Source organism: Erinaceus europaeus, chromosome 11, assembly GCF_950295315.1.
Source record: "Erinaceus europaeus chromosome 11, mEriEur2.1, whole genome shotgun sequence".
Classification (NCBI taxonomy): domain Eukaryota; kingdom Metazoa; phylum Chordata; class Mammalia; order Eulipotyphla; family Erinaceidae; genus Erinaceus; species Erinaceus europaeus.
This window is the reverse complement of record NC_080172.1, coordinates 45,579,561-45,723,739: the sequence shown is the minus strand read 5'-3', so window position 1 is coordinate 45,723,739 and position 144,179 is coordinate 45,579,561. Positions and strand designations below refer to the sequence as shown.

Genomic DNA, 144,179 nt, shown 5'->3' with positions numbered 1-144,179 from the left:
AATGTGCTCCCATGCTAAAAGGTAAGTAGGCTAACTATATAAGCTAAGAGCAATCACTAAATTAATATTATTGAACATCCAATCTCTATGAGGAGAACACAAAAGAATATGCTGGTGTGTGTCAGCAGAATGGTGAATAAGGGGAGGGGTTTATAGCTCAATCTTGGGTTAGAAAATGGAGGAAAAAAGAAAGGAAATCTTCTGATTTATTCTGAAGTGCACCCCTCACCCCCACCCCATAAACAGACCCCAGTGGCAGGAGAGCTGCTACTAGCAGGCTCCCCGCTGAGCTTTTTTCTTTACCAAGATTCCTGGCTCACCAGTTGTGTCATTCCTATCCTTTTCCTATTTGATTTCCTTCTCTCTCTCTCTCTTCTCTTTTTTCTAAGTGGATAGAGCACTATTTGAGTAACAAAATATTTGACCAATCAAAGCCTCACCCCTGCCTGGGAAAGACTACCTGGAGGTTTTTGTTTTTGTTTTTACAATTGGCTGTCTTTTCTGAGGCTGCCTGAGCTAATCCTGAGTTGTCCAAGCTGCAGACTGATGTTAGGATTTTTTACTCTATTCTATTTTATTATTACTATTATATATATGCATGTCCCTTCCCCACCCTCCTTCTTCAGGTTGACCAAAATTAACTGTTATTGTTTTTTCCATTGATAGGTGACTGGGTATACTATCCATTGTGAGATAAATTTGTTTCACTCTAAATCATCCATCCACTCTCGTCTTTTCCCTCCTCCTAACTAATTAAAAAAAAAAAAACACTCTTTCCTTTCACTACTTTTTTTTTTGTTCTTGTCTTCTTTTCTTCCTTTCTCCTTCTTATGCTTTCTGAATTTACTGATACACATTTGTGAATTATTTTTGGGAAGAAATCTACTCAGAGTAGATTCTCTGAGTGTCTCTCTCTTCTCTAATTCCCTTTCTCCACTTGTTATCCCTAAAATTTACAATGGACAGTAGATTTGCATAATTTTCTATTCTTGGTTTCCCTTTTTTCCTTTCTCTTTCTTTTTCATTTGGATTTGGTTGCTATTTTTTCTCCAACTGGAGGTGTTGCTAGGATAACTGGTATTGGTTAAACTGAATCAATCCTTGCTTCAGTTACTATTGTTGTAATTTCTGAGGTTGGTGACTGCATTTGTCATAAAGGTATTTAGTATAGCGTGGCTTGTACTCAAAAGACAACATCTGAAGAACAACAGAACTGAAAAAAATATCTATAAAAATAGTGGTTAAATCAAAAGCAAATAAATCTGCTAACACAATGAATCAAGACAGGAGCCCAGAAGAAACTCCAAATTATTCAGAAGTAACCATAGATAAGAAAAGCATGCAAGCAATAATAAACATAATATTCACAGAAATAAAGACAACTATGGAGGACAACTATCAGAATTAGGGAAACAACAGATGAGACCCTCAAGTAAAATACTAGCTACCTCGAGGTAATTAGAGAACTGAGAGCTGAAATAGCTGAACTAAAAGGTCAATTAGCAGAACAAGCTAAAATTATAACAGAACTGAAGAAAGAAGCTGAGGAAAGTTAGGAAAGCAAACTAACAAACAGAAAACAGAATTAGTGAGACAGAGGATGAGCTAGAGAAAACTAAGAAAGATGGCACAGCTATTTACAAGATACTGGGTACTATACAGCAAACCCTAACAAAAGGACTTTTCAAAGTTAACCCAATTACCAAATACTGTGATGATAACATTAACTATCCATTGACTTTTTGAACCCTAAGACAGCAGGAACCTTACATGTCCACTATAGAGCCTATATTTCTCCCAGTCCTGGAACATTAGGATAGGGCTCACTTTCCTGTATGCCTCTCCCAATCCATATCAAATAATATTGCATCTGCCGATCACAACCTAATCAACGCACAATTGCCACCTCAACATGCTTCAGCTCAGACTGTGTCCAGAGACTTCAGGAGTGGAACGACAGCCCTTCAGCTTCATTAATCAGGTGAGACCTTTCCTTTCATGGTATTCTCTCATTCCATCTCAAGTGGTTCACTTTCTAACAAAGTCCCAAAACCTAGATATATAGACCAGGTTCTGTGAGAGAGAGCATATGTTCACACGTATTCGTAAACTAGTACAAAATATATACCTGAAAACAGAAGTACACTAGAGTTTTCAGTGAGTACCCCCCCCCCCCCCAACACTTCCTCTCCACTATTCCAACCTTTGGGTCCAAGATTGCTCAACAATTTGTTTGGCTTTGTATGTTAACTCTCTTTTCAGCCACCAGGTTCCAGAGGCCACCAGGATGCTGGCCAGGCTTCCCTGGACTGAAGACCCCACCAATGTGTCCTGGAGCTCTGCTTCCCCAGAGACCCACCCTACTAGGGAAAGAGAGAGACAGACTGGGAGTATGGACCAACCAGTCAACATCCATGTTCAGCAGGGAAGCAATTACAGAAGCCAGACCTTCCACCTTCTGCAACCCATAATGACCCTGGGTCCATGTTCCCAGAGGGACAGAGAATGGGAAAGCTATCAGGGGAGGGGATTGGATAGGGAGATTGGGTGGTGGGAATTGTGTGGAGTTGTACCCCTTCTACCCTATGGTTTTGTTAATTTATCCTTTCTTAAATAAAAAATAAATTTAAGAAAAGCAAACTAAGAAAGAGGTAAAAAGCTCAAAAAGAGAATGAGAGACACTGAAAACAACAACAGAGACATATGGGATGATCTCAAAAGATGTAACATTCATATAATTAGCCTGCTAGAGGAAGAAAGAGAGGAAGGGAAAGTAAATATTCTACAGGAAATAATGGAAGAAAAATTCCCAGACCTGAACAACAGAAAAGACATAAGATTCAAGAGGCCCAGAGAGTCCCAAACAAAATCAACCCAGACCTGAAGACACTAAGACACATCATAGTCACAATAAAAAGAAGCAAGGATAAAGAAAGGACCCTACAGGCTGCTAGAGAAAAACAAAAAGTCACATACAGGGGAATACCCATAAGATTATCAGCAGACTTCTACACTCATACTCTGAAGGCCAGAAGAGAATGGCATTTTACAAAATCCAACACCCATTCATGGTCTAAACACTACAAAAAATGTGATTATGGGAAGTTCCTCAAGATAGTGGAGGCCATATATAACAAACCTACAGCCAACATTATACTCAATGGACAGAAGTTGAAAAGTTCTCCCCACAGATCGTGGACTAGATAGGGATGTCCACTATCACCATTACTCTTCAACATAGTATTGGAAGTTCTTGCCATAGCAATCAGGCAAGAAAAAGAAATCAAAGGAATACAGATTGGAAGGGAAGAAGCCAAGTTCTCACCATTTGCAGATGATATGATTTTACACATAGAAAAACCTCAAGAATCCAGCAGAAAAGAACTGGAAGTTATTAGGCAATATAGCAAGGTGTCAATCTATAAAATAAATGTACAAAAATCAGTGGCATTTTTTATGCAAACACTAAATCTGAAGAAGAAGACATACAGAAATCACTCCCATTCACTGTTGCAGCAAAATCAATAAAATACCTAGGAATAAACTTGACCAAAGAAGTGAATGACTGTATACTGAAAACTATGAGTCACTATTCAAGGAAATAGAAACTGATACCAAAAAATGGAAAGATATCCCATGCTCATGGATTGGAAGAATTAATATCATCAAAATGAATACACAAATTTTGTATATGGCCCCAGAGCCATATACAAATTTAACAAGATACCCATCAAAGCTTCTTTATCCACCAAGCTTGATATCCACCAAGCTTCTTTAAGAGAATAGAACATAAACTGCAATCATTTATCTGGAACCAGAAAACACCCAGACTTGCCAAAACAATCTTGAGGAAAAGTAACAGAAATGGAGGTATCACACTCCCAAATTTATAAGGCCATCATCATCATAACAGCCTGGTAGTAGAACAAAAATAGGCACACAGACCAGTGAAACAGAATTGAAAACCCAGAACTCAACCCCACACCTATCTGATCTTTGATAAGGGGGCCCAAAGTACTAAATGGAGGAAGGAGGCACTCTTCAATAAATGGTGCTGGGAAAACTGGGTTAAAACATACAGAAGAACGAAACTGAACCTCCTTATCTCACCAGAAACAAAAGTCAACTCCAAGTGGATCAAGTACTTTTATGTTAGACCAGAAACTATCAAATACTTACATAAAAACATTGGTGGAACACTTTCCCACCTAAACCTCAAGAACATCTTCAGTGATACAAACCCAGTTGCAAGGAAGACTAATGCAGAAACAAACCTATGGGACTACATCAAATTGAAAAGCTTCTGCACAGCCAAGGAAACTATCATACACACACAAAGAGACTCCCTCACAGTATGGGAGAAGATCTTCATATGCCACACATCAAACAAGATACTAATAACCCAGTCATGGAGCCTTAGGGTGGGTCTCACTCTCCTGCATGCTTCTCTCAATTCATACCAAATAATATTGCATCTGCCAATCCCAATCTAGTCAACGCAACGAGTACCACCTAAGCATGCTTCACTTCAGACTGTGTCCAGAGACCTCAGGTGTGGAATTACAACCCTTCAGCTTCATTACTCAGGTGAGATCTTTCCTTTGATAGTATTCTCTAATCCCATTCCAGGTGGTTCACTTCCTGACAAAGTCCCAAAACCTAGAGATAGAGTAGGCCCCATGAGATAGAACATATATATGTTCACACATATCCATAAATTAGGGCAAAATATATACCTGAAAGCAAAATTACACAATAGTCTGCAGTGAGTACCCCCAAACACTTCATCCACACTATTCCAGCCTTTAGGTCCATGATTGTTCAACAATTTGTTTGGCTTTGTATGTTAACTCTCTTTCCATCCACCAGGTTCGAGATGCTAGCATGATGCTGACCAGACTTCCCTGGACAGACGACCTCACCAATGTGTCCTGGAGCTCTTCTTCCTTAGAGCCCACCCTACTAGGGAAAGTGAGAGGCAGGCTGGGAGTATGGATCGATATGGATCGACCTGTCAAAGCCTATGTTCAGCGGGGAAGCAATTACAGAAGTAATTCAACCTTCAACCTTCTGCATCCCACAATGACCTTGAGGGTCCATACTCCCAGAGAGATAAAGAATAGAAAAGCTATCAGGAGAGGGGGTGGGATATGAAGATCTGGTGGTGGGAATTGTATAGAGTTGTACCCCTCTTATCCTATGGTTTTATTATTGTCTCCTTTTTTATATAAATTAAAAAATAATAAATAAATAAACAAATACTTTCAAAAAAAGAATAGGAAAGTTATCAGGGGTAAGGGATGGGATATGGACTTCTGGTGTTGGGAATTGTGTGGAGTTTTACCCCTCTTATCCTACGGTTTTGTTAACGTCTCGTTTTTTAAATAAATTAAAAAATTTAAATCAAAATAAAAAACACCATATATTACTTAACCAAATAATTTCTATTTTATAGCTAGATACCCTCTTCACCTACTTCCTATTTCACTTCCCTCTATCATGCTACTGTTATTCTTTCCTGACCTTTCTGGACACATGACCTCACCAATATATACTTGAATCTCACCTTGTTAGAGCCCAATCCCAATAGGGACAGATGGAAACAGGATGCGGTATGGACCAACCTTCCAACACCCCTGTGGAAAAGCAATTACAGAAGTCAGATCTTTCACCATATGCACCCCAAAAATAAATTTAGTCCATACTCCTATGGGCATAAATTCTAGGGGAATATGACCAAAGGGCTGTCAACTCCAATTCTACCAGGACCCAAACAAAGCATCTGTTACAGAAAAGCAAATCTGGAAAGCACCAGAGGAAGTCAGGAAGTTTCTTTTGTCTGAGAGAGTAAAGTAAAAGGGAAGGACATTCAGAAGTAGTAATAGGTGTAGGTGTGACTTAGATAGGAAAGGAAGTTAGGACCATAGGAAAGTGGGCAAAAATATATAGATATAGATATAAAATCAATCCATTATTGACTCTGAGAGAACTACTGCAGATTCCAGTGGGGACACAGAACTGTGGTGGTGGGAACAGTGTAGAATTACGCCCCTTTTATCTTATATTTTCATAAATCACTAATAAAAAGAGAGGATACCCATTTGGTACCAAAGTTTAAACCTGGGCTGTGCACAAGGCAAGGCACACAGCCTACACAGTGAGGTATTTCCCTGACCCCTGCACCCTTTTCTTTGTCCTCACATGTCCTCTGTGTGTAAACCTGAGAGAGGAGTGGGAGAAAGAAAGAGTCCTAGTGTCTCCATATAAGGACACCATTACTATTGAGTTGAAACTGACTTTATGACCTCATTTAACCTTAATTACCTCCTTAAAGGTCCTATCTCCAAATACAATCAAAGGGCAGTGGGAGGTGGGTGTATGGCTTTAACAGGGTTTGAGGAAGATATTATTCAGTCTAGTAATAAAAGGTAACAATAATGCCTCATTGATATGCTTATTATGGGACTCACATAAAACTAATTTGGTTACAAACCACAGGACTCTAGGAAGTGACTAGAGAATTACTTAAAAGTCCCTAAGGAGGCCAAGAGATAGCATACTGAGCAGGGAACCTTGCCATTTACACAGGCCAAGTTAGAACCCCAGGACCACATGGGTTGTGTTGTGGCACCAGGGGAAGCACTGATGTGGTAATATCTCTGTGTGTCTGTATGTGTTTATGTTCCTAAATGAAAATTTTACATATGGAAAACATATAAATGAAGAGTCATGGGATAAGAATAAGAAGTGTTTTGTTTCATGGCTCCAGTGACCAGTATAAGATAAAAAGAAGGAAGGTGTATAAGACAGGAACAGATAGGAGGGGTTGAGTTTGAGGTGGAGGAGGTGGATTTTGTTATAGGTTCTGAGAAGTTATGAAGTCACCTCTCTACCAGGAACCAAAACTTGGCAGTATTATTATTATCATTAATTTAATTATGATCAACAAGCCCATTGGTTAAGAGGAGTACAATTCCACAAAATCTCCACCATCAGAATTCCACATCCCATCTCCTCCTTTGGAAACTATCCTATTTTTTATCCCTCTGGGAGTATGGACCCAGGGTCTTTATGAGGTGCAAAAGGTTTGGATTCTTCCTCAATGAACATGGGCATTGGCAGGTCAATCAATATGCCCAGCCTGTTTCTGTCTTTCCCTAGTGGGGCAGGGCTCTGGAAAGGTGGGGTTCCAGGACACATTGGAGTGGTCAACTGCCCAGGGAAGTCAGGTTGTCATCATGGTACCATCTGCAACTTGGTGGGAGAATAATGGAATAGATCTGAAGTGTTGACATTCCACACCCAGTGTATCTGGACACTGTCCAAAATGAAACATGTCAAGATCAAAACCTGGCACTTTTAGACCAGCTTTAAAACATTTGCTTCTTCTCCTTCACTATCTCTCTAAGAAGGCCAGAAATGAAATCCTTCTGGACTACAGCATCAGCCTGCCTCTAAGCAGTAGAGCCTCTGCAGGCCCACCTCCCTCACCAGCATCCAGAGCTCAGCCTGGCTCTAGGGAAGCCCCTCAGCCCCTGCTCCCACAGCCTTCACATTTCAGTTCCCTGACTGTGTAATCATGTTGAGATCGTAAGTCAGAGCACCTTAAACCAGTCCAGAGTGTGTAATAAGTGAATTATTTACCAGTGACCTGGCTAAATATCAGGGGGATAAATGATTAAGCCACAGAACTGTCAGAAAGTTCCTATAAATAAATAACGCTGTGCTGTCTTAATGGGCTTTGTAAATTACTCATCATGCCACTGTCAGATCACTCTCTGGGGTGAGTTCCTCATGCCTGCTGATTTATGGCTGCCTTTTAGATGGGTGGGGATGGATTCTGCTGCCCAGCTGGGCAGAATTCTTCAGTGCCTGCTACCAGGAAGAATCCTGGGGTCAGCTGCTGAACACAGCTCACCAAACTGTGTCACCTCATAAGAATGCAGGAACACATATGGGCCAGCCTCATTCACCACCTGGAGATTGCCCCTTGGGGGCCTTTGGAGCTGCCTCTTAGCACCTCCTATGGCTTACTAGATGCCAATAATGCATTCTGTGGTCCCTTCCAGTTCTCTTAATGATGGGAGCAAGAGTGGGCATGCATTATCATCAGTGCTGGTTTGATATATTTATTATTGTTGTTGTTGTTTTAATGAAATAGACAGAGAGGAAGATACAGATAGAGATCAGAGCACTCCTCAGTTCTAGCTCTTGGTGGTGCAGGAAATTGACCTGGGATTTTGTAGCCTCCTGGATGAGGCACTGCTGATGGCCTCCCCAGGCCAATTTTCTGTTCTGTATTTTTTTCATAGAGGGCGTGGAGGAGTAGGCTAAACAGACAGAAATAAGAGACGCCGCAGCACCATTCCAACTGTGGCACTCTCCTGATGTCTGTTTGGTGCCATGGCTCAAACCCAGGAACTCTCTCATGGCAAGATATGCATTACACACCTGGTAAAATATTCTGAGTCCCTTCAAGGGATCCCTCACTCAGCTGGAAAGATCAGGAAGACACTGACTTTGGGGATTCAGAGTGCAGGGAAGGCATCAGTATGGCCAGCTGTGTTGCTGCGAGGACCTGCATCCTCAGAACTCACAACCACAGGGTCCACTGCAGCTTTGTGGTTCATCTATCCCAGATGATAGTACCCAGTACTGATGGTGCCTTATAGCCAAGAGAAAATAGCATGCAAAGCATATCCTGGCTCCCAGAGCTGCCAGTGAGAATCGATGCTATAACTTCCATCACATTGGCCAGAGCCGGTGCTAGAGTTCAATAAAAACAACTTAAAGAAGGTCTTGGTATAATATCACACATATATTACCATGCTGGAGGACTAAGGTTCAAGTCCCCAGTTCCCACCTATGGGGGGAAGCTTCACAAGTGGTGGAGCAATGCTGCAGGTGTATCTTTAGTCTACCTCCTCCTTCACTCTCAATTTCTCTCTGTCAGTACCAAAAATTTTTTTAAAAAAGAAAGAAAGTAGGTAGAAAGGGGGAAAAGAGAGAGAAAAGTAGAGGGGGTAAGATGTGAGAGGGGAAAGAAGGAAGGAAGGAAGGAAGGAAGGAAGGAAGGAAAGAAGGAAGGAAAAGAAATGGCCTCCAGTTATGGTGGAGGCACTAAGCCTCAGTAATAATTATGGTGGCAAATTAAAAAAAAAGAATTTTAAAAAAGGGCAACTGAAAGAAAGGGACAGTTGGGGAGTCGCAGATGGAGACAGAGACAAAGAGGAAAAGAGTTTGTTGAATTACTTCCAATGAATATACCAAATACAAGCTCTGTGTCTCTAAACTTACTAGCTATGAGTAGGTCCCTAAACAGACTTAATCTCAGTTTATTCAGCTGTGAAATGGATGTAACCACACTAAGTACCACTTTTTGAGGATTAAATGGGATAGTTCATGTTATTTGCTTTTACTACTATGCCTAACATAGTGAGTGCTCAGTAGTTTGGTTAGCTATTATTGTCACCGTATCCACTATCATCTAGTAGTAGTAGTAGTAGTAGTAGTAGTAGTAGTAGTAGTAGTAGTAGTAGTAGTAGTGATAGCAGAAGAGTACATGCAAGGCTGTATGCCTTAGCATTTTCACACCCACAAACACTGAAGCACAACGCACACACACACACTGACCTTCACTAGTTAACCAACCTGCCGGACTGAAAGCATCCCACCTTTATTCAGAATCAGATAGTAGTGACAGAAGGGCAGCAGATCTGAGCAGCTCTGCTACAACCCTCATTCCTCTCCACACACAAGCTTAGGGAAGCCTTGTATAGGTCACCCTCACTCCATGCCAGGCCTCCTATCCCTACCTCACTACAAAACAGAGTCAGTGAGACTGTCTGAAGACCCAAGAACTTGAACTGGCAAGACATCGCAATGGTTATGTAAAAGACTATGCTGAAGATCTGAGGTCCCTAAGGGGCCATGCTTGGAGAGGCCGGTGTTCAGCAATACCTCTGTGTCACTGGTGCCTTCTGGATGGTGATGATGACCAGAAATGGCATGGTGATAAATGAGAGCATACCAAAAAAAAAAAAAAAAGTGTGAAGAACATCAGCTCTCTGGTGGCACATGGCATGTGAAGGAGAGGCTGTGACATCAAAGCTTATGTTACCACTTTCTAGACTAGTGATGTGGTTTCAGCTCTGGGGATGGCAGATTATTCAGGGAGTGCTCAGGGTCTAACAGAAGGGAAAAAGACAGGATGGAAAGAGTAGAAGGAAGGCAAGTGTCGGGTTCCTCAGGAGAATGGGCGAGCCTGTCTCCTACTTCACCACCCGGTCTGTTGGCCACTAGACAGAGAGCAGGGAATCTTGGGCCAGCAGCGGCAAATCCTGCCTGCCACTGAATCTTATCTCCAGTAAACAGAAACCATCACCCTGTCAATTCTAAATAATAATAATAATAATAATAATAATAATAATAATAATAATAACAATAGATGGTGGTTTTAGATCTTTGAGGAAGTACTGCACTGGCAATATTAAAGGTCAGGACTGTAGGTTTAATAATAGGGGAGCAAGACTAAATACAAGGGACAAAGCAGTGACATTATCACCTTTATATTCTCGATTTATGCTCATGTGATTCCCTACTTTTCAGGTGCCTGCTTTACAGGAGGCAAGAGGTATACATTGGGGAGTCGGGCAGTAGTGCAGCAGGTTAAGTGAATGTGGCATGAAGCCCAAGGACTGGAGTAAGGATCCCGATTCGAGTCCCCGGCTCCCCACCTATAAGGGAGTTGCTTCACAGGCGGTGAAGCATGTCTGCAGGTGTCTCTCTTTCTCTCCCCCTTTCTATCTCCTCCTCTCTATCTCCCCCTCCTCTTTCCATTTCTCTCTGTCCTAACAGTGATGACATCAATAACAACAACAATAATGACTACAGCAATATAAGTCAACAAAGGGGAAAATATTTAAAAAGAGGTATACATTGATCAGAACAGTAAGGATACTTATATACATTTTTTCTATAGAGGTATAGATAGATAGATAGATAGATAGATAGATAGATAGATAGATACAGAGAGAGAGAGAGATTATAGCACCAAAACTTCCTTCAATGCGGTGGGAGCTGGACTTGAACCTAGGTTGTGCACATAGTGAAGCAGTACACTAGCCAAGTGAACTATTGAGCCACTTCAGGTAGTTCCTTTCTCTCCTCTTTATGTCTCATATGAAAAACTCTCTAATATGTAATCAATAAGATAATTTTTTTCTTTAAAAATTTGGAGCTACTGGTCCGGGAGGTGGCTCAGTGGATAAAAAAAATGAGCTGTCAAGCATAAGTTCTTTTTTAAAAAAAATTTCTTCATTATCATTATTTATTGGATAGGGACAGCGAGAAATTGAGAGGGAAGGGGAAGCTAGGAAGAGAGACAGAAAGACACCTGAAACACTGCTTCACCACTTGCAAAGCTTTCCCCCTGCAGGTGGGGACCCAGGGCTTGAACCCTGGTCCTTGCACACTGTAACTGTGCTCAACCAGGTGCACCACCACCCGGCCCCAAGCATAAGTTCTTAAACTTTATCTCTGTCAAGTTTATGATGTGCCTTTTTTCATTTATATAATATATATATATTTATATATTACATATATAAATATATGTATACTAGAATACTAGAATCAGTTTGAGCTGCAGAGACAGGAAAGCTGGACTCAGCAAGACATGTTGAGATTCTCTAGTCTGAGAAATCAAAGGCCTGGCTTCTGATTCACACCCTACTGTGACTTACTCTGTGACCCTTAATGTGTAGATTCACAGTCTCAAAGGAGAATAGGCTTTCTGTTGTCTGAACTGGATCTAGTTCTGAAGTTAGACATTTACATGTCAGCCTTGATGATTTTCTCCATTTTTCCCCCTAGTGAAGTCAATTCCCTGCTCCCACCCCACCCTCTCACCCTGACACCATGACCCTAGCACCTAGCCATCTTCTCTCATTCTCTTAGCTGGTCTTAACTAAGCTACTTATCAGTAGCAAGGATCTTCCAGTCCCTTTGAGCTCAGGCAATGAAATCCTTATTAAAACTAATAAAAGATAATTGGTACATTTAGCATAGTCAGTCTTTACCATGTTCATTGTTTCTGATCCCTGGCCCTGGGTTTAAGCAACTTTAACCTGTGCAAATTATCTCCCAAAAACTGTTCTGTAGACAGCCCCTTTTGTTCTTCAGTCCTCTACTTCATGTTTCTTCTTATGCCTCTGATGCCCAAGCCCCATTCAGGAAGTCTGACTACCTGAGCCCTTTTCTTCTAAGCAGTGGAGTGGAACATTTCAGCTGCCATAGCTCTTCCTGATCCCACTATCTTCATTCACAGTGCAAATTTGAGTCTTTCCCAACTTCCATCAGACTTACTCTGATTCTTACATATCTCAAAAACTGAGTTATCTAAGGAGAAAGCAAATATCTATAACAATATCTATAACAACAAGGATATTCAAGGCCTGATATCAGAAAAGAAGTATGTAGCTACCTAGACCCTAAGACCCAAAAGTGTTAGAAAAAGAACTAGGAAAAACCTTTATTTTATTTTTGTTCTGAGGGCTAACCACTCATGCTCCAGGCTGTACTCTCTGAGACAGAGGTGGGACAGGGTGATCTCCAGATCCTCTTCACCCTTGGGTGTCAGGATTATTTTGCAGCCAGAAAACTAGGATCTTAGTTTTTCTCTTTTTAGTCTCTTGCAAACAGCAGGAGCAGAATTCCCTGGCTCCTTTAGGGGGTAAAGAATAATTTATAGAATTGTTCTGCTATTCTTAGCCCTCACTGAAACAAATAATTCATCTATCTATGTCTCTTAGGGTGGGTTTTTTCTTACTGATCATAAACAGCCTCCCAGTTAACTCTCTGACCTTTGACTCTGTTCTTTTTGCTTTTCATGCTCAAAATTATTATTTCTCTCACATATATATATATATATATATATATATATATATATATATATTATACGACCCTTGACTGTTTCTTTTTTTAAATTTTTTTCTGAAACAGAGTCCTTTGAGGTTTCTCCCCACCTCCCTATCTGTATGTATCTTAGGTTTGCAGAGTCCTTTGCATGGGCTCAAGACCAGACCAACAGGAAGAAGATTCCAAAGACCTCTGCAGTGGTATGCTCCCAAACCAAAATCAATTACGCTGGCATGTTCTACTCTCTGTGTACCTAGTACTGTCCTAAATGCTGCATGGGTGTGGACCAATGGAATTTTCACAACTGTCCCAGAAAGTAAATGCTATTATTGGGGTTGGCAAGACAGCCATCTTGCTTGTTTTGTCAAGGACCTGGGTTTTAGCCTGGCTCCCACTGCACTGAAAGAAGCCTTGATGCTGTGGTCTCTTTTTTTTTTTTTTTTTGTCTTCTTTTTCTTTTCTTTTTCATATATATATATATATATATATATATATATATATGTATAATTTTACTTATTTATTTTTAATTTGTTTATTTATTTATAAAATGGAAACATTGATAAGACCATAGGATTGACAAGACCATTGCCCACATCCAGAGCTCCATATCCAGTCCCCTCCCTTACTTATTTTTAATGAAAGAGAGATACAAAGAAAAAATACACACATACAGAGAGAGACCAGAGCACTGCTCAGCTCTAATTTATAGTGGTGCTGGGAATTAAACCTGGAACCTCAGAGCCTCAGGTATGAAAGTCTTTTTTACATAACTATTATGCTGTATCACAAGCTCAGTGTCTTCCTTCCTCCTTCTTTCTTTCTCCATCCTTCCATATTTCTTTTCATGTGTATGCTTTTCTTTTTTCTTAAAAACTTACTTATTTTATATTTTTTAAATTTATTTTATTTGATAGAGCAGAGACTGCTCATGAAGCTCCCCACTTGAAAGTAGGGGCCCAAGGTTTGAATTTAAGTCCTTGTGCATGGTAATATGTTTAGTGTCTCTCTATCTGGAAAAAAGAAAGAAAGGAAGGAAGGAAGGAAGAAAGAAGAGAAAGAAAGAAAGAACTGACCTAGAGTAGTGAAACTCCAGTAATGACAAGAAGAAGGACAAAAAATATATATCATTCCTGCTTTCAAATGAACAGATGAAGAAAGTAAGAAACCAAGATTGGATGGGCCAGGTGGTGGTGCACCTAGTTAGGTGTACACCTTACAGTGTTCAAGGTCATTGTTCCATTGTTCAAGCTCCTGGTCCCCACCTGTAGGGGGAAAGATTCACAAGTGGTGAAGCAGGGCTACAGGTATCTTTCTGTCTCTCTCCCTCTCTATCTCCCTCTCCTCTCTCAATTTCTCTCTGTTTCTATTCAATAATAAATAAATAATAAGAGACTAAAAAAAAAAAAGGATTGGAAAGCTAAGTAATGAAACTACCCAAGGTCATGCAGAAGATAATTGGCAGACTTGGATCAGACCTCCCCACCTCCATACCCCACCCCCTACACAATGGTTTCAAAATGTGCGCATGCGCTTTGCTTCTACCTACTCTGCTGCCCTCTGGTGGGAAGAGGACTTACTTCGTTTCTTAGCTGCCTGCAGGGAGCCCAGACTAATGGACAGGGGTTAACTCTTAGTTTCAAGGAGCCCCCAAATTTAGCAAGTGTCTGGGATTAATTTTAACTAGCAGTTTCAAAAAAGGCACTCTGATACAACATGAAACCTAACCACACACTTGCCAGTACATTCTGTGTCTTATAATCTCATCTCTTGTTTCATGATACCATACATTTGTCTTTTTCTTTTTAATTAGTGATTTATAATGATTGACAAGATTTTGAGATAAGAGGGGTTCAATTCCATATAGTTCCAACCACCAGAGTTCCATATCCCACCCCCTTTTATTGGAAGTTTCCCCACAGAAGGTGAGAAATCTGGCTTCTGTAACTGCTTCTCCACTGGACATGGTCATTGACAGGTAGATCCATACTCCCAGCATGTCTCTACCTTTCCTTAGTTAGGGCTCTGCTGGTTGAGGAAGATTGGCCCTGAAATAAGTGAAGCTTAGAATGTTCCTAGCTATGATTATGGAATGCAAGCCAGGTTAGCTAATATGAATAGACCTGGGCTAAATATGAATAGATTATGGTCCATAGGTCAGATCGATGTGGTTTATAGTTAACTATATTTATAATATTTTTCCAATATTTGGGAGCTGCTTTATTCTACGATCCAGCTTTCTAGTCCTATTCCTATATTCTAACACCATCTTCCCAGACAATTATTTTAGTCCACTTGTATGTTAGCTGTGGGGATCAGACAAACATTAGTAAAGTCATGGGCCCTTTGGAATATAGCTAAAATAGACTTCTAAGATTCTTCCCCACATCTCATCTGCTATATTATTACCTTTAGGCTCCTGATTATTAAACAATTTTTTATGCTTTATATCTTGATACCATATATTTTTCAACATGTACTGTTTTTCTGTCCTGTTTTTACAATGTAGGTTTAACCAAGCAGAAGATAAAGGACATACATCATCATTTTCCAGAATGAGCCCCTATCCCCTCATTCATGGGACAGGGGACTTGAAAAATAAGTCAGAAGCATACAGATGAAAGCATGAAAAATTTCACTGTAAACCAGGAATAAAATTTTTCTATATAGTGGAGTGGGTGGTGGCATAGTGAATAAAACACTAAACTTACAAGCATGAGGTCCTAAAATTAATCACATATTGTCAGAGCAATGCTCTGGTTCTCTCTCTTTCTTCTTCCTCTCTATGTCATTAGGGGCCAGGCAGTGATGTACCCAGTCAAGTGCACACATTATTGTGTAGATGGACCTGGGTGAAAATCCCTAGTCCACACCTGCAGGAGCAAAGCTTCATAAGCCATGAAACAATACTGCAAGTGTCTCTCACTCTATCTGTGTTCCCCCTCTCAATTTCTTTCTGTTCTATCAAATTAAAAAACAATAAATAAATTGATTATTTAAAAATACATTAAAAAACTATTTAAAAATTCCTATATAAGCACTGTTTTATTTACCTCTTTATAATTGGCTTCTCTCTGCCTTCTACCTGTCCTCTCTGTTCAGCATATTTCCAGTAAACAGACCACTCCTTTTTTCACACTCCACTTGTGAATTCTTTCACAGACTCACACCACTGGCTATATGATGCCCCCCTTATCCCCAATCATGAACCTAAACCTCAACAGGTGATACAGATATCCTATCCAGGGTGTGTCCACCTAGCAGAATAGGAAGACATGGCTTTGTGTTTGAGATAATCTATCTGATACTTGCACCCCATCTTCAATTTTAAGCATTCAGAATTTTGTAAACTCTGTTAATCCAGTTAGACAGAATGGTGAACATTAGTGCTATAGAGATGAGAATGGCACAAAGTTGGGGAGTTTAATTGATTTCTTCCCATAAAAGAGAGCAGGTGATTCTGGGTTGGCAGTGGGAAGAGCATTGTTGGAGAAAGAGGTCAGGCCCCTCCTGATGTGCAAGCCCACTGAAGGCAACACCTGAGAAGAGGGGGCTGTTTGACTGAGCTTTGGTTGCCCATTAAAACCACTGGCAAACAATTTTTGCAAATATTGACCTTGGGGGTTTCAGTACAGAGTAATTAATCTTTGGGAATGAGGGCAAGGCACTGGCTTTGATTTTATTTATTTATTTACATTTTAATTTCTTTGGGGTGGGCTAATGTTTTACATTTGACAGTAAATACAATAGTTTGTACATGCATAACATTTCTCAGTTTTCAACATAATACAACCCCCACTAGGTCCTCTGTCATCCTTTTTGGACCTGTACTCTCCCCACCATCCACCCCAGAGTCTTTTACTTTGGTGCAATACACCAACTACACTTCACGTTCTACTTGTGTTTTCTCTTCTGACCTTATTTTTCAACTTCTGCCTGATAGTGAGATCATCCCATATTCATCCTTCTGTTTCTGACTTATCTCACCTAACATAGTTCCTTCAAGCTCCATCCAAGATGGGCTGAAAGCAGTGAAGTCAACGTTTTTAATAGCTATGTGTATATAGACCACAACTTGCTCAGTGACTCATCAGATCTTGGACACCTGGGTTGCTTCCAGGTTGTGGCTATTACAAATTGTGCTTCTAAGAACATAGGTATACACAAATCTTTTTGGATGGGTGTGTTGGGTTCCTTAGGATATACCTCTAGGAAAGGAATTGCAGGATCATAGGGTAGGTCCATGTCTAGCCTTCTGAGAATTCTCCAGACTGCTCTCCACAGAGTTTAGACCAATTTACATTCCCACCAGCAGTGTGAGAGGGTTTCTTTGACTCCACAACATCTCCAGCATTTGTTGCTGCTACCTTTCCTGATGTATGATATTCTCACAAGAGTGAAATGGTGTCTCATTGTTGTCTTTATTTTCATTTCTCTGACAATCAAAGACTTGGAGCATTTTTTCATGTGTTTCTCAGCCTTGTGGATCTCTCTCTTCTGTACATGTCCCCTCCCCATTTTTGGATGGGGTCATTTGTTTTCTTGTTGTTGAGTTTGGAAAGCTTTTTATATATTTTGGTTATTAAACTCTTGTCTGAGGTATGGCATGTAAAGAATTTCTCCCATTTGGTGAGGGTTTCTTTGTTTGGGTATTGGTTTCTTTTGCTGTGCAGAAGATTTTTAATTTGATGTAGTCCCATAGGTTTATGCTTGCCTTAGTCTTCTTTGTAATTGGATTTGTTTCATTGATATCTTTAAAATTTATGCAGAAAAGAGTTCTGCCAATATTTTCCTCTAAGTATCTGATAGTTTCTGGTCTAACATCCATGTCCTTGAACCACTGGTATTTTTTGTGTTTGGTGAAATATAGTGGTTCAATTTCATTCTTCTACATGTTTCAACCCATTTTTTTCCAACAACATTTGTTGAAGAGACTCCCATTTTCCCATTTAATAGTATGGGCATCTTTGTCAAAGAGTAGATGTCTATAGGCATGAGCATGGCTTACTTCAGGGCTCACAATTCTATTCCACTGGTCAGTGTGTCTATTCATGATCCAGTACCAAACAGTTTTGAGTACAATACAATTTTAGATCTAGAAGTATGATGCCTCCAGTTCTGTTCTTTCTTCTTAAGATTGTTTGACAATTCTAGGTATTTTCTGGTTCCAGATAAACATCTGTAGCATTTTTTCTATTCTCCTTTAAAAAATGTGGTTGGGATCTTGATGGGGATAGCATTAAATTTGTATATGGCTCTGGGTAGTATATTCATTTAATGATGTGAATTCTTCTGACTCATGAACATGGAATATCTTTCCACTTCTTTGTGTCTTTTTCAATATCCTTGAGTAGTGACTCATAATTTTCAATACCCAAGTCTTTCACTTCTTTGGTTAGATTTATTCCTAGATATTTTATAGTTTTTGTTGCTATAGTAAAAGGAATTGATTTTTGTATTTCATCTTCTTCTAACTTAGTGTTTGCATAAATTAATGCCACTGACTTTTGAATGTTAATTTTGTAGCCTGGCATCTTACTGTATTGCCTGATCATTTCCAAAAGCTTCTTGCTGGATTCCTTTGTTTCTTCTTCGTTAATCATTTTGTCCTGCTTTGTATGTTGCTACCCTTCAACAATCAAGTTGCAGATGCTATCACAATTTCATCTTGACTTCCTTGGGCAGATAACTTCACCAATGTGTTTTGGAACTTCATTTCTTCAGAGCTCTGCCACACTAGGGAAAAAATAGAAACAGGCAGGTAGTATGAATCAACTGCCAGCACCCATGTCCAGCAGAGATAGAGTTACAGAAGCCAGAACTCCCACCTTCTGCACCCCAAAACAATTTTGTTCCATCATACTCCCAGTGGGGGGAAGTGATAGGAAAAGGATGACCAGAGGGCTCTGAACTCTAACTTCATCAGACCCAGAGAGAGAGGAGGAAAAAAAGGAGGAAAAATCTGGATGTAATAATAAGTGTTTGTGACTCAGAAAGGAAGAGAAAAAAAAAAGTCACATATATATAAATATAGACAGATGGTTGTAGAAATAATAGTTGACCCATGTCTGTAATATTTTTTAAATTTTATACCAATTTAATATGTTACTATTTTTTTGGTAAGGGTAGCATAATAATACTTAAAAACAGGGTTTTATTTTCTGTTTATAATTTGCAGCATCTTTGCAAAATTTCACTTGCAGAATGAGCAAAAATTATATGGAATTTTCCAACAAAATATATTTTAATTTAATTTTATTATTATTTTTCTTTTTAAAATTTATTTATAAAAAGGAAACATTGACAAAACCATAGGATAAGAGGGGTACAACTCCACACACTTCCTACCATCAGAACTCCATATCCCATCCTATCCCCCAATAGCTTTCCTATTCTTTATGCCTCTGGGAGTATGGACCCTGGTCATTGTGGGAAGCAGAAGGTGGAAGGTCTGGCTTCTGTAATTGCTTCCCCACTGAACATGGGCATTGACAGGTCAATCCATAATCCTAGCCTGTCTCTCTCTTTCCCTAGTGGGGCAGGTTTCTGGGGAATCAGAGCTCCAGGACACACTGGTGGGGTTATCTGTCCAGGGAAGCCTGGTTGGCATCATGCTAGCACCTGGAACCTGGTGGCTGAAAAGAGATTTAACATATACAGCCAAGTAAGTTGTTGACTAATCATGAGCCTAAAGGCTGGAATAGTACAGATGAAGAGTTGGGGGAGGGATCCTCCGTTTTATAGATAGCTAGTAGGCATATTTTAGTTATATTCCAAAGGGCCTGTGGCTATACTAGTTTTTTTTTTTTCCTCCCTGAGCCTGAAATCTGATATGTAGGCGGATCCAAGTTATTGTCTGGGGAGATGCTGTCATGGCTGGGAAAAGGACCAGAAAGCCAGATTAGGGAAAAGTATTTATAAACACCAAATATGGGAAAGGTGTATAAATATTGTTGACTGTAAACCCCATCTATTTGATGTGATCTGGGGCCCATATTCAGCTTAGAAGCCTATGTGACCTCTGCATCCCTATAGATCTGAGCTCACATTCTGTGGTCATCAGTAGGAATGTTCCAAGTTGCCCCAATATTGACCCATATTTCTCAGGTGTAGTATAGAGTATGTTATCTAGCCTCCCTTCAGAGGATGGAACATTCTCTACTGTTGTTGATCCAAGTTGAGGGCAAGGTCCTATGGGAGCCCACAAATGGGTTTTATTGTTCCTGTTAGAGATGACCAGTAACAAAGGAGAGAGGGATTTATTCGAGGTCTAGGTCCATCATGTCTGCTTGGAAATCTCAGGACTCCTCGACTAGGGCCCCAGCTGATGGCCTGATAATGACTAAAGAGTCATCATCATCATGGGGGCTAGGTGGTGGCACACCTGGTTGAGCACACATGTTATAGTGAGCAATGACACAGGTTTGAGCCCCCAGTCCCCACCTGCAGGGAGAAAGCTTCACAAATGGTGAAGCAGTGCTGCAAGTGTCCTTCTGTCTCTCTCCTTCTCTATCACTGCCTCCCCTCTCAATTTCTTACTGTCTCTATACAAGAAATACAGATTTAAAAATATTTTTTAAAAAAGTCATCGTTAGGGAGCCAGGTATTGGTGCAGCGGGTTAAGCACACATGGTGCAAAGTGCAAGGGCCAGTGTAAGGATCCTGGTTTGAGCTCCCAGCTCCCTACCTGCAGGAGGTTTGCTTCACAGGTGGTGAAGCAGGTCTGCAGGTGTCTATCTTTTCTCCCCCTCTCTGTCTCCCCCTCCTCTCTCGATTTCTCTCTGTTCTATGCAACAACGATAGCAATAACAACAATAATAATAACAATGATGATGATAATAAGGTCAACAAAAGGGGAAAAATAAAAATAAATAAAAAAGTCATTGTTAAAGTATTCAGCTTTTGCAGTCCTTGCTTTGATAAGAATAGCTTGGGAGTGAGTGATGGAAGTATAATAGGAAATAGGTGAGGAAGGTATCTAAGTCTAAGTAGACACTATTTCATTATCAACTTCATACTGACTCACTATAGACAGTTGTGTATTTTGCTTTCAGGTATATATTTTGCCCTAATTTATGGATACATGTGAGCATATGCCCTATCTCATGGGACCTGGTCTATAGCTAGGCTAGGGGACTTTGTTAGGAAGTGAACCACCTGAATAATGAGGCTGAAGGGTTGACATTCTATGCCTGATGTCTCTGGGCACAGTCTGAACTGAAGCATACCAAGGTGGTACTCTTTGCGTTGATTAGGTTGGTATTAGCAGATGCAGGAAAGTGAGCCCCACCCTTGAGGTTCCAGGACTGGGGGAAATATAGGCTCTATAGAGGAAGTGCCTTCTGTCTTAGGGCTTAAGAAGGCAATAGATAGTTATAGATACAATCACATTATGTGGCAATTGGATTAACTTTGAAAAACCTATTTGTTAGGATTTGCTATATCATACACACCATCATCATCATTTATGTTCTTTTACATTGTTTGTATATAGCTGTGCCACCGGTTGCTTCTGTCCTCCCTGGCCTAAGCTTTTAAGAGAGTCCATATCTGCAATCTTGGGAGAACAGCGGTAGCTTACAATGGAGGGATTGTAAATACAGAGCTCTGGTGGTGGGAATGAAGCAGAGTTGAATCCCTGTTATTCTGTAATTTTATAATTCAATAGTAAGTCACACATACACACTAAAAAGATCAAGTCTAGGGCCTAGATGTGGCTCACCTTAAATGTGTGCAGTTTTCTGGGTTTGGTCTTGGGTACCACTTGGGAGAAGCCAGGAGGATTTAAGAATGGTGGGGTAGTGCTTTCCCCCTCCCCAAATATTTACCTCATTCTAAAATTATGTCCAGGAAAATAGCATAATGGTTATGCTGATAACTTCAGTGTATGAGATGCTGAAGTCCCAGGTTCAATTCCCAGCATAATCATAAACCAGATATGAGCATTGCTCTGGTAAATACATTGTAAAACAAATTTAAAAATTTTTAAAAATTGATAGTCTGGGAGGGGCAACTCAGTGGAAGAGTACAGGACTTGCAAGCATGAAGTCCTGATCCAATCCTTACACTTATTGCTGAAAGGCAATAAGATATGAAGCAAGACAAAATATTTAATAAACAGAAACCAAAAAGTAGGAATAGAACAGATGAGAATAGGGGTCTTATGGTCAAAAGAAGTGAGGAAATCTAATTTAGGTATGTTCCTAGGGGACTATGACTTTAGTAGTTTTTGCTTGAGTTTGACAACTAACATGGATTTGGACAAAAATATTGTCTGAGAAGATGGTGTCAGCTTTGAGAATAGGACTAGAAAGTTGGGTTAGGGTAGAGAGTAGCTCCCACTCTGGAAAAAAAATCTATGAATCAAATTAGCTGTTTACCCCCATTGACTGGACCTGAGGCCCCTATATATTCATATTTAGCACAGGAGCCTGTGTAACCTCCAAGTCCCAGTCAGTCTAAGCTTGCAGTCCATGGTCACAGCTAGGAACAGTCTAGGCTGAAGTTATTTCTGGGCCCGTCTTCATCAAGTGGTAGGGTACCATTGCTACTTTATGGAAGGACAAGAAGTTCCTGGAGTACTCTGAAGGAAGTGACTGGACTTGGTGGAGAGAGGGATCTATTAGAGGCCTAGGGCCATCATATTTATGATAGAATCCTAAGGATTCACTAACCAGGGCCTCATATGGCCTGGAATTGACCAAAAAGGCCATTATTAAGTAAGTCAGTGTCTTGCCCTTATCCAGCTTTTGTAGTTCTTTCTTTATCTGATATAGTTAGGTTTTCTCTTGGATTAAACTTGCTCTTCTTAATGTTTTCTCAGTATTTGCCACCATGTTCCTCCTTCCCATGCACTTCACACAGAGGCAGAAGGAAACATACTGTCTCACTGATACTCCAGGAACACCCTCAACTCAGTGCCTTTGCAATTGCTCTCACCACATATTGCCCACACTTGCCCATCCAGATGCCAGAATTCCTCCATTTCCACAGATCTTTGCTCAAATATTGCTCTAGGAGAGCAGATTTCCTATGCAGCCTATAAGGCAGCAATCCATCCCCCCCTTCCCCGTAACTCCCTATTCATGCTCATCTGCTTTATGCATCTCCCCAGCATTTACTACAACCTTGTGTATTTTATCTGTTTGTGCTGCTTCCTCCTCCCCTCCAAAATGAAACACTAGGAGGGAGGGGCTCTGTCAATATATTTTCTTGAGTGCTATATCTGCAAGGTCTGAAACTGTGACTAGAACACAGAAGACACTAAAGAAATATCTGTGGAGTACAGGATTAATAGCTTAGTAAATGAAAAGGCTCTTTTGTGTCTGCAAGTGAATCTGTGGCTACATGTATTTGTGCGTATCTTTTTATTTCTCTGGACTAAGCCATGCGTGTTCTCCTTGTGTATATTTATGTTTTAGCACATGAAGGATTATCACGTTCTGTGCTTCTGAAAATGACCCATGCGTATTTTCTGCCTGTGCTTCCACGGTTGTGTGGGGATGGGTCTGAACCCTTCAGATTGTCAGCCCCCTGGTGTGGCAAAGTCTCACCAGCAGAGGGCACCTGAGAGCCACGAGCCTCTGCTCAGACGCCCCAATAGAGATTTTGGCGGGGTAGTGCTTTAGAGGCCCAGGAGACCAAGAATCTGTGAGGAAAGACATGGAAACCTCTCCAGACCAACGCAGTGCTGCGAAATTGCACAGTCCCCTTCTGTTTCTCCTCGGCTCATCCCAGAAGCGCGGGCACTGCCAAGTACCCCTGGGGTCGGGAGCAGCTGACCTAGAGATTGGGGAGGAGCCGGTTGCCAAACTGGGTCCTTGAAGGTGACCACTGCAGGATGCCCTCAACTGCCTTCTCACTGGGATTTCCCTCCCCTTAGTGCCTCTTTAGCTCCTGAAGGATCTCAGACTTCTTGGTGTTCAGAGATAACCCCCACCCTCAGGTTGAGCCACCCTTAGCCCTTAAACCATCCTACCCCCCAAACTGATAAACTTTCTCCTGGAGGAGAACAAAGGGAGATACCACCTGAGGCAGTTCCAGCACTTGAGCTAGGTGCGCCCGGGGCGCCCATTTAAGTGGGGTAGAGATGGTACCCTTCACCACCTTAGCACTCTAATCAAATGAGAATTTTCAATTTGGAGAGACCCTGGGGTTAAATTTAGGGGTGTGGAGGTTGTTTTTTTTTTTTTTTTTAAGGATCTTGCTTTATGAACTCAGTGCACCTCCACCCCGGTTTCTCGGTCTCTGTCTCTGGCACGCCTACACGTTCCAAGTACACTCATACCCCTATGTAGGGCAGAGACAAGCTCTGGGTGTCCCCGAGTCGGAGGACTAGGGAGGGCTGCCGTGGCCCCCTCCTCCCAGGCTGCCCCCCTCCCCCCCTCCCCGCCCGCCGCCTGCTCAGCCTAGTAGTCTGGGGTGTGAATGCGCGCGTTGGGGGCCAGGGGGCGGGCTGCGGAGGGAGGCGCCGTCGGAGGGAGAGTAGACGTCAGGAAGAGGGAGGAGGGAAGGAAGAGAGCGGGCAGAAAGGCAGAGCAGAGACCCGGAGAGCCCAGGAGAGAAAACGGCGGGGAGAGCCGCGAGGGCTAGAGAGCGAGGGGACGCGGGCAGCTCGAGGAGAGCTGCGGCGCGGAGGGCGGAGGGCGGGCTCCCAGCTCGGGCTCCGGCCCCCTCGCGCTCCCTAGCCAACTCCGGGCCCCGCGCGGGGCGGGCGGCCGGCGGAAGGCAGCATGCTGAGCCTCCTGGTTTGGATCCTCACCCTCGCCTACACTTTCTCCCAAGGTAAGCCCCCTCCCCCAGGCCCTCCCCGACCCGCCGTCCGCCCTCCGGGCACTCAGCCTGGGCCGGGCCGGGCTGTGCCCGGCCGCCACGCGGCGGGTGCTGAGTCCCCGCGCAGCCCGCGGCGGCGGGAAGGAGTTGGCCGCGGATTTGCTCAAGTTGTTTCCCTGGGTTGCGCTGGAGGATCGGGCCGCGGGGCGCTGACGCTCCTTCTCTTCCCCGACCTCCAGCCTCCAGCCACGGCCTCCACCCACTTTCCGAAGCCGAACCCGGGACGCCTGGGAAGGAGGGGCGGGCTGGGCTGAGGGCGGAATTCCAAAATCCCGGGGCGGGGGAGGGGGCGGCTGGGGCGCAGGGAAAGCTGGAGACGCAGACTCGGGATGCCTGGGGCTGCTCCCGGAATGGGAGGGCACCTCCGGACTCACATGGGGGGGGGGGGTTTGGAGCCTCTGTTGCCTGAGGCTTAGTTGCAGACTGGACTTGCTTAGGCAGCTGTGGGCCAGGGCTGTGTGTGTGGAGGGGGGAGGGGTGCAGGGGTCCGCCTGCTGGGGCGGGGGCGGGGGCGTGACATTCTGCTTGGGGTGCGTAAAGTATTGGTGTCAGAGGCTCATTTTGAATTGGCAGGGAGGGGGAAGGCTGAGAGAGAGATCAGAGAGAGGTTGCAGGAGGTGAAGGTGTGAGTGTATCCTGAGGCAGGGCTGGGGGCAAGGGTGGAAGGCGGTGGGGGTGGGGGTAGGGGCTCAGGAAACCCAGGCTGGAGCTGGGGTTAGGATATGCTGGAGCGAATCTCTTCTTCCAGGGTTTGACTGTAAGGTAAAGATGTAATCCTGCCTAGCCAGCCAGCCTCCTACCCTCCCCCTTTTCCCCCTCCAACAGAAATTTACACAGATAACCAAAAAGCACAGCCACAAACTATTCACCTAGAGAGACAGAAAGCCCCACGGCCTGCCCCCACTCTGAGACACTGACAAAGACACTGACACATCCTCTGAGAAGACAGCCTTCCCCCAGAGCTGCTGGCTCAGGCACCTAAACATCAAAACTCAGAGACACAGGATGCATGTGCTGGCGGGCATTCACAAGGACACGGCACACAGAAACCCTTCTGCCCACACCAACCTCCCAGCAAACAAAGAAACTTGAGCAGACCTTCTTAGAGGCAGACACACCTATGGGGCTGACAAAATGGAGAAGATGGTCTCCTTTGGGGCTGTAGGAGGGGCATGGGATGGTGTCCTGAGGGGAGAGTTGGCTCACATACCTTCTGGCATCACCTACTCCCTTGGGCTTGTGAGTGGATGTTTAGGGGTGAGATGTTAGGCAGGGCCCCTATTCTTGTCCAGTCTCTAAGGTAAAGTGGGGCTGAGCTGGTGGGGGTGGGTCTTGATCCATCTATCTCTGTTGAGGCCCCTTACCCAGTCTGGAGAACACAGAATCTACAGTCATTCATTGTGCCAGTGGGAAGAGATGCTGGAGGGAGGAGGCCTGCACTAGGGTGGGCAGGCCCAGTCAACCACTTGATAGGAAGTTGGAAAGATGACTTAAGTTCTGACTTTGTACAGCTAGGCTGATATTGAGGGAGAGAGGGGTAAAGCCCAGGATGGTGGCCTGATGTGGTGGGGCAGCTGTCCTGGACTGGCATTTGTGGATTTCCCTCCCCTTTCTCGCTACCCTAACATGTAAGCAATATGGATACCCAGGAACCTGGAGGAAAAAAAAAAAGTGGTAGTTAACAAACAGAAGGAACATGTGGATTGGATCGAAGATAGAAGAGAGAAAGCAATGAGCTTTCTGCCTTTTTTCCCTTTGGAAGGGGAGGGCATCCAGGCCTAGCTGGGTTGCTATCTCCCTGCTTCCAACAGAGGAGCAGGCAGGATCTGTGGACAGGGTGCAGACAGAAATATTTGGGGTGGAGGAGGGTTACCAGATAAAATAAGGGAGGAGACTGGGGAGGTCACCTGGAGTGTTCCCAAAAAACAGAGTTAGGACTGAGAAGAGACAAGAAGAGAGGAGTAGGATATGGGAGTATGGGAGTCAGAAACATTCATGGTAGGCAGCAGGAGTTTTAGGGCCTCTCATCAACCTTCATCCTTAGGAGGGAGTTCTAGGTCAGGGCCCAGAGGTGAAAGAGGAGTGGCCAAGGTCTGGAGCAGTGGGGGAAAAGGGATGAGGAGAAACTGATTGAGTTGAGGGGAGCAGAAAGGAAAGGGGAAAGGGAGATTCAGCCGAGGCAGAGAAATGAAATTGCATTTTAAAGAATTTCAATGGGCTTCATCAATCTTCATTTTTCACTAAATAATTTTCTGTATCTTATCTAAATGAAAACCATTATCCTTCCCCGTTTCCATCATGTGCAGGCTCCTCAGATTGATTGCGCCGAAAATTGAAATATTTATTCATTTTCTGGGAGATTTTCTAGCTCTCCAGTCTCAGGGAGGAGAAATTGAAAAAGAAAGATTATAGCTAATCAGAGCAATGTGGGATGGCAGGCCAGCTTGGCTGGCAAGAGCTGCCTGCAGTGGGGGTTGAAGATGGGGCAGGAGAAAAATCTGGCCCTCCAGACCAAGAGAGCCTCCACTCCAGTATTCCACTTCTGCTGCTGGCTGGGGGACAGTGGGAAGTAAAGGGAGGAGGCCTGAGATCTCCTGAATTCTCAGTACTCATCCCCCCAGACCCCCACCCCCTCACAGCTACAGCCACAGCCCTGCAGACAGCACGAGCCTGGAGTCTGCTTTTTCCTTTCCACTTTCCCACACTTCAGATGTCCCACTTCTGCCCTTGGCCCTGAGTAGGCCCTGAGAAAGGAGGAAGCAGAAGGTTGGATATCAGGTCCCCTCCTTGACTTGTGTTGGACTTCACTTTTTACTTACTTACTTAGACCCAAAGGGACGACATGAGCATGATGCTTAATGCTTGGCTTCACCACAGCCCAGGGCCTCATCGAACCCAGTGGTGTGGACAGGAGTCCACTAGGCCTCTCCACCTTTTGCTTGATGCCAGAGCTCTTGGTTCTCTAGTAGGGTGTGGATGGAGAAACCCAGTCACCTGTAGTCTCTGCCCTTACCCCCTGACTTGAGAACCAGAAACTCTAGTGGAAGCTCCTGTGGGCCTCTAGGGAACAACCTACTCTTTATTTCTGCACTTCCCATTCAGTTTCTGACACAGTGCTGTGCACAATTATTTGTTGAGGGTGCTGCTGTGCTGAAAGGAAGAGGCACAGTAAGGAAGAGTGCTGGGTGGTTAGGCTACAACTCATGTCCAGTGCCTTAATTTAACTCCCCTTTGGCCATTTGGTTGTACCTTCCTAGTCAAAGTGTGTGCCTTCTCTGTGCCTGTTTATTTGCCTTTAAAGTGAGGTTGGGGATATGCCTCACGGAGGCTCAAAGCCAGTTGCATGTGTTCATCTATGTAAAGTGCCTGGAATGGTGATGCCTATGGTTCTGGTTTTGTGGCTGGATGGAAATGGATAAACAGCTGAGTTTGTCTTTGCTGCCTCATTATGTTGTTCTTGTGTTTTCAAGGCCAGCTGCCTCTTGATTCTGGCCTTTAGTGCGCCTTCATGCTAAAGTCTGAGTGCTGGCCTACCTGGAAGGGGAAACTAGTCAGCCTGTCCTTTCCCATTCACAGCAGAATGAGAACTAGGAGGAAGGAAGAGTGTCTCATGAAATTAAATCCAGGGCCACTCGAGACAGTGGATAAAACATTAGATTTACATTGGAACTCATTGGTCCTGGGTTCAATCCCCAGCGTTGTCAGAGTGATGCTCTGAGACACTATCTCCAATCCCATTTCTCATTAACAAAATTTTAAAAAGGTGAACCCACTCATTTTTTGGAACAATCCTATATTCTGAGATTTTTTTCTTACATTATTGGTGTTGAGTGTGTTTTTTAGATAATGACAATACTAATAAATGACTTTTTTTTTCAAAATGATATTTATTTGTACTCTCTTTGTTATACTACAAAGCTCACTCTGTATCCTGGTGTGTGCTTAGAGCTGAGTCTGGAGTTACTTCTTTTCCCCGAGTGGCACCCTGGCTCCCTCAGGGGCCTTGCTTTGTCTCCTTCCTCATGACTTAGCTCAGGAGGCTCACTACTCCCCACCTCATTGCCCACTTCTGGTCTTATTTTATTTTCATATGCTTTATGTTCTGGGGATGGGGACTGTTAGTCTCCCCTTGTGTGTCATAGGAGGAGGTAAGGCCTCAGCCCCTTCCCACATTTAGAATTCTTTAAGTAGTTCTGCTTTCTAATTTTATCAAAATTTCCACATGTACCATTTTATCTAGTAGATCTATAACCTCATCCCATGATATAGGCAGATAGTTATGATCTCTCTATTTAACAGATGAATAAACAGTGTTACATAATTTTCTAAGGGGTGGGAGCTGGGCTGGAGGGTGGTGGTAGAAGACTTAAGCTCCCTGGTTTCTGAGCAGGCTCCAGGCTATTCATTTCTCCCCACTTTCAGCTAAGGTAGTGGAATTTCTGTACCCAGAATGGAGAAACTGTGCCCTTTCCTGACATACTAGTTCCTGCCTGGCTCCTTCCCAGGTTTCCAGGCCACTCTCCTGGAAGATGGCTTTCCAGCAGTGGAGGAGAGAGATAATGCCATGTCTTAGATCCTGAAACATGGAACCAAAAAAGTGTGGTGTCTGGAGACAGGGAAGGGAAAGAGGTCCTCAAAGTGAGAGAGAGAGTAGCCCCTTCACTTTTGTGGAGGACTCACTTGTGTTTTTTGTTAGTGGTAGTAATTAGCTTAACACTGACAGTAATCTGTTAATGGTGGAAATTGTGACCCATTTCATAGGTGGACAAAGCTACCCAAAAGAAGTTAATCAGATTATGAAATAGTCAGCAAGTTACAGAACTAGGACTAGAACCCATGTAGGGAAGTTGGGGTGTGTGGTGGGGATAGTGCCCAGAGGATGCCCTTGTAAGTCCCACATTACTGTTTATGCCAGTCTTCAGAGTGTGTGTGCTTACCTGCCTTCATGTGCATTTCTGTACTAGCCATTCTCACCCCTCACCCCCATCTATGTATGGACAGAAGTCTTCTTGATTTTTTTGTTTGTTTGTTTATTCATTTGGTTGTGAGAGAGAGAGAGAGAGAGAGAGAGAGAGAGAGAGAGAGAGAAGAGGGGAACCAAAAAGAACCAAAGCATCACTCTGGCACATGTGTTGCTGAACTTGGAGACCTATGCTTGAGAATCTAATGCTTTATTCATTTATTAATGAAGGGCATTAAACCTAGGACCTTGGAGCCTCCAGCATGAAAGTTCTTTGTGTAACCACTACATTATCTCTCAGGTCTACTCTTAAAAAAATATATATATTAATATATTTTATTATCTTTATTTATTTATTGGATAGAGACAGCCAGAAATTGAGAGGGAAAGGGTGATAGAGAGACACAGAGACATGCAGCACTGCTTCACCACTCACAAAGCTTTCCCCATGCAGGTGGGGCAGGGGGCTCAAACCTGGGCATTTGCTTGAGGCACTGCCAGGTTCCTGTGCATATTTCCCTCAGTCTTCCTGAGCCTTGAAGCCACTGATCTCTTGGTCTTTGTGTCCTTGCTGACAGATGCACATGCTACAGGGTTATGAAAATCAGAGCCATTGAGTTTTTCATTCTGTAACGCTGGCCCCTCTCCACATGTCTATCCCCTTCTCTACCTTCTACTGTCTGTTCACAGACAATGTGAACTTGAATAAGTTCCCTTGTAAGTCCTAAGTCCAAGTGCCTAGGGTGGAAGTGCTAGAGATTTATATATTGCTACATATCACATTTTGTCTTTTCTTTTTCCATCTCATTCTATCTCTTTCCACTAGCTCTCTCTAAGCTCTCAATTTCTCCCTCACTCTACATTTTAATTTTATTAACCTTCCTAGTCTCCGGGGGTGAAACCTCATTTTGTTCTACCCTTTTTGAGCCCATTTAACAAAATTGGGATCATATTGAAATAAATGGACCTTGTAGCCAGTCAACATCCTCAGGATTAAGGGTCTTGAATTCAGCAGGGGAAGTATCTAGCACTCCCTGGAAAATTCCATTAGTTTCCCAGGAGCTAATGCTGCTCCTTCATTCCTCTGGGAGCCTGGCACTAAGAAGGTGATGGGAGAATCTTCCAGACCTGGAAGTCTGAGTTTGGGGCCAGGGGAGGTACTGTAGGAATTTGAGTATTTAATGCTCTTGTTCCCCTAGTGCTGTCCCATCCCTGGCCAGGTTAAGAATAAGATTCTTCTTTTAGACTGCGCCATTTTTTGTTTTCTTTTTCTTTCTTTCTTTTTTTAATTTTTTTTATCTTTATTTATTTATTGTATAGATACAGCCTGAAGCTGAGAGGGAAAGGGGTGATAGAGAGGAAAGAAGTTGAGAGGGAAGGGGTAATAGAGTGGGAGAGAGACAGAGAGATACCTGCAGCCCTGTTTCACCACTTGCAAAGTTTTCCCCCTGCAGGTGGTGGTGACTAGGGTGCTCAAACCCAGGTCCTGGCACACTGTAATGTGTGTGCTCAACCAGGTGCGCCACCACCCAGCCCTCCTTTCTCTTTCTTTCTTCTTTTCTTTTTTCCCTTTGCTTCCTAGGCACAGGAGGTGGGGAGAGATATCACAGCACCAAATCTTCCTTCAGTGCTGTACGGGTTTTAGGGTCGAATGTGGGTCGAACATGTGACAAAGCAGTGCATTAACCATGTGAGATATTTTGCATGCCCTGTTTCATGCTTATCTTTTCACTTGGAAGCAATGTGCAGAGTCGGTCCTCAGTGGGATATGTGGGAATCTGAGTAAGATACCCCCACACACACCCCAAAGATATGCTATGTGCTTACTATGGGTGAGGCAAGGGGTTGCTGAATAAATTAAATACTGTCTCCACTCTCAAACATCTCACTTTAGGATTCAGGCTTGAATTGCTGATTTCAGCAGGCATTAGGTTATACTTTCCTAAAATGGGAAGTATTTTTTTTTCAAATGTGTGTTACTGTGTACACACAGTAATAAATGAAAACAGTGGCATCACATTCCCCTCCAAGAAGCTAAGATGTAAATAGGCAGAGTCAGTCCTGGTCATGCAACTGGACTATACTTTATGCCAGGCTGGCAATGGGCATGATCAGAACTAGAGAGGTCAGGATTTGGGAGCTCACTGTGAGCTGAAGAGGCCAGGCCGGCCCCATGGAGGAAACAGGGCAAAGGATAGACAGGATGTGGATGTGACAGGAAGAGGAGAACATTACTGAGCCAAATTTGACTGCCAGGATATGTGACCCCTGTTGAGGCTGCTTGGGAAGAAATAGATATAGTGACCCAGGACAGCACCTCAGAAGGCCTTGGAAAGCTAGGCTGGGCACCATCCTGAAAGAAGAAGGGAGCTAGCATTTTATCTTAGTAAATAATAACAGTAATGAAACTGTTTACTTATTAGCACAAGAGTGAGAAGGAGAAAGAAAGCATCACTCTAACACATGAAATGTCTAGGATCAAACTCAGCCTCATCTTGAGAGACCAGTGCTTTATCCACTACACCACCTCCTGGGCAGGAGGATTTATTTTCTTCTCTTACTTCTTCTTCTTCTTCTTCTTCTCCTTTTTTTTTTTTTGGTGGATTTCATTTTTAAGCAAATACTGTGAAGGAAAAAAAAAAAAAAACTTCAAAAAAGTGTGATCCTTACCTCATTCCTCATCAGACTCCCTTGTTCTCTCAGACATTTTATCCTCTGCTGCTGTAGAGATTTTCAACCCCTTCAATTAATGGGGCAATTTTTTTAAAGGAGGAGGTGAGAGTTAGGAGTAGATAGACAACCAGGGTTTGACCAAGCAGAATAAGCAGGTTTTCAAAAAGGATTTATTTCGCTACTTATTAATGAGAAAGGGAAGAGGAGGAAAGAGTGCTCAGTTCTGGCTTATGGTGATGTTGGGGGAATTGAATCTGGACCCTTGTTAGCCTCAGGCATAAAAGCTGTTTTTGCCTTCCATGACCACTGTACTATCTCTGCCTAAAGCAAAAATACCTTAGCAAAATATAAATTCTGCCTAGGAAAGTCTCAACTCTCTGACCTGATTTGTGGGTGAGGAGGCTTTTTTTTTTTTTTTCCTCTCCTCTCTTTGAGAATCTTGGTAAAGATGTTCTAGTGAAGAGAACCTGAGAGAGCCCTGTGGACACACCTGAGTCTGGGGAGTCTAAGAAGGCCCTGGATTCAGCCCCTGCTGGGTCTGTGACCCCAGATGTAGGGACTTTAGAGGCTGGGTTGAGATCCTTAAAACTTTTGCTAGGAAGTGAGCTCTGGTCTTTCAGATGGAAATCTTTGAAGATGTTCTGTCAAGGGGAGTAAAGCCTGTGTCCCTAAAGGCATATGTGTTTTTATTTTGGGACTGGTTCTCCACTGAGCACCAGGGATAAAAAGGGTACAAATATTACTCCATAAGAAAAATAAAAAGGTACTGAGAGTTGAGCCCCTGTCCTTGAGCTCTCTCAGCTGGTGTGGGAGATGTTACATGCACACATACTGACAGTATTATGAGATAAAGGTCGTGAGTGCGGCATGTTAAAAATGCTGGTCTGAACTGTCTAAGAGAGGGGGAGGAGCAGGGCTTCTGGCCCTGGGACCTGGGGGTGGGGATTGACACAGATGTGCAATGCAGGGCTGCTGCTGGAGCCTCTGGAATGTAGACAGTTCAAGATCTCTGGGCTGTGGAAAATCCCTGATTGTGCCCCCTGCTCTGGATGGAAGGAGACAAGGAATCTAAAGTAATGAGACCAGGTCCTTCCTAAGGATTAGGATTCTTTGGAACAAAATCAATTTATATCCATAGAAAGTAAACTGCTTTCCCCAAATCTCCCACCCTTTTGTGTCCAGTTCCCTCCACCTCTTCTTTCTCCCACCCTGTAGAGATGATTTCTAAATTAACTTTGTCCTTGTAATCTGCTTAGCTGAGGGTTTTTTTTTTTTTTTTCTCCCCTCCTTCCAGAATTCTCCCAGGAACTAACTGCCTGGGGCCCTGCGTGCTCCATTACCCAGCATTGTCAAGCCACAGAGGCACTTTTAACTGCCTCTTCCCATTCGATTCACTTAACTGGGAGGTTATTAAAAGGGAAAGAGCTGAGATAGGCAGATGGGGCAAAGAGAAGGAGAGAGAAGAAAAGAGAGAGAACTGTAGAGTGAAAAGCATTTTCTAATGAGCAGACCTGTTAGCTGACTAGAAAGGTGGCACTGTGGGTAAAACACTGGACTCACAGGCATGAGGTCCTGAGTTTGATCCCCAGCATTATATGTGCCAGAGTGATGCTCTAGTTCTCTCTTCATATTTCTATCAAGTAGATAAATAAACAAACCTTTAAAAAGAAAAGAGAAACATATCAGTGCATAAACGTCTGATGCTCTACCAGTTGGGCTATTTCCTGGGCTGGGGGACTCCTGGGTTCTAATTCCACCCCCTCCTTCAGCAGTTCATTTATGCTCTGCACCTCAGCCTCATACCTGGAGAACTATCAGCTTGACCTGAGGGGTAGCTAGGGGAGTCCCAGCACTACCCATCTGTTTCACACACAGATTTTGGGTGACCACTGCTGCATGTACCCACTTAGGTCAGCGCCTATGTAAATCATGTTTAAGCCTCAATACTCCTGGAATGTCTCCCCTAATCTGGCAGTAGATGAAGTGAGAATGCTAACTTACTTTAATGTCATTTTGAGCCAAATACAACTACAAATGATAACTATGACTTTGTAAAACAAGAACAAGAAAAATCAAATGAATTGCGAAGACAAATTGAAATGATTTTGGATTACCCATGCCTCTATGTTAGCTCATTTATGCAGAAAATTGAAAGGGGATTCTGTGTCTAAAGGGTTTCTTTTCTGCATCTTGCCTTCAGTTTCATGCCAGGGTCAAACCATAAATGCCTTCTTCCTCCCCCCCCCCCCCCAGATATACTTATTTGTTGATGAGAGGGAGAAGTGAAGAGGGTGAGAGGAATAGAACACTCATCTCTTGGGCCACAAGACTGACTCAGTTCTCAGCCCTAGAATTCAGTTATTTCTCAAGTACCCTGGCATCTTTCTACCTCTTTCCCAGAGGGGCTGCTGTCTGTGTGTTCATGACCAAGCCACTCCAGTGGAGCCTCAGTTTTCTAATTTCTGAAATGGAGACTGTGATTCCCATCTCAGTGCTTTGCTTTGGGGCCTGAATGAAAAAAATCTATTTTAAGGAGCAGAATTTTTAGCAACTGTTATGTTGTAAATTATTGTTATGACTGATATCTCACAGTAAATTCTTTTTACAGCTTATAGTCCAAAAAAAAAGGCCAGAGCAGTGGATTCTTGGTATAGGCACTGAACCCTAGCGATAACCCTAGAGGCAAAAAAAGGAAAAGACAAAAAACAGTTACACCCCAAGTGCAGATGAGTCTCTGATAACCACACAGAGTAAGGTGGTCGATGACATAGATGACCTCTGAACTTGTAGTCTCTGCTGTGGTAGCACAACACTGTGATTTGTTTTCAGTTCTAATTTCCGGTTCCAACGACTAAAAAGTCTACACTTTTGAGAACCTTGGTTTCCCAACTGTAAAATAAAGCAAGGACAACCACTATTCTTTTCATTTCTTTCTTCTTCTTCTTCTTCTTCTTTTTTTTTCTTTTGCCTCCAGGGATTGTGTTGGGTGGGGCTCAGTGCCAGCACTATGAATTCACTGCTCCTGGCAACCATTTTTTTTTCCTATTTTATTGGATAAAACAGATAAATTGAGAGAGTAGAGGAAGATAGGGAAAAAGATAGACACCTACATACCTGCTTCACTGCTTGTAAAGCAACTGCCCCTGCAGTTGGGGAGCCTGGGGCTCTAACTGGGATCCTTATGTGGGTCCTGTCTGGCTGTCTGTCTGTCTAGATATCTATCTGAAACTGCAGCACCTTCCCAGGCTGCTTTTTCATTCAGGTAGAGAGAAGAGACACAAACAGATGAAGAGACACCATGCCATATAAGCTTCCTCTAGTCCCATAGGTATCCCTTCCCATATAATGCTGATAGCTATGTCACTAGCCCTATCACCTAGAATCTTTTAAAAAATTTATTTATTTTCTCTTTTGTTGACCTTTTTATTGTTGTAGTTATTATTGTTGTTGTTATTGATGCTGTTGTTGTTGGAGAGGACAGAGAGAAATGGAGAGAGATGGGGAAGACAGAGAGGGGAAGAGAAAGATAGACACCTGTAGATGTGCTTCATCACCTGTGAAGCGACTCCCCTGCAAGTGGGGAACCAGAGGCTCGAACTGGGATCCTTATGCAGGTTCTTGCATAAGGATCACATGTGCATAAGGATCCTTATGCAGGTTCTTGCATAAGCACCACATGTGCTTAACCCGCTGTGCTATACCGCCTGGCTCAAAGACCTAGAACCTTTATTTATTTATTTTATTAATTGCACATGAGGAAGTTTCACATGAGACAAAGACAGAGAGAGAGAGAGAGAGAAACCAGAGGGGCACTCTAGTATAAGTGGTGTGTGAATTCAACTAGGAACCTCAGGCATGCAAGCCCAACACACTACCAGTTGAGCCATTTCTGTAGATACTGCACGCAGTATCTTCTAATGCACATATTCTGACTCCCAAGGTCTGGAAGCAGGTGGGGTCTCCACACTGGTGCCCATGCTGCTGATGTTGGCCCACACTCTGATGTGTTGGAGGATGCTTTCCTCTGGGGAAGCAGGTCTTCGACATTCTAATGGGAAGCAAGAGAAAACAATTCAGTTGAACTGAATTCCTTTTCTAACCAGCTTAGTTGTATAACAGAGCCTGATGGATCATTGATTAGGAGAACTGAGGCATTTGTTCCAGGGGGACAGGAGTGGGTCTTGAGTTTGCCTGTGTGCCAGTCTTTGCCTCAGCCTCTTCTCTGCTCCAGCCCCTCCACACCACCTCACCAAGCCCTCATTGAAGCCAGCAACTGCCAGCTGCAAACCTGAGAAACAACCAGCTCATATGTTGGCAAAACTCCTCCATAACTTGGCAAGTTATCTCTATTAGTCTTCCTTCTTTTCCTTCCTCCCTCCCTCCTTCTCTCCCTCCCTCCCTTCCTTCCCTTTCTTTTTTTTAAACAAGTTTTCATAATCCAGCTCTAAATTGGTGGAGATGTGGGAGAAACATTTTGACAGAACTACTAGCCAGAGCCTGACCTTGTTGGCTTTGGCTTGGGAGTCTGAACAAATTGAAGGCTTTGGGAATGAAGGTAAGTCATGGGCTTAACTGGGGGCATGGTCTGGGGGGAACCATGGTGGACCATCTGTGGACAGGTCAATTTCTCACACGCTGACAGACCTAGAGACTGTTGAGCCATACACTGCTTCTCCATTTGTATGCAGAGCCTCAGGCTGTAGAGGGAGATTCATAGACAAAAGAAAGCCTCTTCCTCTAAGATCTCAGGATCCAGTCCTTATACCCAGGAACTTCTGTCCACTAGGGGAAGCAGGACTCACTCACTTCCACCCCTCAAACAGACACACAGTCATCAGCAAGTGCAAATCATAGGCTTATATCCTGGGGGTTTCAGAGTAAATAAGAAAGGAAGTGGGCTGGACCAGACTAGACTTCCTGGAAAGAATTTAGGGTCTAAAACAAAGATGGAGAAATGATTCTCTGAAAATAATTAATGTCTTTGGATTTCCCAGATACATCTTTTTAGGCTGGATTAACTGGAATCAAACCTATGAGGGTTTGCCTTTTTCCTGTAGAAGTAAGAATTTCCTAAGTTCTCTTTGCTCACTTAAATGTCTAATAATCTCTGGTAACCAGAAAACTCCTTTGTGCTAACCTGAGCCTTTTTTGCTGCCACAGGAAAAAGACTGTCTTAAGAACTGTAAGAGGCAGGCACTCACTGGCTAACCCAGTTGAGCACACACATTACCGTGAAAGCAAGAACCCAGGTTCAAGGTTCCAGACCAGACCTGCAGTGTGGAAGCTTCATGATAGGTGAAACAGTGCTGCAAATGTCTTATCTTCTCTCTCTCTCTCTGTCTCTCTCTCTCTCTCCCCCTCTCTCTCCCTCTCCCTCTCCCTCTCCCTCTCCCTCTCCCCCCTCCCCCTCCCCCTCCCCCTCCCCCTCTCCTTCTCCTTCTCCCTCTCCATCCTTCTTCTTGCCTCCAGAGTTACCACTAGGGCTTTGTGCCTGCACTATGAATCCACTGCTTCTGTTGCCATTTTTCCAATTTTTTTGTGAATAGAACAGAGAGAAATTGAGAAGGGAATGGAGAGAGAGAGGGAGAGAGAAAGATAGTCACCTGCAGACCTGCTTCACCACTTGTGAAGTGACCCCCCCCTGCAGGTGGGGAGCTGGGGACTCAAACTGGGATCATTATGCGAATCCTTGCACTTTGTACTATGTACACTTAACCTGGTGCACCACCTCCTGGGCTCCTCCCCTCTCAATTTCTTTATCATATCAAATAAAAGAAAGAAAAAGTAAATAAAATAAAATTTACAGAGGTAAATTTTTTTTAAAAAAAAACAACTCTGTAACTGAGGAAAGTTCCTATATTCTCTGTATCTGGATAAATAATCTTTTTTCCCCCACACTTCAAGGCAAAGGTCTGCATAAAAGAGAAACAAGCCAGGGGCTTGCAGGTGGCTGACCCAGTAGAGTGCGCACTTTACCATAAGTTCAAGCCCCAGCCCACCACATAGCCTATAGATATGAAAATTCACAGATGGTGGAGAGATGCTACATTGTACCTTCTTCTCTGTCTTACCTACTGGATCCTTCAAGGAAAGCACAATTTTAGTGCTCTAAGACATTTGAGAGGGTTGTGCACTGGAACAGATGATTTTAGTGGGGGAGCTGAGGTCCCCCCTTTCCTGAGATTGAAACACACACCACACATACAAAGAACATCTAAAGATGGGTACATATGACTTTCTGTGCACTGAAACAGGAGAAAATGGGAAGATAGATAAAGCTTTGGATTCTCAAACATGGGTTCCTGAGTTGAATCCTTGCATTGCATATGCCAAAGTGATGCTCTTGCTCACATAAATCAAGCAAATCTTAAGAAAAAAGAAGAGAGAAAGGGGAGAGTTATTGGGTGGGCATGGGAGAGGAACATCAATTAAGGAGGATCCCCTGGAAAAGGAGGGGCAAGGAAACAATGGGCCCATATGGTAAAGTCTGGTAGGGCAGGAGCCAGTGAAAAGGGTAATTCGTCCTTAATTAAAAGTAGCTCACGGGAGTCGGGCGGTAGTGCATTGGGTTAAGTGCATGTGGCGCAAAGCTCAGGGACCGGCCTAAGGATCCCGGTTCGAGCCCCCCGGCTCCCCACCTGCAGGGGAGTTGCTTCACAAGTGATGAAGCAGGTCTGCTGTTGTGTATCTTTCTCTTCCCCCCTGTCTTCTCCTCCTCTCTCCATTTCTCTCTGTTCTATCCAACAATATCAATAACAACAATAACTACAACAATCAAACAAGGGCAACAAAAGGGAATAAATAAATAATAAAATATTTTTTAAAAGTAACTCACTTGGATAGTGTGTGACTTTTCCATTTATGCAACTCAGGTTTTAGTGCAGCCCTCATTGCATTGAAGAAAGCTTTGGTGTTGTGGTCTATTCTCTGCCCCTGTCTTTATCTCTGTCTAAAAATAAGAAGGAAGGGGAGGAAGCACTAAGAAAGATAGATAGATTTGTAGCCTGGGAGGTGGCACAATAACCAAAGTGTTGGATATGATGGGTTCAATCCTTGGCATCATATGTACCAGAGTGATGCTCTGGTACTCTCTTTCCTTTTCATAAATGAATGAGTGAATAAATAAGTAAATGTATGCTAATTAGAAAGTGGAGGAAGTGGTTACCAGAGCACCAGTCTGGTGTATGTGGTGCTAGGGATCACACTTAGGGCCTTATGCTTATGAGCACAATACTATTCATCTCAGTTCCCCCTTTCAGGAGCTGGTAGGAAAAGAGTAGTGCCTGCCCCCCCTCCCCCCCAAGGTCTGCCAGTGTGGCTGTGTAGGCTGGAGCTCTGGGAGCTGGGAGCTGTGGTGTTGCCTTGTCACACTTTGGCCCCTGCAGCATTCACACCAAGGCAACTGTGTGACACATGCCCCCACACTCCTCAGTAGCAGCCAGACCTCCCAGGAGAGAGGGAGGAATGTTGAGGAGCAGCCTCTACTCCCCTGGCAGGGTGAAATGCAGATCCTTGGAAGAGGAGGAGAGGAGCCTGACATCTAGTCTTGAAGAAGCTATACAGCTTGTATTTGATGAAGGTAGCCACCCTTTCTCAAGGGCAGCTATGGCCCAGGGTCCTGCCAGTGCTGTCGGGTGGTATAGGACAGATTGAGCTGCCAGAGCTGTAGCTTGTCCCCAGGCTTCTTCCTGCCCCCAGCCCCCAGCCCCTCACAGATGCTCTGGCTTCCTCTTCCTGCTGTCCTTCCATATCTATCTGTCTGTCTGTCTGTCAGGTCTGCCACTTGACTGGAGTGAGCTGAGCTCTGCTCCTGGAGCAGTTGGTGCTTGATAATTTGTGGATTATAGCTAACTCTCGATAAAGATTCCCCTAATTGCTTGGCTCACCTCAGGTTCTGTGATCAAAGGGAAGCAGTGAGGCCCCCTTCTCACCCTCCTTTTTTTTATTATTATCTCTTAATTAATCACTCTGGCTTTCACACTTAGCAGATAATTACAGTCTCCTGGGCACACAGCTCATTTTCATAACCTCCTGCTCTAAGCCAGCAGTAGAGGGGTGAAGGGGAGGAAGGGGGTGGGAGGAGTGGGAAGAGAGATGCTAGGGAGGGAGCAGTGGGTGGATGAGGCCCAGGGAGGAGAAGAAAGGGATACTGTGGAAGAAGCAAACAGGGAATCTGGAGCAGCTAGTGAGCAAAGAAGAGGAACCCAGACCTATTCTGCCAGTAAGCACAAAAAGGCTCTTGCCAGGGAGTAGGGAGGCTGAGCACCAAGGCTGAGCTCACAATTCAGGTTATAGGGGCTTGGAGTACAGCAGGGCAGAAAGCTTAGTGAGGAGCGGGTAGAACTGAGGGGATAGCTCTGTATTAGACCACAGGACATGTATGTCTGGGGGCTTAGGTCCCATCCCTGGCATTACCAAATGCCAGAGGTGAGAGCCTTCAATGTCTCTCTATAAATAAGGGGCAAGCAGTGGTGCACCCAGTAAAAGTGCACCCAATCCACATCTACTAGGGAGAAGCTTCACGAATGGTGGAGCAAGGCTGCAAGTGTTTCTTCCTCTCTGTCTCCCTCTCCCTTCTCAATTTATCTGTCTCTACTAAAGAAGGAGAAGGAAGAAGAAGGAAACAGACAAAAAGGCCACTGGAGTAGTTGATTTGTTGTGTGGGTATCAAATCCCAGAGATAAGCCTGGTAGCAAAAATATTTTTTAAATGAATAAATATGACTGGTGAAATAGCTCATTTGGACAGTGTGCCACTTTGTCATGTGTGCCGCCCAGTTATAACAAGGCTTTGGCTCCTATTGCATTGAAGGACGCTTCAGTGCTGTGATCTCTTTTACTCTTCCTCTGCTTTTCTATCTCTACCTAAATATAAATAATTAAATAAATAAATCTTAACATAAAATTTGTTTAACAAGGGGTAGGAAATGGTCCTCAGTGAAGTTCACTCAACCATGTGAGGGAAGTTAGGCACTATGATTAGGAAAAGGGGTGACAGAGATGGGAGGGCAAGGCCTCTGGGGGCAATAGGAACCAAGTTTTGGCCTGGGCATTTTTCTATTTTGAGGAGACCGAGACAGGCATCCTGGGGTTCATCTCCAAGGAGAAACTAGAGAATGATCACATGGAATGGAAAGAGGGGTTCTAACATTATTACTCTTCCACTGTTTCAGGAAAGGAACTTCACATTTTGATAAATGTTTACACCATATACTCCATACCTCCCACCTTCATTTTAGATGTGAGAGATTTGTGTCACAGGTGTATCTGGTTGGTAGCAACTTTGGTATCTTTATCACTGAGTGAAGCTTCTGTCTGCAGATTGAAGAGCACAGAACAGGACTAAAGGGCTTGGGGGGTGGGTGGGTTGGGGGACAGGGCCGGGGAGCTTGGTTTCTAGGATTTGTAAGTGCCCTCATTGGGTTCTGCGTCTGCCTTGGACTTGCAACCCTAAGCTCAACATGGATTTGAGAAACTTAAGACCAGAATTTACCTGAGACTTAGCGCTGGGCTGGAAGTCCACATTCTAAGTGTGTCAGTACCTGTCTCATAGAAATAAAGGCTACCTCTGGGAGTCGTAGCGCAGCGGGTTAAGCGCAGGTGGCGCAAAGCACAGGGACCAATTTAAGGATCCCAGTTCAAGCCCTGGCTCCCCACCTGAAGGGGAGTAACTTTACAAGCGGTGAAGCAGGTCTTCAGGTATCTATCTTTCTCTCCCCCTTTGTCTTCCCCCTCCTCTCTTCATTTCTCTCTGTCCTATCCAACAACAACAACAATAATAACTACAAAAATGAAACAAGGGAAACAAAAGAGAATAAATAAATAAATAAATAAAATATTTTTAAAAAAAGAACTCCTGGCTGCCCCTTTATGGCCCAGGCTTCAGCTAATGCTGACCAAATGGAGAACATTCTAATGTTCCCATCTCTATGTTGATTTTTTTTTCCTCTATGTTTTTAGTCTTTAGGATGAGATAAATTGGATCCTATTACTTTTTGGTCAGTAACTGACTGTGAGACTTCTCTAAGTTTCTCCATTGCTGAATGGAAATCCTGTAAAGACTAAAATGGCTTAAGTGAGAGGGTCCCCAACATGAGGCAGGTTTAGCCAATGGAAGTTACTACTTCACTGCCCTCAGCACTATTGTTATCACGTCGCTGCTTGAAGGTGGAGGCCTATGCCCACTAGCAATGCATTAGTTATCTGAGGGAGAGAGAGAGGGAAGGAGGATCCTTTTGTTCACATTCCTCAGTAGAGGCGACCAACTTTTTTACTTCTATGTCTTTTAGGTTGCATAACTGAGGAAAGGCTCCCCAATTCAGTCCCTTCTGTCCTGGTGTGATTTTTTTTTTTTCTCTGTAAGTGTTAGTATTACTGGAGCTTATTGCCTGTACTCTTCTACCACTTTCAGCAGCCATTTTGAGAGAATAATAGAAAAGGAGAAAGTGATGGCGTACCTAGTTAAGTGTACATATTACCATGTACAAGGACCTGGATTCAAACCCCTGGTCCCTACCTGCAGAGGGAAGCTCCACAAGTAGTGAAGCAGGTCTGTAGGTGTCTTCCTATGTCTTTCCTTGTCTAGCCCCTTTCCCTCTCAATTTCTTTCTGTTCTATTAAATTAAATAAAGTTTTGAAAATGGGGGCAGTGGAGAAAAGGAGAGACCCTGCAGCACTATTCCGCAGAGGCTTTCCCCCACTGGCAGACCCATGTGGTTGTCCCAGACTGGAACATGAGTCCTTGCACATGGTAATGTATGTGCTCTGCATTGTGAGCCACGTCCCTGCACTCATGGTGCAGTCTTTATTCTCACACAAAAGTTGTCCCCTTTATCTAACCGGGCCTGCTTCCAGTTTAGCCCTTACTGAGACCAGCTCCAGGCAAGGCCAATTAATTTGTTGCCCTCCAGCCCCAGTGCCCTTACTGGCTACTACAGAGCCTATATTCTGAAGGGCTGAATGTGTCAAGCCTTAAGGGGCTTGTTGCTCTGACTCACTTCTGTTCCATAGGCACCACAGAAAGAAAATCTGTATTTCAGAAGGTAGTCTGGAATGAACACTGGACTGTGAATCCATTTGAGGAGTTGAGCCTCTTCTTTGCTTCTAATGGAGTGACCGCTTGCAGTCACTTGGATATGTTTTCTTCTCAGAAAATGAGAAAGGTTTTTCTTTCCCATTCCTCTGAATGAAGCAAACATACATCCATTCATTTTTTTCTACCACCAGGGTCCCTACTTGTTACCTGCACAAGGACTCCCACTGCTCCCAGTGACTTTTTCCCCCTAATAAAGACTGAGAGAAACTGGGAGCAGAGGAGTAGGAAAGGGGGAGAGAGAAAACCGCCTATAGCATTGCTTCATCCACTCCTGAAGTTCCCTGCCCTGCAGGTGAGGATGAGTGGCTTGAACCTGGGTCTTTGTGCATTCTCTAGAATTCTTTCTGGATGCACATTTTTCTAACTTATTGTTATCCTATAGGAGCTCAGGAAAGTAACTGATTTTTCCTGGGCTCCTCTGGTTTGGTTTACTGATTTCAGATATTAGAGGCAGGACACTAAGGACACTTTCTGGCTGAGGAGAGCTGGAGTGCTCCCATAGCTTTCTTCTTGGAGAAAGTGTAGCTTGCTCTGGGGAGTGTGGAGTCAGGACCAGGGGTTCTGGTGCTTCTGTGAGCATGTTGCTTGGTTCCTGTGTTGACTAGAGTTTTCCTGAACAAACATGGCTTTGCCCTGAACTTTAGCTTTAGTCTCTGAAAATGTTTTGCAAAATCTTGTGGGAACATAAACATTTGGCAGAATTCTTTTCTTGAAAGCTTCTTTCTTTTTCTGGGAACTTTCACCACCAAGATCAAGGCCCCCTCCACTCTGCTCTCCCTTCCTCCTGCCAGTGAGCCACCCCAAACCCCTTCTCTCCCTTCCTCCCCCTAGAGAAAACAAAGTGAAATGGTGGGCACTGGGAATCTTCTCCCTGCAAACTGGGCCAGAAAAGACAGTGAAACAAACAGAGCTCTCGAGGGAAATGTAGGAATAAGGGAAGGGGGGAGAGGAAGAAAATAAGCAAAGGCACCAGTGGTGAAAAGTAAATTCCAGACATTTAAAATTCTTTTGGTTTTAATCATCTCTGAGGCTGGCCAGAGCTGAGCTGTGGGGGGAGGGAAAAATGAGAACCAGGGCCATGTACTAAGAGTGAGAGGAATTTCAGCCTGAGAGTGCTGCTCCCTGCCAGCCCCTCACCCTCCTCAGGCTTCTCCCTATTCCTCTCCCCTCCCCCCCCAGAGGTGCTCAGACTTCCCTCCTCCTGGACCCCTTCTGGTCAGCCCTCCTCTTTATATCATCTCAGAGGCTCAGTTTACACTTCATTTTAAAGCACTGACCTTTCTGTTTTCTACCAGATTGCCAGTTCCCCAAGGCCCTGATTCAGTTTTGTTAAAAACAAAACAAAAATAAATAAACCCCAGCCTCTTCCATAGGCCCTACTGGGGCCTCTTGACCATGAGAGCCAGGCTCCACCTGGGAAAAGCTCTGGGCCCGTTTTCATTTCTGAAATAGATTTTGTGAAGATGAGGCTGCTGGTCCTGGGTGCTCTCTGTGAGGTTCCATGCTGGAACCTTGAGGACTGTCTCACAGAACTGACTCCAGTGAGGGGCATGAGGACACCTGGGTCTTCCTGACCATCCTTCTGGAGACTGAGCTTATGCAAAAGTTTCGTGCCTGAGGCTTCAATGTCCCAGGCTCAATCCCCAGCACTACTATAAAGCAGAGTTGAGCAGTGCTGTGGTGTAAAAGCAAGTAAATAGATAAATGAGAAAGAATAGGAAGAAAGCACCAGATATGGGTGGCTGGAGGTGGAGGTGGAGGTGGAGGACTCAAGCTCTTCCCTAATCTGGGTCAGGGAAACGGTGGGTTTGAGGAAGTGAACTGGGGCACCTCCTCAGCTGGGTTTGGGGTGATGAATGCTGAGATGGGAGGTGAGTTGTGAGGTTTGCTTGGAAAAAACAGGGAGATCCAAAGGGCTCCTCTAGAGTGGACACCATAGGAACCACCTCACCCTTCCTTATCCTTGTTGGGGTATCGCCTACATCCTCAGCTACTTTCTGCCTCAGTGCTTCCTCCAACCCCTCCCCATCTCTCACACACATTGACTACTCTCTCTCTCACTCTGGAAGCTTCTCTTTGTTCTCCTTACCAGCCCACTCCCAACCTCCCACTCCCTACCCCCCCCCCCACACACACACACACTGGCTTTGAGTTTGGAGGCATTCTTCCTCATAAGTACTTTTTTCCCCACCAGAGTTATTGTGAGGCCTAGTGCCCTCACAACCCCCCCCCCCATACCTGTTAGTCTTTTCTTTTCTCTTTTTCCCTCTACATCAGGGGTGGACAGCTTCCAACCTGCTAGCTGTATAAGTCTGGTAAAATCATTTGTTCTGACTCTGCTGCAGGAGGGGACTCAAAATTTAGGAGCTTCTTCTTCTTCTTCTTCTTCTTCTTCTTCTGCTTCTGCTTCTGCTTCTGCTTCTTCTTCTGCTTCTCCTCCTCCTCTTTCTCTTCCTCCTTTTTCTTCTTCTTTTTAAATATTTATTTATTAATGAGAGAGATAGGAGAGAAAGAAAGCCACGTATCACTCTGGTATATGCAATGCTGGGGACTTCACTTGGGACCTCATGCCAAGAATCCAAGACTTTGTTCACTATGCCATTTCCCTAAATCACTAAAAAATTTTTAATAGCAACATTAAGTACTAATAATTATTTATTCATGGTAATCTCTGGTGCTTCACTGATCCAGGTGGACTTTTTCAGATTGATAGAGTGACAGAGAGAGTAAGACACCACAGCATTGAAGCTTTCTTAATGTGGGAACCATGCTTGAGCCTGGGCTGTGAGTATGTAAAGAAACACACTGGCCAGGTTACCTATTTTTGCCAGCTTAAGTGCTAGTTCTTAAATTGATGGTTTTCTATGGCTGGAAAATGATGTTATAAATATCCAAATGGTTGTTGGTAGAAAATGTCTCTGCTCTAGATAAAGGCTGAGAGAAAGAGAGACACCATACCATCACTTGTGAAACTTGTGGCACTTTCCCCTACAGGCACACCTGTGAGGTAGCCTGAGGCTCAAACTCGGGTAATTGTGCTTGGTAACATATGTGCTCTGCTGGGTGAGCCACCAGTCAGCCCTCAGGCTTTGTTTCTTAAAATTTACCTCTTGCTCCCTGTCTCCAGTAAAAGTACAGCCCAAGGGAATATTAGAGTTGGGTTGGACTTAGACCAACTTTGACTTTTCTTGGGTAAAACTGATGTATTCTAGGACCTCCATTTATTTGACCATCAAACAGGGAACTCCTAGGTGAAGCCTGATGCTGAAAGTGCATCTCAGCTTCCTCTGAAAGAGCAGGGATTGTTCTGGTGTAAATGTAGCCCATACACCTCCTACCTGTGTGACCCATTAGTTCACCTTGTAGAAGAACTGTGGTATCTGCCTCACTAAGTGATGATAAAGAATGCACTGTGTAACTTTTGTAGTGTTTGATAAGGGACCTGAGCTGTTCCAAGCTTGCAGTGTATGTTAAATCTTTTTTTTTTCCTTTAATATGGAACACTTCACAGATGTGTGTCATTCTTGTGCAGAGGCCATGCTAATCTTCTCTGTATAATTTCATTTGTTTAGTATATGTGCTGCAGAAGCAAGCATATGCTAAGTCTTTTTATTTTTTTAATCTTTATTTATTGGATAGGGACAGCCAGAAATTGAGAGAGAATTGGGTGACACAATGGGAGAAACAGAGAGACAACTGCAACTATGCTTCACCACTTGCAAAATTTTCCATTTGCAGGTGAGGACTGGGGCCCTGAACCTGAGTCCTTGCACACTGTGACATGTGCACTTAACCAGGTGTGCTAGCACTCAGCCCCTTCATGTTATGTCTTATTGTTAAACTAAATCCTATATTTTGTGGTGTGGAGTAATGAGAAGAACTCTGGATTTGCCCAGGGTCCTTCCTGATTTTTTCTGTGTAACTCTATACAAGTTTAAGATTTTATTTATTCAATAACCAGGGTGGAGGAGAGTGAGAGAATCAGAGCATCACTCTGGCATATGTAATGCTTGGAGACTGAACTCAGGACCAGTGCTTTAGGCACTGTGCCACCTCCTAGTCTGCTGCTGTCTTAGTCTTGATTCTACACCTCTTGCCCCAGTGCCCAGAATAGTGCACTCAAAAAGTGTGTCTGTGAAATGAGTGATGGAACATAAGATACTGATTTGTGCAGAACAAGGAGCTAGAGACTCAGAATGGGAAAGCCACTTAGTTGAAATGGACAGCATAGAAGACCCTTTACTTGGAAGACCCTTTGTGCTACAGGTGTAGCTACATCCCTGACCTCTAGAAACCAGTCACACTTCCTACACACAGGTTCCATAAAGAAATAAAGAAAAGAAAAATCTCTGAGCACTTCCAAATGTTCCCAAGGATAAATTCTCTTCAGATGAGAATCACTGAGCTAACCAGAGAAGAGCTAGAACAGGAAGTCAAAGCTTCTGACTCCCAATCTGTAGCATTTTTCTGAAAGGTCATATAATCATAATCATCCATTTCTTCCTTTACCCTTGGCCCACATCCCATAAAATTGAAAAATATTTATGTTGTTCCGTTGACAGTGTCTTTGTCCTCTATCCCATTTCAGAAATGAGTAGGTATTCATCCAAGCCCTGATTTACCTGTGTCCTCAAGGTGAGGGCTAGGCAGGAAGAATTGACAGTGAGTCTGACTTCCTCTAGTAATGGTGTGTGTGAGTGTGTGTGTGTGTGTGTGTGTTGTGTGTCTGCATGTGCATCTGCAACACCTGCCACTGCTTTGCCAGAAGCAGATAAAAAGAATGGGACCCTTGCAGTGCCAGACTAGAGGACTAACTGTTCTGCCTCAGGCACCTGCTTGCAGCCCCTCTCCTCCTCCTCCCACAAGCAATGGTGGTGGAAATTTTTCCAAGGGCCTGTGGCACCTTAGAGTATAATTTGAAAATCAGAGATTTAATCCAACCTGAAAGTTCCCATAGAAAACAAGACAGGGAAGGGCAAGTGACTCACTATGCAATAGAAAGTTAAGACTAAACTTCACTTACTCCACCCCCCCCCCCCATACCTACCTCCCATCCATTTAGGAAACCACCCATTTACCTGCCTTCTCCCACCATCCAGATTTCATAGGTCAAAAGTCCTTTATGGGTATGGGAAAGGTTGGGAAAGGAAAAGAGGCCTAGAGGCAAGATTACATTCCTAAGAGATTATTCTGGGATGGCCTGAGGATCCCCTGTCTTCTAGACATGCCCTTCTTCAACCTCTGCCCCCACTCAACTAGGGGCCTTAGTCCTACTGTCATGGCAACAAAAGGATTAGGGTAGCTTGGAAACCCCAAGATATGGGAGAGGATTTAAGGAGAGGAGACAGGCCCAGAGGAATGGAGAGAATGAGGTGATAAGAAACCCAGACAGTGGGGGTTGGTGGGGAGAGGGCCTGCACAGCAGAGAGAAAGGTAAAGGGGAGGGTAGAGATGAGAGAAAAGCCTCATCCATAGTAAGAGAGAAAAAGGAGGTGGGGGGGGGAGAGGAAGCTCAACTTTTATTTAAAATCAGAGAACAGTTGTATGCCTGTAGTCGTTGCCATGGTGATGGCAAAGAAAAGGAGATAGAGAGCTTGTGAATCCGTGAAAACCCAATAGGGGTAAATGTTTAAAGCCAGGAACAAAAGCCTTTCAGAAATAATTAAGTAACAGGCTGCAGGTTCCATAGTCCTGTCCATTGTCTGGGATTTGGCCCCAGTTTCCAGCCTGCATCCCTCCCTGCCCCCATCCCATGCTTCATAGAAGTCACTCAAGTTTTCTTCCTTTAGCTGGGAATGACTGCCCTTCTCTAATTTCATCTCCCCAGACCCTGGCTTCCTCTCCCTTACTGTTTAAGGGAAGACAAAAAACAAGACAGCCTTTGGTAAGCTAAACAAGAACTTCTGGATGTTGAGTTTCTGATTCTGTGGCTAGAGGGTGCAGATGTCAAGACAGGCTGACTCCCCTCTATCCTAGCCCTTGTGGTTTCTGATATGTGGGGCAACCAGGTCTCTTCTGGGAGATCTGCTGGGGTCACTCAACTGTGTTTAACTCTAATTCCTCTTTGAATGCATCTTAGGCTTTTTTTTTTTTTCCCTAGCAGACTTAATCACCTCAAGCCTCAAGATGTCCAGAAGCTTAGCTGATACTTTGGAGGTTTAACTTTATTCTGCAGGAATAATAATAATACCAAAGTACTTTAATTTTTTTAAATTGAGTCTCCATCAGCCACTTCCACCCCCACCCTAAACATCACTGCATGTAGCTGCCCCATCTCCCCAAGGGAATTGTCTTTGACTACTGCCCCCACAGCGCGCGCGCACACACGCACACACACACACACACACACACACACATCTTCAGAGGCCTGGCACATCAGAGGGACTGTGGGACTGTGGTGTTCTTCTCTTCCTCTCATCTCTGGGATGCCGCTCTGAACAGAAGGCCAGAATAACAGAGTGGAATCTTGGGTAGGAAGCTTTAGCTCAGCAGTCCTCCTTCCTGCTGTTATCACCCACCTCCAGTCTGGTCTTTCAGATCTTCTACATTGTATTCTTAGACTAAGCTTGGCCTTCTGAGAGAACTGTAGACCCAGTTTCTGAATGGCATGGCTCCTGGAAGAAACACTTTTCCTGAGCTGAGCATTTGGGGGAAGGCCACCCCAGGCCACTTGTGGACAGCAAGAGTGTTGCCTAGGACTTGGTTCAGCACACCCTCCTGTCCATTTATGGGAACCACACAATAAAGTGGTGCTTTTCCTAAACCACCTGCTTTTACTCATTTCATGCATATTGTAAATTGTATCACTCATTTTGAGTTTTCCCTGTAGGCAACTGACTGCTTGGGAGCTCAAGGCCAATCTTGCAGCCCCTCTCCATGTGAGGGCATTCAGGGCCCCAAGGTATTTGTTTTTCAGACTAACTTTACCAACAAACTCAAGTTATTGCTCTTGTCCTTATTCTTTCCTCTATTTGTTTAATTGCCATTATCTTTACCCAAAGCCTACTTTACTGATTGATTTTTTTTTTCTTTTTATGATTGACTTTCTTTTCTTTTCTTTTTTAGGAAAGAGAGACATTATAATATAGAAGATATAGAAAGTAGCATAGTGGTTGGCATATAGTGAGCAGTTACAAAAATGTCAATGACTATTTTAAGTATTAAATAATATAGATTGCCTCTTATCTTACTTTTAAAGGGTCTGTGAAAATAGGACAAAAGCTGTGAGTCCCCCAGACTGAATGACATTTGTAATATAGTTAATTCCCAACTGACCCAGCCAGCCACCATTTTTTTTCTTAATTCTCTTTATTATTATTTGGAAATATTTTATTTATTTATTTTTGAGAGCGATACAGAGAGAGAAAGAAACACCAGAGCACTGCTCAGCTCTGGCTTTTGGTGGTGTGGGGGGATTGAACCTGGGACTCTTTTGGAGCCTCCGGAATGAGAGTCTATTTGCATAACCATTATGCTATCACCCCCACTTCTTATTTATTATTATTTTTTACTGTGGAATGAGTCTTGGTAATAATGATGATGATAATAATCAGATTTGCGTTGCTTATTAAAGTTGACTTGGACTGCTATTTAAATGAGCTTCTGATTCCCAACTCACACCAAGACTGACAACCAAAACCTTTTGGGTGGTAAAGGGGAACAGACTGCTTGAGATTTAAGGTTTTTCCAGGGATCATCTCCAAAGTGAGAAATTCTCTGTGTGAGTCCTTGTACTGTTTTGTTGTTGTTGTTGTCATTGTTTGTTTTGCTTGTTTTGTCTCTCTTATTTTGGGGGGTTATGCCAAGCCTGAGGCCAGGAAGCATGCCAGGGTGGGGCAAGAATCTAAGCCCAGTCACCTTTGTGTGCTTGCACAACCCCATCTAAAGCCCAACTTCTATTTTTTTGTTGTCTATTCATTTTTGACCAACCTTTCATTTTTGTCCTGGAGGGACAAGAAAAATAGCAACAATCCAAGGTTGACTTATTTTGTCCCAGCCCTCATTTACTAAGCATTTACTAGGTTCATTTAGGTGACTCAGGGCAGGATTCAGTTCTTTCTCTTATCTAAGTTAGAAAAAGAAATAAAAAACTGTTCACACAGCTCAGGTAACAGAGGTCTCCCTTAGCCAGTGTTTCTCTTTTTCATTTACTCCTTTTCCATTTTTGCTCATGCATTTATCTGTCAAGGTCCCCTTTCCTCTTTCATGTCATTTCCACAAGGTCCTTCTCTAGCCCTTTCTCCTTCTCTGTCAAGGTCTTTCTTTTCCTTTTACATTTTCAAGGTCTCCCCCCACTTTGGGAGGGCAGATAGCTCTATTTCCTCCCCTTCTATCAGTTTTTTTTTTTCCCCTCTTACAGTGGGGGTGGGGAGCAGCCTTCCAGATCTCAATTCTTTTGCTCAGAAGACAAAAGAGCCTTCAGAATTAGGAAAAGGTGGGGGTGGGGAGGATTCCAGTTAAAAATCTTCATTAGGGTCAAAAAACCTGACAGAAAAGCTTTGTTTGAAGGGAATGTGAAGGGGGAGGAGGAGAGAACTGGCAAATAGCAACTCTCAACCTCAAAAGGCAAATATCTTGAGACTTGAAGGAAATCTGGAGATATTGAACATTCCCATTGAAGTACTGGAAAAGCTTTATTCTTTATTTTTTATCTCTTTAACCAGAGAATCCTCTCCTTTCAAGGTTCATAGAGTGGGCTGTCAGGAATTGGGGGAGCTGGGATGGGAAGGAGAGGAAAGCAGGAAACTGATTTTGACTTTACCATGGGTCAGAATTGTTAAATCAGAGGAGGGTGATAACATAGCAGGTCTTGAAGTCTCAGTCCCTAATGAGTGGCTGGCCCTGAGCTGCCCAGAGGAGCAGGGGTGAGGTGCTGTGTGGTGGCTGTGCATAATGCACTGGTTGGCAGGAGAAGCAATTGGCAGCCCAGAAGAGAGTTGCAGGTGGAAGGCACACAACAGTGCTGCTGTGGAGGGGCCCAGATAGGATATGGTGTGTGGTGACCTGGGACCCAAGCATGAAAAGTGATGTGTTGTGTGGACAGAGATGGGGTTGGGGAAGCAAGGTTCCAACAGGTCATCATTTATCTAGGACTTTGGGCATAAAAGATTCAGAAATGTACTTTAATTTTGAGAAAGAGGGCAAGCAAAGGGTGATAGGGAGCATTGCTGAAGGGATATAAAAAAATTGGACAACTAGACTGAGGAAGAAAGCACAAAATTTGGCATTCACAAAAGGACACTGGGAGAAGGCAGGCAGCACTCCAGACACATGCCTGAGACACTAGGGTCCTGGGTTCAAACCATAAGCCAGATGAGCTGCACTTTGCACTCTTTTTCCATTGAAAATGTGTAAATGAATCTATTTTCTTAGAAAGATTTATTTAAGAGAGAGGGGAAAGAGAACCAGAGCATCACTCTGACATATGCAATGCCAGGAATCAAACCTCAGGATTAAGAGTGTAGTGCTTTTTATCCACTGCGGTAAGTCTTAGGCTACCTAAGTCTATTTTTTGAAAAAGAACTAGAGGGATCAGGATGTGGCTCACCCAGTAGAACATGCACTTTACCATGTTCGAGGACCTAAGTTCAAGTCCACATTGACCACATCAGAGCACCACACAGAAGGGAAGTTTCATGAGCAGAGGACAGTGATGTGGTGCCTTTTTTCTGTTGCTTTGCTTTTATTTTCTGTCTGGTAGAAAAAAAGACTGAGCTGAGGAGAGAGCTCAGCTTATTAGAGCACCAACTTATGTGCCTGAGACCCCAGAAACCCAGATTCAAGCCCCTGCACCACCTATTTGCAGAGCTGAGCAGTGCTTTAGTCCCTCCCTCCCTTTTTTCTTATTCTCTTGATCTCTCAGAATAAATAACATATAAAACCAAAAATCTATCAGGAGCATTGGAATCATGTAGGCATGAAGCCCTGACATCAAGAACAAAAAGAACTATCAGAAAAAGGAAACATTCAAAAAGAAAAAAGATGATATACTGGAATAAAGAATGATAGAACCCGGGACTCCTTAAGAGGGGTGAGGTCAGGGGTGGGGGTCAGTTTGAGAACTGTGAGTGGCTAATGTTTAATCCCAGGCTGCTTTTGCCCCACCACCTTGTATCCAGCCATTGACTGATGTGTGATGAGGGAATAGGAATTGAATTTAATATTAGTGTGAACAAAACGTAATTAGGAAGAGAAATTTACTTCTGCTGCTCTGGCTGCTACAGCAACAAAGTTACATAAGGTTCACTCAAATGACTTGGGAACAGCTTTACCTGTTCTTGCCCCCATGTCTCTGGCTTGAGTCCAAGAAATAAATGGTCCCAAGCTGCAAGTTCTCCTTCTAAATGCCCCAGTTCTGGGGTGATCTGGGGAATAGACCTGAGACCCTCAACTTGTGAGATAGGTCAGTACACAGTGAACAGATAAGGAGGAACTGACTGGAGGGGAGAGGGATAAAGAGCTAAGCCCAGTGAGATCTCAAGCTGGGGGAATGGAAAAAGCAAAAGCACTGAATTATCTTGAAGATTCAGAACAGGATGGATTCTGGAAGGAATTCACTCTGCAGTCCTGTATTCCTGCAGTCTGAGAGGTGAGCAAAGGAAAGCATATAGGACCTTTTGGCAAAGCTCCCATGGATAGCTGAGGCTGAGGACTTTTGGGGGTGACATGGAATGGAGGGCAGGGCCACAGACTGCCCCCCAGAGAGGGAGGCAGGAGTGGAAACTCTAGGCTTAATTGCTAGGTCTCACTCAGTTCTTCCAGAGAGCACAGAACAGGAAATTCCTCAAATTCCAGGCTTGTGGGATCATTGCCCAGCACAACCACAGAGCAAGGGAAAGAAGCAGGGAGAGGGAGAGGGAGAGGGAGAGGGAGAGGGAGAGGGAGAGGGAGAGGGAGGGGGGGGGAAGGGAGGGGAGAGAAGAGGGAAGGGAGAGGAGGGGACAGGATGGGAGAGGAGGGAAGAGGAGAGGAGAGAGGGGAGAGGAGAGAGAGACAGAGGAGAGAGAGACAGCTGCCTCTTCACTCCATCTTTCCTCACTTGCAATTTGAAAGCAGCAGCAAACTAGAAGGGTTTAGGAGGGCAGCCAGTTAAAAGAAGGCCACCAAACAGTAGTCCCCTGCAAAGAAAGCTTCAGGTCTAGGATCAGGGAGGTTGGCCCTGCTTGAAGTAAGCTTGGGGTCAAAAATAGTCTTCTATGGATTGGGTCAGAAATTTTTTTTCCAGGGTGAGTTTATTATTATTATTTTAAGCTCAGAGAAATAACCAGGGCAAAGGAACTTGCTTTAGGTACCTGAGCAAGAACCATCATATCAAAATGAACTATCAACTGTGTTGACAGTGGCTCCTTGTGCTCCAGAGAGGAAGCCAGACAGGCTTTGGGGCTTTCCTCCCAGAGCAGCGGGTGGGAAGGTTAAATCTAGGGCAGTTCCACGAGCCTTCCACTTCTCCTGAGCACCCACACATTTCTCTCCTCTCCTCTTTCTGCCTCAGTGCCCCCTTTTTCCATCCTTTGCCCAGTCTTAGGCAAATCTGGGTTTGCCTTGAGGAGGCATTTTAACTGCTTCTCTTCCGATGGCCTCCTCTACTCCCCACCAAACTATACTTTTCTTCAAGCTTCCAAAGTTAATTGCTGAGTGTCAATGTGGCTAGATTTTATTTTGTTTTATTTTATTTTGTTTTTTCCAGAGCACTACTTGGCTTTGGCTTATGGTGGTGCTTGGACTGAACCTGGAACTTTAGAACCTCTGGCATAAAAGTCTTTTTGCATGACCCTTATGCTGTCTTCCTGGGTCTCATATATAGTCTAAGTTGTAGCTGTTTAAGCCTCTGCCTTCCTCACAGACTTGACCCTTCTTAATGATAGTGTATCTGTCTCATTCATGATTATAATTTCCTCTATTCTTGGGAGAACCTGGCTATGAATGTTTAATTTGAAGTCTAGTTCCTCTTGAAGCTAACCACTTCTGCTGTTCACACTGTTACTATGAGCTCAGAGAATGCAAACACTTTTTTTCCCCCGTTTAATATTATCTTTAGTAGAACATAATTAGGTGCTCCAAAAAGAAATAACTTTTGCATTACCACATCACTGTTCTTCCTCAGTGTTGTGGGTAGCTGAAATATGATTTTTTTTAAATCATAATTGATGATGGGACCTTCTGAAAGGGAAGTTAGATCTATAGGGTTGGAGGAAGAGGAAACAGTGGCCCCCCCAAAAATCTGTAATTCTTATTACTAATCATCAGGGGATTTGCACAGAGCATACAGTGTTGGTCCCACCCTCAGAACCACCCTAAAAATGATTAGTATGGGCTTGGCATCAAAAAAGTGTCTCCAACAGTCTGGAGAACTCTCAGAAGGCTAGAAATGGACCTACCTTATGATCCTGCAATTCCTCTCCTGGGGATATATCCTAAGGAACACAACACACCCATCCAAAAAGATCTGTGTAAACATATATTCTTAGCAGCACAATTTGTAATAGCCAAAACCTAGAAGCAACCCAGGTGTCCAACAACAGATGAGTAGCTGAGCAAGTTGTGGTATATATACACAATGGAATACTATTCAGCTATTAAAAACAGTGACTTCACCGTTTTCAGCTTATCTTGGATGGACCTAAAAAATTCATGTTAAGTGAAATAAGTCAGAAACAGAAGGATGAATGTGGGATGATCTCACTCTCAGGCAGAAGTTGAAAAACAAGATCAGAAAAGAAAACACAAGTAGAACCTGAACTGGAATTGGTGTATTGCATCAAAGTAAAGGACTCTGGGGTGGGTGAGGTGGGGAGAATACAGATCCACGAAGGATGACAGAGGACCTAGTGGGGGTTGTATTGTTATATGGAAAACTGGGAAATGTTACTGTCGAATGTAAAACATTAATTCCCCAATAAAGAAATAAAAAAAAAAAAAGAAAAAGTAAGTGTCTCTAGCAAAATTGCAAAAATTCAGGAAAAAAATGCTGTGTATCCTGGGTTTCCTTGTAGGAATGGTAAATATTCCCTTCACTGTGACCTTTTTTCTTTTTCCCCTCCAATGTTATCACTTGGAGCTCGGTGCTCAAACTAGGAATCCACTGCTTTTAGGAGCCATCTTCCCCCATTGGATAGAATAAAGAAATTGAAGCAACCCTACCACCCCACGGCAGGCAGGTGGGGAGCCAGGGGCTTGAACCGGGATCCTTGGCGCATTTTGTACTACGTGTGCTTAACTTGTCATTTTGTTGTTGTTGTTGTTGTTATCTCCTGGGCTTCCCCACTCTGGAATAATTATTTTTTCAGATAGAGACAGAGAGGCAAAGAGAGAAAGAGATTGATTTTCTACATACAGTGCAGGCCACCAAAGTAGCCCACTTGGCTAGTGTACTGTTTGGCCAAGTATGTGACTCAGGTTTGAGCCTAGCCTCCACCACACTGAAGGAAGCTTCCTTCAGTGCTGTGGCCTCTTTCACTCTCTCTGCCTCCCTGGCTTCTCAGTCTCTACTAAGAAGAGAGAGAGAGATGAAAGAAGCAACAGCAGCAAAGCTGTGTTGTGGGGGTCTGGTTTGAATCTGGGCTGAGCATATGGCAAAGAAGCACACTACCCAAACTATTTTTCTTTTTAAATATTTTATTTATTGATTGATGAGAAAGTAGGAGAGAGAGAATGAAGCAGATATCACTCTGATACATGTGCTGCCAGTAATCAAACTCAGGACCTCCTGTTTCAGAGTCCCATGCTTTATCCATTGTGCCACCTCCTGGACTACCAAAGTGAGATTTTGTTCACCCACTATGGTCAATTTTTAAGATATCTCCTACTACCACAACCCCCCCACCCCCATAGCCTGTACCTATCATTCCCTTAACTACTGATTCTCATAGCCTAAAGAAAGATTTGCTTAGTGTGGATACTTCTTGTAAATGGAATCACACAGTATATGACCCAATGTATGTGAGTGGTTTCTTTCACTAAGCATGCCATTTTCAAGAGTTATTCATGTATTCAGTTCATATCAGCATTCATTTATTTTTATGGCCAAATAGTATTCTCTTGTTAGGATTTATTACAATCCATTCAGGCACTGATGGATATTTGGATGGCTTTCACCTTTTAGCTATTGTGAGCAGTACTCCTGTGGACGTTTATACATACATTTTTGTTTGCATTCTCCTTTTCAGTTCTTATTTATTTTATTTATTTATTTATTTATTCCCTTTTGTTGCCCTTGTTGTTTTATTGTTGTAGTTATTATTGTTGTTGTCGTTGTTGGATAGGACAGAGAGAAATGGAGAGAGGAGGGGAAGACAGAGTGGGGAGAGAAAGATAGACACCTGCAGATCTGCTTCACTGTCTGTGAAGCGACTCCCCTGCAGGTGGGGAGCTGGGGTTCGAACCCGGATCCTCATGCAGGTCCTTGTGCTTTGCGCCACCTGCGCTTAACCTGCTGCGCTACAGCCCGACTCCCTCCTTTTCAGTTCTTTTGAACATATGTCTAGGAGCAGAGTTGGTTAGTCTTATGCTAACTCTATGATGAAAGAAATGGGAGTTTCCTAATCGTTTTCACAGTGGCTTCACTATTCTACCTTCTCACCAGCATCAACTCAGAAAGAGCTGATTTATCCATGTCTTTACTAATACTTAGTATTTTCTGTGGTGATCAGGACTCTTCTGAGTGAGCAGGACATTGCTTTCCTTGAACTTGCATGTGGCAGGTAGTGAAGGCACCCATCATGTCCTTCTTAGCTTCCAAATGGACTTTGTGATTTATACAAGTCACTCCATCTCTCTGGAAGTGGGGCTAGGTTCTAACAGGGGTTCCTTTTAGCTATAGCTAAAAGTGTTTATACATAAACTTCCCTGGGAAAGATAAAGGTTTTGACTTTCTATGGTGGACTTTATTACAGGGTTTTTGTTGTTGTTTCTTTTTCTTTTCTTTCTTTTTTTTCTTCCTTCCTTCCTTCCTTCCTTCCTTCCTTCCTTCCTTCCTTCCTTCCTTCCTTCTGCTTAGTTGTAAAGTTTTAGGGATAAAATATACCTGCACTTACCAGGATATGTATATGCAGCTTTGGATAAATATAATGCAACCTAAGGCGTTAAGTGCTGAAGGGGTAGGAAATAAATACCAGGTGTGGTTAGTGCTGGTTTGGTCAAACTTCTTTAAAGAAACTAAGTCTGGAATAGGGCTCAAAAGGAGGGGATATGGCCCACATTGCAAGGGGAGAAAGAACTCCACTCCAGGTGTATGGACAGGTGTGGTTAGAGGGTGGGGCTTGGTGTGCTGCTAGAAAGCCTTTTGCACCTGGCTTCTCAGGAGGCAACTATTGTGGATTCTGGGCAAGTGGGTCAACATAATGTAGTGTGTGGGGTTTCAGGACAGATGGAAATGGGTTGGGCAAAAAGCAGGGATGGGATGTGAACAGTGTGGAAAATATTGATATACCTTTGTAGGGTATTTGGGGATTATTATCATTTAACTTGTGCTAAACACCTACATTCTGGATTGTTTGTTCTGGAATCACCTGAGAGGTGATCTCTTCCATGATTTAGGAAACAAGGAAAAACAGATAAGAGATTGAAACCTGCCTACTACTTCTGATCCAGCCAGGGATACAAGCCTTGCTTTTGGACTCCTTTTCTAGTGCTCCTCCTTCCTAGGATAGCTAAGTGCTTCAGTTCCCTTGTAATATTTTCATCCAGTGCCTAAGAGGTTTCCCTAGGTATTAAATTATTTTAACTTACGCCAAGATCACCACTACAGGTATTCAGTCCTCTAAGGTCAAAAGTCGTTACCCAGATCCTTTGCCAGCTATCAAAACTTTCCACACAGCCTTGCACAATAGACACATTGGCTACTTAGGTGAGAAGTTGGGAGGGGAGGGGGTCTATCTGTCCAATGACCACTAGATCCTGGTGCCTTCCACATTTATAGTCCTTTGAGCAGAGTAAGGGCATCTTTAGATGAGTAAGGTCTTCAGTAATGTGCTCTGGACCCTGTCTCTGAACCCAGTGTGGGTTCAGCACAGAGTGACCTAACATTTGGCTCAAGGGGAGCCAGAAGGGACCAAAAGTGACTACCCCAGCTGCAGTCTGATGGTTCCCGGAGTTCTTTTGGAACCTATAGTCATGGAATAGACCACATAATTGCAAGGCCTAAAATGCTCTACCTTTTCCTTTTGGCTTTGGAAAGGCCCTACAAAATGCAAATAGTTTCACTAGACTATCATTTCACCATTGTCATTTTCCATTGTGGTGAAGGGTGGCAGGAGAGAGCTGACCCCAAATAAAAGAGATAGGTTTCATTATTTTTGTCTACCATCCCCAGAGGTTTTTTTTGTTTTTTTTTTTTTTTTTTACTGGATAGAGACAGAGAAAAATTGAGAGGGGGGGATAGAGAGACAGAGAGACACCTGTAGTTCTGCTTCACCACTTGTGAAGCTTTCCTCCTGCAGGTGGGGGCCAGGGGCTTGAACCCGGGTCCTTGCACACCACAGTATGAGTGCTTTACCAGGTGTGTCACCACCTGACCCCCTAAGAGGTCTCTAGTTCTTTCTTTCTTTTTCTTTTCTTTTCTTGTCTTTTCTTTCCCTCTTTCTCAACTAGGGTTATCACTAGGGTAAAGTGTTAGCATGGCCCCACCATTCTTGGTGGCCATTCTTCTTCCTTCCTTCTTTTTTTTTTTTGTTTTACTTTTTTCTTTTTGAAAAAAGGTGAAGAAAGAAAGAAGGTGAGAAACAAAGACAGACAACTGTAACCCTGCTTTACCACTTGTGAAGCCCCCCCGACACACCGCCCCATATATGGGAACTGGGGTCTTGAACCTGGGATCTTCTGCATAGTAGTATATGCACTCAACTGGTAGAGCCACCCCAAGCCCCACTCCCTACCTTATTATTACTGTTTTTAAATATTTTATTAATTTTGGACAGAGACAGAAATTGAGAGAGAAGGGGGAGATAGAAAGAGACAGAGTGGAGACCTTCTCAGCACTGCTTCACCTCTCCTATGGTTTCCTCCTTGAAGGTTGGGACTGAGGGCTTGAACTTAGGTGCTTGTGCTTTGTAACATATGCACTCTACTGAGTGTGCCACTGCCTAGCCCCTCTACCCACCAGTTTCTTTTGTTTGTTTGTTTGCTTTTTTTCTTTTTTTTTTTTTTTTTTTTGTGTGTGTTTGTGCTCTGCAGTTTGGGAGGGTCAGTAGTATGTTTTTTTATTTCAGTTAAAGTTCAATGAAAATTTATTGAGTTCCAGGCCCTCTGAATTACACAGAAAGCATAGCTGAGTACAGTGTGGCTACTTGCCTTTCTGGAGCACACAGCTAAGTACCTTTTCATTGCAGACTAACAACCACCATTTCAGACACTGGAAAGAGACTGACTGCAGGGAAAGATATTTTATGACAGAGGACTAACTGCATAATTATGGAAATCCCCTGACTGCCAGACCAAACCAACAATTTTACCTTCTCTGATTAGAAGGTACCTTGGTAGGATGGAAAGACTATAGGAGGAAGAGCTAGGAGGCTAAGGCACCTTCTCCCTGCTATATCTATATATGTATCAGGCAAATTGTTTGACAGCTCTGACAGTGAGTTCCCTAACTGGAAAGTGAGGTGTGATGAAGTAATTTCTCAGGTGTCTTCTAACTTTAAAATGGAATCAATCTAAAAAACCTTCTTAGAAGAAGTACAGTTTCCATGAATAATGGAAAGACCCTCATCTCTTTTTTCAGTTTCTTTCTGGAAAAAAAAAATTGAGCATGCAAACAGTTCAGCCATATTGTATGGTCCTAGATTTAAAGTCTTAGTACTACAAAAAAAAAGAGGGAGAGAAGGTCCTAAGTTTGATCCCTGGTATTGCATATGCCAGAGTAATACTTTACTTTCTGTCTGTCTCTGTCTCTCTTCCCCTCCCTCCATCTCTTTCTGCCTCCTTCCCTCCCTCACTCTGTCCCTTCCTTTCTTTCAGTCTACTTCACTCTTATGAAATAATCAAACTTCTCTTTTTATAAAAACTTATTTATTGAATAGAGACAGAGCGAAAATAAGAGGGGAAGGGGAGACAGGGAGAGAGACACCTGCAGCACTGCTTCACCATTGCTAAGCATCCCCCCTGCAAGTGGGGACTGGGGGTTTGAACCCTGGCCCTTGTGCATTATAATATTCACTTAACCAGGTGCACCAGCACCTGGCCCTCATCTCATGAAATAAATAAATATTTACAAAATGAGAGAGAAAGAAAGGAAAGGGAGGTAGAAGGGAGAAAAGAAAGGGAGGAACTGAGGAAAGATGGAAGGAAGGAAGAAAGGGAACACCTGCAGCACTGCTTCACCACTTGCTAAGCTTCCCTCCTGCAAGTGAGGACTGCGGATTTGAACCCTGGCCCTTGTGCATTATAATATTCACTCAACCAGGTGCACCACCACCTGGCCTTCATCTAATGAAATAAATAAATATTTACAAAATGAGAAAGGAAGGAAAAGTAGGAAGGAGGGAGAAAAGGAAGGGAGGAACTGAGGAAAGATGGAAGGAAGGAAGAAAGGAAACATTGATTATTGTGTTGAGAAAGGCATCTCGTGGCCAGGTGGTAGCACACCTAGTTGAGCGTACATGTTACAATGCACAAGGACCCAGTCCCCACCTGCAGGGGGAAAGTTTTGCAAGTGGTGAAGCAGGACTGCAGGCATCTGTCTGTCTTCCTCTCTGTCTCTCCCATCCCTCTCGATTTCTGGCTGTCTCTCCAATAAAGATAATAAAAAATAAAATAAAGCATTTTTTTGTCTCTAGGGTTATTGCTGGGGCTCGGTGCCTGCATTACAAATCCACTGCTCCTGGAGGCTATTTTTCCCCCTTTTGTTCCCTTATTGTTTATCATGGTTGTTGTTATTATTGCTTTCACTGTTGCTGGATAGGACAGAGAGAAATGGAGAGAGGAGGGGAAGACAGAGAGGGAGAGAGAAAGACACCTATAGACTGCTTCACCATTGTGAAGCGATTCCCCCCCCCCCCATAGGTGGGGAGCCGGGGGCTTGAACTGGGATCCTTACACCAGTCCTTGCACGTTGCGCCATGTGTGCTTAACCTGCTGTGCTACTGCCGGGCCCACTAAAATAAAGCTTTTTTAAAAAAGAGAGAAAAGCATCTCTTTCTTTCTTGAATACTGTGCTACTTTGCCACGTGAAAGGCCCATGTTTGAGCCTGGCCCCTACCACATTGGTGACATGATCTGTCTCTCTGCCTCCTTGGAACTGAATTGTGAATGGTGCTTAAATGCATAGCTATTGGTAGAAAGGTTCTTAGGACAGAGGCATGGCAAAGACATCCTCTGGGTGCCCCTCATGTGTCCCTGTGTCTTCATGTGTCCCTCATGTGTCTTTCTGTCTCTATACCTCTCTCTTTGCCTCCAGTCGATGGGGCTCAGTGCCAACACTATGAATCCACTGCTCCTTGTGGCCATTTTTTCCCCTTTTTTGTTCCATTTTTAAAAATTTAATAGCACAGAGAGAAATTGAAGGGAAGGGGAGAGAGAGAAGGAGAGAGAAAGACACCGGCAGACATGTTTCATCACTTGTGAATTGTCCTCACTGCAGGTTAAGAGTGGGGACTTGAGGGAGTTGGGCGGTAGTATAGTGGGTTAAGTGCACATGGCGCAAGCACAAGGACCAGCATAAAGATCCCAGCTTGAGCCCCCGGCTCCCCACCTGTAGGGGAGTCGCTTCACAAGCGGTGAAGCAGGTCTGCAGGTATCTATCTTTCTCTCCCCCCTCTGTCTTCCCCTCCTCTCCCCATTTCTCTCTGTCCTGTCTAACAACGACAACATCAATCAATAATTACAACAATAACTACAATAACAATAAAAAACAACAGGGGCAACAAAAGGAAAAATAAATAAATACAAAAAAATTTTTAAAAAAGGGTGGGGACTTGAACCTGGGTCCTTGCACAGCTCCTTAACCAGGTGCACCATTGCCAAGCCACCTCACTATATCTTTCTATCTTCCTCCCCCCTCTCAATTTCTCTCTGTCCTATCAAATAAAAGCAAAAAGAAGGGAGGGAGGAAGGGAGGGAGGGAGGAAGGAAGGAAAGAAAGAAAAAAAAGGAAGAAAGAAGGAAAAATGGCCACCAGGAGCAATGGATTTGTCATACAGACACAGAGCCCTATCAGTAATCTTGGTGGCAATAAGTAATAGTAATATTAATAATAATGGTAATTATTATTATTATCATTATTATTATAATAAAGGAGTAGGGTTGGAAAGATAACTAAGCCTGTTAGAGTACCAACCTGTACAGTGGAGGTCCCAGAGGCCCAGGTCCAATCCCCAGAACTACCTTATGCCAGAGCTGAGAAGTGCCACTCTGATCTCCTCTCTCTCTGCTGTTTTACTCTCTCATAATAAATAAATACATGAATAATTTAAAAAGAAAATCCTCTTTGGCATAAAAAAGAAAAATCATGGGGTTGAGGATTGGGAAGGGAAAGAATGGAAGTGAGATGAGAAGGAAAGTGATACTTCCAAAAGCTGCGGCCAAGAGAGAGCAAGGAAAGGGAGAAGCCAGAGCAAAGAAGATGGAGAGGGCAAGGAGAAAGGGCAGGGTAGCGGGAAGTGGCTGCTGAGGCTGCTCCCATAGCTTCTTTAATGAGCCCCTCTGCCTCCCACTCCTGTGGAGAAGCACTGCTAATTATGCTTCTATCCTTCCTGGCAAGAGGAGGTCAGGAGGTCCAAGGAAATGCCCTCACCCAGCAGAGTGACTGGAGGGGGTGGGGTTAGGTTGGAGGAGGGAGAGTGAGAGCTAACAGAAAGAGGCTGGGGAGGAGAGGGGTATTCAGCTTCCAGATGGCAGATGGGACCCCTGCCTGAGTAGGGTGGGGGCAGGGGCCACATTAGTTTTATTTGGATTTTGCTTATTTATTTAATATAGAGAGGGAAGGAGTTAGGAGAAGCAGAGGGAAAATGCCCCACTGCTCCTCTATGGGCGAAGCTTTACCATTGCAGGTGGAAACTAGGGGCTTGAACCTACATTCTTGCACATGGTAATGTGCTCTACCAGGTGATCAGCCACACCTGTTTTACTCCACTGCCATCTTCCCAGAGAAGCCATAAGAGCTTATAAACCTCCTGAGGCAGGGCAAGGACTTCAAGAAGCTATTGGTGGAGCCTCTTCTACATAGGATTTTCTTCTGCTCAGTATTACTGTCAAGTGTTACTAGTGCTTCACCTCCAGATCTCAAAGGCACAGAAAGAAGCTAGGGCAGGTGACTCCAGCCTCTGCCGACTTGGTGCCATAGGAGCTGAGTCTATGTGCTACCACCCTCTGCCATGCGGTCAGACATGTTTGTGATAATCTTAAACTGTTTTGCTTAAGTCTTATCCAGATTTCTGAGGATCTGTATCAAGCACATATTCTATCCATCCAAGTAACATTAATGCATATGTATACTGTGTGTTATGAGCTTCACAATCATACCCATTTTGCAGAAGTTGAAGCATAGAAGTTCTATAATTTATTCAGAGTCTCACAACTTAGACATGACAGCTGGTACTGGAACCAAAGTCTGACTGCCCCAAGGCTCTACTGTCAAATGGGGGTGCTAAAACTGAAACTGGGTAGTCTGGAGGATTGCATCTGCTGAAAATCCTTGTGCATAATAGGCCCTCATGCATTTGAGTAATCTCAGAGCAAAAGGAAATTACTTCTGATTAGGGTGTCCCCATAAAGCCTAACCTTCAGGGAAAATTAATAGTTCAGTGTTGTAGGTAAGGCACAGACCACCACTCCTTCAGGAAGGTGAGTTCAAGACCTGCTTCTGAAAAGGACCAGCTTCCCCACCATATCTCTGTGGGTTTCACTAATTGCAGTTTCTCTTATTCCCCTCAGCCACCTCCCACCCTGCTCCTCCTTATGCAAATCTATAATGTAGGGCCTGTTAGCTCTTGCCTCCAGGCTTGGAACATGCTGCTGTCACTGCCTGAGGCTTGCTTTACTCTATCACCAATTCCTGACTGCCTGTAAAGCACATCTCCAGCTACTTGGAAACTGAGCCATGATGAACCAAGTCTACCACTTGGGACCTCCTCCACATGCCTGGGTTCTTGTCTGTGGGGTAGTTATTACTGAAGGCTCTTTCTTGTGTGCTAGTCAGTCTGTTTTTGTTGTTGTTTGTTTTGTTTTGTTAGAGATTTTATTTATTTATTAATGGTAAAGATAGGAAAAGAGAAAGAACTAGGTATGACTTTGGTACGTGTGCTGTTGGAGATCCAATGCAGGACCCCCTGCTTGAGAGTCCAGTGCTTTACCCACTGCACCACCTCCTGCACCACATAGTCAGTCTGTTACTAGTACTCACCCTCCCTAATTGGGGGTGAGGGGTGTTGGTAGAAGGTGCAGAGGTGTGCTGCATCCTGCAAGGATAGCTAGCCATGGGTTAGTGCAACTTAAGTGACATTTAGGTTGACCTGGGAGTACTTCTTTTCTATTCAGTTGTCCCCAAAGACGGATGCAAATGTAACTTTCCAGTTGTGCAAGACTCTCTGGAGTGTGAATCCCACATGCTGAGGATATGCCAGGCTTTAGGCCCCAGCACCCAGAGTCTAGGGAAGAGACTGTTGTCATCACTGTATTGGGAAGCATGGGAGATTAATTTTTCTGGTGACAAACCCTATTGGTATCTTAGGAATTTGCACTATATATATATATTTTACATTTTGTTTTCTCCCTTCTTCATAAATAATGAACTCATAGCAGTTTTCAACTTGCTCGGCACTCCACAACCCCTCTGCTTGATTTTCACTACAGTCCCATAAAGCTGGTGTTATTTCCATTGTGTAGGTGGGCAGACTGATAGTGAGCAGGGCTAATTTTCTCAGAGCCAGGAAAGAACTGGAATCAGACCTCCCCCAGGTTTCAGTGTGTGTGCCATCACATAGCCCGTCTGGTTGGAGTCATCTACCCCCAGGCCTCATTTGTCTTTAAATTGGATGGATGACCTTATCTCTATGGTCATCTGTTCAAATGTTTATTAGTGCATAATTGTGTCTGGCTCAGGGTGGATGCAGTGTCTAGAGACATGTACAGCCCAGCCCCTGCCCTCTGGGGGCTGCCGTCCAAGCCAGGGCCCTGACATAGATCAGCCTGTTTAGGGCATGTAGTCAGCAGAATGAAAACAATAAATAACCAAATGTGAATCTACAGTGAAGTATTTACAAGACTGTGCAAGGCTGAGAAGTGTGTTCAAGGGTGGGACAGAATGAACAGCTTGCCAAGTTGCCACAGCAGGACTCCACTATGCCAGACCACAAGACAACTTCCAATTGCCATTCAGACTGACTCATTCTCTTCTCTTGCTTCTTGCTGCAACAACAGGTGTGTGTGTGTGTGTGTGTGTGTGTGTGTGTGTGTGTCCCATACCCTTCTGTCTGCCAGTGCACAGCTGGGTTGGTTGCATGACAAGTTGCCAAGAAAGTTCTGTATCTAGATAATGATGAGAAAACTTTTAGCCCTCACCTAGCAATATAGTAAAATTTATTCTCTTTTAATATAGATTGAGTTTATCTCTGAGCTTTTATGAGATGGAATGGTCCCTGCAATATAGGTAAGAGAGCCTGAGGATGAAATAGCAACTCTGAAATCAGAAAGACATGAATTTTAATCCTTAAGTTGAATTAATCCTTAATTCAGTCACATTTATAATATTGAGCGATTTATCCGAGCTAGCTTAGACTCAGTTGCCTAGAACACAATTGAGGAAATTATCTCTCCCTTGCAGGGCTGTGGAAAGAATAGAGACTGTGTGTAGAAAGCATACTATTACCTGATGACAGTATAGTTTTTGTAGAATTTTTTAAATTTTATTTTTAGAAAGCAGTACACATGCTATAAAACTTGAAAAATGCAAAAGAAGAACAGTGAACATCTCTCATTTCTGTCTTACAGCCACCATTTCCCCTCACGTATTTCTCATTGTTAATAGTAGGAAGAGTAGCTTATTAGCCCTATTTCTTAGAGTGGAAACTGAAGGTTAAACTGTTTACTTAAGGTCATCCAGGTGAAAGGAGTGGGATCAGAACCTAAATCCTTCTACAAGAGTGCAAATTCTTGTATTTGATGTTTCCACTAGGACATATGATCAGAGATGAACCCCAAGTAATTGAAACTTGCAATTTTGGGGCAATAAACCCAAAAATCAAAAATTATTCTTCCTCCTCACCAGCTGCCCTATGCACTTCAGACTCCAGCACATCATTTTATTTAATTATTTTTTCAGGACTGCTTCACTGTTTATGAAGCTGTCTAACTTTATGTATTTATTTTATATCTTATTAGTGATTTAATATGGATTTAAAAGATTATAAAATAATAGAGGTATAATTCCATATAGTTCCCACCACCAAAGATCTGTGTCCCTTCCCCTCCATTGAAAACTTGCCTATTGTTTATCCCTCTGTGAGAATGGACCATAATTCTTTTTGGGGTGCAGAAGGTAGAAGGTCTGACTTCTGTAATTGCTTCTCTGGTAGACATGGTGTTGGCAGGTCAATCCCTACTCCCAGCGTGTTTCTATCTTTCCCTAGTGAGGTTCTGGAAAGGTAAGATTCCAGGGTACATTGGTGAGTTCATCTGCCCAGGGAAGTCAGAATGGGATCATAGTAGCATCTGGAACTTGGTGGCTGAAATACAGTAAGGTGGAAAGCAGAACAAAATGTTTAATAAACTGGGGGTAGGAATAGAGCAGATGAAAGTAGGGACCTTAGGGGAGAAAGGAGCTAGGAAGTCTATTTTAGGAATGTTCCTAGGACCTTACATCTCAGTAATCTTTGCTTGAGCTTGGTATATAACATGGGGGCAGACTAGAAATATTGCCTGGAAAGATGGTGTTAGAATTAAGAGTAGAACTAGAAAGTAGGATTAGGGCAGAGTTGCTCACAGACTTGAAGAAAATATATAAATGCAATTAACTGTTTCTAGCAGATCATTTTATATGGTTTCTCTGCCATGAGGTGCCTTCTTTATAACTTCAACAGAGTTTTAATTTATTTTATTTTAAATGTCTTATTTATTTATTTATTTATTTGTGAGAGAGATATAAAGAGAAAGAAAGCCAGACATCACTCTGATCTGCTACTGGGGATCAAGCTTAGAGCCTCATGCTTAAGAATCATGGACTACCTCCCAGACCACTTCAATGGAGTTTTAGCTCTATTGGGTGTCTTTGCAGAATAATGGCATATGCCCAGTCACCTGTAGACTGAGCCTGCTCCCCACTAACAACTCCCGAAGTCTAGGGTTTTGAGTTAGACCATCTGGATTCTATACTACCAGACCTAGATTTATAATTTTGGACAGGTCTCTTTTTGTCTCTGAGCTTCACTTTTGTCATATAGCAACAGAGTTAGGATTCTTTCCTCAAAGAACTATGAGCTAACATTTATGTCATTGTGCACATTGTGAAAGTATGTAAAATCTAAGATATTACTTCTCCCTGCAAGGTCTAAAGAGAGAATGAAAACCAGGAAGTATACTCCTACTGCAAATTTCACCCAACAGTTTGCAAATGCTCAGAGTGTTGGAGGTCTAGCTGTATACTCCCCTTGCCTATGTTCTGACCCCTGGGTCCCTTGACTCCCAGAATTAGGGTTCAGGTCATGGGTATGAGTGCTGATTGTGCAACTTTGGGCATCCTGTCATCAGATTTCAGCTCCATCTGCTCCCCTGGTCCAAAAGTAATCATTAATCCTGACATGAGGATGAGTCTCATTAAGACATCTGTAAGATGGAGCCAGCTCACAGCCTGGTGGATGGAGGGTGCTGCCTGGGAAAGCATTGCCACCCTTCCCCCATTCATTAGTGATTATGGGAGGTTTTATTCCCCCCAGCAGTAGTGCTAATTAGACATCGTTCTGAACAGGGATATTACACATATGAAATACACTCAAACCAGTCAACATGCAAGCTCTTTGCTTCAGGTTCCATGAATGAGGAGGAAATTAAAGGAAGTAATGGGAAGCAAATGGTAGGATGTCTTCCCTCATACAGGATGCTAAGTAGGAAGGTTGCCTGTGTTTCTAGAACTTCATCTTTAATGGCAGGTACTCTGGTCCTTCTGATTCCTCTGCTTCATATTTTTCTTCATCCCTTTCATTCTCCTTTGCACAGGCCACTCTGTCTTTTGTGAGACTTGAGGAATTAGGACTCCATTCTTGTTTTGGGAAGCTGACCTGGTCTGCCCAGATGTTGGAGCTACTTGAATTCCTGAGTTTCCTGCTCTTGAGGCTGGGCACAGGGTGGGTATTATCCCTGCTCTAAAGACCCCCAATTCTGACCCCTGCTGTCACTCCTCATCATTTGTTGTTGATGAGTCAGTGAATCTTCTAAAGTCATCAATCATACCCAGGCCACAGTGATAACCCTGGTGGCAGAAAATAAGAAAATTAAGGCAGTAGGGAGACAGGGGAGACAACATAATGGTTATGAAAATGGCATTTATGTCTGAGGCACCAGACGAATCAGGTAGCAGGTAACAATTGGTAGCAAAACAGACTTTCATGACAAAGGGACCATAGGTCCCAAGTTCAACCTCTGACACCACTATAAACCAGAGATAAACAATAAACATTGTTCTGGTAACAACAAACAAATAATAAAAATATACTTTTTAAAGAAAGGAAAACTAAATGTGGCAAAAATAAATATGCAAGCACACAAAGTTCAACAATTGTTAGGTAGGAAATACAGTGTAGAAGGCATACAGGCTGTGAGCTTGGCTCCATCTTACAGATGTCTTAATGAGACTCATCCTCATGGCAGGATTAGTGCTTACTTTTGGACCAGGGGAGCAGATGGAGCTGAAATCTGATGACAGGGATTGAAACAGGTACCAGGTACCAGTTTCGATCCCTGGCACCACCATAAACCAGAGCTGAGCAGTGCTGGGGTGGGGGGTGGGGGTGGGCAAGCAAACAACAATAAAACATTGTAGGGAAAACTACATTTATATGCCTTCTACACTGTATTTCCTACCTAACAATTGTTTAACTTTGTGTGCTTGCATATTTATTTTTGCCACATTTAGTTTTCCTTTCTTTAAAAAGTATATTTTTATTATTTATTTATTTTTACCAGAACAATGTTTATTGTTTATCTCTAGTTTATAGTGGTGTCAGAGGTTGAACTTGGGACCTATGGTCCCTTTGTCACGAAAGTCTGTTTTGCTACCAATTGTACTATATCCACTGCCCAGATTCTTATTGTTTTGTTTGTTTTAATTTCCATGATGGAGAGATAATGAGTGAGAAAGAGACCAGAGCACTGCTCAGCTCTGGCATATGGTGGTGCCCAGGATTTAACCTTCACCCTCTGGCAACTCATGCAGAAAGGCTTGGTGCACACTACCTCTGTGCTCTGTACCTGCTTTTCTTGCATTCTTTTCCTTTACCTCTTTGTGTATCTATAGTAGCTTTGAATCTGGAAATTAAGTAGGAACTAGCAGGAGATATCTCTTCTGCCCTCTGGCTAAGCAGCTATTCTATAGCCCCTCCTGCGAAGAATAGATCAATTACTTACCCGTTAACTTACATTTCCTTTTGGGAGGAAACCTGTTTAGAATAGCCCCCTTGGGACTGCTCCACCCCACCCACCCCCACCTATGCCCTGCAGTGAGGAGCGTCAGAGAAGGGAGGCCACGATGCCCTATTGCTAATGTGACTAATGCACTGGTGCTGAGCAAGGCTTCAGAGATCCTGGCCATTCTGGCATACACCCATCAGTGTAAAAGCCAGGGCATCAGGAGTGAGACAGGAAGACCCTGGCCTGCACACTAGGAGCCTAAACACATGAAGGAGGGAAGCCACAGGGAGGGAAGATTAGTATAGATGCCGTGTACTTACTATTCTTTGCTAGACACTCCTCCATTAGATATTCTATATCCTCTTGACCCGTTATTTTAATTCTCACAGAGCCCTGATAAATAAGAACTACTAATCCTATTTACAGGATGAGTAGCAGATGCCCAAAATGATGACAGTGAAGCAAGAAGACATGTCTGACATCTAGCTCTCTGTCACCTCTCAGGGCCACAGGGAGAGGTGGTGACAGTGGCCAGGAACTATACATGCAGTGGATTTCACCTATGGTCTATATCCCAGTAGTAATCCCACTGATCATTTGGAAGGAACATGCCTTTGCCCTTTATAAAAGCATTTTGTTTCCTCAAAGTCCCATAAACACAGAATCCCATAAAGCCAAAGGGGACCCAGTATTTCCCATCATATGAACAGTGCTTGCTGCCAGCACTCATTTCACAGCATGTGGAGTGCCCAAATGTGCAGAGACTTCCCCAGAGTTATGAGATTCTAGGATAATCCTGACTTTGGCCAATTTGTTTTTTGGTATAGAAAGAAATTTGAGCCTTGATATTGAAATTCCAAGGGGCACAATAACATAGACCACAGTGTAAATGGTGCCCCCTGGAGTACAGATTTAGAGGATGGATTTCAAACTTTTTTTTTTATTAATTGCTAATTTATTGCTATTTCTGATTTACTTTGTTACTGAGCATTGAGATGGATTTTGTGGTGGGTGTGTAGATCTGAGTAAAGATAGCAGCTGGAGGTGTTGGTAAGCAATGGTAGACATTTTAGGTGGTGTGGAGAGCCTTATCTTAAACAAATACACAACTTTTTGGTGTATGAGTGAAATGTGTGGTAGAGGCCTTGTACACACAATGGCATTGCTTCCAGACTGCCTTTTTTTAAATTTAGTTATTTATTTTCCCTTTTGTTGCCTTGTTTTTATTGTTATTATTTTTATTATTTATAGTTATTATTGTTGTTATTGATGGTGTTGTTAGGACAGAGAGAAATGGAGAGAGGAGGGGAAGATACAGAGGGGGAGAGAAAGATAGACACCTGCAGACCTGCTTCACTGCCTGTGAAGCGACTCCACTACAGGTGGGGAGCTGTAGGCTCGGACCAGGATCCTTATGCAGGTCCTTGCTCTTCAAGCCATGTGCACTTAACCTGCTGCGCTACCACCCAACTCCCCCAGGCTGCTTTTTATTCAGATAGAGAGACAGAGACATGGTGCCAGGTAACGGTGCGCCTGGTAGAGCATACATGTTACCATGTTCAAGGACCCAGGTTGAGGCTCCTGGTCCCCGCCTACAGGTTGTTTCTCTTTCTCCCTATCTCCCCTCCCCTATCAAATTTTCTCTGTCTCTATCAAATAAAATAAAGAAAAAAGGTGAATAAAAAGGCTTTCAGGTGCAGGGGATTTGTCATGTAGGCACTGAATCCCAAGAGTAACCCTGGTGGAAATAAATATATATTTCAAAAGAGAGGTAGGTACACCACAGCACCAGATGTCCTCCAGATACCATTGCACCTACTATGCAGTGCCAGGGCTTGAACCCAGGCTACATGCTTGGTAAAAAATTCCCTCTACCTTTGGCTCAGTAAAGCTGGGCAGTCTGTAGTTACAAACGGTGGAGGGATGCACTAGCCTGCTAGGTAGCACTGGCATAACAAAATACCACAAGCTGGGGGCCTTACAAGTGAGATTTATTCACATGGGTATAGCCCATGTGAAGAAGTCAGGTTAGTGAAGGGAAAAACTACCTGCCCACGGTGCAACCTTGTCTACCCACTGAGGGTGATGTCCCAGGCCTCCTCCTGACTGTTACATGCCCCAGTCTAAAATTCAGATTATGGAAGAGAAGGCTATATTGTGTGTGAAATAGGTTGACTGGAGAAGAGATATAATCTGAAGGAAGTCTGAGATGAGGAAGTCAAACAGAAGGGTGCTGAGGAGAGCTGTGAAGGCAGGTGAGTTGGGTTATGTGATTCTCTGTACATTGTGTCCCAAGAGCCTTGGCCAGTCTGCAGTGATCCTTGGTGAGCCTGGGGTTCCTGTGGGGCTCATACTGGAGATAATTCAACCTGCTCTTGATGTTGGTTTTCCTATGGTAAAGATATACTAGAGGATGTCATACTGGTATCAGGAAAGCGCCCCCCACCCCCACCCTGTGCCTCATAGCTACAAGTTCCTGTTGGAGCCTCTGTTCTAATCCTGGTGCCTCTACTGACAAGCTTGGTCCTTTAGCCAAGTTACTTTATTTCTCTGTCTTTCTGTTTCTCCTTTTATGGAAGTGGGTGATTGTATCTACTCTCAGAAGGTCATGAGTACTTTTGACTGGTGTCCATAAAGTGTTCAGCAGAATGTGTGCACACTTAGGTGCTCAGTAAGTAGGCAAGCATTATTTTAAATTGCTAGCTCTTAAGTTCCTTTCATCTTTCCTAATACTCTTTGCTCCTCTGTGCAGACAGGCTTCCAACCTAGCCCACAGTATGGGTGCTCCCATGTGCTGAGCTGGAATTGATGTTTGCAGTTTCAGAAAACTGGCTCTTAACTTATTTTCCTAGAATGGTGCCAATAAAATGGCTCACTTGGATAGTGCATTGCTTTGCCACTATGTGCAAGACCCAAGTTTGAGCCTGGCCCTCACCACACTGAAGGAAGCCCTTGTGCAATGGTCTCTTTCACTCTCTTTCTGTCTCTATCTTGAAAGAAAGAAAGAGAGAAAGAAAGAAAGAAAGAAAGAGAAAAAGGAAAAAGTGTTAGAATGTTCTGGAAATAATTGCTTCATGTCTCCATAGCCCTCTGCTCTCCCCACCTCTGCTCACAGGATCCTGGAATGGCATATGGGACTGAGCCTGGGGCCTTTGAATGACTGGCCCCTGCGACTTTCTTCCATATCCTCACTGGGAAACAGTCTTAGGCTTGTGTCAGCTGTGAAGCAGGTAGGACTAGCATACTAGCTGCCTGTTGGGCCTCACTTTGTGTCTATGGATGTTCCTTACCTGCTCAAGTTGGGCCTGTGACCCACCTGTCTCTCTAATAGGAGGAAACCAACTATTTCTTCTCAGGCAGATGAGACCTGCTAAGACATCATCAGCCTTGGGTGCTGTGTGGAGACTACATTTGTTCTCCTCTATATGAGATGATGTACAAACATCTTTTTTGTTGATAATTCAACAACTTTTGTTGTGATGGTGGTGGTTGGGGCTTTACTGTGACTTCAGAATCCAGACTTGTGGGAGATGTAGATGAAAAGACTGAACTAGGGTGAGTGATAGGTAAGAAAAAGTGCTATAGACTGAAGAAGTTGGAATTGTTCATCAAATGAAGAGGTCGGAAGCCTCCTCTGCTGGTTTTTTATTTCCCTAAATATATAGAAAGAGGGATAGAAAGAGCGGCAGGAAGAGAGTCAGGGAAATATACCATGATACTAAAGTTTCCCCAGTGCAGTAGAGGCCAGAGTCAAACCTGAGTCACACACATGACAAAGTATGTGCACTATGCAGGTGAGCTATTTTGCCAGTCCAGGTCAACAACTATTTACTGTGTCTCTGTGCTGTACCAACACTGGTCTTTGCCTTGGTGATCCTTAGTAAGAAAGTCTGTGCTCTAGCCTAGCTGGAAGGTCAGTGGTGAGAATTAAAGGATTCTAAGTCATTCAAGAGCATGCCAACCAGGAATCCATAGTTTGATGCTGAAAATAAAATAGGGCAACACGAAGAGTCCAATATGGGCCAGTTCTTTTTTATTTAAGTGTGTGTGTGCATGTGTGTGCATGTGTGTGTTTGTGTGTGTGTGTGTGTGTGTGTGTGTGTGTGTGTGTGTAGCTAGGGCCTTATACATAAAAGTTAAACACTTGCAGCATGCTTTTTCAGTGAGATAGATAGACAAACCAGCACCATAGAAGCTCCTGTGTGGTGCCAGTGTTTGAACCTGGGCTGCATACATGACATGTCAGGTACTCCACCCAGTGAGATATCTCTCTAGACCTCTCTACCAGTCCTCCAAAACTTTCCCTTCTTTTAAGTAGTGCTTCCTGGAGCAAAGCAGGAAAAACTGATCTTAGTCTTCAGAGACCTCAGAAATGAATGCCTTAGCACAGGCTGCACGCAGCTTAGGAGAAGGGAAGAGTCTTGTGTCCTGTGGAAGCAGCCCTAGAATTCACTAAGGACTTTATTTTATTTAGTGTTGTGACTTTAGAATCCAGACTTGTGTATACTAAAAGATGTATACTAAAAGAGATGTATACTAAAAGACTGAACTAGGGTAAGTGATAAGTAAGATAAAATGCTGTAGACTGAAGAACTGTTGATCAAGTGAAGAGGTAGGAAGCCTCCTCTCCAGCTTGGGAGGATTCAAGGAGAGTTAGTGACTACATGTGGTGTCCATCCACTAGACCTCAGACCTGACTGAGGGGAACATGGACAAGGGCCTTTCCACTGCTCCTTCAGGCACTGATACTCGCCCCCCCACCAGGCCAAGCCTGTTCTCTGCCTGAGATACTTGAACTTCACTCTGTGCCTGTGATGTTGTGCCCAGCTTTGCTCACCAAGAGGAGATCAGACCATTTGGTGTTAGAAAATTTACTTGGATTTATTTTTCCTAACTCTTCTGCTCTGTTCCCATTTTATTTTTTGGTATCAAATTCCAGTTGTAAAATTGCTGGGTGCAGTCTTTGCTGTGTGCTTCCTCTCTGTCTTCTCATCACCACCAGTTTGTCAGTGTAGGAAACAAAGATTTGACCAAAAGTGCTGACTAGTGAATAGATGAATGGAAGTCAGCCAGGGTTGAGCAGGTATGGAGCTATGACCTGTACACACTTGAGTACTATCTGAAGCTACCACACAGGCCCTCATCCTCACCAATTAACCAGGCGGATTTCCTCCAACTGTTCAGCATCTCCCTTGGCTCCAAGATCTGAGGGGTTATGCCTTCTGCACAGGTCTATCCCCTTACTCCCCACCCCACCCATGCACACTAACATATTCTAATGGGCCGGTGATGTCAGTGCAGCCTGGTCATGTACTGATTTTGTTTCCAGGCCCTCTTTACATATAGCCTCAATGTTGCTACCTGTGCTGGTGATTGTCTCAAAGGGAGGTCCCTGAAGGCCAGGGACTTGTCTGTCTTACTCTTTATAGGGAGCTGCTCTTGTCACCTCTGGGTGTTGTTGTTATGTGTTTTGTTTTGTTTTGTTTTGATATGTTTGGCACATTGTTTTTTGGCAACCAATGCCATCTCCTTGAGGGCTATTGATGTACTTATAAAGCAGAACTCCAAAGAGAGGAGACAGTTGATGCACAAGGGGTTCTCTTGCTCAAGGCATGAGACCACAACTCCCTGGTGGTTTTGCCTCTGGATACTTCTTCCTTGGCTGTTCATGCCTAGGGAAGTGATGTAACCCTCAGTTTGTTTGTTCATTTATTCACTTATTCATTCATAGGCTTACCTGTTCAGTTAGCCGTCTTACTGAGGGCCTTCTAAGAACCCATTCCTGGGCTTGATCCCCAGGAATGTAGATGGATTAATAAGAACCAGTTTCTGTTTGTCCATTAAGGGATACAGAAGATAGACTCTTAGGTGCTGTGAAGCATAGCAGGGAGGTGAGAAGTGGTGAGGTGGAGAAGGAAGGGCAGGTACTAAGGAGTCAGCCCCTACTTCAGTACCTTTATGACCTCCTTGAGCTTGTACTTGTACTAGCAACAAATTGATAAGTTCTCTCTTCTAAGGTCAGGTCAGGTGACAGTGTACCTCGCAGAGTGCATGCTACCATGCCCAGGGACCTGGGCTCAAGCTCTCGGTCCTCCTCTGCAAAGGGAATGCTTCTTAAGTAGTGAAGTAGTGCTGCAAGTGTCTCTCTGTCACACACACACACACACACACACACACACACACACACACACACACACACACACACACACATATCTTTCCCTTCCCTTTCAATTTCTATCTGTCTCTATCCAGGAATAAATAAATAAAACAATAGGTAAGGCACAACCAGTGCTATTAGTATGGATTCCCCCTCTCCATTGTCTGGGAGAACTTAAAAGGGACTACTTGGGCCAACAAGACAGTTCATCTGGATAGTGAGCTTGCTCTCTCATGCTCCATCCCCCCAATGCAATGAAGGAAGTTCAGAACTCAGTGCAGTAGGCTCTGTCTCTCTCTCAGAAAAGTCTAACTGGAGTGGTGGTGAATCCCTGGCAATGGGGAAAAAAAAAAGGAAGGAAGAAAGACAACTGGCTTATTTTGTAGGGGAAATTATGTGGGTTTCACAGTGGAGGTGGTTATCAGACTTGGTTTATAGGACAGAGAGCAATTATCCAGGTGAAGCTGAGAGAGAGATGTAGGGATGAGTAGTTGCGATTCTGGGATGAAGGGCCTTAGGCATCTTGATAAATATTTTTGAATTTTATTTTAAATGGAGGTAAAACATGTTTTTAAGAAGTAAATGACATGAACCAATTTGATTTTTCTGGATGATAACTTTGTAGAGATGTCAAAACAGTTCACCTGGATAGTGTACCTGCTTTGCCCTGTAGTCATTCCATACTCAAGCATGATTCCTATCACAGTGGAGGAAACTTCCATGTTGTGGTATCTTTCTCTCTCTTCCTCCATCTCTATTTCTCTCATTCTGCCTGAAAAAGTCAGCACAAAGAATTGGGATGACAAAACAGCTTTGTGAAGCAGTATGGAATGTGGAGGAGGGGAAAAATAGCAGGCGAGTGGGCCAGGAGAGAAACCATAGGCAGTCATTTTAGTGGAGGTTTATTGAGCAGATAATATGTGCCAAATACTATTTCCTAGAGCAGGTAGGAATAGAGAACACAATAAGTGATAGGAAGAGTTGTTCTAGAGATATGTACAGGTCTCGGAGGCCTGTGGGAGGGACAGAGGCCACGGAAAAGGTTTCATTTGTTACAGAGGGTGAACACATGGTGCCAGTCCTAAGGTGTCTCTCACACAGACAACTTCAGATAGTTGTGATACTGTAACTATGCTGACCAGATAGAATACAGGCTAACTAAAAAGGAAGGATGATTCAGGAGAGTAGGCATTTAGATTAGAAAATAACCTGGAGTTGGAATAGGTCCAGGTCCTCTAGGGGGACTAGTATCTGGGAAGTACTGTGTACATGAAGGTTGAAAAAGCTCAGCAGAAACCTTCATGTGAGTGACTAGAAGCCTGAGGAACATCTCTCCTAGGGTAGATTGACCCTGAGCTGGCATTAGGGCTTTGGCAATCTTTGTGCTGTACAAGACTCACTTTTTTTTATCTTAGAGCCCAGCCTAAGGAGCAGTTGCTCTCTCTTAACCTGCCCTGGGTCTCCTATCTCATCAGATGTATTTTATCATTTTATTTTATTTTACTTTATTTTTTCCATCAGGGTTATAGCTGAGGCTCAGTATTGTACAACCACTCTGTTGCTCCTAGTAGTCATGTTTTTCTTCCTTTTTTTTTCTTTTTCCCTTTACAGTCAACAGTAAAATACAGTAGTTGGTACATATGTAACATTTCTGAGTTTTGCAAATAATACTCTTAACACCCCACCTAGGTCCTCCTCAGCCATTATGTTCCAGGACCTGAACACTGCCCCCTGCCCCAGAGTCCATTACTTTGGTGCAATACACCAACTCTTTCTTTTTCTTATAGAGACAGAGAAAAATATGGGGGGGGGGGGAGTGTGACCTAGCACTGCTTCACCCATGTAGGTGGGGATGGTGTGGCTCATCAGCTTTCTTATGTGAATCCCTCACAAGAACCAGAGTTCTATCTTAGCTCCATTTGCCAACAGTGTATATGATGGTGAGTACCTCTACCCTTTCATTTATGTGAGAGGAGAGATGCCTACACCTGGTTGAGTGTACATGTTACAATGTGCCAAGGGCCCAGGTTCGAGTCCCTGGTCCCCACCTGTAGGGGAAAGCTTCACGAGTGGTGAAACAGCGCAGCAGATGTCTCTCTGTCTTTCTTCCTTTCTATCCCCCCTCCTTCCCTCTTGATTTCTGCCTGTCTCTATCCAATAAATAAATAAAGATAATAAAAAAATTTAAAAAAAAAGAAAAAGATGGTACCTGAGCAAAGTTTCCAGCTGAACAAGTAGTTAAGGGGTACCCAGCCTAGATGTTCAGGGTTGGGACATGCATATGCTCTCCAGCCAGGATTGTTAGGAGTTGATGTGAGGACTGGGAAGGAAAGTCCTAACTGGTCTGCAAAATTTCATGCTGCTATAACCATGGCTGTGGTTGCTGCGTGCTTACTGAGCACCAGGAGCTATTCTTTGTGCTTTAAAGCCTCTTTTAGTCCACAGTACCCTGAAGTCAGCACTGATATTCTCTCCAGTTTGGTAGGAATGAAAATGGCTGCACATACAGGTCAGACCCCATGACCGGTCAGTCTGTCTGACTTGTCTGTGGTCTGCACCACTTAACCACACTGTCTCAGTGAAAACATCCATTGTTTCTAGGCACTCTTGACACTATAAGGAAAGCGATAGGGGAGTAGAGATGAATAATGCATGTCAAGAGACCCTAGAAGCCACACTGGAAGGAAACTGGGTGGAAAAGCTTCTTTAAAATAAAGTTGGTGGGGGTCGGGCAGTAGTGCAGTGGGTTAAGTGTACATGGCGTCAAGTGTAAGGACTGGTGGAAGGATCCTAGTTCAAGTACCCAGCTCCCCACCTGCAGGGGAGTTGCTTCACAGCTGGTGAAGCAGGTCTGCAGGTGTCTATCTTTCCCTCCTTCTCTCTGTCTTCCTCTCCTCTCTCCATTTCTCTCTGTCCTGTCCAACAACGATGACATCAACAACAACAACAATAATAACTACAACAACAATAAAACAAGGGCAACAAAGGGGAGGAAATAAATAAATAAATAAATAAAGTTGGTGACCAGCAGGTAGCATGGTGAATAAAGTGGTGGACTCTCAAGCATTCAATTTCTGACATTGTATGTGCCAAGTGATACTTTGATTCTCTCTCCCTCTCTCTCTTTCTCTCTCTCTCTCTCTCTTTCTCTCTCTCTCTCTCTCTCATAAATAAACACATATTTTAAAAAATAAGTGCATTAAAATGCTGCACCCCAGGAGGTGATGCAACAAAAGATCTTGGGATTTGCGAGAATAAGGTCCTAAATTCAAACCTCAACACCATGTGATTGCTCTGGTTCACTCTCATGAATAATGATGATGATGATAATAAAATACATCTGTAAACATTTCCTTTTTATTTATTTAATTTATTTATTAGACAGAGACAGAGAGAAATTTAGAGGAGAGGAGGGAGAGAGACACCTGCAGGACTGCTTCACCACTCATGAAGCTTTCCCCCTGCAGGAGGCTTGAACCTTGGTCCTTGCACACTGTAATGTGTGCGCTTAACCAGGTGCACCACTACCTGACCCCTCTATGCTTCTTTTTCTAGATGTGAAAGTTAATCCAGAGTGATGAAACCCTGGTGGCAGCAACACAATGTACATATACCAAAATACATAAACATACTTAAATACTTAGTATTAAGTTTAATATATGTTATATAAATTAAGATAGAAATGATCACACAATGACATTTTACCTCTTCTCTTATTAGAGCAGAGGAGCACATTCAAGGCCCATCCCTCCCCTAGTCCTGCTCAAGCCTGCCTTTACCCGCAGCTTAGTCTTTTCTGAACTTGTTCCTCTCCCCAACCTGTGGCCTCTCCCTTTGCCAGGATCAGATATGGTCTTTGTCTTTCTGCCTGGCTGCTCCCTTTCAGAGTATAAAGGCTTCTCTGTCTGGGAACACTTGTAGTTGAGGCGAGCCCAGAGGGCAACTCTGTGAAATCAGACAGAGCTCCCCAAATCAACAGCTCCCCACACACACCCATTGCCACTGCTCTTTATTCCCTTCTTGCTGCCTGGGCACCCCAGTTCAATGAGATGTCCAGGAGTATAGAGGAGGCTGATGCTTCCCTGAGTCCCTGCTGATGAAGAGAGGAGGAAACAGAGCAGAAAATGGGCCTTCTGGAGAGACAGTGAGGAGGCCATGGTTGGAACTATGGACATGCGTGTGAAAATGAGGCCCCTCCTCTGCCCACTCCCCCTGCCTGCACTTCCACCAACACCAACTATGTGGGGCTGACATGAGGGACTGGGGCTCCTGGCAGCCCACATCTGTTGGCTTAGAACTGTTCCCATGAAGATACCATGGATTCTTTCTCTCCCAAGGGAGGGAAGGTGCCAATTACAGGCTAGATTCAGTTGATGGGGAACTGTGGTGTGCACCACAAGAGAACCAATGTAACTTCATGTCACTTGATAATCATAATTATTACTAATAGCTACCATCTAGATGACATTTAATGTGGTGAAGCACTTTACACATTTAATTCATCCAAGCTTCACTGTCATACTTTATAGATGAGAAGTTGAGGCTCCCAGGACCTATATCACTGGTCCATAGGTACATTACTGCCATGGTAGTACAGCACTGAGAACAAGGCACCCTCTTTGATGCTGCAGGACCCAATGTTACCCCTAGTTTCTATTCAGCTCTGTAATTCACTAGCTCTGTGACATTAGTCAATTTATTTAACTGCTCTTAGACTCCATATTTCCACACATAAAATGAGGTTCATAATATATATATCACAACTCTAGATGTTGAGAATGCAGTGTGAGGACTCATATGAGGTAACAAACTGAGGTCTTGGAGCATTCATTCATCTAGCAGATGTGAATAGGATGTCATCTCGGTACTTAAGACTGTGCTACAGTCTAGATCTGCACAGGGAGCAAGGTGGACAGGGATCTTGCTATGAAAGCAAGTGATGTCTGCAAGGTCTGACAGGTGCCATGTATGGGATCATTTTATACAAAAGCAGTTACAATAGTGTTAGGACAGGAGGTGAGTACCTCTCTACTCTCCTCAACACCAGTCCTGCAACTCCAAGGTTTAAGTATTGTTCCAATGGGTAAAGACCCTCTGCTGCACTAGAGTTGCAAAAGAGTTTCCAAGTGTTTTTCAGCTCCCACTTTAATAGAATGGACTTTACTTTAAATAGACACCCACTGTAATGGGAAAACTATACATCTCAAAAGGAGGGCAACAGGGATGTCTCTAGAACTCATAACAGATTCATTTACTTACTCAGTATCTTTAAACTACCAGATCCTTTTTCCTTTCTTTCTTTCTTTTTTTTTTTTTTTTGCCTCTAGGGTTATTGCTGGGACTTGGTGCCTGCACCATGAATCCACTGCTCCTGGAGGCCATTTTTTCCCCCTTTTGTTGCCCTTGTTCTTGTAGCCTTGTTTTGGTTATTATTGTTGATGTTGTTTGTTGTTGGATAGGACAAAAATGGAAAGAGGAGGGGAAGACAGAGAGGGGGAGAGAAAGACAGACACCTGCAGACCTGCTTCACCACCTGTGAAGTGACTCCTCTGTAGGTGGGGAGCCGGGGGCTCCAACTGGGATCCTTACACCGCTCCTTGCGCTTTGCGCCACATGCGCTTAACCCGTTGTGTTACCTCCCGACCCCTCAGATCCTTTTTCTAAGCACTGAGAATGCAGCAGTAAACAAATTTGTGTGATAGGTGGGGACAATTCCTACCCTGGAAGTCATTCTACAGCTTGTATGAGAGAGAGCAAGAGCGAAAGAATATTTGTTTATAAATAAACTATAAGGTATATTGTATATTGCTGTGTGCCATGGTGGATAATAAACAAGAGAAAGGGAATCCAGGGACCTGGGAGGGGAGCTGTAAATTCCTACTGAAGATACTCTGCCTCCTGATAACTTGGAATTATTTGACCCAGATAAGTGAGGCTTTAAAAAGTACTTGAGGGAGTCGAGTGGTAGCACAGCGGGTTAAACGCACATGACACAAAATGCAAGGACCTGCATAAGAATCCTGGTTTGAGCCCCCTGGCTCCCCACTTGCTGGGGAGTCAATTCACAGCCGATGAAGCAGGTCTGCAGGTGTCTTATCTTTCTCTCCCCCTCTCTGTCTTCTCCTCTCTCCATTTCTCTCTGTCCTACCAACAACAACAACATCAATAACAACAATAATAACTACAATAATAAAACAACAAGGGCAATAAAAGGGAATAAATAAATATTGAAAAAAAAGTACTTGAACCCCAGTTACTAGTTCATTTTTCTGGATGGCTAGGTTATGTAGATATTGCCTTAATAAAAATAATAACTGATAGATGGATGATACTTTAATCATTTACAGAACACATTTAGTCCTCACAACAGCACCACCAGGATCACTCTACTATCCTTGTTATATAATGGATTTACTGAGACTCAGAGCAGTGAGCCTGGACTTTTGTCACATCATTATTACAGAGACCAAGCTGGAGCCAGAACCAAGTTCATGAGCACCTTATCCAGAAGAACCCAACTCCACCATTTCTGGAGCTTCCAGCAGCTCTCACCCATACCCCAAAGAGTTGGGTCAGCATTGGTTTATTGACATGCTTCATATAGCAGACCCTTTATTTCTTTTCTTTTTGTATTTATTTATTGATTTAATAATGATTGACAAGACAGTAGTATAAGAGGGGTACAGTTCCACATAATTCCTAACACCAGGGTTTTTTATCCCATCCCTCCATTGGAAGCTTTCCTGTTCTTTATCCTTCTGAGAGTATGGACCCAGAATCATTATGGGATGCAGAAGGTGGGAGGTCTGGTTTCTGTGATTACTTCTCCAATGGGCATGGGCATTGGTGGGTAGATCCATACTCCCAGCTGGTTTCTGTCTTTCCCTAGTGGGGTAGGGCTCTGGAGAGGTGGGATTCCAGAACACATAGGTGAGGTCATCTGTCAAGGGAAGTCAGGTTGGTGTCATGGTAACATCTGCAAATTAGTGGCTGAAAAGCATATAAAGATATAAAGCAGAACAAATGGTTTAATAATCAGAAACCTAAAAGTAAGATATACCAAATGAGATTTGGGGTCTCCATTTCAGAAAAAGCCAGGAAGTCTATCTTGGAGCTCCCTCTATTATGGTTCCCAAAGTAGCTCCAAGTATGCCAATTTCCTGGTTTGCCAGGGACTTTTGTTTTCTCCTCTGTCACTGACCATATTCCACATTCTCTTATATTCAGGATATCTCTGAGTGTAAAAATTACTTAAAACTAGAACTTGGGGGGCAGGTGATGGCTCACCCAGTAGAGAGCACACTATTCTGTACAAAGACCTGGCTTCAAGCCTATAGCCCCTATTTGCAGGAGGAAGCTTCACAAGCACTGCAACAGTGCTGCAGATGTCTCTCTCATCTGCCTCTCCTCCTGTCCCTCTTTGATTAACAAATGTATGGATTGAAAAGCTGTATTTGACATCAGAAAGCTTGTAATTCAGTGTTTTACACAGTTAGGTTGTATAAGGGTCTGGGAGTTTGGGATGAGGCTGTGGTCCAAATTCATGGTTTAAGGGAGGCTCCAGGAGCACTAAGCCTGAATTGCCCCTTCAAGTTTTTGTTTGTTTGTTGAAGAAAAGGAGAGGATCTGAACATCATTCTTGCACATACATTATCAGACACTGAATTCAGGACCTCATGCTTGAAGTCCGAGGCATTATCCATTGCACTACTACCCAGGCAGCATGAACTGTGTCTTAAAGAGAATGCCAAGTGGCAGTGTGGGAAGCATGCCATGCCAGAGCACTAAGAAAGAATGCAGGGAGTCGGGAGGTTAAGTGCACATGGCGCAAAGCACAAGGACTGGAGTAAGGATCCCGGTTCGAGCCCCCAACTCCCCACCTGCAGGGGAGTTGCTTCACAAGTGGAGCAACTTTTTCTCCCCCTCTCTATCTTCTCCTCCTCTCTCCATTTCTTTCTGTCTTATCCAACAATGATGACAACAATAATAATAACTACAACAATAAAACAACCAAAGGGAATAAATAAATATTTTTAAATGTTTTAAAAAAATAAAGCAATGTAGAGTTCGCAGAAGCTTCTGAGGCTGGGATTTCTAGAAGGCAAAGTACACAATGATGGGAATATAGATGGTGTTAAAGAGGTACATAGCAGTAAGGCTGGACAGGACCTAACCTAATCTGAACTTCATCTGAAGGCACTGGAGAGCCATTGCCAGGTTTAATAAATAGCAGTGATATTACACTTGTGCTTTTGAAAGAATATTCTGGTAACTGTGTGAAGGATGGATTAAAGGGGAGCAAGCTAGTGAGTGAATACCCGTTACAACATGATTACAGTAGTCCAGGAGAGTGATGGCAAAGACTTCAACTACAGGAATAGGCATGGAAAGGAAGGGGCAGAATAAAGATTTATTTGGTGGGAATATCAGTGCAACTTGTAGAGGAGATGAGAAAGAAAGTTAAATCAGCATAAAGAAGCTGCAGGGTAAGTAGTCAGTGAACTAAGGAGACCACAGCAGTCTCTGGTTATTCATGGCTGGGAAGGATCATCATGAGAGCCAGAGTCCCCAGCTCCCATGTACCAAGCAGTGGTGAACAATTCCTGGAAATGAATTCCTGAATGAAGTCCAAGAATTTGGCAGTATTTTAGGTTTAAAGCTCAGTGACTGGAGGTGAAGGTTGAGGAAGAGAGCCCTCCCCCCACCCGTGTGTGTGTGTGTGTGTGTGTGTGTGTGTGTGTGTGTGTGTGTGTGTGTGTGTTATATAAGTTTGGAGAGAATATCTCTACTTTTGGGCCAGGAAACCTTGGCTTCCAGGGCTGTAGTACCTTGAGGCAACACTGCCCACACTGTCAGCCACCTGATGACAAGAGGATTAATCCCAGGTCCCTCATCCCAAGGATCTGTAAGGGGTCATAACATGAGTTAGGGGACTTGGTACTAATGGAAATGCAAGAGTCAAAGGATAGTGGTGGATAGTCCATGGTGCCTTGTTTGTGGCTGTATGGTGATGATATGAATTTATTTTGTAAATTCTCTGTTTGGTTTATTTGTTCTGCTTTATTTATTTGTTTGTTTATTCCTAACTTGTCTATCTCTGGCTTATGGTGGGGCTGGGGATTGAATCTAGGACCTTTGGTGCCTAGAAGCATATACATATTTTTGCATAACCATTATGCTAGCTTCCAACTACATATGATATACATTTGAAGAGGTGTGGATCTGTACTCCTAAAACATACAATAAAAATGAATAAGGTAAGAGTCACTGTATCTTGAGCAGCCACTTGACAACATAATATAGCTCACTGTGTTTAGGGAACTGACACTTGATTGAGAGTCCTGAAAGAACAGTGATTTGTCTGTCTGTTGATCAGCTCTGTGACTTTGGAGAACTTACTTTACGTCTTTGGGACCCAGGCTTTTTCACCTGTGGACTATAAGATTTGGGTGAGATAATCTTGAATGATCTAGAATCCCAACTAGAATACCACAATTCTGAAGAGAGTAGTCAAATACAACTCTTGCCCATTTAATCCTGGTTTAACTTGTGACACTTGTTCTAAAGTCTTGGCTTTTCTCAGTTCTTAAAAGTTTGAGAACAGAAGATCCCTTCAATGTTTACCCTTTGTTTTTGTTTGTTTGTTTTGTTTTGATCATCTCCAGGGCATCACTACAGGCTGACTTTTCAAGATAGAAATATTGGCAGAGACAGAGAGTGAAGGAAAAGAAACCACAGCCCTGGGAGCCAGTCAGTGGAGCACCCAGTTAAGCACACATATTTCAAGTGCAAGGACCTGGGTTCAGGTCCCTACCCCCCACCTGCAGAAAGTCAACATCATGAGTGATGAAGCAGGTCTGTAAATGTCTTTCCCTCTCTCTATCCCTCTCTCAATTTCTCTCTGTCCTATCTAATTAAAAAAAAGGGGGGGACTGTCTGCCAGGAGTGGTGGCTTTGTAGTGCCAGCACCAAGTTTCAGCCATAACTCTGGTGGCAATAAGGAAAGGAAAAGGAGGGGAGGAAGAGGGGGAGGGGAGGTAAGGAAAAAGAAAAGGAACCACAGCTCGAAACCTTCCTTCAATGCATTGGGGACCTGACTCAAATCTGGTTCACACACACAACAAGCAGCACAGTATCCAAGTGGACTATTTTGCTGTCTCTATCTACCCTTCCTTTCTACTACACATGAACCTTGTTAGCTAGAAAGAATACCTGCTTAGCCCTTGCTTAGAACAAAGACTACAGCCTCAACCTTCAGTGACCACCCAGAGCAGTGGGCTATCCCAGAACAGTTGCAAGCTTTGCTCACATTCACTTGATGGTCCTCCTACCTCTCTCAGTGCCCATGCTCATACTGTTCCCTCTGCTTAAAAGGGCTTCATCTCCTTCCTCATTTTACCTGAATTAAAAGGAGATCTGGGAATCCTGATCCCAGCTCCTCTTTCCTGCATACATCATATACAAGTCACAGAGCTTATTATTAGTGGTTCATAGATATAACAACAAATGTTTATGGCTGACAGTTTGCATTAATGAAGTAATAGAGATGAAGTATTTACAATAGCTGATAATTTAGAGTATTTGGTATAAGCTGAGCCTGTAGCTCACCTCATCTTCACAACAGTGCCAAAAGTCAAATCACTGTCCTGCTCCTCACTTTCTCTGATTCCCACTTTAGACCAGAAAATGGATACTCTCATCTCTCTCCTTCTCATTTCTCTCTCTCTTTCTCATCTCTGGCTTAAGTGTTCCTCAGAATGGGAAGAAGAATTAATTTTCTGAATCTTAAAGGTAATGCAGGTGATAGAGTTACCCGATTTTCATGTGTGAGGTCCTGAGTTTGATCTTAGATACTGTACTCACCAGAGTGATGCTCTGGTTATGCCTTACTAATAAATTAATAAAGTAAATAAATATTGAGAAAACCATTTTTAAAAGAGTTATTTTTGAAATCCATTGTTAGTGGATTGCCATATCATCTGCATAATAAAAATCCATGCTCTTTAGACTTGATGTCCATTAGTGTCTTTAAATTTTCACATTCTCCCCCTATAAGGATCCCATAATAGTTTTCACCCAATGTCTGGTTACCTGCTCTTACTGTAATTCCCCTTCCATTCAGCTTCCTATTGATTACAGTCCTGTTGATTCTGCCTTGTTCATATGTGTCATATCGCTTCCATTTCCTTGTATCCAATGTCTTAGCTTCCCACCCTTAAAGTTTCTCTCCAGAAGAGGGATGTAGCTGCTTGTTGTGCCTATCCTATCCAATTACAGAGTGTTCTGTCTGACTTCAATCCTCTCAACCACTGTGATAAAATCCAAATTCTTGATTTTTCATGTAAAACTCAACATGATGTAGTCCTAATCTCTGAGCCTATTTTGTGTTCTTTCTCTCCCTGCTACGATAGCCCACCATTGTCTCTGAGCCTTTGTTCACATTTGTATCCTTTCCAGAGGAATTCTCCACTCACTTATCTGCTTGGTGAACACCTCCCTGATTCTTTGGGGTTTTTTTGTTTGTTTGTTTGTTATTGTTTTTTTTTTTTACTCTAAGTGATTGACCCTGTAAGAAGACTTCCTCATCATCATACCCCCTAGGATAAATGACACTTTTGTTCTCTGTGCATCCATTGTAGTCTATACCATTGTTCAGTTCATACATTTATCCTTGCACCTGTAGTTCCATGCTACATATGTGTGTTAAAGTCTGTGCTTACTTCTGATTTCCTTGAGACCAGGAGTCATGTAGAATTCTACTGCCTTTCTTCAGCCTCTGACAGAGTGTCCAACACATGTTATGTAGAGTACATTAAATGGGGAGTAGATGAATAAATGAGCCACATTCTAGACTGAGCCCATCTGCACATCCTTTTTGACATTCTATAAACAATAAAAATGCAGCCCCTTGTAATTGTCATGTACATGTACCTTGCAAATGTGTTTAAAGGCATTATCACTTTTAATCCTCATAGTCCTGCCTTTCCGCAAATACGAAGTCTCCATGACACACCAGACTATTGCCCAGAAATACTGCACAAGCCACTGCTTTTGTCCTCATTGTCCTGATCTCATATTTTCTTTGCTTTCATAGCTTCTGCCTCAAGGCTCAAATTGATCTTGTCAAAATCATTCTTTCTTCTTTTTCTTTCTTTTTTTCTTTCTTTCTCTCTTTCTTTCTTTCTTCCTTCCTTCCTTCCTTCCTTCCTTCCTTTCTTCTTTCTTTCTTCTTCTTCAAATTCATTCTCTCTCCTCTTCCATTTTCAAAAGAGTTATTTTTGAAATCTATTTTTAGTGGATTTCCATATCATCTGCATAGTAAAAATCCATGCTCTTCACATTTGATGTCCATTAGGGTCTTTAAATTTTCACATTCTCCCTCTCTAGGAATCCCATAATAGTTTTCATCATGATGATGATGATGAACTCAAACCCAGTTCTTCCATCTTCCTGCTCAAGTGTTTTTCTCTGTGAATTGCCCCTAGTATTTCTCCTCATCTGTCTTTCTTAGTGCTGTTCAATGAAGAGCTCTATTATTGGATATCTCCTTCTGTTAAGAGGCCTATACAGGGGAATACTGAGACATCAGAGATGGGATGACCAGCCTCTGGCACTGTGGGTGGAGGTGAGTGTGAGGAGTCACATAGGGGGCCTTGCTGTGGTCAAGCTCTTCATGAACACTGTTGGATTAATTTCCTTGCCTTCTTGCTCCCCCTTTCCCACTATCCTTGTTTTATTATTTGATAAAACCGGGCCTCTTGGTGTTGTTACTGACCTATATGTGATCCTGAGACACTTACTTGGCCTGTTACTTGTCTCCTGGATAAATGAGAAGGCATGTGAGCCCTGAGATTGACTCCCCAGAGGATGTCCACCTACCCTATTGGCCTCACAGGAAGGTGAAAGAATCTCTTCTGAACTTCTGAAACCGACACTTGCTGTCATCACCAACAGCTGTTATGTCCACTGCTCCACTCTCCCTGCTCCCTTCATAACCTCCACCACTCCTTTCTGGAAGAAATATAACTGAAGCCCTTTAGTTCTGCAGCTCTAACAGAAATGGGGGTCCAAGAGCAATATGCTGCCAGGTCTGGGGGGGAGGGGGACTGGAGATGGTGTGTCTTTATAAAGAAGCCGAGGCGACTGGAACAGTAGCCTTGGCTCCCTCTTGTCTTGTAAGCAGACATGGCAGCCCCCCTTCCTGTGCCTGGCTGCCCAAGTACCATCTTGGGAATCCAACACACTGTTAATTTGTGTGCCTTGCAAATACTTTATTGGCATCTTGTGGTATTGGAAGTCATGTAATTATGAGCAGAATTTATGTTACTGAGGCTGCCGAGACACCCTCCCTGAGTCTCCTTCCAGGCACTGCAAATATTGAAGGCTGGCTTAGAAAAGAATCAAACCTATCTGCCTTTCTATCTATGCACCCTGCAGATAAGGTTTTAATTGAAATTTGGTTCGTCTGTTTGCTGTGCCTAATGATTAGTCGTCTGTACCAATAACAGAGCACATAGATAGGAGGAAGCTAACCCTCTCCATGAAGCTTCTGGGTGGGTCCCTGGATGCAGAGAGTTGTGACTATGGCAGCTCCCCCTCTTCCACATCCACCACATGAGGCCTCAGGCTTCTTAGCCATGAGCAGAAATGGTCTCTGCAGGCAAAACTAGCTGGCAAAACTATATTAAAAAAAAAAAACTGTAGGCAAAACTAGCTCCATCCCTATAGCATAGCTGGTGCTGCTCCAGCAAGGACTAGGATACAGCTTAGAACCCATTTTCTTCTTTCCCTGGGGAAGTACTCTTCCCATCCCTTTCAGCCTACTTTCTTCCTCTGAATCCAGTAGGGCAAGACTGGTCATTTGTCCATTCGAGTTTCTGTTCTAGATCTGACTGGAGGCCCCCTTCCATCAGCATTAATACCCCTTCCCAGCTCTGCACTGGGCCTCTTAGCCTGCTCACTTCCTTGCTTTCCAGGAAACCCTCATTCCACTCTTTGGCATGTTCATCAGGCCAAAGCATCTCCCTTCCCCTAACTCTACACCAACGCAGGTCTCATTTCTTCATCTTGGGGATGGGGATGTTCAGTGGTGGTCTAAGAGCCAAGGGCTGGCTCTGAGGCTCCATCTGCCTTCTTTTAGATATTCCAGATGGTGATAGGCTAGAGTTGGGGTGAGAGCAGCCTGGCAGCCTCACCTGCATGGGGTTTCAGTGTTTGATTCAAGGATTTTAAGGGGAAGGACCTGCCCCTCGTGGATTTTCCTGGCTTCCACCTTCAGCTTTCCTCACTGGGCCCCTGGTCACATGTCACTGCTGTCACATTTGACTCTGACAATAATTCCCTTGCCAGAGAGCAGGGGGAAATTTCATTTCCCAGCTCCAGCCTGGTAGCTGTGAAATATGATTTCTAAAGTGTTAATAATGCATCACATTTAGATAGCACTTTACATCTTCCAGAGCAGCTGCTGGGCAGGGGGGCTGGCAACCCAGCTCAGGGCAGCCGGACTGCTGCTGGGTTCCATTTCAAGACTCCTTGTCTGGAATGTGGGCCCACTCCTTGTGCTTGAGGCTTGCTCTCTGAAATGGGGAAGGGAACTAGTCTTTCTCCAGTGCCTGCCTTGGCAACCCCTACCCCTCTTATTCCAGACCTGCATGTCACCTTCCTTTCTCTTCTAGAAAGCCCCAGCACTTCACACATCCATCAAACTCTAGCCCAGTGCCTGCATGCCACCACCTCTGTGGGCCCTTGGGAGTGAATGTGGTAGAGGGGTGAGTCCCCTGCCCACAGAACTGCAGCTTGGAATAAAGAAAATTGGGTGACAGCTTTCTTTCTGCTTGATTTTAGAATTGGGGGATGGGGGTGGGAGTGGGGTCTGCACTCTCCCAGGCCTTCGAGAAAGGCCAGTTAGCTACCTTCTGTCAACCCAGGGGAGACCCTGATCTTGTCTTTGGTGGTCTGCTCAGAATCACAAACCTTTAGAATCCTTGACTTCCTGAATCCTGAGCCTTTCTCAGACTGCCCACAACAGCCCTTGTGCCTTTCATGCCTGTGTGTGTATAACAAGTACCCCCATATTTCCACCTCTTTGAAGGGATTTTCACAAACTTGAAATATCCCCTTCACTCTGTGTCATTGAATTATTTAAATCTTTCAATATAGAGGTTTGGGAAATTTCTTCAACTCTCCATCCATAGTCACAGCTTCTGCTTTCAGGAAGCAGAAGCCTTAGTGTGATCTGAGGAAAAGAAATTATATGATGGTTACCATATGTTACCCCAAGTTCCCCTTGTACCTAAAATACTGCTGCCTTGGACATACCTGGAGTATAAGGAATCTGCCCCCATTATAATGGTCAGCCCCCTAAAAAGTATATGGCAGTTCTATTTTAGTGAAAATATATTCATTTTTAGAAACCTGGTTTTCTAGTCTTGGTCAGTCCCGTTCTGCCACCAACTAAAATGAGGTTGGTAGAAAGGTGGTCACATGGGGCTTTCTAACATTCTTTGATGACACTCCTACTTCAAACAATTCCTTGGCTAATTATTAGGTAAGAGGAAGAGGCCCTTTGGTGAGCATTTAATTGCTTTCCAGTTGATTGATTCTGTAAAACAAGTTGAAGGGCTGTTTTGAATTGTCCTGGAGGGGGCTTACCTCTCTCTAGAATGTCCTGCTTGAAGGCTTATGCCCTCAGAGGGTTTGTGGCCTGTCGCAGAAGGCCCACTTTCACTCCAAGATGGGAGGCAAGCTCTGGCATTCTCCTTTGCAGTTTGCCCTGCCCCACTGGCTGGATGCTCACTTAAATGTCAGGATGCCAAGGGTGAGGAAGACACTTCACATTGCCCTTAGCTCTTTTGACTTCTCTCACTTCTAAGGAAGACAATTATTCACAGTTTTCCCAATGGGTTGTGCTGCCACTGCTGTTCAGCTGACACCATAGCTGACAAGTTATTAAAAAGTCTTCATTATTATTCTGTTCTGTCTCTTCCTCCTTCCTCCCTCCCTGCCCTACTCCTGGCTTCCAAGGCCCATGGCTGTCACTGAGAAATCCCATCTTAGCAAGAAGCAGGCTTCCCGCTTCCCCTCTCAAAGCAGCATTCCTGTCTTCCCTCCCATACAGATGTGGCAGCTGGGCAGCATCTTGGGTCTCCTAGGTCTGGGAGTTCTCACTCTTGGGCTTCTGTTTTCAGCTAGGGAAGGGTGTGGGACAAGTTGTGAAGGTGTTTTGCTTTTCTGATCAAAGGTCTTTGTTCAAGAAATGGTTGGAGTGGAATTTGCATTCTCCCAGGGATTCTGGTTAGGGAGACAACTCTGAGGTATGCACACTGCAGACTATATCTGGACCCTGATGCTTTATCTCCTGGGCAACGACTGACAAGCTAACTCCATCATCCCTCTCCCTAAGCCGGGGGTCCAAACCCAGCTCATCCATCACACGGCCTGATGATCAGATTTGACTGCAGCGAGAACAGAGCCTCAAACTCTCCTCTTCCCAGCACTATAGCCTTGGGTCTGAGAGAGGCACAAAGTCTGTTCATTGGACATTCCCGGAAGGACAGGGCCTCACTCTGAAGCAGCTTTGTACCCTCCAGAGGGCATTCTCCTATACCTGGTGTCTGGGGAAAGAATTTCAGGAGCTATGAATGGCAAGATGTTTGGATTCTGCTTCCTAATTTAGGGTTCATTCATTCATTCATTCACTCATTCACTCACTCACTGTCACATTCCTCTCTGCACAGACCTACTTCTTCAGAGCTAACTCACACTTCTGCTTTTCAGACATTAGGCATTTTGTCCTGAGTTTCAATGCCTTGTTCAGTCTCTATTTCTATTTCTAGGACCCAGCAACTAGCTCCTAGGGTCAGACAACTCTGGGTGGAAGGTTAGAGCAAGTATGAACAGTGAGCCTGGGCATTCAGGAGCAGAAATCCACATCTGGATTTGCAACTAGGTTAAGTTGGCGCACGTGTGTGTGTGTGTGTGTGTGTGTGTGTGTGTGTGTGTGTGTGTGTGTGTGTGTACATGTGTGTATGTGTGTTAGAAATTTGAACTCAGTGCCTCAACACATGTGAAGCGTGCATTCTACCTTTGCCCTACAACCCTATCACCTGAATGAATATCTTGTTTGTCTTGGAATGTGTTTGTCTGGATGTATTATTTGCTTAAGATTAGTTTGTTTATGGGTGGTGGTGGTGGTGGTGGTGGTGGAAAGAACCAGAGCATCACAGCATGCCAAGGATCAAAATTGGGGCCACTTGCTTATGAATTCAACACTTTATCCACTGTGCTACCTTCCAGCTACTATATTTTTCCTAAGATATACTTATTTATTTATATTGAGAGGTCTCTTTGCCATACAGTTGTTGACACATAGTTACAGCCTCTCCTCGAGCAGTACTAGGTGTGTGCAAGACACTCCCTATCCTAACTTAGATTCTTTTCTGTCATCATAGGCCAGCTGCCTAGAACCCCTCCATTCTATATCTTTCCCTCCTTGCCCAGAATCCTTTGCTTTGGTGCAATACACCGCACACAGCCCAAGTTTTAGCTTCTGTTTTTCCTTACTATCCTTACTATTGTTTCTTCGGTTCCACCTATGAGTGAGATTATTCAGTATTTGGTCTTTTTTTTTTTTTCTGGTTTGTCTCACTCAGAGTGATATCTCAAGTTCTATCTATGATATGGCAAAGGAGATGATTCTTGTCCTTTTTCATAGCTACATAGTATTTCATCATGTATATACTATATACACTGTTTTATCCATTCATATGTTAACGGGTATCTGGGTTTCTTCAAGCTTAGGCTATTAAAAATTGTGCTTCTGGATGTCGAATGGTAGCGCAGCAGGTTAAGCGCACGTGGCACAAAGCACAAGGACTGGCGTAAAGATCCTGGTTTGAGCCCCCGGCTCCCCATCTGCAGGGGAGTCACTTCACATGCAGTGAAGCAGATCTACAGGTGTCTTTCTCTCCCCCTCTCTGTCTTCCCCTCCTCTCTCCATTTCTCTCTGTCCTATCCAACAACGATGACATCAACAACAATAATAACTACAACAACAGTAAAAACAAGGGCAACAGAAGGGAAAAATAAATATAAAAATATTAAAAAATAAATTGTGCTGCTATGAGCGTAAGTGGGCATAGGTCTCTTCAGATAGTTAAGGTGAATTTACTGATGAGAGGGTAAAAGACTGCTTGTCCAGATGTGTTTTTTATTATTTTATTTTTTTTTTGGCTTTCCCTGGAGGATCTCATCTATCAACAAATGTGAAGTCAATAAACAAACAAGTTAGAGTTAATAGAATCAAAACCTAGTTAAGGACAAGACCTTTGGGATAAGAGTGGCAACATAAGGTTGAGGGAACAGATCTGTACTCATGATGGAAATGTGATATGTAGAGCTTCAGACTGGAAGGCAGGGTACTGTTAAGGACTGAGGTCAAGGTTTGGCATGTGTGCACTTAATTTTCTTTCTTCTTTGCTTTTTTCTGCCATTTATTTATGGAATAAGTGGCTTCATGCATTATTTCACCACTACAAGTCTGCTTTTCTTTTTCTTCTTATTTTATTATTTGGCATGGGTGTAGAAAGAGAGGGAGAGAGATCATACATAACTTGTCTAGTAAGTGGATCTTACAAATAGTGTTTTTAGAAGTGAAAAATTGTGTATCTGCTGTGGAAAACAATCATTAAAATTTGATGTTAAATCAGTGCACATCCTCTGACTGAAATTTTTATACAAGTATTATAACTAAAAATATGCACTAAAATGTTCAAAGAAACCCTGTTAAGAAAACTAGAGATGATGTGGGGTGAAAAAAGAAGAAAGAGGAGGAAGAGAAGAAAAAAAAGAAATAGAAAAGAAGAAAGCTAGAGATATCTTCATAGCTAAATGGTTAAATTAGTTACAACATATTTATATGTCATATGTAAGCTCAGTGATAGAAAATGATCAACGTATAAACACTAAAAACAAGAGTAAATTTCCTGAGCATCTTAAGTAAAGAAAAATTGGTACACATAATATGACTAAGTAATTTCATTAATGTAAGTCAAAATATAATGTTAAAAGTCAGGATTCTTTACACTTTGTAACTGAATAAGTGAGGTAGTAATTAAAAAGTGTGCATGTGCATATGCGTGCATGTGTGTGTGTGTGTGAAGATCTACTGATCACTCTTACTGACCCAATATGGAGTAGATTTGAGAAACCTTCAAAAATGAATGCTGACTTCCAGAGGCGGGGCTACAGAGTAGCAGCAGCTGCCTCTGTCTCCTTTCTCGGTCAACTAAGAATAACAAAGAAGATCACCTGAGAACACAATAAGACAAAACTTGGAACCCACCAAGTCACGGGTTAGGAGTGAGTAATTAAGCTAAAAAAAAATCTACTTGTAGTTAAAAAGCCCACAGGCTCCCATTGCCTACAGAGAAGATAAAGGACAAAAGAGGATTTAACAGGCACTGTGCTTCACCTCAAGGATTGAGAAAACATTGAAACTTAATTTCTATAACTGTGAACTCTTTAAGTACCTTACTTAGACACAAGTCAATCCAGGCAAATGGAATTAGTGGATTAAATAGTACTGAGAGAGGGACCTCATAACATACCATACACAATGATTAAACCAAGAAGAAACATTGGAGAAATGAACCAGGACAAAAGATCAGCTAAAACCCAAGGGTTCTGAGGACAAGATCCAAACACTAATTGAGGTATTAGTCACAGAAGTGAAGAAAGAGTTTGAATGTAATATCAGAAATGGGGAAACAGCAAATGAGACTCTTAAAGAAAACACTATCTCAAGGTGATCAGAGAAATTAAAGCTGATATAGCTGAGCTAAGAGCACAAGTAGCTGAACAAACTAATACAGAATCAGAACAGGGTAACAAAATAGCTGAACTACAGAAAACAACACAGAGGGGAGAGAGAATAGAATAAGTGAGGCAGAAAACAGAATTAGCAAGATTGAGGATAAATTAGTGAAAACTAAGAAAGAAGTAAGAGATCTCAAAAAGAGATTGAGATAATAAAGAAAACAACAGCAGAGACATGTGGGATGACTTTATTTTATTTGTTTTTATTTATTTATTATAAAAAGGAAACATTGACAAAATCATAGGATAAGAGGGGTACAACTCCACACAGTTCCCAACATCAGAACTCCATATCCTGTTCCTTCCCCTGATAGCTTTTCTATTCTTTAACCCTCTGGGAGTATGGACCCAAGATCATTGTGGGATGCAGAAGATGGAAGGTCTGGCTGTTCCCGCTGAACATGGGCATTGGCAGGTTGATCCATACTCCCAGCCTGCCTCTCTCTTATCATAGTGGCATAGGGCTCTAAGGAAGTGGAGCTCCAGGACATATTTGTGGGGTTGTCTGTCCAGGGGAGTCTGGTTGGCATCCTGCTATCATCTGGAACCTGGTAGTTGAAAAGAGAGTTAACACACAAAGCCAAACAAATTGTTGAACAATCATGAACCTAAAGGCTGGAATAGTGCAGATGAAGAGTTAGGGGAATCCTCCATTTTGTAGATAGCTAGTAGGCATATTTTAGTTATATTCCAAAGGACCTGTGGCTATACTAGTTTGTTTTTTTTTCCCCTGAGCCTGAAATCTGATATGCAGGTGGATCCTAATTATTGTCTGGGGAGATGATGTCACAGCTGGAAAAGGAACAGAAAGTTGGATCAGGGAGGAGAGTAGCTCCCTAATATGGGAAAGGGGTATAAATATTATTGACTGTAAACCTCATTGATTTGATTTGGATACCCTCCTCACCTACTTCCTATTACAGTTCTCTCACTCACTCCAAAGCTAACCTTGGCAAAGCAAGGACTACAAAGGCTGAATAAGGGCAAGAGACTGGCATACTTTATTGATGACTCTTCAGTCACTATCAGGCCACCCCATCAGCTGGGGCCCTAATTGGAGATTCCTGAGATTCCCAAACAGACATGATGGTCCTAGACCTCAAATATCCCTCTCTCCATTGTTACTGGTTATCTCTATCAGGAACAACAAAATAGACCTCTTTGTGAGCCCCCATTGGACCTTGTCCTCAACTTGGATCAACAATGGTAGAGAATGTTCCTTCCTCTAAAGGGAGGATGGACAACATACTCTATGCTACACCTGAGGAAGATGGGTCCTGATTTTGGGGCAGCTTGGAATGTTCCTACTTATGTGAGCTCAGATCTACAGGGATGCAGAGGTCACATAGGTTCCTAATCTGAGTATGGGCCCCAGAACACATCAGATCATCAGATCGATGGGGTTTACAGTCAACAGTATTTATACTCCTTTCCCATATTAGGGAGCTACTCTCTTCCCTGATGCAGATTTCTGGTCCTTTTTCCAACCACAACATCATCTCCTCAGACAATAACTTGGATCCACGTGCATATCAGATTTCAGGCTCAGGGAAAAAGGAAAAAAAGAAAGAAAAAAAAAAAAAACCTAGTATAGCCACAGGTCCTTTGCAATATAACTAAAATATGCCTACTAGCTATCTACAAATCCAACTCTTCGTCTGCACTATTCCAACCTTTAGGTCTATGACTGATTAACAATTTGTTTGTCTTTGTATGTTAACTTTCTTTTCAACCGCCAGGTTCCAGATGATAGCAGGATGCCAACCAGACTCCCCAGGACAAACAACCCCACCAATGTGTCCTGGAGCTCCGCTTCCCCAGAGCCCTATGCCACTAGGGAAAGAGAGAGACATGCTGGGAGTATGGCTTGACCTGTCAATGCCCATGTTCAGCAGGGAAGCAATTACAGAATCCAGACCTTCCACCTTCTGCATCCCACAATGATCTTGGGTCCACACTCCCAGAGGGTTAAAGAATAAGAAAGCTATCGGGTGGGAATAGGATACAGAGTTCTGGTGTTGGGAATTGTGTGGAGTTGTACCCCTCTTATCCTATGATTTAGTCAATGTTTCCTTTTTACAAATTAAAAATTAAAATAAATTTAAAAAGTAATATATGCATTATTGAATTGCCAGAGAGGGAGGGGAAGAAAGAATTCTACAGGACATAATAGCTGAGAACTTCTCTAATCTAGACAACATAAAAGACATAAAGATTCATTGTCTGGGAGATGGCACAGTAGATAAAGTGCTGGACTCTCAAGCATGAGATCCCGAGTTCGGTCACTGGCAGCACATGTACCAGAGTGATATCTGGTTCCAGAGTGATATCTGGTTCTTTCCCTCCTCTTATTTTTCTCGTTAATGAATAAATAAAATCTTGAAGAAAGAGAAGGAGAAGAAGAAGGGAGTTGGGTGGTAACGCAGTGGGTTAAGTGCATGTGGCTCAAAGCACAAGGACCAGCATAAGGATCCTGGTTCGAGCCCCCAGCTCCCTACCTGCAGGGGAGTTACTTCACAGGTGGTGAAGCAGGTCTGCAGGTGTCTATCTTTCCCTCCCCCTCTGTCTTCCCCTCCTCTCTATTCTCTATGTCCTATCTAACAATGACATCAATAATAATAACAACAATAAAAAAGAAAACAAGGGCAAGTAAAGGGAAAATATGTATATATATGATGTAAAGGTTCAAGAAGCTCAGAGGGTCCCAAACAGAATTAACTCAGACTTAAAGACACATCATATTTAGAATGAAAAGGAATAAGGATATGGAAAGGATCTTGAACACTGCGAGAGAAAAACAAAAAGTCACCTACAGAGGAAAATGCATAAGATTAGAAGTGTGGGACTATGTGGAAGTTTGTTAGAGCTTAGGGAAGCTCCCCCCATCTTCATGGATGGCTGTCTGAAAAGACACCCCTCTTGTTAGCCTCTCCCCATAGAGATGAGCCAAGAGGGAAAAGTCTATCAGACTCAGCTTGCCCTTATCAGACTCCCAGCTCACAAGAAAACCTTCTCTCTCTTAATTCCCCCTGCTGTTAGCCAAATGGTTGCTTGCTTTAGAATTCACTCACTCAAAGTTCACACATTCCAGTTCACCTTTTGATCACAAAGGAAGAGCACATCCTGTCACACACTCCTAACAGGGACAAATGAAAAGCCCACAAAATCTTGCTTCCTGATGTTCTTTGATGTCCTTAATTTACATGAAGGCTTATTCCTCCTTCTCTATCTCACCTTACTGGTTCAACCCCTATTCTTCTCTCAAATGTCTTTAGATAATTAAATGCCTACATCAGGAGACTAACTGTTTTGATCTTTATGTATCAACTCTTGTCATACCAGCCCCCTTCCATAGGGGCATGCTGACCTTTAAGAAACCTGTGAATTTTGAAGTATGTGAAAATTGTTCTTTGTTTAACCCAATAAACAGCTGATCCATCAGAATGCTCCTGGTGTCTCTTGTGCTAGCAAGGGGAAGCAGTAGTTTACCTTTCCTGGCTGGGAGTCACCCCATGCGAGTGCCGGCAAGAAGTAGATTTCTCCACACAAACACTAAAGGCCAGAAGAGAATGGCAAGATATTTATGGAGCTGTCAATGAGAAAGGCTTTCAACCAAGACTACTATATCCTGCTAGACTGTAACTCAGGCTAGATGGAAGTATAAAAACCTTCTCAGACAAGCAACAGTTGAAGAAGTCAACTATCACCAAGCCTGCCTGGCAAGAAGTTCTGAAAGGTCTCATAAACAATCACATCATCATAAACATGCCATATGTCAGAATACTCTAAAATTTTAGAATAATGTAATTAAAATATTTTCATTCTATAAAATCAATAAATGTCAACGGCCTGAATTCATCTATTAAAAGGCACAGAGTTGGAACATGGATCAGAAAACACAACCCAACCATATGTTGTCTGCAGGAATCCCACCTAACTGAACAAGACAAACACAGACTCAAAGTGAAAGGATGGAAAACTATCATATAAGCCAATGGTCCAAAAAAGGAACAGGAACAGATTTTCTCAATCTGACATGATAGACCTTAAAATAAATAAAATTTGAAAAGATAGTGATAGACATTACTCAATGCTCAGAGGATCAGTCAATTAAAAGGACTTAATGATTATTAACATCTATGCACCCAATGAGAGACCATCTAAATACATCAAACATCTACTGAAACAGCTACAGCAATATATTAACAGCAACACAGTAATAGTTGGGCTTTCAACACCCCTTGGATAATAGGCCAGAAACTATCAAATATTTAGAAGAAAATACTGGCAGAACTCTTTTCCATCTAAAGACTTTCAAAGGCATCAATGAAATGAATCCAATTTAAAAAAAAATAGTTGATCAATAAACAGAAAGCAGAACTTAGACTGGGTCTGGTGTATTGCACCAAAGTAAAGGACTCTGGGGTCCGGTGTGGAGGGTTCAGGTCCTGGAACATGGTGTCAGAGGAGGAACTAGAGGGGGATTGGATTTTACATGGAAAACTGAGAAATGTGAACATGGATAGGTAGCATAATGGTTATCCAAAGAGACTCTTATTCCTGAGGCTCCAAAGTCTCAGGTATGGTGAATTCACCTTCTTTACCTCATCTTGTATGGAACTCAAAGATATCATGGTAAGTGAGATAAATCAGAAACAAAAGGATGAATATGGGATGATCTTACTCATAGAAGTTTTTCAGCAGAAGTTGAAAAACAAGATCAGAAGGGAAAACTCTAAACAGAACTTGGACTGGAGTTGGTATATTCCACCAAAGTAAAAGACACTGGGGTAGGGGGAGGGGTTCAGGTCCTGGAACATGATGGCAGAGGAGGACCTAGTGGGGGCTGTATTGTTGTGTGGAAGTGTTATGCATGTACAAACTATTGTATTTTACTGTTGACTATAAACCATTAATCCACTGATAGCAAAATAAAAATAAAAAAAAAAAAGGCATGCTCTAGCATTCCAAGAGGTTGCCAGAGTGATCCTGTGGTCCTCTCTCTTCTTCTCTATCTCTGTTTTATTTATTTGTTTAAATAGAGACTGAGAAGGCAGAGAGTGGAATACACCAGAGTGCTGAAGTTTCTTGCCAGGCAGGGGCAGTGCCCAAACCTGGGTCATTCACATGTCAAAACAGTAACTCACATTGTCCAAGTGAGTTATTTTTGCAGTCCCTTGTCTTTCTCTCATGAATAAATACATCTTTTATAAAATCAGAAAAGGGGCATTCTAGTTGGGATCTGGAGCTTGGAATGGTTGTTGGACTTAAATTTGGGGTGGAACTGGCAATAGGTTGAGTTTGGGTTAGGGGTTACAATTTGGGTCTCCTGTTGAATTAGCCCTAAGTGTTATATAGCCATATGCATTGGTGTGAGGTTTCAGTTTAAGCTCCTTCCTCTCATTTGCATTTGCTCCTTAACTCTCCCACCCGCTGCTTACCCAGGCTTCTCTTTGCTATCTCAGGTTTACTGGGCTTACTGGAATTCATTTAATGACAGTGGCAGTCTGCCACCCTTCCCACTGATTACTCCTTTGCCCTCCCTTTTCTGCCCCTCCTCTCTCAGGACCTATTGTAGAGGCGCTGAAGCCCACATTTCTTCCCCTGTGCCACTGCCCATCCAGCCCAGGATCTGTGGCCTCTCCTTGTGTCTGGAATACTCTTACCTTTCAGCAATTTTCCTCATCACTCTTATTTTTCACCTTCTCTTTTGATCAATTAGCCAGTGTCCCATGGAAATCCCCCTGTGACTCTTCAGCCTGTCCTTCCTCTAGTTCCTTTCAGAGAACCTTCATCCTCATACCCCAGCTTATCAGCCCCTGGGACTAGAGGAATTTCTTTTTATCTTCCCATATCAGTCATTAGAGTAGATCTCTCACTGGATCCTTGTCCCTTCTGGAAACCCAGCCAGAGCAAGTAGTTTTGCTAGGAAAACTAATTTCCATGGGGTACCAAGTGTCAAGGAATATTGGGGTGGGGGTACAGAGTAAGGAAGGAAGTGACTCTTCATCTTTTGTTTTTATTGGAGGGTGAGTTCAGGATCCTCTCTTTTCTCCCTCCAAGTAGTCTCAGACCCAGAGTTTAGCCATACCTGGATGCAGAGACATCTAGGCAAAGGTCTGACTGCTCCCTTCCCCACCTTTCATTTTAAAGATTGTGCATACAGGCCTGCTGAGGGCTGAGTTTCTGAAGCTCCTCCTACCCCATTCCCTGCTCTTGGAACCCTCCCATCTGTGTGCTGTGAGCTTGGTTGACTCTGATATCTAGGGAAGACAGGAGCTGTTCCTTGGAATGCACACTGCTCACCACCCCACCTCCCAGCAGGGAGATATTCGAGGGAGAATATTGGCTCATCCAGAAAACAAGGTGCTAATTTTTTTGTGAGATTGGTGTCACAAACAATTAAAAGGAGCCTTTTCCCATGCTGGGCTTGGCAGCTAAATGAGAAATCACTGGGTTATTGCAGACACCAGAGACAATGGAGATGGTGGAAGAAGAGGAGTCCCCTCTTCATCTTCTTTGGGGGCAACACAAGGAGATAAAAAAGGAAAGAAAGAATCAGAGATGCAGAGAAGGCATGAGTCTCCCCTCTACTTGGATGTCTGGTATCCTCTTGTTAGCATTTTCATTTCTGACTTTTTTTTTTCCATTAGCAGGTCTTCATCACCTCAGGCTGCCATAGACAGACAGATAGATAGAGACACACAGAGAGATAGAGACATCACAGCACAAAAAGCTTTCTTTTTTTTCTTTTCTTTTTTTTTTTTTGTTGTTGTAGAGGTTGAGCTTGAACCTAGGTCTCACACATGGCAAAGCTGCACACTACTTCAAATAAACAATCCTGAGAGAAACAAGGCTGTCCTCATATCAACAAAAATACACAGTGAGAATATATGATAATCTGATGAGAGGAAGGTTGAAATGAGCTGGCTTGAATGTTTTGGTAGAGGAAAATAAGTGTCTCTTTCCAGGCCTTCTGGGGAGACTGCCTAGAGGAAGAGACCTTGAAGAATCATTGCAGACCCTGGGCAGGATTGCTGGCAGATGGCAGAATGCCAGGCATGTATCCACATAAATCCCTTTCCCCTTTCTGAGAAATACCTGCTCTTTTCATGGAAAAAGTTTCCAAGACTGACTGGCTTTCTTAGTTTTAAGGGTCCCAAGAACAGCCATTAGTATGCCTGGCCCTGAAGAAACTTCTCTCTTTGGACCCTTGCCCTGATTCATGAGTGGTTACTATCACCATTTCTGAGAGAACTTGTGTAATACTTTAGTCTTTCCAGGCATGTCCAGCTCTTGGGGCATTTGAGTTCCTACTGACAAGCAAACCTTGTTATGTAGGACAGGACAGGGAGGATCAGGTGCAGATAAGGAGGTAAGAGTTCCATCTTCATCAACTTTGAAGACATCCTTCTGTCCTGCCCCCCCATGCCAAGAGCCACTGCTTATTGCATACTGTCATACTGAGACCCTGCCTCTGTATACAGCTTTTAATTACAGACCCTCCACTTCCAAGCTCCCTCAGCTCCCTGCAGCAAATTAACATTCCGTGCTACTTGTGCATGTACAATGAACCAAGTTAGATGGATCAATTCAGCAGCCAGTGGGAACTGCTTTTACTTCGTATAGGATTGATCCAGGTGATCCCAACATAGGGGCCCCTAGAAATGCCTGTGCAGGAAGTCTTTTTAATGGAGATTGATTAGAAAAAAGCTTAGAATGTCCTAGTTATGGGTAGGAAGTGTCTCCTCCAGAATGCACATAAGGGGTTGATTGTTTGTGCCCCCCCCACACACACACACGTATCTCACACCATTACATTTTGCCCTCTCCCTTCTGAGTCTTCTGTGCCCATTCCTGAACCTTATCAGGTGGCCATGTTGTGACTCTGGAAAGCTTGCTTCTTCTGTTATCCTTCTGAATCTCTCTCTCTTCTTTTTTTTCTTGCGTTGTTTATATCCATTCTTTCTCAGTAATCTAGGAGTTTTCACAAAGCAGAGAAAACTGAAATATAAAGGAAAAACTTTTAAAAAAAATTTTATTCATAAAAAGGAAAAACTGACAAAAACCATAGGATAAGAGGGTACAACTCCACACAATTCCCACCACTAGAACTCCACATTCCATCCCCTCCTCTGATAACTTTCCTATTCTTTATCCCTCTGGGAGTATGGACCCAGAGTCATTATGGGGTGCAGAAGGTGGAAGGTCTAGCTTCTATAATTGCTTCCCCACTGAACATGGGCTTTGGCAGGTCGATCCATACTCCCAGCCTGTCTCTCTCTTTCCCTAGTGGGTTGGGGCTCTGGGGATGTGGTGCTCCAGGACACATTGGTGAGGTCATCTGCCCAGGGACGTCTGGCTGGCATCATGGTAGCACCTGGAACCTGGTGGCTGAAAGAAGAATTGACATATAAAGCCAAACAAATTGTTGATTAATCATAAATCTAAAGGCTGGAATAGTTCAGATGAAGATTTGGGGGTCTCCATTTTATAGATAGTTAATAGGCCTATTTTAGGTATATTCCAAAGAGCCCATGACTATACTAGTGTTATTTATTTATTTATTTATTTATTTATTTATTTATTTATTTATTTCTGAGCCTGACATCTGATATGTAGGTGGACCCAAGTTATTGTCTGGGGAGATGCTGTAATGGCTGGAAACGGGATCAAAAGCTGGATCAGGGAAGAGAGTAGATCCCAAATATAGGAAAGGTGTATAAATATTGTTGACTGTAAATCCAACCAATTTGATATGATCGGGGGCCCATATTCAGCTTAGGAGCCTATGTGACCTCTGCATCCCTGTCGATTTGAGCTCACATTCTGTGGTCATGAGTAGAAATGTTCCAAGCTGCCCCAATTTCAGAACCCATCTTCCTCAGGTGTAGCACAGAGTATGTTATCCAGCCTCCCTTTGGAGGATGGAACATTTTCTACCGTTGTTGATCCATGTTGAGGGCAAGGTCCTATGGGGGCCCACAGTGGGGTCTATTGTGTTGTTCCTGATAGAAATAACCATTACCAATGGAGAGAGGGATCTATTCAAGTCTAGGCCCATATTGTCTGTTTGGGAATCTCAGGATTCCCCGACTAGGGTCCCAGCTGATGGGGTGGTCCTTTTGTTTTAAAGATTTGTTTATTTTTTAATGATAGACAACTGGAGCACCACTCTGGTGCAGGTAGTACCAGGGATTGAATTCAAGAACATGTTTGTAAGTCCAGAGCTGTAGCTACTGTGCCACTTCCTAGATCATGAAAGTGTTTGATTTGTAAAAGAGATTATATATTTTTATGTACATAAAGTTCCAATTTCCAATTTCCTTACATATTTGAATTCTAGCCCCCACCCTCACCCCATCCCAAGTAAACACTGGTCCATGACTTGGCTTATACTGTTCCTTTTTTTCTGGAACACCCTTCTCCAGTTCTCTGACTGTTGAAATCCTTCTCATCTTCAAAGCTGAATGAATCAGTAAATCATACTTACTGATTATCCGCTACGTGTCAACCTAGGCATCCAAAGTCCAATCTATATGACTAGAAAAGAAGAACAAGGGCCAACAAAATATGAGTTTCACTCCAGGGAAAAAAACATATGTTTGAAAAAAATACAATTTACTTATTCATTGGTTTAAAGTGCTTTTACCCATATCACTCCATTGTGACACTTATCACACTGTATTGCTGACACCTTTCTATATCTGTGAGACTGAAAGCTCATGTTGTGTTCCAGAGCCTTCCATAATCCCTGTTGTAATAGTCACATTAAAAAAAAAGTGTGGGGCCAGGCAGTGGCACACTGGGTTGAGTGTACACATTACCATGTGCAAGAAATGGAGGTCAAGCCCCTAGTTCCCACCTGCAGGGATGAAGCTTACGGAGCAGTGAAGCAAGTGCTTTGGGTCTCTCTCTCCCTCTCTCTCTCTCTCTTGCTCTCTCTCCTTACTAATTAGACAAATAACAAGCATTTATTGAGTACCTGGTGAGTACAACACTCTTCTCTCTTTTTTTTTATTTTGTTAACTTCTGTGGGAAAAGAAACTTTACTGGTATCTTTGAATTCATTTTCCCTAAAGATGACTGTTCCAAATTCCTTTTTCTAAACTACAATGCTGCAAACCATTTCAGTCCACTTTTACTGAGCTGTTACAAATTGATTATTTGATAGGTGTTTGTCCAAACTAAGAAGAAAATATGAGAAGTGTGAATAGAATTACAAAGCACCAAGATTGAAAGAGATCTTAAATATTACCCAGAGCCTTCTGGAACACCACTGGCAGGTCAAATGGCACTCAAATTGCCGTTCGAAAAGTGGTGGGTTTTGTTGTTTTATTTAATTTTTTATTAAATACTCTCTCTCTCTCTCTCTCTCTCTCTCTCTCTCTCTCTATATATATATATATATATATATATATATATATATATATATATACACACACACATTGAAGGCAAAGAGAAAGTCAATGCATTATCATGCACAAGGATCTGGATTTGAGTCCCCACTCCCTACCTGTGGGGGAAGCTTCATAAACAGTGAAGCAGGTCTGCAGCTGTCTTTCTCTTCCTCTTTTTCCTCCTCTTCCCCTCTCAGTTTCTCTCTCTCTCTCTCTCCCTCCCTCCCTCCCTCCCTCTGTCCCTCTCTCTAACATAAAATAGAAAATGAAAGAAAGAAGATTGCCGGTTGCCACTGGGATTGGTAGATTTGTAGTGCAAGCACTGATCCCTACCCATAACCCTGATGTTTCCTTCAGTGAATTGGTGGCCAGGATCAAATGTGAGTCATGGCACATGGCAAGGCAGCACACTATTCAATTTTGCCATTTCAGTTAGAAACCTCTTGTAGGAATAAAGCAATCTGCTCCCCTGGGAAGCACAGTCTTTAGTATCCAGTTGGGATTTGGGGAAGCTGTAATAAAAGCCCAGTACAGGGCCCAGAGATTTGCCTGTGCTATATAAGTGTGCATCTGCCAAGTGAGCTTCTTTTAGATGGCAGGAGCCAGTGTCAGTGTAGGGAGCATTCCTCAGAGCCTCCCACAGCTCATCTGATCCACAGACTCCAATGTCTATCTGGAAATGCTAGAGAAATCCCAACTCTGAAAGATCCAACATCTAGACTTGCTGACCTTTTTTTTTTAAATTTATTTATTTGTTACAAAGAGAGAGAACAACACCAGATACATATGCTCCTAGTGATCAAGTTTGGGACCTCAGGCTTGGTAGTGCAACACTTTATCCTTTGTGTCACCTTCCAGACCAGTTTTTTCTTCCTTTCTTTTCTTTTTATTCTTTATTTATTTATTTATTTATTTATTTTTCTTCCTTTTCATGGTTAGGGGAAGAGGTGTGAGGTACTACAATGTAATGATAAATAAAGCTGACTAAACTTGCAAATAGAGAAGTGTCCGTAAGTGCTCCTGCAGGTATTGGGAGACCTGAATTTCCTACTATCTTTTTGGTTTGGGGGCAAGGGAAAGAATACAGAGTTGATACTATTTGTTTATTTATATTTATTACTATCAGGGTTATCTCTGGGACTCAATACCTACCCCACAAATTCCCTGCTCCTCCATTAAAGGAAACTGAGAACAGAGAGGGAAGGATAAGGGCTAGAGAGACAGCATAATGGTTATGCAAAAAGCCTTTCATGCCTAAGCTGCTAAAGGTCCCAAGTTTAGTCCTAGCACTACTAAAAGCCAGAGCTGCACAGTGTTCTGCTAAAATAAATAAATAAATAAGAAGAAAGGGGGAGATAGAGAGGGAGAGAGACACTGAAGCACTGCTCCACTGCTTGTTAAGCTACTCTAAACCCAACAGAGGGTTTGAACCTGAATCCTTACACATGGTAATGTGTGATGTCAGTGTGCCGGTGCCTAGTCCCTGGGTTATTTATTACTGATACTATTCCTACAAGTGTCAGGTGGTATCTCAGGGGAGGACCTGGAAACAGCCTCCATTTTCTCTTGGACTTCAAAGCCTGTGGAGGGGTCGGGACATAGGAGTCCCATTCTGGCTACTGGTAAAGTCCATATGGTGGTGAAGCTCAGAATGTGACAAGGAGAGAGACTTTCCTGGAAAAATAGAGGTGCTGCCTTCTTCATACATGTAGGGGATGCCAAAAGAGCTAGGGTTGATGTAAGAAGAGGCAATGTGGGGGCCAGGTAGTGGCACACCTGGTTAAGTACACACATTACAATGTACAGGGACGTGGGTTCAAGCCCTTGGTCTCCATCTGCAGGAGGAAAGTTTCACAAGTGGTAAAGTAGAGCTGCAGGTGTCTCTCTGTCTGCCCTCTCCCCTCTCAATTTTTTTCTGTCTCTATTTAATAATAAATTAAATAAATAATTTTTAAAAAGAGATAGAGAGAGAGAGAGAAAGAAAGAAATCAAGCTTCCATATAAGGAAAGACATCCCCATATGCTTCCTGGAAATCAACCCTGCTGCCTGGGGCCAGGGTTAACCTGCCCCCAAGGACACCTGTGGAAGGGAGGTGAGAGGCAACCCTCCTTTTACTGGGGAGAGCTCTGTCCTCAGTCACCTTCTAAATTACCTCAAATGCAACCCTCTCCCTACCCCTTGGCTAATCCTTTCAAAAATGCCTTACATTTCTCAAAGATTTCACTTTTTCTTTAACTTAAATGCTCCAGGTTTTCCGATGAAAACCGGCAGGGGTAATCTAACATATCATGCCAGTCATCCCTACACAGACTTCTCTCCTTCTTTCTTAATCTTCCTGTTCTCTCTTCCCTTCTCTCTCTCTCTCTCTCTCTCTCTCTCTCTCTCTCTCTCTCACCACCAGGATTATTGCTGGGGCTCAGTGTCTGCATGACTCTGTTTCCAGTAATCATTTTTGTTAATAGGTGAAAGCCAAACAAAGATGGAGAAAGATAGAAGGACCAAGATAAGAGGACACTAATATCATACCTAATAAGTGCTACTGGTTTGTTCATTTTGCTATTATAATAAATTCAAGACCTCACTGGTTAATAAACCTTTTTTGTTTATTAAAAACAAAATCATGGTAACATGTATAGGGGGAAATGTCATGGCCTTTCCAGACCCTTTCCCCTTCTTCCTTTTACTCCCGTTTATTTTTTTGTTGTTCCATCAAATTATGTCCATTATTATTCAGGTGTGGATTTGAGGTTGTAGAGGTGCCAATTTCCGAGTCTGCAGACAGGGAAAAGGCCTCCTCGTGTTTCACTGCTTGATAACAACACCTATAGCACTAAAGCGCACCCCCCCCCCCCCACACACACACACACTGTCATCACCAACTCCAAAGGTGGGGACCTGGGACTTGAATCTGGGGCCCACATGAAAACTGTGTACTCTAGCAACTGAGCCACCACCCAGCCCTTTTGTTGTTGTTGATTATTTAGTTTTTACCCTTCTTCCATCCTTGCTACTCCTTCTCCAAGCTTCCTGTAGTGGAAAAGTTCTTCCAGCTACTTTCCTCACCTAGCCCAAGTACTGGTTTCCTGCTCACCCCTTGGAGAAGGTTTCCCTCTGTAATTTGGAAACTGATGCAGAAGCCTCTAGGAATTTGGAGACATGCTTATGCCAAGTACCTCTCTCCTTTGCCACCCCTCAATTTCTTCAAAATAAAGGTATAAGATTGGCAATTAAGGTCTCTCCTGCAGATTTCTTTTCTCAAATTTATTTTCCTTTTTCCTATACTATGATGTCAACTTAGCTTCTTCCCTCTTCACTTTTCCTTAAATTAATCTTTTTATAGCCTCTTTCTTACTTGATTAATCTATTTTGCTGGGGTTTTTTTTTTGTTCACAATTCACTTTTTGTCCTTGTCTACATTTGCATTTATCTTTGCATATCAGGACATTCCTCACATGTCTCAGTTTCTCACCCCCACCCCATCTGTAGACTTGAAGGCTGCTGAAGACCAGCCATTCTCATAAACTGATTAGATGAAATGAGTTCAGCCTAGAATGGCCTAACAGTGGAGGCTCATCCTTCCCTGCTCCCCAATACCTGTAGCCTTCTGACTTTGTGATGATTCTAGCCACTGCTCTCTCTCCTCCTTCCCCTTCTTACTTCCTTTTGCTATCATCCCTTTTCTCTTATCTGAGCTCAGTCCTTGCCTGAAATCTGTCCCTCTTTCCCCCACCCCATCCATCCCTTGTTAACTGAAATCAGACTGAATTTTAGTTTTTCACCAGAACCCTACAGCAGTGCTACCAAGCACCTTTCTGCTCCGACCTGTCATACCTGCCTTAACCAACCCCAAGTTGGCTTACTATGCCATTGTCCATCAACATCCCCAAGGCCCCTGTCAGGACATTTTTGCATGGGGTTGTGTCTCAACTCTGGCCAAGGTGAGTCAAGGCTAGGGAAAGGCAAAAGTACAGGTGGTCCAAGTGGGACAACTGAAGGTTTTTATGTTTGTTTTGTTTTTGAGTTCCAAGTTCTTCTGAGTGGGTCTGGCCACTTCACAACTTCATTTCTTCCAGATTCTCTAGCTGGGTGGTGTATAGTTCTTCATAGAAGTTTCGCATGATTTTCTGGATTTCTGTGGTGTTAGTTGTGATATCTCCACTTCACAACTTCAGAAGCCCAAGATTGTTTACCCTCTCTCTTTTTCCATCTCCTACTGAAGTCCCATAGCAGGAGAAAACAAAAACTCTTTCTTACTCTACACAAGCTAAGGCAAATGGGCCCTCTCCTCAGCCACTGTCAAAGATATGAAAACTTGAACGCCTTCCTTTACAAGCCTGCTATGGAGGAGGAAGTGCCAGCATGCATGACCAATTCTCCCTGATAGAGTGGCATGAGGCTGTTCCTAGGAGGAAGACCAGCACCAGAGATGAGATAGATGAGATAGATGAGATATGTGTGTGTGTGTGTGTGTGTGTGTGTGTGTGTGTGTGTGTGTGTGTGTGTGAGAGAGAGAGAGAGAGAGAGAGAGAGAGAGAGAGAGAGAACACAATCATAGATGTTTAAGGAGGCTAAGACCCAGATAAGTGCAGTGACTCCTCCAAAGTCACATGGCTGGCTGGTAGTCCACAGTTCCTAATCCCTGGTCCACAGTTCTTCTGTCTCTCCCTGGGGGACAGTTCTCCTCACCTTTACCATGATTCTAAACTAGCTTATTTTACCCTGACCAAAAAAACTACCACTTTGCCACTGCACATAGAGGGGCCTCTACAGTTTCTGTGGTGTCTGCAGTGCCCAGAAACCCAGCCAGACTGTGGCCACTCATGAAATCCTATCTGGTCCCTGGAAAGATTCCCTTTCAGCTGTCACTACTACTGCCAACCCCAGAGACAGACATTAGGGTGGCTTGGCCAGCAGGTAGTGGAAAGTGAGGAGTGATGACTCTGTGGCCTGTGGCTTTTAGCTTCCTGGGAAGCAAAAGATAGAAAACTAAAAGTAGGAAGATAGTACAGGCTAGGGCATCTGCCAGGCCAAGACAGTAGAAACTTCTGTGGCTCGCTGAGTCTCTTTTCCTTCAAACTGTACACAAAATGCTTTGATATCATGAATGCTGGTGTGCAGGAAAGTGGGAGCAGTAGGGATCCTGAAATGTTTGCAGTGTTATCATTGAGGCATTCATTTGATTCTCTTGTCAAAGTGTTACTTACAACCATCCTTAGGTTTACCTGTCACAGGAGGGGAATGCAGTCTCTAAAGTCACATAGCATTTTGACATTATCTGATTCTGGGTTGGGCTTGGCTGTGTAAAGGGCAAATCGACAAGCCCACACCTATTGTTCCAGGTAGTAGGGCTTACTCCAGAGATCCCTTGTCCAAGGTCTTGCTTCTCTCATTTTATTTTATTTTATTTTATTTTATTTTATTTTATTTTATTCATTTATGTGTTATATAGAGACAGAGAGAAATTGAGAGGGAAGATAGAGAAGAACAGAGACAGAAGAACACCTGCAGCACCACTTCACCATTCAAAGCTTTCCTTCTCCAGGTGGAGACCGGGGGTTTGAACCTGGATCCTTCTTCCTTGTAATATGTGCACTTAACCAAGTGCACTGTGTGGCAGGTTTTCTGACCTTTTCTCTCTCATCTGTCCACACTCTGCCTATACACATTCCTACTACCTCCTCAGTGCTCCCCTTTACCCTCCCTTCTTCCTTCCTCCTACCCTTGTCTCTATCAAAAATGCAAGTCTCTTTCTTCTCTCCTTTTTCCTTTGCTGGCCCAGCTCAGAGAATTGCAATCCTCTGTACTTGGTGAAAGAATCCAGCACTGTTGTATTTTTCATAGAGAAGGAGATGAATGGTTGAGGGTGAATGAGAGAGTGAATATGTGAAGGCATAGAAGGGGGAGAATGGCAGGAGGAAGAGTGGAATGTGGATTTAGTTCTGTCTGAAAGCTGTTGGTGTGAATCAAAGACTTGCCTTTGAACCAGCTGAGAGCTGAAGTAGAGCACTTAGAGACTGCTTGGGCCTTAGAGGTTCATTACTACTCATTTGATAAATCCAGGGAGACAGGCCTGAATCCACTGCCCTCTCTCCTGCCTCCTGGCTTCCTTGGCCCCTTGCTCTCTCTGATTCCTGCTGGCTAGGCAAGAACGGTGGTGAGAGCAGAACTATAAGGACATATGTGCCAACATATGAAATGCAGAAACATGACCTTGGCTGTCAAGGTTTGTGTGTGTGTGTGTGTGTGTGTGTGTGTGTGTGTGTGTGTAAGCACCAGTGGACATGTGTGCTTGTGTAGCATGATACATGTAAGTCTAGAAGTCACAATGTGTATGTGAAAATCCCTAAACATTCCTAGACTTTTTTTTTCTTTTTCTCTCTCGATTTCTCTCTGTCCTATCCAGCAATAGCAACAACTATAGGTACTGAGCCCCAGCAATAACCCTGGAGACAAAAAAGAAAGAAAGAAAGAAAGAAAGAAAGAAAGAAAGAAAGAAAGAAAGAAAGAAAGAGAGAGAGAAAGAAAATAGATACTGGGCTGGTGAATAAGCTTATTTGGATAGTTCTCTTTTCTTTTCCCTCTCTCTGCCTTTGTGTCTCTGTCTCTAACTTTAAAAAAAAAAAAAGAAATTTGGTCACTCAGCGGGTTAAACGTAGGTGGCGCAAAGCATAAGGACTGGCATAAGGATCCCAGTTCAAACCCCTGGCTCTCCACCTGCAGGGGAAGTCGCTTCACAGGTGTTAAAGCATGTCTGCAGGTGTCTCTCTTTCTCTCCCCCTCTCTGTCTTCCCCTCATCTCTCCATTTCTTTCTGTCCTATCCAACAACAACGACATCAGTAACAACAATAATAACTACAACAACAATAAAAAAACAAGGGCAATGAAAGGGTAAATAAATAAATAAATTGTATCACTGGGGCCCAATAGAAAGCACAAGAGATTAAGAGGGGGGAGTTTCATGAATGGTGGAGTAATGCTCCTCTCTTCATCACTGCGGTGTCTCTTCATCTCTCTCTGCTTCGTTCAGTCTATATCTTAAAAATTAAAAAATGAAAAGAAAAGAAGTGGCCACCAGAAGATTGTGTAGGCACTGAACCCTAGATAGAACTCTGGTGGCAAAAAATGAATAGATATCAGTAAGGTGATTGACACTGTGACTGGCACTTTAGAAATGAGAACTCTTTATTATTGCTACTTCTATTGGTATACATTGCTGGCTTACAGTTTGGCTTTCCGTGAACTGCTGAAAGCTTTCTGGTTGCAGCTGTCTAGCCTAGGCTCCCATCTCCCTTTCACATAGGACTGTATGCATGTCATTTTCGCCTGTGGTAGGCTGCAGCCTGTGGCATTGGCCAGCCCCAGCTTAGAGGATCATTGCCCTCCTGGTAGGCACCAGGGGTAAGATGGCAATCAGTAGATAGCAGAGGTGGCAGGTAAGTCAGAGAGATTGTCTAGATCTTCTTCTTATGTGGCATGACACTAAAAAGTAGGACTCTGGGAGTCCGGCGGTAGTATAGTGGGTTAAGCACACGTGGCACAAAGCACAAGGACTGGTGTAAGGATCCCGATTTGAGCCCCCGGCTCCCCACCTGCAGGGGAGTCGCTATACAGGTGGTGAAGCAGGTCTGCAGGTGTCTATCTTTCTCTTCCCGTCTTCCCCTCCTCTCTCCATTTCTTATGTCGTATCCAACAACAGTGACATCAATAACAACAACAACAATAATAACTACAATAAAAACAAGGACAACAAAAGGGAAAATAAATAATAAAAAAAGAAAAAGAAAAAAATTTTAAAAAGTAGGACTCTGCAGAGATCTGAGTGAAGCTCCACCTCTGCCCCTCAGTGACTATATCTTAAACACCCTGCTTATTGCTTCTCTCCTTTTGCTAGAGAGTGATGAGATTCACTATCCTGTACAAGGCTCAAAATGTCAGAAACAGTGTCTATAAGACATCTGTCTTGATGTCAGTTGAGTAGCCAGTGCTTTATAATTGGGGGTATTCTTAAGCTCTCCTCACACACCACCATATCCCCTGTAGCTCTTTTAATTCTTCCTGGTACTACTCTGTGCTCCCTTTGCCCTCATGGGTTTAGTTTTCTTCTCCCCACCCTACTCAGTTATATGTCTGCCTGAAAACCTCACTGAGCCCCCTGCCCTAGTCACAGAGGCAGTGCCCAGCTTTGGGACCCAAAACTTAGTGACCATACTTCTGAGGAGAGACCCCCTTCCTCATAGCCCACACATTTACCACACACCTGGCCTGTTCTGTTTTGCCTTCCTTTTGTCCTCATCTCCCAGTCCCTCTACTGCTATCTTTTCTCATTGGGTCTTAGGACTTGGTGTCACTGCATCACCAGCTCTTCTGGTCTCTACCTGAAGCATGTCTTTCCCCACCCTCCCTCCTCTCTTTTTTTCCTTCCTTCCTTCCTTCCTTGCACATCCCCTCCCTCCCACCCTCCCTTCCTCTTTCTTTCTTGCCACCAGGGTTACTGCTAGGACTCAGCACTTGCGTGACAAATTCACCACTACTAGTGGCCATTTTCTTCCCTCCCTCCTTCCCTCCCTCTTTCCTTCCTTCCTTCTTCTTTTTACTAGATAGGTCAAAGAGAAATTGAGAGGAAAGGGAGAGCTGGAAAGGTAGGGGAAAAAGACACCTGCTATGTGTGCAGGCCCCTCTTTATTTGTGTGTGTGTATGTGTGTATGTGTGTGTGTGTGTGTGTGTGTGTGTGTGTCCATTCATGTCCTTGTTAGATCCCTGGTTCATGATGCCTCTTTACTCTCATGTATCTAGTTCCTTTTTTTGGTTGTAGCAACACCAAGACATCTCTGACTTTTATTCATTTTGTTAATTACCACCAGGGTTATTATTGGGGTTCAGTGCTGACAACAAACAAACAAACAAACTACTGGCAGTCATCCCCTAGCCCACCAGCTTTTATTTCTTTCCTTCAGTTGATAGACACAAGGATAAATTGATAGGGGAAGAGACAGAAGGAGGGGGGGGAGAGACCTGCAGCACTCCATCATCACTTGTGAAGCTTCCCCTCCTGCAAGTGGAGGACTAGGGTTTAAACTCAGGTTCTTGTATATGATAATCTGTACTCGCTGGGTACACTACCACCACCTTTCTGCTTTTCTAGGTGCTATCTAGTGCTTCGTTGCTCTCTTTCTAGGATTTTCTTCCTCTCATCAGTATTACCCACCCACATTGTCTGGGGACTTCCAGAGTTCTTTTCCCTAACCCGTCCCAGCTAGACTCTATGTTCTGTCTCACGAGACCCTCCCCAACCCTCCCAGGACTGACTCTATAGGCAGTCCCAAGCACCCTGCTCCTCTCACTGCAAGGGAACCCTGCCCTGTCCTTCCACTCCACTACCCTGTCTTTTCAGAGCCCTCCCACATCTGAGCCTGGCTCAGGGTGCCTCCTCTCCTGGTGTAGTTTCACAAGGCAGGACTGTCCTGGCATTTTTTGGCTGTCAGCAGGCTTACTCAGAACACCTGCTGTATGCTTGGCTAGTCCAGAGCTGGGTGATAGGCTGGAGCTTTGACCAATGCAGACTAAGGGGTTCTTCTTGAGGCAAGGCGAGAAGTACATGCAGTGTCAATGGGCTGTAGCAGAGAAGAGAATGCATTAAAAGGGCTCTGAAAGTGTGCAGGTAAGTCATATGAAGCTTCACAAAGGAGGTGATGTTTTGATGTCAAGCTGAGAAGGTGCCCCATGCAGGGAAAAGCCTGTTTCAAGGGGTGAAAGGGTAAAGACTTGAGGGATATAGAGAAGGTAAAAGTGGGCTTAGAGCTTCCCACACCACAATCATGAGCTGGTAAGGATAACAAGTGGGATTCAGGACTCCACCTCTGATACTAACTGCAGGGGCTATATTGGGGCCAGAAAACAGTGTGTGATTTCAGCAGGTTTGGAATCTAGATGGCCTTCCCAATGTCTAATGAACTAAATTCCCACTGCTCCCTTCATTACTTTATTCTCTTCAGAGCCATTGCTTCTACACCCACCCCACCCCCCAATCTCCAGGATAAATTGCTTCAAATAGGCCTAAACCAAAGAAAAAATTACTTCAAAATCCCCAGAATCTGGGGAAGTGATCCTACAGTTGAAACATAGGACTTGGCTACAAGCAGGAGGCTCCAGGTTTGATATTTAGCACCATATATATGGATAATCTCTCTCTCATATTAAATAAATCAATCTTTTAAAATATCCTTAGGACAACAGATACCACTTTCATTATCATGTCCCTGTTCAGGTCTCCAGTTGTCCTTTTAATTACCTACCTGCCCAGAGCAAATAAGCTACCACTCAGTGGAGATATGCCAGGGAGTGTACTAGGCATATCACACACCTCATCCCTCTAACTTTCACAGCAGTTGTGAAGGAGATGTTATCCCCAATATACCAATGATAATAATGAGAACTGATTCAGTAACTTGGCCAAAGTCATGGGTTAGGAAACAGTAGAGGCACCATACAAACCTAGGTCAGCATTTCATTTTTTTTAATTTAACTAGTTTATTTATTTATTTATTTATTTATTTATTTATTTATTTTTGAGAGAGAGAGAATCAGAGCATCACTCTGGCACATGAGATGGCAGTGACTGAACTTGTGCTTCAGAGTCCAACACATTATCCATTGCACCACCTCCAAGTCCATAGGTTGTCCCTCAAACCTTTTTACTCTTGGAAGGGACCTGTGTAGTTCTTAGTCCATACTTAGCATAGCTAAAGCAGGACACTGGGGTGGGAAAGTGATACTGTCAAGATCACACTACTTCTCCCTCAAGGGAGCATGATATGTGTTCCCTGACTGACTTTGAGAACACCCCACCTCCACCGCAACACAGGGCTGCCTCACTCACTGCCTGTGTATAAAGAACTAGCTTCTCACAGTCCTCTAGATTTCCACAGGATGCATGGAGTTCTGGACCCCATGCAGGAAAGCTGTGAATATAAATCACCTCTCTGAGCCAGGGCACACAGTCCGCTCCACTCCTAAGCCCTTGACTTGGACTCCTGGGACAATGAGAAGGAGAAATGTGAGGGTGGAGCATTTGTAGCATGTAGCTGCACTAGAAAAATGTGCAAGGATATGAATAAATTTGAATAATAATGAGAGCAGTGCCTGAATTAATAATGCTGGTTACTCACCCAACGTATGCCCACCCCCAGGATCTCTTCACCTGCTGCCCTCTTCCTTGGAAGTGGGGTTGGAGGTGGCGCTCAACCTTTGCTTTTTTAGAAGACACCTGGATAGTATGTCCTGTCAGCAGCGTTGGGGTACTGCTCTCAAACTTTCTAGTCCCACAAACTGAAGGAACTGAACTTGGCACACTTAACTGCATCACTGCTTTAAATCCTGTGCTGGCTGTCAGTACACTCCTGGCCTGGCCCCCTCTTTCCTGGCCCACTTTATGTAATAGCAATAATTGGGATATCACATACCTAGAGGTATTCATCCAGAGGAGAGAGCTGAGCCCTTGGCCTTGCTGGAGAGGCTCCCACTAGTAGGATAGATAGGTCTTAAATCCCCTGCCAACTGTCACCTTCAGCTCTATGACAAACACAATTAGAAGCACAGACGGCTAGCTTGGGACAGGAAATCCCATGGCTATGTGGTTACAGCAAAGCTGAGTGATGGGACAAGTTAAGTTGACTCAAGAAGCTAGAGAACCAATCTAGGAGGGCTTTTGGGAAGAGGGGGAAGAGGGGCAGATTTGGGAAGATAGAGTAAAAAGCAGAAAGAGGATGTGACTTGGGTAGTGAACCCAAACATGAGCACACTGCCTGGTGTCACAAAAAGCCACTGTCATATCTGGTTTTGCAAGAAGCGAAACACTTTTAATTTATTATTATTATTATTACCACTACTACTATTAATACATATGAGGGTGTTACGTGGTTCAGAGAGACAAGCCAGAGCACCTTTCCTGTATGTGTTGTGCTGGGGGTCCACTTAGAACCTAAGACATTGGGGGGATGGGTGGTAGTGCAGCTGGTTGGGCGCACATGTTGCAATGCACAAGGCCCTGGGGTCAAGCTCTGGATCCCCACCTGCAAGGGGAAGGCTTTGCAAGTGGTGAAGCAGTATTGCAGGTGTCTCTCTGTCTCTCCCTCTTCTCTATCACCCCCTTCTCTCTCAATCGTTGGCTGTCTCTATCCAATAAATAAAGATAAAAATTAAAAAAAAAAAGAAACTAAGACATGAAAGTCTATGTTGTACCAGTTGTGACTCTTCCCAGCCAGGAAACACTCTCCATGACAGTGCAGGGTGCAGTGGTGGCATGAACATTACTCAGATAGACGTTCCTGTTTCTGTTTCTGGAAATATCTCTATGGGTAGAAGAAAAGGTTTTAGATTTCAATCTTGTTTGTTTCTTGGAAACAACAACAAAAAAAAGTAAGGCATGTTTCAGAACAAATGGTGGGTGTCTTGAGGAAAATCAGAAGGCAGGTCTCAGTGGATAGGATGGGGGCTTTGAGGTCCTCAGGTCACCTGGCTTTCTGGATGATGGTGCATTTCTATGCATTCCTATGAAAACATAACGTGTGACAAGTTTACTGCTTCTGCAAAATAGCTCCTGCAAAGTGAGAGTGTGAAAATGACTAAGTTTTACTCAGCCCTTTTTATTGATGTCAGGCTTTGCAGGGCCACCATTTCAGTCCTATCTTTGGTGGCCTAGTGGGAAGTCTTGAAACTGGGTAATATGTGCACTTAATCAAGTGTGCCACCAACCAGCCCCTATGATCTTAGAACTGAGAAGGCAAGTTCTTTTTTCTTTTTTTTGCTTATACACATAGTGATAGAAGACCTAAAAAATTTGGGAAAGCTGGGCTTAAAAGAGGTTATATTTGGGCCTCTGCAAAAACTTGTGTTGCTAAAGGAAAAGAGTCCCCTGCATTCTGGGAAAAGCCAGTTTTGGTTGCAATTCTGTGATACATTGGAGTAATCACTAGGAAGCCCCAGACCTCTCCCAGCAGCAGCCCCTCCCACCCTTGCCCCCACAGCCCAGCACAGGAAGTGAATGCCCACCAACCTGCCCTATTACCAGCCTACTAGTACTGGTTGTAGTAGGTGGGTGCAAGCAGAGGGGGAGGCAAGGGAGATGGAAAAAACTGCAATCCAATTCCCTGCTCCATTTAGGCTCCACAATTAAACGCAATTACTCTGCAGTTCTCTAATCAAATGCTCCTGGCCGGGCAGTCATGTGTAGCTACTGCAGCCCAGGGGAGAGTGGAACAGAGTCACATGGCCTCTCTCTCTCTCTCTCTCTCTCTCTCAACCCCCACCCTGTGGGGATGAAGTATGTGTGTGTGCGTGTGTGCGTGTGTGTGTGTGTGTGTGTGTGTGTGTGTATTCACTCTCATGTCCCCCGACACTGGGAGCAAGGCATGAGTATGCCAAGAAGTAGATTATAGCTTCTTTACTTTGGATACAGCACTGTCCATAAGGAAATACACACACACACACACACACACACACACTGAGAGAACTGGCCCTGATGTGCTCATAAGCACCAAGTATGGGCATGGTGATATAGTCAAGTCTCAAGGATTGAGGGCCTGGGACAGTGGGGGAGAGGGGAGGCAGGGCGGTGGAAGAATAGTTCAGGACCCAGAGAGCTGAGCTCCACCCCCAAACCTACCTCTGGGCTAACTCACTTGGTGATCTCAGTACCCTTGTCATTAAGATGGAGGGGTAGAACCTGAACTGGAGTTGGCATATTGCACCAAAGTAAAAGACCCTAGGGTGGGAAACGGGGAGAAAACAGGTCCAAAAGGATGACAGTGGGTGTTGTATTGTTATATGGAAAGATGGGAAATGTTATGCATGTACAAGCTATTGTATTTACTGTCAAATGTAAACCATTAATTCCCCAATAGAGAAATTTTAAAATTTCTCAAAATAAAAATGCACAATTTCTGAAAGGCAAAAAAAAAAAAAAAAAAAAGGAGGGATGGACTACAACTGTATCTAAGGTTTTTAAATAATGCCAAACTGTGATGGCTAAACCCTTCAGCTTCTGAGACTTATTCCTGTGGGCAGTAAGTGGGGGGAGTGAGGGTGGCATGTTGAATGCAGGGAAGGGGTCAGGGCTGCAATAGGGCAGAGATTGGGCAGTTACCTTTCCTATCTCAGGCTGTCTCTCTGATCCTGCTTGCTGCAGGATGAGTGAGACCCTGGAAGAGGATCTCTTGAAGCCCCTTTCCTTACCCATCTCCTTACCTGCTGATACTTTGACTTGCCAGGAACCCAGACCCGCTTCAGCCAGGAGCCGACCGACCAGACTGTAGTGGCTGGGCAGCGAGCCGTTCTCCCCTGTGTACTACTTAACTACTCAGGGATTGTGCAGTGGACCAAGGATGGGCTGGCACTGGGCATGGGCCAAGGCCTCAAAGGTGAGTGGGATACAGGGCTAGCTCAGTGTGCAGACCACCCCACCCCTGTGTTCAGCAGACTCCTGTTACCAGGCTTCCTATCTCCATCTGAGTGGTCAATGTCCCTCTTCTACTGGCTTCATCTCCATTGCTTTCTACCTGGCTGCATACAAGCTCAAGAAAGATAGCAGGAGGTGTGGGAGTTACTTCAGATAGTAAAGGACAGGACAGATAGAGAAGGAGGAGCTGGAAGATTATTCTTCATTTAACAAATCTGTGTTAGCAAAGCACTGTATCACCAGTATTGAAGCAAATGTAATAAATATTTTAAAAATGTTTTTTAATACCAACAACAATCCTTCTAAAACAATGAAAATATTTCTGGGTGGTGGAGGAGAATGCTCAGCTGTAGAGCACAGGGCTTGTGTGCTTGAGGCCCTCCTGGGTTCCATCTCTAACACTGCCTGTACAGAATCAGAGCTCTGGTCACTCTCCAGCTCTCTCCTAAAATGAATAATGCAATTTCAAAAATATATAGTTTAGACTCCTTGGCAAGGGAATGAGGACTCAGGACACCCGAGGTCTGGTCCTGACTGCCTTCTGTGAACTGGTGGCCTTATCCTTACTGCTGTGCAAACTAGATAGCCACAGACTTGGCTGCCTTCTCCTAAGTATATTTGAATATTTTGCAAACCCCCATTGTTAGTTGTAAGCCAGCCATAATAATAAAAATATAGGTGAAACTGTATGTTTTTATTCTTAATGTTGTCCCAGGAGTTTAGACTATTTGTCATGGATTTCCTATCTTAATAAAAGGAAGTTTGTGTAAAGCGATCTGGATAAAGGCAAGAGAGGGGTCTGGTGGGTCTATTGATGATAACAAGAGAAAGGCTGGGAGAGAGTGTGAGATCAATAGACAAGGAGTGAGAAGTATCAATAGCCTCTGGACTAAGGAAGATAATGGGAGGGAGCAGATGGTGGTGGCAAAGGAAAATGAGGAGTGGAGGGGGAGAAGAAGGGGGTTGGGTATGGAGAGCCTGGAGGCAGAGGCTCCCTGGACCAAACCAAGGAAAAGGACTGGAGGCTCAGAGACAGCCCTGCCATAGCCAGTGCTTCCAAAAGATGGCAACAGGTTTAGCACTCCTCCAGGTACAGTCAGGACCCTCCTTCATTCCCCCACCCTTTCCTCCACACCCCTCTCCCTCCACGGTAAGTGAGGAGACCCTGGCCTTCATGGAGTATCTCTCTAGCCTGAGGCTGGCAAGCTCACTGCTGTGTTGCATGGCCTGTATTTCCCAGCACCCACACATTCTCCCTTCTCTCCCTCTCCTTTCCTCCCTGCTGTCTGTCTCCCCCCACCTTTTTATTTCCTATTATTGTGAGAGACATTTGTCTGCAAATAGCTTCAGAGATTTTATCTACTCCAGCTCATATCCCTCACTGCCACCCACTCCTGTCAGTTCCTCCCTGGAACCCTAGGCCCCCAGCCTCATTGTGGGAGGTTGTGACACCCTAAGATCCACATCCAGGATGTCTGTGGCTCCTGGGATTGGGTGGAGGAGTGCTGCTGGGAATGGTTCTGGGCCCTGACTCAGAGGTAAGAAAGGAGAACAGATGAACCCTTGGGACTGGTTCCAAGGTGGGGGTGTCTTCCCTTTCTGTCTCTGCAGCCTGGCCGCGGTATCGGGTCGTGGGCCCAGTGGATGCTGGCCAGTATAACCTGGAGATCACAGATGCCGAGCTCTCTGATGACGCCTCCTATGAATGCCAAGCCACTGAGGCTGCTCTGCGCTCCCGCAGGGCCAAGCTCACCGTGCTCAGTAATAACCTGCCCCTGAGACCTCCCTACTCCTCTTCCCCTCCTCCTCTAGCCCACCCCCTTCTCCAGTTACCAAGTTCTTTTCCCAGCTCCTCCTTCTCTGTTCCTCACACTATCCCCTCTAACACATTTTCCTACCTTCTTTAAACTCCATCCAAAGCCAAGTCCAGGTAGATGAGAGCATTGCTGGTGTCACTGTAGACTGTATGTGCCCAGCATCCTCTTTGTTCCTCCCTCCCATGCTGAGACTCATACTGGGCTTCCTCTTCTGGATGTAATGCTCTGCCCAGAGTGGAGAGGTGCTGAACTGATAAGCCCAGCCTCTCACTTCCTCTGTTGCCCAAGCCCCAGACACTGCTGCCCCCTTTGCTCCTTTTCCTCTACACTCAGCCCTCCTCTCCGTCCTCCGAGTTTCTGCCCCAGGCCTCTTCAGGGAACTAGGAAATAGAACTGAAAGGAATGGACTTGGAGAGCTGAGAGTTATGGGAGGACATGGAAGAGTGCACAGGTGTATGTGTGTGTGTGGGGGGTGGGGGGGCGGTGCTGCAGCTGCATCTGCTTGGACTCTGGGTGGGTCTAGAGAGGGAGATCAGGTTACTGGGCTGTGACTCGGGCACACAGCAGTGGTCCCATGTGGAAACATAGGGCCATGTATGTATGAAGGAACTTCTGCACACAGTGCAGCTCAGTAATGAGACTAGCTCAGATGTCCCCACCCCTCTGCTGCCTCTTGTCAGGCCTCCCTGTGGTCCTCTGGCTCTGACCCTTTCCATTCCCATTTCACCTTGCTTCTGACCCTTTCATTTTTTCCTGTCTCTATTTGACCTGTTCTGCACCTCCTTTTCTCCATCCCTTAACCTGAAGCCTCCCAGAAGGAGGTGGGAAGAGCTGTGGGTGGGAATGGATACAAGTAACTTGCATTTGGGGTGGGGGAAGAGGGGTCAGGTCTCCCTAGTGTAACAAGAAGAGACCCAGATGGAAGTCAGGAGACCTGGGCTACTTTGACACCATGACCCTGAAAACATCATGGCTTTCAAACATCAGTTATCTCATTAGTAACACTGACATGGTGCCAGTCTGGTGTTAGCAGCTGTTTCCTTCAGAGAGTAGTGTTTTTTGGTTTTTTTTTTGGGGGGGTTGTATAACTTCTGAAGGTCTGAGCAAATGGGAGTATCAAAATAAGTAGGAACTGAGGGACCTAATAGCTAATGTCTTTTTTAAGAAATTCAATTTCATGGCTGGTGGATGCCTGACTTTTCCTTCCTGGGGGCAACAGAATGGAGGAACAGACCAAGAGCAGAATGGAGGTTAGGGAGCAAGACTCAGTCTAACACCAGGGTGGCCTTAATCAATATTACCTTCCATCCCTCTGTGTGACTGTGAGTGCCCTGCCTTACCAGTCATTTCAGTGTAACTATGAAATCCTTAGAAGAGCTTTACTCTTTTTGCTTCCTCTCTCTTTTCTGTATCCTGTTACTTCTGTAAAGAAATCCTATCCTAACTCAGCCCTTAGTATTACAGAAACAAAGGTTTATAATGGCATCAGTGGCTCAGTGCAATCAAGAAAGACTTTCTGGAAGAGAAAAGTGTCAGTGGGATCTCTAGATAGAAAAGTGCATTGTCAAAAAGCTGATGAACCACCATTGAGGGAGAGTCTCACAAGTGAAGGAAGCCACTGGCTTGTCTTTCAATACCAACAGTGTGGTCCTTCAGAACCAGTGTGGGTAGATGGGAGGAACATGGGGAAGACACATGGAAGTTTCCTCCCCTCATCCCTCTCCTTGTTTCTTGAACTTCAAACTCCCTAACACTTGTAGCCACAGGCAGGCAGTTAGAGGGCCTACTTGAATACAACCTTTCATGGCAGCCCATGAGCCCAAAGAGTAGCAGGACAGAGTTATCTATCTCACATGCTCCTTCATCACTTTTAGACCACTCAGTCTTTCCTCCTGAGTGGAGGTAAAGGCTCTTCTCCTTCACACTTTTGTTCCCCCTTCAATAGAGCTATGAGAAGCTCCCTTCCATCCATTCTTGGCAGATGCAGACATTATCTAGACCTGCAGACCTGCAGCCCTTTTATCATTTCTTAGTGGTGATGTGCAGTGCAGAGATAGTCTAGCTTACCTCCATGGGTGGTAGGCTGGGCCACCTCCCTGTCCACATTTACTTAATCTCAGTACCTTATCTATGATCTAGGGTTAATAGTATTTACCATAAAAGGACAAATTGAATACACTTTGTGGTGAAGATTAAATGAAATCATATCCATTTGGCACTTTGGCTGACACATGGTAAATGTTCAGTGAACGGAAAAAGTGGTTGTCACTCACATTACACTTTATAGCTGGCTTTACACATTGGATCTTGTTTTACCTTCACAAGAGCAACTCTAGAGAAACAGGATCAGCATGAGCTTTGAAATTTGATAAACAAGGATACTGAAGCCACAGACTCATGTGCATATTGATGTTCAAGACACAAATCACAAAAACTGGTTCATATACATGGACACATGTTATTCAAGTAGACTGAGCTCACACCTCTATAGCTTTCTTTCCCTCTATCCCAAGATTCAGAGAACAGTGGGCAAGTGGCTTGGGAAATTCTAGAGACACATGGACTAATGATGATCTTTTCATAAACATAGGAAAAGGACCAACATTACAGAGTCAGGGAGAGCAGTGGGAACTGAGAGTGTGGGAAAGGGACTGCTCACATCTGATTATGCTGCACCCCTAAGTAGGACCTTAGGGCTTCTGCCCTTCCAGGGCTATTCTCCTGGGTCAGCAAAGCCTGACCTTGGAGGAGCCAGATCACAGCAGGAAATATGGCACTTTTTATTCATCTTCAAACTCACCCCCAAATGTACACCCACCTGGCACTGGAGCCAGTTATACTGGTCAGCAAAGAGAAGCTGGGAAGTTGGAGAAACTGGTAGTCCTTGATCCTCAGGTAAAGCAGACACATTACAGGTCACCTGCACCTTCGGGGCATACAGTGCCCCATCTCACTGCTAGGACCTTAAGCATGATGTCCCTTTTACAGAAACTAAGACTCAGTGTCTTATAGACCCAAGAACACTTGACAAGTAAGAAAAAAAGGATTTTAAACCAGTATAATTCCAACCCATGATTTTTTCACTCTGCATGAAAATGTTGGCGGATTCTGGGATAGGCTGCAAGTGGTTACCTTTTGCCAGGCATCTCAGCATTCACACCACCTCTGGACTCAACAGGGCCACAGAGTCAACACAGAACTCCCAGGAAAGATCCCTTGGGGGCCTTCCCAGTCTTTCCTACCTAAAGCATACAAACCCTTTTCTAGCTTGTTCAAACATCAGGTGGCTCAGAACCATTATAATCAAAATCCTTCTATCTTTTTCTCATCAATCACTTACTCATTAACTCCACTAATATCTCCAAGGACATGTTATTAATCAAGCTGGGGACTGGGCACTGAAACTTTAAGAGAGGAAAAAGAAAGTGGTCCTGTTTCAGGAAGTTGTAGCCTAGCTCTGTATATAGTTAGAAGGATGCAGGATGCAGAGAGGTTCCTCTATTTCCTAATGTTCAATTTCTTCAGCATTTAGCAAAGGTCTAAAATTTTGGCCATGATACTGCAGACTATAAATATGAGTGAGGCAGGGAACCTGATTTTTCAGGGATCCCTTTCATATAGAAAGAGGATCTGGAAAACCATCCTCAGTAAGCCTAATACTAGGTGCTAAGAGCTCAGTGATAAACTGAGAGTACCAAGTGATGGTTGGGTGAAAGAACAGCAGAGCAACAGGTGAGGAAGTACCAATAGAGCTAGAGAGAACATGGACAGCAGACTGAGATACTAAGCATTATGCACAAGGCAGTTGGTAGCCACTGAAGATGTCTGAGCAGGGAAATGTCATGATCTCTGCCGCACTATAGGGAAAAGAAGCTGCCAACATCAGTGATAGGTGGGTTGAGGTAGGAGATAAGGAGCTAAGGTGAGAGGGCTCAAGAGACAAAAGGGAGGGAAGGGGATGAAGGAATGGAAGATGTACAGTTACTCTCCCCTCCCCTGCCCCCAGGGTATGAGCTATACTCTAAGCCTGAGATAGCCCTTTCCTAATTGAAGTCCAAATCCTCATCTCTGTGAGGAAACTCTGAGTAATGACAAGGACTATAGTACCTGAAACTAGGGTCAGCTGGGAAAATAATGCAGGAGGTGGGGGGAGGGGTTTAAATACTAGCTGGGAGACTTAGAATTCACTCAGGAGCAGGGAGGAGTGATTGTAAGTTAAAGTTTAACACACAAATCCACACACACAGACACACACACACACAATGGATGTCTTCCAGAGCAGGGGTTTTCTTGGGTATCAGTGTTTGGCTGCATACTCAACTGATTTGGCTTGGTTTTTCCCTCCAGTCCCCCCAGAAGACATCAAGATTGACGGTGGGCCTGTGATTCTACTGCAGGCAGGCATACCTCACAACCTCACATGCCGGGCCTTCAATGCCAAGCCTGCTGCCACCATCATCTGGTTCCGAGATGGAACACAGCAAGAGGGTGCTGTGGCCAGTACGGTGAGGCCTCACCTGTTCCCCAAGCCACCCTTGGAATCACAGATGTCAGTAAAGGGCCTTAGAGGTTATCTGGTACAATCTTCCCATTATACAGTTGAGAAAGTTGAGTTCCAGAAAAGAGAAATGAATTCACAGATTCATTCAGAATGAAATGAGTAATAGCTGAGTTGACCTTCTGTGTATGTTAAGTTTCTTAATCCTCAAAGGAGTTTCATCAGGTAGGTGTTATAGATATAACAAAGAAGGACATGATTGGTGATCAGAGAGGTTGAGTGATTTGCTCAGGATCACACAGATGGCATTTAGCAAAGTTGGTATTCTTACCTGAGTCAGTCACACTGTGTTTGGCCTCTTCTGAGGGCCACAGCTCTCATGAGTACAATATCTTCATTGGCACAACTACGAGTTTAGAGAATGTATTGTATACATTCTACATGTGAGGATGAAATAAAAACATCAAGTGACTTCTCTAGGATCACAAAGCAAAGTTGACAGTAGACCTCAAATTAGAGTTCAGATGTCCTGTATGAGGTTTCTTCTGTCACCTCTGGGTTTTGTGTGTACTCATCCCTTTGCTAGGTACTATGGAGGCATGTTCACCTGTGAGCATAGTTGGCATCCCCAGAAGGGACTGGCTTAGCTCTGTCCTTGCATGCTGTATAATCTTGGACAGTTCACCATTAGTTTCACCATCTGACAGATGTGAATTTGGCCTAAGGTCCCTATGACCATGTCTGGGGTAGCACTGCGCCAGTGTGAGACTTTGAAGCTGTGAGTCCCTTTTCTGTCCTAGATGTCCAGCAGGAGAGAGTCAACACTGATACATCATTTGGAGGTCAACTCAGGGGCACAGGACCCACAGACTGGGGCCTGCACACTGGGGCAGGCCTGAGGTGGTCAAAGAAGGAAAATTTTCCAGAAGAGAAGGGACTTGATCTGGATCCAGAAAATTCCAAAAATATGAACTAAAACATTTGGGGAAAATATGTCCAGCACAAAAAAATGAACTCTGATATAAGCTATGTTTAGTTAGTAACAATATGTCACTCTTGGTTCATAGTCATAACACAAGTTCCATGTTAATGCATCATGTTAATAAATAAGGTGAAGAAGGAGAATACATTGAAACTCTCTTTTCTATTCAATTTTTGTTAAACTTTAATCACCTCTTTAAAAATAAAATGTCTATTACTTAAAAACCAAAGCAGATTGGAGAAGTGACTGGGCTAGAGAAGAGGGTTTATGACCATCAGGCACAAGTGTGGCGCTGAGAGCCTCACCTATAGCACAAGGGGGGGAGGGCCTTTTAATCTGGTTGTAAATCCCTTATTTGCCTCCTTCCCCCTAGGAACTGTTGAATGATGGGAAGAGAGAGACCACTATCAGCCAGCTGCTCATCAACCCCACGGATCTGGACATTGGGCGTGTCTTTACCTGTCGTAGTGTGAATGAGGCCATCCCAACTGGCAAGGAAACATCCATTGAACTGGACGTGCACCGTGAGTTGGTGGTTCCCAGGAAGGAGTGACCTGGAAGTAGGCGGGCAGGAACATGAGTCTCTTGGAGAAGTAGGATAGAGAGGACTCTTTTCCCTTAAAAGGGATAAACCAGTATGGAATTCTGGGATGGCTTCCTCTCTCCAAAACTCAGTTTCCAGTTCTGTACAGTTGCAGAAATGAAATATGGACCTGCCAAAATTCCAAACCAAAAGTACTTCATAGGGAGTCGGATGGTGGCGCAGTGGGTTAAGTGCATGTGGCACAAAGCACAAGGACTGACGTAAGGATCCCAGTTCGAGTCCCTGGCTCCCCACCTGCAGGGGAGTCGCTTCACAAGTGGTGAAGCAGGTCTGCGGGTGTCTGTCTTTCTCTCTCCCTCTCTGTCTTCCCCTCCTCTCTCCATTTCTGTCTGTCCTATCCAACAACAATGAGGGCAACGAAAGGGAAAATAAATAAATAAATAAATAAATAAATAAATAGAAAATTGAGTTTAAAAAAAGTACTTCATAGTTTTTTTATTTAACCTAATTAGTCTGGCTAGCCTTGTTTCACTGCTTTTTTTTTTTTTTTTTTTTTCTAATTTAGTTATCAGTTAATGAGAGAGAGAGAACCAAAGCATCACTCTGGCTGAGCATCAGATTTTATGCTTGAGACTCCAATGCCCTGTGCCACCTTCCATGACTGCATAAATTTTATGTCTGTGGGTTTGGGGCTTTGCCTAAACACTGCCAAAGGTCTTCTATGGTAAACAACCTAAGCATTACCTTTCTGCAACTGAAAGGTATTCCAAATTCCAGAACATATCTTGTCCCAAAGGTTTCACGTAGTAGCCATGGAGTTGCACCTGCTTCTCAGGGTTGTTGTGAGCATTAGATGAGATAGTATAAGCGTATGTATGCACTGTAGGGAGTTGGGCGGTAGCACAGCAGGTTAACCGCAGGTGGCGCAAAGCGCAAATACCACATAAGGATCCTTGATCGAACCCCCCCCCCCCCCCCCCCCCCCCCCCCCCCGTCTCCCCACCTGCAGGGGAGTCATTTCACTTGCAGTGAAACAGGTTTGCAGGTGTCTATCTTTCTCTAGCCCCCTCTGTTTTCCCCTTCTTTCTCCATTTCTCTCTGTCCTATCCAACAACAATGACAACAGTGATAACTACAACAATAAAACAAGGGCAACAAAAGAGAATAAATATTAAAAGACAAAAAGAGTATGCACTTTGTTTACCTATGAGTGCTCAGTAAATCCACTTGATGGGAGGAAGGCTGGTGTGGGAGGTGCCCCACCCCCACCCTTTAGTGAGCCTTGTGAGCCAACACTGACACCTAGTGGCACCAGTGGGTCCTCACACCCACTGAATAATTTGTCCCATCCCAATCATTGTTCATCCTCACTCTAGCAGGCCCCCTAGAGGCTCTGTGGTGTAAAGTCAAGGAATACTGCTAATTTGTTGGAAGGAGTTCACTACTCACATTCCCAGAAGCACCCTGGAGGTGAGGTCTGAGTGCCAGTGCTAGGGAGAGAAAAAGAAATACGAGGGACAGAAAAGACCCTGACTACTTATCTCCTGTTTTGCAGACCCTCCTACAGTGACCTTGTCCATTGAGCCCCAGACGGTGCAGGAGGGTGAGCGTGTGGTCTTTACATGCCAGGCTACAGCCAATCCTGAGATCCTGGGCTACAGGTGCAAGGGGCTGGGACTGGGGTCATCTGAGAGTACAGGGAGAGGCTCTGATGCCAGTTGTGGTAGGGGTTGGGGAGGGCGATGCAATTTGAGGGTTCTAAGCCCTGATCTTTTACGGTCACCTCCTGCCTAGGTGGGCAAAGGGAGGATTCCTAATTGAAGATGCCCATGAGAGTCGCTACGAGACCAATGTTGATTATTCCTTCTTCACGGAGCCCGTGTCCTGTGAGGTTCACAACAAAGTGGGGAGTACCAATGTCAGCACGCTGGTCAATGTTCACTGTGAGTAACTCCCAGGGCAGGAACAGGGACAAGACAAAGTTTGGATGCAGTGGGGGAAGGCTCTTGCAGCTGGAGGATATGGGGAACCCCAGAAGGAAGTGATATTAGTGAGATGGAGACCCCAACTACTTGCTCCTTCCCCCTTTAGTTGCCCCCCGCATTGTCATCGACCCCAAGCCCACGACCACAGACATTGGCTCTGATGTGACCCTCACCTGTGTCTGGGTGGGGAATCCCCCCCTCACTCTCACCTGGACTAAAAAGGACTCAAACATGGTAAGATGCTTCTGCCTTTCCTGCATGCTGGAAGAATGGGCATAGCTGGGGTGGTGGCAGGAAGAGAGCCTCCACATGATTCTTCAAGGTGAATGTGGGCTATTTCTCAGAATTGGAGGGGGAAAGTGCTTACAGTCTTACCTCCTTACAGGACAGCTGTCCAGTTTTCAGTGGCTGGAAGGTGGGGGGGGGGAGTTGGTACTGCTGTCCTACAGGTAGGAGTAGGGGGTAGACAGTCTGGTCCCTTAGTTTCCCCTAGAAATCAGTATAGTGGGTCGCTCAGCAGTGATGAGTGGGTTCTAAATCATTGCACAGACCTTACTTAGACAGTTTGGGCCAAAGTTGCAAGAAGAGGAATATGAAATGTAAACTTTCTGACTTATTTGGCAAGAAGAGTTCTTAAACAGATCATCTCCAGCAGAGGCTGTCCTCTGTTCACTCACTTCAGCCTCGATTGCCTCTCTGGCAGCCACCAGCTCTGCCCACTCTTAAAGAGAAGCTGTGTTTACATGGGGTTGACCAGACAGACTTGGGATCCTGTTTCCTTTCTGATTTATTTACTCGTGGCCCTTCTTGTTTTCTTCCCATACCTCCACTTCTGGGACTACATGGACCTAGGGGCATAGGCCTCCTGGCTCCCCACCCGAGGCTGCTCTCTCTGCCCAGGTCCTGAGTAATAGCAACCAACTGCTTTTGAAGTCAGTGACCCAGGCAGATGCAGGCACCTACACCTGCAGGGCCATCGTACCTCGGATTGGTGTGGCTGAGCGAGAGGTGCCACTTTATGTGAACGGTGAGTGTCCTGAGAATAGCTGGGTGCTGGGGTGGGGGGGCAGGCTCTCACTAGCCTTGACTTTGTCTTCTTCCAGGGCCTCCCATCATCTCCAGTGAGGCAGTGCAGTATGCTGTGAGGGGTGATGGTGGTAAGGTAGAGTGTTTCATCGGGAGCACGCCGCCTCCAGACCGTATTGTGAGTGCTGGGACTGGTCTGCTCCTCCTGCCTCAGCCTCTTCCTGCTTGACCCTTCTGCTGCTCCATGCCCTCCCTGTCCATACTTGCAGTTCTCAAGTTCTGTCCCTCTGTCCATCCCTGTTCACATAGCACCTCTCTCCTTATAGTAACCCAAAGAAAGTTGGAACTTAACTTTCCTCATCTATTAAATGGGGCAGTGACCTCTCCCTGATATGTCACTGTAGCTGTAGTATGAGCAGCATAGCAAGCTTTCCCTTGCTATACTACTTTATGTCTGTTTGTTTATGATTTTGCCATCAAGGATATTGTTATTAAAGTTTCGGGGGCTCCAGCAGGCCAGGCTAGCTTCGCGGTGGTGAACAGAGACTCTGGGAACACACGGCTGGGCTGAGAAATTGCAGTTTAATCTTTATTCACGAACGGGCAAATCACCACACCATGTGCTTCCCTATCATTCTCCCTGTCGGCAGAGAGAGACCCTTAAACTAACCACCACACAGAACTCTCCTGCATCCTTCTCCTCACACGGAGGCACCAAGAACTCTGGAACTCTATAGGGGTTCCCTTGGGGCGGGGACAAGCGGGCCCGCGAAACTAGCAGGGGCCAAACCAATTTTTCTAGCGGGGGAGAGCTAGACCAAACCAATGTAAAGCATACACAGGATATCACTGTAGCTTGGCACTACATGAATGACCTCCAGCCACCTCTGTTTCCCCCTCCTCCTCCCCTTCCTCCTCCTCCTCCTCTTCGTTTTCTAGCTTAGTAAGGAAATACATATTGGGAGAGGTAAAGGGAGGAGAGACATTGAACCACCACTCCGCCAGTCATGAAGCTTTCTCCCTGCAGGTGTTCCCAGGGCTCAAACCTAGATCTTCGCACATGGTGATATGTGTGCTTTACTGAGTGTGCCACCTGCAAGGCTTATTCACTTTTACTTATTCTTGCTCCTTCTCCTCCATTGTGGCCTTTCCTTTTTTCAGACTCTTGCTCTCTTTCTTCTTGCCTCTCTCTCCCCCACCTGTTCCTGCCATCCTCCTTTCACTCCCACTTTCTCTTCCATCTGTATCCTCTATCAGCCCCTATGGCTCCCTCCTCCCTCCTCTATCATTCCTTTTCTCCCCCACACCATGAGCCATTAACCATCAACCACCTCATCGCATTTAAAGATCATTTGGCTAACTCCAGGGCTGCCTGGGGATACTTAATTAATATGGCTGCCTATGCAGCAGGTGGCTGAGCTCCCAGGGAGCTCTCCTTGCAAAACTTTGAAGTTTGATCCCTGGAACAGAGCCAGTTTTCAGCTGATCCCTTCCCTTGGACTCAGGGATGGGCACTTGGGCTGGGAGGTGAGGCTGGGATGCCTGGGTATGAAGTAACTGTGGTACTAGTGTATGGGTGGGCCACCTAGGCCAAGAGGCAGACTGAGTGGGCAGCTGTGAGCCAGCTTAAAGGGTAGATTAGAGGCTGAAAAGTATTTAGTTAGAATGTCAGATCATCCAAGCTCGAAGAACTTTGAGCATTGTCCGGAGATAACTGGTCCTCTCGTTTCACTAATAAGAAAACTAAGACCCATGACAGGAATGAGGGGGCCACGGGGGTGGGATTTGGGGTCACAGGGACTGGAGGGAAAAGCCAAGTCTAGAGCCTCTGCTTGACTTCTCCCTCATTAACAAGACTTTTGGGAGGACAACCCTGAGGGTTCCCAAATATGGGGTCTTTGAATCAATAGCACCCACATCACTTGAGATCATTATAAAAATAGATTCAGAGGCATGGAGGGGGGCTCAACATTGCACAAATACATTGATTCACGACACCTCTCCCCAACTGCAGGGGGAATGCTTCACAAGAAGTAAAGCAGTTTGCAGATGTCCATTTCTCTTTCCTATTTCCTCCTACTGTCTCAATTTATCTCTGACCTATAGAAAAAAAAATTACCGACTGTCAGGAGTGGTGGATTTGTAGTGCTGGCACCAAGCCCCAGTGATCACCTTGGCGCCAAAAGTAAATATAATAATAATAAAAGATTCTTGGAACAGAAAAATGGCTCACTTGGATAGTGTGTAGTTTTGTCATGTGCAAAACCTAGGTTCCAGCCTGGCCTCAACCACACTGAAAGAAGCTTTGGTTGCTCTCTTTCTCTCCCTCACTCTCTTTCTGCCTTTCTTCCTGTTTCTATATTATATTGTATTTATTTTTTAAATATTTTATTTATTGGATAGAATCAGATAAATCAAGGGAGAAGGGAAAGATAGAAAAGGAAAGAGAAAGTCAGGAGAGATAGCATAAAAGCTATGCAAACAGACTTTCACACCTGAGGCTCCAAGTTCCCAGATTCAGTCCCCACACCACCATAAGCCATAGCTGAGCAGTGCTCTGAGAGAGGGGGCTGGGGGAAGAGAGAATATATGTCAGAAGGGGTCCTGCTCAGACAATGCCACAGACTTCCTGTTGGGCTGGGGTTCTTTGTCCCTGACCTATGTAGGGTACAGGAATCTTTTGCCTGGCTCCTAGATATCAACTAAAGGAGAGGGAAAGAGACAGACACCTGCAGCACTGCTTCACCAATTGCAAAGTTTTCCCCCTGAAGGTGGGGACCAGTAGCTTGAACCTGCATCCTTGTACATTTTAATAAACACTAAACTGGTTCCACTACTGCCTGGTCCCCTATTTCTGTTGTTTGTTTGTTTGTTTGTTTGTTTGTTTGTTTTAAATATTCCCATACTACTGCTTCCCTAGAGTTACATATTTAGGAGCTTAGTTCTGGGAATCTGCATTTTAAAGGCCATTGATAGCCTGCCTGATGCCCAGCCATGGTTGAGAGACCCTGTGTCTGCTAGAGTAGAGATTGAATAGCAGAGATTGATATTAACTGTGATGAGCTGCACCCAGGGCCACATAGGATATGCAAGTAAGGGTGCCCTGTGGAGGTACCTGCCCCCATCCTTACCCACTCTGCTCTCCTCCCACACTGAACCCATCCGCCACCCCCCATAGGCCTGGGCATGGAAAGAGAACTTCCTGGAGGTGGGGACCCTGGAACGTTACACAGTGGAGAGGACCAACTCCGGCAGTGGAGTGCTGTCTACACTCACCATCAACAATGTCATGGAGGCTGACTTCCAGACCCACTACAACTGCACAGCTTGGAATAGCTTTGGGCCTGGAACAGCCATCATCCAGCTGGAAGAGCGAGGTGACTTGCAATGTGTTTGTGTAATAGAGATAGGGTAGCTGCTAACTCCTGTCCCATGGCAGGGCCTTGGGGTGAGTCGGGGAATGGAAGCTGTCTCAGGCCTCCTCACCACAGTTTGGCCTGGATGTATAGCTGGAGAAACATGGCCACTATTTTGCATGCTTATTGAGTATTTGATCTGTGCCAGGGTGTAGGGGCTGCAAGGAGGGAGGAATGCTATTCCCCTCACTGGCTGTGAGGGTTGCATGAGGGAAAATTTATAAATCATGTAGCTGATACCAGGTGCCCAACACTTCTTCAGCAATCCTCAACCTGATAGGTTCCCTCCCTTACATAATTCTAACATGATGAAAGAGGGTGCCTTTAATATTTGAAAGTTCCCAAGTCTGATGAATAAAAGTGTTAGTATGTGTGAGTATATATGTTTGTATTTGGAGAGCTTAGCATTTGACATGAGAAATGGGAGAAATACAATATGAGGGAGAGAATGAGGAGAAAACCAGAGCATCACTCTGGCACATGTGACTTTGGTGACTGAGCTCAGCACCTCCTGCTTCACCCTAACAATTACACCACACAGGACCACCAGATAGAATAAACAGCTGGGAACCACTTCTGTCTTAGTGAAGTATGTCATCTTTGGGGTGGTAAGAAAACAGAGTAGATATGAGTAAGGTTTGACCCTGCAGAGAGAGAGTCTTCAATGGATTAGACCCAAGTTAGGACTGCCAGGAATGGAGAAGAATCTGGAAGCCAGATTCATGATTTTTTTCCTCACATCTGGGGTACAAGGCCACCAAGAAGGACTTTCTGAATCAAAGAAACAGGGAGGTTATATGATGTGGTTGAGGGCTACAGCAAAAGGCTGGAACACAGGAGGCACATAAAGAGTTTGGAGAGAACAGACCTCAAGAAAGAGCATAGTCTAGGAGAGAGAGACCAAGCCTCACAGGAGAGGAACAAAAGGATGGCCAGAGGGCCAGAGCCAGATGTGACCATAACCCTAACTCTAGTCAAGTGGAAGCTTAAGACAAAATCCAAATACAAGGCAGATCTCCCTCTCAAATCCAACTTTAACTCTGCCCGGAGCCTTAACTCTAGCTCTGCCAATAGCTTTGCCAAACTTAACTCTGCACACAAGACAGGATGTCACTGGGTTGGCCTGAGCTCAGATCCCCATGTGACTCCATCCTCACCCCTCCTCTGTTCTTCCCTCTTCTGAAGAGGTGTTACCTGTGGGCATCATTGCTGGTGTCACCATCGGTGCAGGCATCCTGCTTATCTTCTTCTTCATCGCCCTTGTGTTCTTTCTCTACCGGCGTCGCAAAGGCAGTGAGTATAGGTCCTGTACAGGCCACTTCCCCTCCTTCCAGGGCTCTCCAGATGTTATCTGATGGGGGGAGGCAAGGTGCTGGCACTTCACTGCTCAGAAGGTCCAGAAACAGCTACTGTGAGGCTTTCAGGTAGCATCCAAGTTGCTCCTCTGTCCCAGGCCGCAAGGATGTGACCCTGAGGAAGCTGGACATCAAGGTGGAAACAGTGAACCGAGAGCCTCTTACCATGCATTCTGACCGGGAGGATGACACCGCCAGCATCTCCACAGCAACCAGAGTCATGAAGGCCATCTACTCAGTGAGTTTCCTACTCTTCCTTGGTCTACCATCCATGTCACTCTCCAGGAACTATTCCCACTCAGCCCTCTGGAAGCCACTGTCCCTCTCCCCTCCTTCTGTCACAGGTGCAATTTTGTGCACTAACCCCAGCTCCCCAGATCCCCAGGTTAAGTTGTCTTTAGTGGAGTTTGGGCATCTGGAACCCAATTAGCAAGCCCTATCAGGTGAGGATATGGCTCCAGGGAGGGGTAGCAGTAGGCCGAGGCCACACTGCTAAGTCAGCACCAAATATGACTCCAGAAACAGATCTTTGGCCTCCTCCCACCACACCCCAGGTCCTCTTCTGGGACCCTACAAAACTCAAGCCTGCTGGTAGCTCACACTCTTCCCTGCCAGCCATTATTACCTCTAGAAGTGGAACAGGATTGGCTTGGGGTACAGAGCATCTCTGTGCCCTGATGCCCTGCCCTTGCCACCCTGCAGTCCTTCAAGGATGATGTGGACCTGAAGCAGGACCTTCGTTGTGACACCATTGACACACGGGAGGAGTATGAGATGAAGGTGAGGCACCGGGGCACAAGGGCTGGTTGGGAAAATAGGGTGTTAAATGTCCACAGACTGGCTGCAGTGGCAGGTGGGGGCGGACCAGAAGAGGAGATGTATTGACAAGAAATACAGGGCAGAGACAAGGGCGGGGGCCAGATCACTCCTTCCCACCCCCCAGTAGATATGCTATCTCCTCATCCTCTTCTCTTGCCATTTCCCAGGACCCCACCAATGGCTACTACAACGTGCGTGCCCACGAGGACCGCCCATCTTCCAGGGCAGTGCTGTATGCTGACTACCGGGCCCCTGGCCCTGCCCGCTTCGATGGCCGTCCCTCTTCCCGTCTCTCCCATTCCAGTGGCTATGCCCAGCTCAACACCTACAGCCGGGCCCCTGCCTCCGACTACTGCTCTGAGCCCACTCCCTCTGGCCCTGCTGCCCCCACTGGCACTGACACAGCCAGCCAGCTGTCCTACGAAAACTATGAGAAGTTCAACTCCCATCCTTTCCCTGGAGCCACAGGATATCCCACTTATCGACTAGGATACCCACAGGCACCACCCTCTGGCCTGGAGCGGACCCCATATGAGTCCTATGACCCCATTGGCAAGTATGCCACAGCCACCCGCTTCTCTTACACCTCCCAGCACTCAGACTATGGCCAGCGGTTCCAGCAGCGCATGCAGACTCACGTGTAGAGCCAGGCCTTTCTGGGCATCTCTGCGGGCAGAGGAGAGGGCTCTCCCGGCTTTCCCTGATATTCAGGGGCGTTGCTCCATGATGCCACCCTTGACCAGAATTTCTCCCTCCTCCCTCCTCCCACTGCAGCAGGTGGGGAGCAGGTCTCCCGGAAACACCCCATCCCAAGGATGGTGCTGTATGCATGCCCCGCTCCTGGGCCTGCCATACCCTCGTCTTCTGGAGGACTTGTCTCTCCTCACCTACTTTCCTGCCTGACAGAATGATGAGGGAGGTTGGAGGGGACACTTTTTAGCATCATCTTTCTACCCCACCCATTCATTGAACAGAGAGCTATGTGGAGCCATGTGGGCTCCAGCACAGAGAGGTGGAAATAGTACAGCTTCACTCTTTCTCCCCATCTGTGCTGGATCCCCCACATTTTTTCCCACTTTGGTGGGAAAAGAAGATTAGGATACATGTCGCTTCATCAAGACAGTGCTGTGCTGTCTAGAAATTTCCAGATTCCAGGTTTTCTTAGGAAAACTGACTCAAGTCCCCTTTTAAATATAGTAAAATGAAAACTTCATTTGGGAAAGGGGGGGGGGAAGCCTGTAGGGATCTTCCCACCCAAACACAAGTTTGAAGAGAAAGAAAAGTGACTACCCCATTAGAATCCTACCATTATGTCTCAATCTCCATTGAATCCATTTGTATATATGCAAGTGGTGAGATAAACTCTGAGGGCCTTCACGGGCTGGCTCTTGTACCTGCGGTCCTACTCTGGACCCACCAGCTATTCAGAGAGGCTATCTTCCAAGGGGCTTGGGAAATGTTCTCCTTAGATGGGTTTGGATTGGTTAAATTTTTTTTTTGGACCAATCAGATTCCTTCTTCTACTTCTAGTGCCTTGAGTGCCCAGGAGGGCTTTGGTTGACCAGCCCTGTGTGGGCAACCGTGCAGGAATGGGCATGTGAGTCCCCCACCTCCTTCTATGCTGAGGGTTAGAAGAGTGAGAGGGGGCCTAGTCAGAGGAAGATCTGACTGGTTGAGGTGACATAGAAGGGCACTGCAATCTGTCAAGACCCATGCCATCCCCCCATACACAGCCACATATCCACATGTACATTCTACGTGACCTTGACCAAAGAGAGTGCTCCTGTCCTGGCCTCCCCTGTTCAAGAAGCAAAATACGGGACTGACCACTTTTCCCCTTATCTCAAACAGCTCAGCCCCATGATGAAGGGTCTCTAGTGCAATTTCCAGAATGTGTTCTGCTCTTTCTGATGGTCATGCTCACTTTAATGAGTCACATATTCATCAGTCACCAACCATCATCATGTTCTGGGTAGGTGTGGAGGGTGGTATTCCTCACCACCTGCTCAGGTCAAGACCCATTAATACCCCCAGAAGAAAGTAGCCCTTGTTCCAGTCTCCCAGCTGCTCTGAATCCTCAGCCTTCCAAGAGGCAGCACACAGGTTCCTAGCCATATTCTGCCTCTAGGAGCTGACACTTTGCTGTTAAGTCAGTCTGTGTAAACTTGGTGAGAAGGCCTGTTAAAGATGCAGGTTCTTGTGTGGACAAATGTGCATATTCTGATTAGTTTCACAGAAACCTAAAGATGAAGCCATGAGTAGTCCAACATTCAAGGTTAAGGATGGTGGCTTTTGAAATAGGAGTAGTCCTGCACCCAAAACTCATGTTTCCTTGGGCTTTAACCACGTTCTCTCCTTTTAGTTTTCCTTCTGTTTGGTTTTGTGTTGGGGCCATTCTGTTCAAATATCAAAGCAGAGAAGGCTCATTCTCTGTCCTTTAACACACTGTCCAAGCTCTCCTAGGCATCATATGGTGACCAGGCAGCTGCAGCCAGTCTTTCCCCACAACTTGCATGATGGTCTGATCAGAATCTGATGGACTCTGTTTTCTCTACTGTGGATGCCCTTGGACATAGCTTTGTTCTCAGACTGGTATTCTCCAGGGTGGACCTCAGTGCTTCATGTGGTCACCTTAGTGGTCTTTATTGCCTCTGCCTTATTGTCTCTGACAGTAAGAAGAGCCAGGGGCTAGGGGTTAGGTAACCTGGAATCCAGGTCCCATTTCTTGAGTGACCTCTACCTAGTCTTCATTGTCCCTGGTCCTCTAGCTTGTAAAATGAGGGAAAAGGCTGGTGCAGACCTGGAGAGTGATGGAGGCTGGGCTCCATCCAGGGTCACACACATGACTATCAAGTGAGCTATTTTCCCACCCTGGATCTCTGTTCTTGCTCTAGTCATGTATAAGGGGGACTGGGAGGAGGGAGGGTTGACCATCCTGGCAAGAAGTCAGGAACACAGCTGAGAAGAATGAGGAGTGAGGAAGCCAAGTAATTCTCTTCTCTTGAATCTTTCACCTGTGGACTTAATCATCTAGTCACAAGTTTTATCAGTGAGTTTCCACTAAGGATTCTTTATACCCAAACAGCCACCATACTCCGACTCTAAACTTCATTGAAATTGTTTCAGGGAGAACCTTTCTTTGACAGCTGTGTAGCTGGTCCTCTCCATCCAAAACCCTGGCACCTTTGCAAAAGTGTTTGTATTGGGAACAAACATGGTGAGTCTCCCTTTGTGTGCCCAAGTTCCAGGCAACTTCCCTCTTCTCTGGGCAGGTGGAGAGTGAAAGGAGCAACTCTTCACCCTACTTCCAGGAGCACTGGCCTGGCCTGGGAAGTTGCTACCTAAGCTCAGCCTGCAGGCTAAGTTGTCTTGAGCTGGAGGGCAGGGGCAGTGCAACCACTTCTCTGAAAAAGGGCAGTTTGTAGGGGAATACAGATCTGGATTGCAGAAAGGCCCTTGTGATACTATGAGTCAGTCTTTCTAGAGTGTCAGCCTGTAGGACCCCTCTGAATCCAGCCATTGAGACTGGAAGAGTCAAAATCCAAATTAAGTCAAAATGCATGATGACCAGAGACCAAGCAAGCAGCATGGTAACAACATGAGAATGCTTGTCCGGCTGCATCCCTCAATAGATGTGGAACTGCCTCCTTCTGTCCTGGGGTGTCTGTCTTCATTATCCAGTGGGTCTGTTTCAGCAGTGTAGAAATACTAGTTGGGAAAAAGGCCATGATAAAGTACTGTCCTATTTGTACTTCTATGAAAACCTCCACCTCACTCAGCAGTAGGGATAGCTGTCCCCACAATTACACTCCCAAGGTCAGTACAACCTTAGAAACCCTGGCTTCATCGCTGAGTGCTGTGTTCTGAGCCAAGGCACTGCTCTCCCTCAACAGGCCCATCTATGAGTTGAGGGAGAGGCACTAGCAATGCTGCTGATCCTGTGGGACCAGGAGGAGGTGATAATGCAGCACTGAAGTATACAGGCCAAGAGATGTGACTGGGAGCATTTGTTTTGTGAAGAGGCAATAAAGTCAGCACTCAAATATGCCATTCCTTTCTCCCCCCCCCCCCCCCATTTGCCTATGCTCACAATAATGTAGAGGTGGTTGAGGTGAAATGGATTGATCTCATTTTTGTGAGCTTGAGTTGATGTTCTACCTCAAGGTCAACAAAAAAGAGGAAAGACATGAGGCTTGAGTGATTTCTAAAATTTTGGAGTACAGAACCCTGATTTCTTGCATCACTGTGAGGGGCTTCAGGCCCTGTTTTGTTGTTGTTGTTTGTTTGTTTTTCTTTTTTTGAGGTAAAATGCTTCAAAAAGCCCGCAGGTCACAGTGGGTGGTTCTAGCACAAGCCTGCCTTTAGAAATGATAACTCCATTTACAAAGAACTCATTCCTTCCATTCTGTTAATGCTGAATCTGAGGACCATAACCACTGAGCTGTTGGGCTCATCTCTCTACTTCTGGAGAACTCAGATGCTGCCCATAGAACACCCTTAACTGGGCAGAGAACAGCCAAGTTGCCAATACAATCAAACTCTAAACACAATCTTCTTAGCAGTAGTGACCCAGAGATCTGCCTCCAGATTCAACAAGAAATGTCCAAAGCTCTGTGTGGTTACTTTTTCTAGCCCTAACCATTCTTAGCATTTCAAGCTCCATTTCTGGCTCCAATAGAATTTTCTCCACTCAAACCCAAATAAATGGATCCATGATGACAATTAAAAGAAAAAAAAATATATATATATATATATATATTATTTTTGTTAAAACCATCGTAGATTTTTTTAGCAATGTGTATTTGTGCATTCCTCACACTTTTTCCTATTCTGCCTTTTCTCATTTCCTTTTTTTTAAAATATTATGTACTATATTTTCAGTCTTGAACATACTATATATTATATATATTTAATTTTTTTATATATATAAACATAAATGTTTTTAAAAGTACTATGTTTTGTGTCATTTAATTCATGAGCAGTTCTAATACCTAAAAACTTGGCTGATTTGTGGTAAGATGATCCAAATATTGAGAAAACCTAGAAGTTCTGAACGAAGATTGCAAGATTGTTTTCTTGTTTGTTTGGTTGGTTTTTATTTTGTTTTTGTTTTTGTGACTGCTGCAGAACCCTGAGGCCAATTATGGATAAAGCTAGAGACTGTTTGAAACATGTGATAAATCTGATTATGGGGATAGGAAACGGGTAATTGAATCTAGTATCAAGGTCGCAAAATAAGTGGCAATGGGAATAGGGTTGGCTTCATTTATTAAAATGCAGCAGTTTGGGTAAAGATAAAAGACTGGCCAACTCTTTGAACTTGTAGTGAAACATAACAGACAAATGATACACCCAACACCCTACCCAGACATTTTACATTTTCTTGTTTTTATTTATTTATTTATTTATAATGAGGAAATATTGACAAAACCATAGGATAAGAGGGGTACAACTCCACACAATTCCCACTACTGGAACTCTGTATCCTATCCCCTCCCCTGATAGCTTTCCTATTCTTTAACTCTCTGGGAGTGTGGACCCAAGGTCATTGTGGGATGCAGAAGGTGGAAAGTCTGGCTTCTGGAATTGCTTCTCCGCTGAACATGGGTGTTGACTGATTGATCCATACTCCCAGCCTGTCTCTCTCTTTCCCTAGTGGGGTGGGGCTCTGAGGAAACAGAGCTCTAGGACACATTGGTGGGGTCATCAGTCCAGGGAAATTGAGTCAGCATCATGGTAGCATCTGGATCCTTGCCATAATAGCCTCACGGGCGGGAGAGAGAGACGACCAGGGACTCATGGCTGAGCTGAGAAGCAGTATCTCTTTATT

At 44.1% G+C, this 144,179-nt stretch overlaps 1 protein-coding gene, 1 long non-coding RNA gene and 1 other non-coding gene across 6 annotated transcripts; 1 reads left to right on the top strand and 2 right to left on the bottom strand.

The window, feature by feature from the left end:
• The first annotated feature begins 24,380 nt into the window (after positions 1–24,380).
• On the top strand, positions 24,381–143,300 carry KIRREL1 (kirre like nephrin family adhesion molecule 1). 4 transcript variants are annotated; one of them, XM_007534158.3, is made up of 15 exons: positions 24,387–24,696; positions 121,720–121,869; positions 123,519–123,668; positions 128,072–128,229; positions 129,578–129,728; positions 131,304–131,409; positions 131,543–131,691; positions 131,840–131,967; positions 132,634–132,760; positions 132,837–132,937; positions 135,938–136,136; positions 137,361–137,468; positions 137,629–137,768; positions 138,233–138,310; positions 138,517–143,300. In XM_007534158.3, exons 1-15 carry the CDS (start codon positions 24,645–24,647, stop codon positions 138,991–138,993), a joined length of 2,274 nt encoding a protein of 757 aa, XP_007534220.1. In that variant the 5' UTR covers positions 24,387–24,644; the 3' UTR covers positions 138,994–143,300. The 4 variants fall into 4 exon arrangements, with proteins under 4 accessions (XP_060057413.1, XP_060057412.1, XP_007534220.1 ...); XM_060201428.1 differs by having other exon boundaries at positions 24,389–24,696; positions 132,586–132,760; XM_060201430.1 differs by lacking the exon at positions 123,519–123,668 and having other exon boundaries at positions 24,381–24,696; positions 132,586–132,760.
• On the bottom strand, positions 46,961–47,063 carry LOC132541570 (U6 spliceosomal RNA). The gene has a single exon (XR_009552716.1). It is a non-coding gene; the product is annotated as a U6 spliceosomal RNA (small nuclear RNA).
• Positions 105,027–119,121, bottom strand: LOC132541208 (uncharacterized). Its single transcript, XR_009552378.1, has 3 exons — positions 118,915–119,121; positions 106,546–106,595; positions 105,027–105,446 (listed from the first exon to the last, which is right to left on the bottom strand). It is a non-coding gene; the product is annotated as an uncharacterized LOC132541208 (long non-coding RNA).
• Positions 143,301–144,179: the final 879 nt, after the last annotated feature.

Excerpts from the sequence above, each read along its gene's own strand:
- KIRREL1 (XM_060201428.1), top strand. The coding sequence starts at position 24,645 with ATGCTGAGCCTCCTGGTTTGGATCCTCACCCTCGCCTACACTTTCTCC. Across the intron at positions 128,230-129,577 it reads AGGGTGCTGTGGCCAGTACG|GAACTGTTGAATGATGGGAA; the intron begins GTGAGGCCTCAC and ends CCTTCCCCCTAG. Across the intron at positions 137,469-137,628 it reads CTACCGGCGTCGCAAAGGCA|GCCGCAAGGATGTGACCCTG; the intron begins GTGAGTATAGGT and ends CCTCTGTCCCAG.